The following is a 116,447-nucleotide window of genomic DNA, read 5'->3' as shown; positions in this document are numbered from 1 at the left end:
TTTGTCCTAGTAAACTAATTCAAAAGTTTACTAAGTTTTTGTTTTTAAACATATTGCCAATTATACATTTAGTCTCTTTAAGTTTAATATAAAATTAAACTATTTTTTTCTTGTTTTAACTTACCTAAACACATCCCTTAAACAATTTTATTAATTTACTGATTGTGTTTTTAGTTAGAAAACTATATGCACAAAAGATGATCTTGTTATAGAAGAAGTTTTATGGTGTCAATGTAGATAAGTTTCAAACATATAGTTTTCAAAACCATTAGTAATTACAAGTTAAATTTGTTTTCTTCTGTAGTTATAGATTACAAATAAAAAATTTATGATAGTACCCATAACTAAATTACCTATAAGTTAAAAACGACCCACTTTATAATTGTAATAAGATTTTGTTATAACTCTGTAAAAAAATGATAAATAGATTTTTTATTCATGTGTTTATATCTGTTTACAAATACAAATCACAAGAATATTATTTCTTTTAGGTCGAGACGTATTTTCTTTTATGTTCACTAAAGTAAAGCTCCATAAACTAGCCGTATGACATTTAATGGAGCCATTTGTTGTAGCATTTTTGATGTAAAGTTTTTTAGTCTTTTTTTTAGCGTGACTTATTTTTAATGTAATTTTATAAACACTTTAATACAAAAATACCCAAAATAAAGTATGCCGCCCTCAATTTAACGAAACTTTTTTTTTCAAAATTACTTCAATTGTACCATTGGTTAGAGAACTAGGCCCTCAAAACCAAAATCTGCGACCCGCCAAATTATTTATTTAGCTAAAAGCATGCTTTTTTAAACTACAAAAATAAAATATTTTACAATAAAAATTTAGAAGTAGGTTCTTATCTAAATCGATACTCATTACTAGTGCTTTATTGTTGTTTATTTTACATTATTTTGGTTTAAAACAGTGTATTTATTCTCATTATTAAAATTATTATTAAGTAACTGTGGCCTTCGAAGATTTCTTTAAACGGTTTTTTTTAGGGAAATAGAGTTACGTCTGGTTGCCGACCCTTGAATCAAACGAAAATAAATACTATAATGAAATGACTCCAAAATCTTCATATCTTTACACAAAAAAGATACTCAATAAATAGTCCTACCTCAGACAGTTGTAAAAATAACCTTTAACTGCGAATGTTAAAACTATCAACAAAGTTAAGTTTATTTAAAGTAGTATTTCTTTTTCTTGAGTATTATAATAAGTTTTAATATTTAACAGTTACATTTTAGTTTTTAAATAAAACAACAGTATGAATAAAAACTTCATATTTTATATAATAAAAATGTTTGAATTTTAAATTATTTAAACTATTTTTTACAATATAGCTTTATAAAGAAAATAAAACTTTATTTACTTAAAGACAAATTAAGATTTACTTAAGTGGTAACATTTAAATATTCAAATTTTTAATTTGCAAAAAAAAAAAAAGCTAAAGCTCAAAGAAACTAAAACTTTATAAGTTTGTAAAGAAAATGAGCACTCATTAGAATAATTTTTTAACTAAACATGCTTAACTACCTAAATAAAAAGAAAAAAATTATCTTTAAAACCATATTGTATTAATTTCAATCTGTTAAATGTGCAAACAACAAATTGTGGTCTGATGATCAAACCTTCTAAACTAAAATGTGCAAAGGTTATGTTTTTTATTCTCTTAAATGATAATTAAGAAATTTAATAGCTGTAAATACTGGTAAAAAAGTTTTACAAGAGACTAAACTAAATGTAACAACTAATTTATTCATAAATTCATATGAGTATAACAGTTCCGTCTAAAAACTAATCAAAAAATAAATATAAATCAAAGTAAATTTCAATAATTTATGAAAGAAGAAGTAAAGTATTTTTGAATTTAGTATTAATCATCATTTACAGTTGTTAAGGTGTTTAAGAATCTTATATATACCTGTAAAGTATAATAAATTGCTTTTACAAGTTAATAATACTTCTAAGTATATATTTATATTACTTTTGTTATTGCTTTAACTTTATATTAAAAAAAAAAGATTGTAAAACGATTTTTTAATTTGGTGAAACTCTACTTTTTTTAAGTAAAAAAAAAAAACTATATTATAATATTTCTCAAGTACTCCCAAAAAATCATAAACTTAGTTTAATTATTAACATAAACTCTATACCAGGGTTTCCCAAAGTGGGCGAAATCGCCCCCCTGGGGGCGATTTTAGTAAGTTGGGGGGCGAAAATTAGTAAAGGGGCGAAAGGGGGGGGCGATAACTAGTAAGGGGGCGAAAGGGGGGCGATTTTGAAATTTTAGGCAGTAATAAAATTTTAATTTTTATCTTTCTATTTTACTAATTTTAGCTTGCGATTAAATATTTGACACTGATGTATAATTTAAACGAAAAAGTATATTTTGTTTACGTAAAAAAAAGTTCTTACGGTTTCTTTTTTTAAGTAAATTACAAAATTTTGTTCATATGTTTTCTTATTTAACAACTAAATAGGTCATAGAGTATAGACGATCGAAATTTCTCTAACCGTTTCATAACTTGACATATGTGCTATTTTGGATCATGAATGGTTTGTAAAAGTTTATGTTATCCGTTATTAGCTATCACCTCATGATATTTCCAACTATTTTTTGACAAGTCACTGAGTAAAAAAAACATGCTATATATAGTTGTCTGTTTAAACAGCTGTGCAATGACGGGGTTTTTATTTATTTGATAATGCATACACAATTTAGATGGTAATCAAAAGGAAACTGTCTAGAAAAGGTTTTAGCTGCTTTTAATTCAGTTTTTTTCTGAAAAGGATAAGGTATTTGCAGACAATCTTGTTTAAAGAAAAAAAGACATTGCTTACGTGTCAGACTTATATGGTAAGTTCAACGATCTGAACAAAACTTTAAAAGGTAAAAACGTTAACCTTGTGAAAGTCAAAAGTAAGATAATCATTTTCAGAAACCAACCTGACCTGTATTAAAGAAATTTCAAAACTAATCAGTTTTCACAGTTTGCAAGTTTAAAAAACTTAGTTAAAACTTCAAATAAGTTAAGGTAAAGTAGAAGTATTTTTATCTCATCTTGAACAGCTTAAAAGTGATATTGATAAACGGTTTACTGACATTTTTCAATTAAACGTCTGGAAGTGGATTAGTGATCCCTTCGGAGCAGATCCTTTTGTAGTAATATTTGACTTACAGAAACCTTTTTAAAATTACAAATTGACCTTGAACTTAAAGTAAATTTTTTCAAAGAACAATATGAAAGCTCTTTGACTTAACAAAAATTAAGGCATAAGTTACCAATCATTTGGGATGAAGTTAGATTGTTGTTTATAATATTTCCTTCTAGTTTTGTTGTTGAGAAAGCTTTCAGTTCAGTTATCAACTACTTGAGCAAAAGGTCTAATCTAGATATTTGTAAAGGAGGTGACTTGAGGCTTTATTTGACTGATTTAAAACCAGGTATAGAAAAACTTGCAAGCAGTCATAAAGCTCATCATTCACATTTGATTAGACTTCAGTAGCAGACATTATCTTATGTAAGTTTTTTTTATTGTATTAGATTTTTATAAATAATTCTTATTTAACCTTGTTTGTATTGTAATTTTGTAGTCTTTTTACAAAAACAATTTTATAAAGTTATTTATTCTACAACACGTTTGCTTAATGCCTAATAAACATTAATTACGGCAGACTTCCTCTCGAGTTCGTACTTTTTACCAAAAAATAGTGAAAGTTAATATTTTCTTAAATTTAACTTAAATAAAGTCTATTACTTACTAAGTATTTATAAAAAAATTGTTATAATATTTAATAGCTTATATGTATATTTTTTTAAGGAATTTTTATTTTATGTTTAAGTTGATTATTTTTATTCATAACATTATTGCATTATAAAATATTAAAATTTGCCATTTTTTACGAAAAATGATAATGATTTGTTGAGTTCGCACTTTTTGATTTTGTTCAAAGTGCGAACTCAAGCGGAAGTCCACTGTATTTATTAAGTGCTTTATATTTTACAGTTATTAAAAGTTTTATTTTGACCTGTTTAATTTTGTAGTTTATATTTGTAATTTTACATTACAATAATAGTGTTTTTGACATAGTGATTAAAATATTTGTTTGAAAGATATTTATTTAACAGATTTTTTTATTACTTGTTTATCTGTATATATAAAATAATAATGATAACCATTAAAATTTTTATTTCAAAAAAAAATATTTGGCTTTAAAAGATTATAGATTGGAGGTCTTTTAAATTTTTCACTTAAAGGATTCTTAAAATCAATTTTATTTTTAAACTTGATTTAATATTGGTAAAAAAATTATATTCTAAGGAATTTTAAACTATTAGTACAACTGTTTTTGTTTTATCTTAAATCAGAATATTTTGACAATTAAAATGTGTTGTTTATTTTAATATTTCTACATTAGCTTTTAATTTTTCACTATTTTCCTATGTTAAATTATTTTAGGACTGAATGCTAGAAAAAAAAACAGTTTTGAACAGAAATAAATGAGCCATCGAAAAGACTGCTACAGTTAAAAAACAAAATTTAAACCTTTTTACAAGTTTATTTTTATTTGGTTACTTTCTTTTCACAGTTTTAGATATAAAACCTTTAATTTTTATTTTATAAATTTAAATCAATAAAAAATATTGTTAGAATTAAGGTTTAGTTTTTTGAAGGTTATTCCAAGTCAAATACTATTTAATGGTATTCTACTACAAAACATATAGTTTAAAAAGGTCAAAATTATATTTATAACTTTATAACTAACTTGCTTATAATTTCTCATTAATTTAATAAATTTACTTCATTAACAGAAGTTAAAGATAAAACCACTTTTCATTTGAGATAATCAACCAGTCGGTCAAACATTTTAAAACTAGATAAGCAATGATGTTTTAATTTTTATCCAACTATGTGCAAAATAATCTCTTCATTCTTTTGTAGTTTTTTTAATGTCTGTTATAGTAATTTTAGAATATGCCTAGATATATATAAGTACATTGTTTGGCTTAAATAAGTTACTTAGCATTATCTTCTAAATGTCCTAAATCAATTATATAAAAGATTATTATAATGTCAGGTTTTAGATGGGTGACGTACGGTCAAGATCAAGTCAAAATTGGGCCCGCTAAGTAACTTGAAAACCACTTGTGTTAAAACTGCCCTGGACATGACGTTAAAAGGTATCCGTGGTGTGCAACCTAATAACCGAAAGGTTTTTAGTGCACCGGTTCCAGGACCAGATATCTTAAGCATTTTTTTCATTGTTCAATATTGTTTTTTTATTGAGAAAACAAATATAATTAAATTTTTTGATACTTATTATCTTGAAATACACTTTCAACTTGGTTTTTAGTTCAAAATAGTACTTCATAGATCACAATAATACTAAATCATGTCATTACAAATTTGCTCGAGTTTTCTAACTTTCTTACATGTTAATTATTTAAAATATGCAGCCCGCAAGTAAATTTTTTAACAAGTCGACATTATAAAGGATTTTTAGTAAAAATGACTTCCTGATTACAAAAATCGTCCACTACTGACCTAAAAGTTCATTAGTTTTATAACAATTCATATCTAAACAGAATTGATTACAAATTACACAAGTTTTTTAATAGTTAAGTATTTTTATACACTTTACTGGGCTTATAAGAAAATAACTGTAATTTATTTTTTCAAGCACTGTAAATTAGTTTGAACACAGTTCAAAAATGCGTGCATAAGAAGTACCAGACTAAGATACATTTCGAACACAACTTTTTTGGCTTAAAAGTGCGTAATCAAGAGAAAAATTACTTTATAAAATCATGGAGGGCGATTTTTTTTCAAACTTGGCGGAAAGGGGGCGATTTAGTAAATGACTTTGGGAAACCCTGCTCTATACTTTACAGCTCGGCTCAATGCTATCTGAAATAAAGAACACATAACACTTAATACGGCCTGGAAAAGAAATTAAAAGGTATCCGTGGTGTACGACTCGATAACCGAAAGTTTTTTTCGTACACCAGGTCCTAGGCTAGGACAGACTTTATGAGTTCTTTTGTCGCTCGATAAACTAAAATTGTCAACATCGTTAGTTTACAATGTCACGTATGAGTATTTTTTGTGAATGGAAAGTATTATAAATCTTCAAACAAATATTCTTTTTTTTCCATTTCTACTCCGCCAAACGAAAATGTTGCCATTTATAATTTCTAAATTTGTTTATTCATTCAAATTAAGTTGCTAAGTTGTCAAATACATTGTTTGAGACAGTAGAAAAAAAGAGAGAATTCAAGATATACTTAACTTAATAAAACCTTTACAATTAAGCTTAATAAATACTAGAAACGAACATTTAATGCTCGTTTTGAAACAATAAAAAAGTTTCAAATGTAGAAATCAAGATTTATTCCATTGAAAAAAGAAGGTATAAAATAAACAATGCGATTGGTCCCTCCTAAACTGAATATTCTTCGTAGCTTTTGTCTTTCTGAAACTTGTCCTCATTTTCTCTTTCAACCTCGCCTTGCTTTCTTCTGATCCAATCTTTGAAACTGCGGTACCTCACGTAAAAAATCGAGTTCTTCTCGGTATCAGTCGCTCGCTGCCACCCGAACAGCCTCTGCTTCCCGTCTTCGGCGTCCCTGCACACCAGCGGGCCACCCGAGTCCCCGTTCAGCAAGTAGGGGCCGTTCTTGCTCAGGTCTCCGAAGTGAATGATGCGCTGGTAGATCGTCGTGATGTTCAGCGTGCCGTACTTCAGCACCGGCGACTGCCTGCTTCTCTGGTCGGTCTTCCAGTTGATCCTGGTGAAGCCCCACCCCATCACAGTGCACTCCTGCCCCACCCCAACACCCTCGTCCGACCCGAACCCAATCATCTTGACTTTCGAATTTTCCGGTTTCGAATCGAACGGTTCCTCGACGAACAGCAGAGCCACGTCGTTCAGCCTGTCTCGTTCGAAGTCGGGGTAGGGGTACACTTGTATCTTCTCCGGCCCGATCTCCACCCTGCCCGTGACTCCCTCTCTTCGAAACTGCCAAACGTCTCCCGCCACGACGGCCACTTTTGTGGTTTGGTTGTTACTGTTTCGAACGCAGTGAGCCGCCGTCAGAACCCAGTGGGGGGCGACGATTGCGCCTCCGCAGATGCAAACTCCATGGCAATTCAGATTGCGGATCTGAACCACGAACGGGAACTGTTCTTCCTTGGCTTGTTTTCCTCCCAACATCTGTCCCGTGCAAGCTTCGAGGAAGAGCAAGCAAAAAATAACGAGACTTTTCATTTCAACGACACACAAAACAAAAAAAGATGTGAAACATTCGTTTTTTTTTTAATATATTTTTTAAGGCATCATGACGTAGGTTTGACAAAACTGGCTAATAAATCTCTTATTTAGCTTTTCTGGTTTTTTATGATCGATTTTTTATAATTTATTTAGTTTTCCTGTATTTTTTTAATTAATAGTTTTATTGGTATGCTTTTTTTATCACTGTTACCCCTAACCCTTACCCTCGGCCGGTTTTATTTTTTATTTTTTGTATTTCTATTAGTTTATTTTATTTTTATTTTTTCTAGTTTTTGTTTTTTATTTTTTGTATTTCTTTTTTTACTATCACTATTACCTTATTAATTATTATTTCCTTGGCTTGTTTTCCTCCCAACATCTGCCCTGTGCTTGGAGGAAGAGCAAGCAAAAAATAACGAGAAGTTTCATTTCAGCGACACAGAAACGAACAAAAATCGAGCTTTTCATTCGTTTTTTTTTCAATAGATTTTTTAACGCATCATGACGTAGTTTTGAAACAACTGGCTAATAATCATTTTCTGAAAAATAAAAATTTTAAACAATTTTATTTTTATGTAATCTTTTTACTCGAATTGGGTGGGTATTTTTTTTGCACGAGGTGACATTTTAGCACGGTTGGTAAATTTAGCACGAAGACACTTGTATGCACTGTAGGAATTTTTTTTTGGTTTTATTAATTTTAATTTTTTTTTTGCTATCACTATTACCCCTTACCCTCGATCGGTAAATTTCTTATTTAGTTTTTCAGGTTTTTTATAATCTATTTTCTATACTTTTTTTTGTTTTCCTGTATTTTTTTAATTAAAAATTTTATTTCGTATGTTTTTTGTTTATCACTATTACCCCTACCCTTACCCTCGGCCGGTATTTTTTTTCATTTTGTATTTTTATTAGATTATTTTGTTTTTATTTTTTGTAGTTTTTTATTTTTCTATTTTTTCTAATTTTTTCTTACTATCACTGTTACCACTAACTATTACCCCTGGTCGGAAATTTTTTTATGTTTTTTTATTATTAATTAGTCTTTTGATATTTTTTTTATTTTTTTTACATTTTTTTAGTATTTTTTTTTATTTTCGTGCAAAAGTGACCCTTCATGCTAAAGTGACGCTCGTGCAAAAGAGTTACCGAGCAAAATTGCCCACAAGTCGAAAGTGACGCTGTGCAAAAGTGTCCCTTCGTGCAAAAGAGTCGCCGTGCAAAATTGTCGAATTGAGTTGTTTATCGTTAAGATGTCAATTTTTTTATCTAAAAATCAAACTGTGGAGTTAAAGTATTATTATCTGAGAATGGAGTTGTAACAATTTTTTTTTGTGTTTTTTTATTTTTATAAATAGTTATTTCTAGTTATTTATAGTTATTTTCTTTCGCTTTTTTAAAATTCTATTTACCTTTAAGCTGTAGAAATAAACAGCTAATCTGCATACAGTCACATGTACAAATGCTTTTCGTAACTAATAGTTATATTAACTTTTATTACTGTTTTATCTTAACTTACTTTTATGCCTTATACTAAACTACATAACAAAAATTTAAGCAATACTTTTTTTTAAAATTCTTTTTAAAGATATAGAAATTAAGCAGATAAAATACAAGGAAAGATATTAGTAGTGTTGTAAACCACGTTTCAAAATATTTTTATTTAAACTAGTCTTATATACTAGTTATAATTATACTATTATCATATATACTAGTTATTTCATAAACAAAGTTTCATATTCCGTTCCTTACAAAAGTAGTTAAAGCATAATCAGCTTGAAAAGCTTGATTACTGCTTCATATAATACTCAATGCTTTAAAATAATGCGTAGAAACCTTAGATGCTGCATAAGATTAGACTCAATAATATATCAATTTTTACTTGTAATATTAAACTTTTAAATATTCATTACCTAAAATATCTTTTTAAATATCGGTGTATTAGCTCATAAGTGTATGACAAAAAAGCAGTCTAACATTAAATTAACAATCAAAGTTCAAACTATGAAAAATGCTTTTTTTATTTTTTTTAATTTTTAGGTAGTAGCTTACAAGTAATCTGAATAATGTCGTTTGATTCGTTCATTGATGATCTCTACGCTGAGTTCAGCAGCAAATCTCCGCACGAGAACATTCTCTTTTCTCCTTTCAGCATCTCCCTGGCCCTCAGCATGATTTATTGCGGATCAGAAGGCAACACCGAAGATCAAATAACGAAAGCCTTCGGTCTCTGTATTGGTAATTATAAAAGTACAGAAGTTTTGGAGGAGTTTCAAAAGTTATCTTCTAAAACTCCCTCAGTTAAGGCCCGAATTTTCAACAATTTATTCCTTGAAAGCCGGTACAAAGTCAAAAGTGGTTATTTGAAACTTCTGAAAGGCTTTGGTTGCAAGGCGCTAAACTTGCCATTCAAAACTAAATCGGACCGCAAGCGAAGCGCAGATGCCATTAACAAACATGTTGCTGAGAGCACCGGGAACAGAATAAAAACAGCGATCGCTCCCGAGTCGCTTACTGAGCAGACCAGAATGGTCTTAACCAGCGTTGTCCACTTCAAAGGTCTTTGGTCATTAGGTTTCAACATGAAAACCACGTTTCTGTCCACTTTTTACAATTGTGACGGCACACAAACTCAAATTGCGATGATGTCGAAAATCTTGCCTCGTTACAAATATGCTTATGACGATGAAATGTACGGTATAGAAATGCCGTACGCAGGAGAGGAGTACTCAATGTGGCTGTTCATGCCGACCAAGAGTTACGATGATTTGCAGAAACTCACAGTTAGCAAGATGAGAAGTATGATTGAGCGGAGCACAGAGTTTCAAGGAAATATAAAACTGCTCCTGCCAAAGTTCAAACTTGAATACGAAAAAAACTTGCGAGAAACTTTTGAAAAGTTGGGGATGACTGACATGTTTTCACTGAAAAAAGCAAATTTGAGCAAAATTTCAGATGTAACAGGACTTCATGTGTCGGACATTGTTCATAAAACTTATTTAGAAGTCAATGAAGAAGGCACTGAAGCATGCGGCGTAGCAAGTAAGACGCTTAGATTTAAACTACAAATTTCAGTAATTAAATTTGTACTAGTATTAAAATAAAACTATTCTTATAGATTTAAATCACTATTACTCGTAGTAAGTTAAATAAAAATTAGCTACAAGTATAAATATAAACTTGATACCTAATGTAAAAGTTGTCTATTCAAAATGCTTATAAAGGCTTATAAAAAAATACTTTATATTAACTTAACAAAGCGAGAACTACTTCAGCTTTTAAGTTTGGGTTATTTTGTTTACCAATTCTAAATGAATAATTTTATAAGTTTTATTAATTTTTGTTTGAAAAGAACTATAAGACTTCTTGTCTGCACATTATTCTGTCATTATATAATACAAGATATTTTATAATACTGTATGTTGATTTCAACCTTCACATCAGTATGGCTTGAGTGTTTTAATCTTTTTGCATATATTTTAGCATCATCATTCAGCGGACCTTTCGGTGACCGACCAGCCGAATTCATCTGCAATCACCAATTTGTTGTGCTGATAACACACAACAGCACAGGCAACATCATTTTCTACGGCAAAATTGGAGACCTCAAGGCGGCTGAAACAACTGCTGAAAAGATATGTAAAGGTCGTGAGGGTGGAAAAACGTTGGTGAGCAAATTGTGAAGAGCTGACTTGCTTCGTAAAGCAATAAAGAACTTCGACTTGCTGCGTAATTATTCTTAAGCCATTAATTTGAATATAACTCTGTTTGCTTTTGTATTTAGTTTGTTGTGTTTGTGAGATATGTTGAAGTTACTATATGGTTTTTTTAATACTGAGTTCATTCAAAAAAATAAAATTAAGAAGTTTATTGCTGTTAGGTGTGTTCAAAACCCGTATAATTGTTTGTTTGGTTATGCTTTGTTACGTTGTTGAAAATAATTGGTTTAGACTGTAATAAACTTGTGTCACTACTTTTGTATCTTTGTATAATGAATTAATACATACTTGTATAACTTAAAGATGTTAAGTAATAGTTAAAACCTAACAGCGGTAACAATACGCTTTACAGAAAATTGCAGCTGTAAAGGTATAATAATTAAATACTTCAAATAGACCCGTACAAAAGTAGAATAGTTAAATAAGTTGTAAAAATGTTTAAAAATATTTACAGTGTTGTAACTGACTGTAATCTGAATTATACAAATCCTGAGAAATACCAAAAATACTTTTTCAAAAACAAATGATGTTTTTTTTATAAAACAAGGTACTATATACTAATTATTGTTGTTATAATTCTTTCTCACTGAAACCTGAAGTTTCGATTTGTTGTGTTGAAGGCAAACAAAATTAAGCTCAATGAAGTCGATGTACTTATAAAAAAAGTTTTTTGACGTATTCATTAAGATTTCATGAAAGTAAAAACTTAAATAGTAATGTGATAATAAATAAATTGGACGAAAAAAGCGCTCAAATCAATTGTTTCAATGACCAGTGTACGAAAAGTGCATATCGAGTCGTACTTCATTTGGACACAGTTAAACGTCTTGTCCAGGACAGTTAATGATAAATATTAAAATTTGTTTAAACATGAGTTGAGTGTATTTATGTTGAATTTAAACTTAACGTTATATCATGCTTTTAAAATAGAACTTTAAATTAAGTTCATAACCATTTTATAAAAACTAAACTGTAAATGCAAAGGCATGGATCGAAACAGAGGGACTAAAACTTTAAATGAGTTAGGAACTAGGTTAATTTTTAAAACAAGTGCTAGGCAATTCTGATGGACATTTAACTAAAAACAATTGAAAAAGTAGTTAGGTTGCAATGGTTATATTATTTTTATGTGATTTAAATGTATATTAATAATTATTTTTGAATTTGAAAGAGTCCTTATTAAGATTGATAATTTGATACTAATAATATTGGCGAAGTCTAGATTGTAGCAATTTGTATTATTTTTTATTTCATTTAAACTTTTATTAAAAGTCCATGTTGAAAATTTTTATCATTTGTCAGGTAAAAAAAAGAAATTAGGGAAAGAAGCAGGTATATAAAATGACTTTTTTTTGTATTTGTACTTTAAAGATTAAAAGTTATCCTGGAAAATACATTAAAAGGTATCCAAGTGGTGTGCGACTCGATACTCAAAATGTTCTTCGTGCATTAGGTCCTAGAACCAAATATTTTTAGCGTCTTTTTTTGTCGTTCAATAAAAAGTAATGCTAGTTGTAAGTTTATTATTTTTTTCATTTCATTTGGTAAAGAGTCCAAAAGGAAAAAAAAAGTCTTGCTTAATTTAGAGTTATCAAAACCTTAAAATGATTAAATTTGTAGTTTCCATTTGTTAACTTTGCCTATCCTTAAAAATCTTAATAAAGTGTTTACTGGTTCTTAAGAACGCGGTTCCTTTGTGAAAGTAATATAAGCTTGTTTATTTATTTTTCATTTGAAAAAGTGTTTAGTTTGTTGTAATATATTTTTTAATAAATTATACTAAAATTTGTGTTAAGGATTTTGTAACTGTTTTAATACCTAACTAGTAGTCAAAACTTAAAAAATTAGGCTAACTCTAAATCAATACATTTTATTTTTAAGATAAACGCTACTAGTTTTGCACAGAAAGAAGTTGAAAAGAAAATTTTGTACAATTTTATATATTTTAAAACTATATTTTTCTTGATTTTGATTCTTTTTACGATTACTTTTAAGCATTTTTACAATAAAAAGTATTAAATAAGGAAACAACTAAGGTTGTTTTATGAAGAAACTTGCTTGATTACATTAATAAACTAAAGACTCAAAGTTTATATAACTTTCTGTTTAGTTTATTACTTCAGTTGGAGATCTTTAAGACTAACAAAGTCTTTTCAAAAGAAAAAAGAAAATTCATCTAACGTAAAAAATGACCTAATAAATATTTATAAGCTTGGTTTCTACCCTTACAAATCAAGAGATTTTGAATTACTTATCTAAAGTTAAATAAGAAACGCACTTTTCTTAAACTTTTTTTAAAGTTGTATTACAGATAGAAATTTGAGCTCTTTCAGCAATCAATTTTCCAGAAAAAAACTAAAATTAGTATTTTACAACTAAAACTAAAAATCAAAACTTTATCTTTATACCACAAAAACAGTTTTTTTCACTAAACGATCGATGTTTTCAGATTTGAATTGTATTAAATAAAATTCTAAATTTATTAAGCGTACAAAATAAGTTTTTTAAATATTAAAAACTGTATGCCTATAGGATAGAATATGAATTGGAAACTTTTCTAGTCGTCAGGCCATACTTATCTGAAAAAGTCTTTGCTAGCTGCTTAATTTTGTGAAACTTACTATATACTTCAAAAAAACTTTTTCAAAGCAAATTTTAGATAAAACTTATCATTTAACAATCTATGGCTAAACGTTCTTACTCAATTCCTTAGACTCTATTGTGATCGTCGATTTTTTATCGTTTTCAGTAAATTCATAAAAAGCACTACTGTGTACTCACAATGAAATTAAGATTATTGTTTTTTTCAAAAACTAAAATTATATTTGTGTTTCATAAGTTCTTTTAAAACCCAAGATTCATGTTTTTTCCTATTTCAAAGTTAAAATATTATGATATTTGTTGCTTGTTTGCAATATATAAAAAGTAATTTTTTTTTCTAAAACAACTTTAAAGTTTTGCGAACATTTTATGAGAAAAGATCACACTTTGTGGGCTGGATATATCTGCATAGTTGGCTGTACCGGCCCAGTTTAAACTGTTTGTCTTATTTTAGTTTTTCTTATAAGCTTATGTTAGTAAGTTAGAAAAATTCAAATTCGTTTCAAACAGTAGTTTTTTGAATTTCGTTATTGTTAAATAGCATCAATTATAAAATATATATTGTTAAAGAAGTTTTTAATGCTAATATACATTTAAAGAAATGTTACAAGCGTATTATAAAACTAAAACGTGAACTACTATAAGTCTATTTAAATTAATGATCTATAAAAAGTTTCATTTTTTAAACTTATAAATATAGTTTAAGTTTGGAATTTTTTTTTCTGTTAAAATCTTAAAATGACACCTTTAAGAATAAATTTTCAACGTTATATATGTTGTTTTAAGCAAACTACTTACTTAATTTAAAAACTGCAACTTATTTAGTTGGAAATAGCCAAACGTTATTCAAAACAAGTTAAAATTGATTTCTTAAGGTTTCTTAGGTTTTATAAAAAACTGCTCTAATACTAATTGTCTCCACATCAGGTCCGCCGACTAAAAACGTTTTTTACCTCTAAACTAAAGACAACTGAGAAAAAAAATCTTGCAATAATTATATTTAAAATAAACATTAAGTTATAAACTTTACAAAAATTTAAAGAATGTTGTATCAAATACCTAGTGTATTGTAAAACTAATTTAGTCTAGGTTAACGATTTATTGCATTGATAAATGTCTAAAAATTTGAGAAAGCAAAAAAAAAACTGAAAATTTATTAAAAATATTGTAAAATATATCTTATAAACTAGTAGATAACTTAAAACTGATTTTAATATTTAAGTCTAAAAGTTATGTTTTATAAATGTTTTTGTTTTACTATACATTTATCTATTTTTAGACAAATTTCTAGAAAATATTATAATATTTGTTACTTTTTAAAACTTGACTATAATGTAATTTATAGTACTTTTATAACTTTATGCAATTGAACATGATATGTTAAAATTAAAAACTGAAGTATGATACATTAAACTAAATGATGGTAAGTACGTGGTATTGATATTCTATTGAAAATTGTATCTTCCAAACCATTTAACACGTGTTTCAAAACACCAATTTATTTTTATAAAGTCTTAGAAAAAAACAAGGGTTAGCTATATACCACTGAAGTTTAATCGTTGCTTATTTAAAGTAAATTTACATTATAAATCGACTAAAATTGGCTATGCGTTTTCTGCATAAAACAATAAAAATAACTAATAGAAATAAGAAATAATGATGAATTTTAAATACAGTGATAGAATAAGTAAACCAACAAAATAGTAAACAAAAGGTGTATATAAATGAAATTAATTTTTTTTTCTATTTCTTCGTCTTCTTCTGTTAATTCAAGTATTGTTTTTCCTTTTCTTTTATTCTTTTGTGTATAAAAAATTGCCATTTGACGCGGTCATTTGCAAGAAACTTTCTTCTTATATTCAAACTTTTAAGGGAAAACTTGCATACATCCTAAAAACATAGTTATTGAAAACTATCTCAAATTAAAAAGAAATAAATTGTAACTTTTCTGACTTTCATATCTATAAGCTAAAAAGCTTTCGCTTAGTTGACTTTAAACAAATAAAAAGTGATCACTTATTTAAAAATAATTATTAAATAAAATGTAAGTTAATAGTCAAAAAAAAATAGTTTTCAATGAAAAAACGATAAGTTATACCATTATTTATTAATTAATAAAAAATGTTCATTAAAATCTAAACTAATTTTTCAAAATATTTTAGATAAAACAATACAATTTGAAAAAGTTGCATTATTTCTTAGACTTTTTACATTGAAATAATTTAAGTTTAACTTGTTTTACCTTTAAGATGGGAACTGCTCAGTTTTAACCCTCCAACACAGCTCCCACCCTCAAATCCAAGAACCGCTTACCGACCAAGGGTAAGGGTTAGGGGTAACAGTGACAGTAAAAAAAAAGTTAAAAGTAAAAAAATAAATTTAAAAAACGAAAAAAAAATCGGGTGGGAGTTGTGAGTATACTGTTTTTCAGATATGCTTAGTTAAGAAAAATCGAATATAAAATTATTACGTAAAAAATAACTAACGTGGTTTTGTGGTAACGTAGGCGTAGCCATTTTCACTTTTAAGTAACTCTAACCCTTCAAATACTTGATAAAAAGTTTTGAAACACTAAAATGATGCAGATTATAGATTGTCAATGTAGAATGTAAAGTAACCATATAATGTAATGTTTGAACATGAGATCTAAAATAATATTTTCTTAAAAAGCAAACAAGAAAAAAAACGTTTTAAAATAGGGGTGGGCAACGTACGGCCCGCGGGCCGGATCCGGCCCCCAAACGTTTTTAAAATTTAAATGGAATCCGGCCCGCGGACAAAATTTATCCGGCCCGCAAGTGGATGATCCGGCCCGCTAGGCACTTTCAAAATTTATATGAAATCTTAAAAGCCCATGTAAATATTACAAAATTTGTACAAAACATTTTTTAATTATTTTCACATAATAAACTGTAAGTCTTTAACCTGAAAACTTTTTTTAAAATGGCTTTTAATTTTTTAGTAATAAAAAAACTTTTTTGTTATAGTACCTTGTTCTGTTTTAAGTCAGTTTAATTAATTCTTTCTCAAATTATCCAAAAAAATTGTTTGCTGAACTAATTTTGATGATCTTACCTATCATAATGATTTTCATAAAAAATGACATGGAAAAAATTGATGTCTTTCCCAGATGTGTAGTGAGTTGTTCTTATAAATGTTAAAAAAAGTAGTTTTTAATAACATTGACACCTACTTAAAGTAAAACTGCTCAACTTTACATTTTAGTAGAATATTCCAAGTTGAGACTACAGTTTGCATTCTTTTCTGCTATTGATTTTTAATTAAGGAATTTTTGATTAAATAAATGGTTAAGTTTACATAAAGTATATAAATGAAATTTTTAGGATTTTCTGTGGTTTTTAAAGTTGCTCGTAGCTTATGTATAATACTCTACAACTACAGTATCATCCGATAACACTTTGTGTTGGTCAGGATGTGTGTAAGTTGCACAATCGTAGGTTGTCTCGGATGCTGTTGTTGTTGGTCGTGCGGTGAAGTTCATTGTTTATTAAAGAAAACGTTGAAATGCAACTGTACGTGATTGAATTGCGTAAAGTAAAAGACTATTAAAGTTAAACAAAAGTATTGAGATAGCAAGTTATATATTTTCTTGGAAGGTGGTTTTCAGGTTAAATATATCTATGAAGTAAAGTACAAAACAATAAAGAGGTACTTTAAATTGAAAACAGATATTAATAAATAGCCAAGAGCATCGCACACCGCGCGCAAAGCGCGCTTTTGTGCTAGCCGAATAAGGCAGATAAATAATATAATAAGTAAAAAAAAATTATTAACTAGAAATTTTTCAAATTTATGATAATTTTGAAATACTATTAAAAACTCTTAAAATTTTAGAAAACGTATGTTTAAACTATTAGAACAAATTAGTTCGAACAGATAATGTAAAACCAAGAAAAAAATTAATATATCTATTAACTTAAATACAAAACAAAAAGAACTACATAAATAAGAAAATAGTTTGTAATAAGTAGCTATAAGTATCGCACACCGCGCGCAGAGCGCGCTTTTGTGCTAGCCAAATAAAGCAAATACTAATAAATAACAATCAATAATAAATAAGAAAGTAAATAAAATTATAAATAAAGTGTTAAAAATAATAAGGTTTTTAAATTTTGTACTGTTTCTCAAATTCTCTTAAAAAATACTTCAAGTTTTTAAAAACTGCCGTTTAAACTAAGTATTAAAACATAATATCTCAACTAATTTTAACTTCAAACAAATCTAAATTCGTTAACCTAAATTCCTGCCTTAAAAACTTAAATTCCTGCTTTAAAAACTGCCGTTTTAACTAAGCATTAAAATACAATTACTCTACTAGAAAGAAAAAATATTATTTTAACTTTAAAAAATCTGAATTCTTAAACCTAAATTCCTGCCTCAGAAAGCTCGCTTTCTTTCGGTTTTGCTTCGCAAAAAAGGCACGCTTCGCGCGCGATCTTGCTTTAACTTCCATGCCTCGAAAGCTTCGCTTTCTTTGTGCGTCCCAACCTCAGAAAGCTCCGCTTTCTTTCGGTTTTGCTTCGCAAAAAAAGCACAACAGCGCGCTTTGCGCGCGATTGTGCGACCTTGCTTTCAGCCTTTTTCGTGCTGCTGTTTTCGATTTTGTTTTGAATCCCACCCACCCCAAAAATTATATCCAATATATATTTTAAACTATTTTTAAAATTTCAGAAATTTTATGTTACGTCACTAACTCTTCCAGATGTCCTGTTTTAGTCGACTTAAAATCGTTCAAAAATATGTATAAAAATTTGCATAAAATTAGCATAATTTCTTTTTTGAGTTGATTATCAAATTTAATATCTTTGGAACTTTACTTTAAAATTACATAATAAATAACAGTGTTATACGTTTAAGAAATAAATAAAGTATTACACAACTGTAATAGCTAATAAATAAAACAAAGAAAGTCAATGTGCTATAAAAAATATCACTTGAAAAACAGCTGAATATAAACTTTAGGTAGATTAATCTAAATTTTTTATATAAGAATGTTTGTCTGAAGATATTTTTTATTCTGGTACTACTACATCAGACAAAGTCCTTCCATCTTCCAATTGTTTTCCAGCAAAGATCAAACGTTGCTGGTCTGGTGGGATACCTATGATATAAGAGTATTGGTATTATATTCGTTAAAACATCTTAGCTTATATTGGCAATATTTTTAGATTTAACCTAGAGGTTAAAAATATTTATTAAAATACATTTTTAATTATAAAATTTTAAGGTACAAACTTTGTTAAAAACTTTATTTTATATATTATTATTTTATTTAACCCTTTTTATTGAAATATTCATTACCATATTTAATTTATTAGCTTACACGATTAAGTAATATATAACTTTTATAAACAAACCTTCTTTGTCTTGGATCTTAGCTTTAACATTTTCAATGGTGTCTGAAGTTTCAACTTCTAAAGTGATGGTTTTGCCAGTCAATTTTTTCACAAATATTTGTATTCCACCACGAAATCTCAACACCAAATGAAAAGTGGACTCTTTCTGAATATTTCTAATATTCTCTGATTGGTCTTCCAGTTGATCCTGGTGAATCCCCATCCCATCACAGTGCACTCCTGCCCCGCCCCGACACCGTCGTCCGACCCGAAGCCGATCATCTTGACTTTCGAGTTGAGCGGCTTCGAATTTTCCGGTTTTGAATCGAACGGTTCCTCGACGAACAGCAGAGCCACGTCGTTCAGCCTGTCTCGCTCGAAGTCGGGGTAGGGGTACACTTGTATCTTCTCCGGCCCGATCTCCACCCTGCCCGTGACTCCCTCTCTTCGAAACTGCCAAACGTCTCCCGCCACGACGGCCACTTTTGTAGTTTGGTATAGAAATTCCGTATGCAGGAGAGGAGTACTCAATGTGGCTGTTCATGCCGACCAAGAGTTACGATGATTTGCAGAAACTCACAGTTAGCAAGATGAGAAGTATGATTGAGCGAAGCACAGAGTTTCAAGGAAATATAAAACTGCTCCTGCCAAAGTTCAAACTTGAATACGAAAAAAACTTGCGAGAAACTTTTGAAAAGTTGGGGATGACTGACATGTTTTCGTTCAAAAAGGCAAATTTTAATAATTTCTCCTCCGCTTTCTTTCGGTTTTGCTTCGCAAAAAAGCACAACAGCGCGCTTTGCGCGCGATTGTGCGATCTTGCTTTAACTTTCATGCCTTGAAAGCTTCGCTTTCTTTGTACGTCCCAACCTCAGAAAGCTCCGCTTTCTTTCGGTTTTGCTTCGCAAAAAAAAAACGTTGAAATCGTTCAAAAATATGTATAAAAATTTGCATAAAATTAGCATAATTTCTTTTTTGAGTTGATTATCAAATTTAATATCTTTGGAACTTTACTTTAAAATTACATAATAAATAACAGTGTTATACGTTTAAGAAATAAATAAAGTATTACACAACTGTAATAGCTAATAAATAAAACAAAGAAAGTCAATGTGCTATAAAAAATATCACTTGAAAAACAGCTGAATATAAACTTTAGGTAGATTAATCTAAATTTTTTATATAAGAATGTTTGTCTGAAGATATTTTTTATTCTGGTACTACTACATCAGACAAAGTCCTTCCATCTTCCAATTGTTTTCCAGCAAAGATCAAACGTTGCTGGTCTGGTGGGATACCTATGATATAAGAGTATTGGTATTATATTCGTTAAAACATCTTAGCTTATATTGGCAATATTTTTAGATTTAACCTAGAGGTTAAAAATATTTATTAAAATACATTTTTAATTATAAAATTTTAAGGTACAAACTTTGTTAAAAACTTTATTTTATATATTATTATTTTATTTAACCCTTTTTATTGAAATATTCATTACCATATTTAATTTATTAGCTTACACGATTAAGTAATATATAACTTTTATAAACAAACCTTCTTTGTCTTGGATCTTAGCTTTAACATTTTCAATGGTGTCTGAAGTTTCAACTTCTAAAGTGATGGTTTTGCCAGTCAATTTTTTCACAAATATTTGTATTCCACCACGAAATCTCAACACCAAATGAAAAGTGGACTCTTTCTGAATATTTCTAATATTCTCTGATTGGTCTTCCAGTTGATCCTGGTGAATCCCCATCCAATCACAGTGCACTCCTGCCCCGCCCCGACACCGTCGTCCGACCCGAAGCCGATCATCTTGACTTTCAAATTTTCCGGTTTCGAATCGAACGGTTCCTCGACGAACAGCAGAGCCACGTCGTTCAGCCTGTCTCGCTCGAAGTCGGGGTAGGGGTACACTTGTATCTTCTCCGGCCCGATCTCCACCCTGCCCGTGACTCCCTCTCTTCGAAACTGCCAAACGTCTCCCGCCACGACGGCCACTTTTGTAGTTTGGTATAGAAATTCCGTATGCAGGAGAGGAGTACTCAATGTGGCTGTTCATGCCGACCAAGAGTTACGATGATTTGCAGAAACTCACAGTTAGCAAGATGAGAAGTATGATTGAGCGAAGCACAGAGTTTCAAGGAAATATAAAACTGCTCCTGCCAAAGTTCAAACTTGAATACGAAAAAAACTTGCGAGAAACTTTTGAAAAGTTGGGGATGACTGACATGTTTTCGTTCAAAAAGGCAAATTTTAATAATTTCTCCTCCGCTTTCTTTCGGTTTTGCTTCGCAAAAAAGCACAACAGCGCGCTTTGCGCGCGATTGTGCGATCTTGCTTTAACTTTCATGCCTTGAAAGCTTCGCTTTCTTTGTACGTCCCAACCTCAGAAAGCTCCGCTTTCTTTCGGTTTTGCTTCGCAAAAAAGCACAACAGCGCGCTTTGCGCGCGATTGTGCGATCTTGCTTTAACTTTCATGCCTTGAAAGCTTCGCTTTCTTTGTACGTCCCAACCTCAGAAAGCTCCGCTTTCTTTCGGTTTTGCTTCGCAAAAAAAAAACGTTGAAATCGTTCAAAAATATGTATAAAAATTTGCATAAAATTAGCATAATTTCTTTTTTGAGTTGATTATCAAATTTAATATCTTTGGAACTTTACTTTAAAATTACATAATAAATAACAGTGTTATACGTTTAAGAAATAAATAAAGTATTACACAACTGTAATAGCTAATAAATAAAACAAAGAAAGTCAATGTGCTATAAAAAATATCACTTGAAAAACAGCTGAATATAAACTTTAGGTAGATTAATCTAAATTTTTTATATAAGAATGTTTGTCTGAAGATATTTTTTATTCTGGTACTACTACATCAGACAAAGTCCTTCCATCTTCCAATTGTTTTCCAGCAAAGATCAAACGTTGCTGGTCTGGTGGGATACCTATGATATAAGAGTATTGGTATTATATTCGTTAAAACATCTTAGCTTATATTGGCAATATTTTTAGATTTAACCTAGAGGTTAAAAATATTTATTAAAATACATTTTTAATTATAAAATTTTAAGGTACAAACTTTGTTAAAAACTTTATTTTATATATTATTATTTTATTTAACCCTTTTTATTGAAATATTCATTACCATATTTAATTTATTAGCTTACACGATTAAGTAATATATAACTTTTATAAACAAACCTTCTTTGTCTTGGATCTTAGCTTTAACATTTTCAATGGTGTCTGAAGTTTCAACTTCTAAAGTGATGGTTTTGCCAGTCAATTTTTTCACAAATATTTGTATTCCACCACGAAATCTCAACACCAAATGAAAAGTGGACTCTTTCTGAATATTTCTAATATTCTCTGATTGGTCTTCCAGTTGATCCTGGTGAATCCCCATCCCATCACAGTGCACTCCTGCCCCGCCCCGACACCGTCGTCCGACCCGAAGCCGATCATCTTGACTTTCGAGTTGAGCGGCTTCGAATTTTCCGGTTTTGAATCGAACGGTTCCTCGACGAACAGCAGAGCCACGTCGTTCAGCCTGTCTCGCTCGAAGTCGGGGTAGGGGTACACTTGTATCTTCTCCGGCCCGATCTCCACCCTGCCCGTGACTCCCTCTCTTCGAAACTGCCAAACGTCTCCCGCCACGACGGCCACTTTTGTAGTTTGGTATAGAAATTCCGTATGCAGGAGAGGAGTACTCAATGTGGCTGTTCATGCCGACCAAGAGTTACGATGATTTGCAGAAACTCACAGTTAGCAAGATGAGAAGTATGATTGAGCGAAGCACAGAGTTTCAAGGAAATATAAAACTGCTCCTGCCAAAGTTCAAACTTGAATACGAAAAAAACTTGCGAGAAACTTTTGAAAAGTTGGGGATGACTGACATGTTTTCGTTCAAAAAGGCAAATTTTAATAATTTCTCCTCCGCTTTCTTTCGGTTTTGCTTCGCAAAAAAGCACAACAGCGCGCTTTGCGCGCGATTGTGCGATCTTGCTTTAACTTTCATGCCTTGAAAGCTTCGCTTTCTTTGTACGTCCCAACCTCAGAAAGCTCCGCTTTCTTTCGGTTTTGCTTCGCAAAAAAGCACAACAGCGCGCTTTGCGCGCGATTGTGCGATCTTGCTTTAACTTTCATGCCTCGAAAGCTTCGCTTTCTTTGTGCGTCCCAACCTCAGAAAGCTCCGCTTTCTTTCGGTTTTGCTTCGCAAAAAAAGCACAACAGCGCGCTTTGCGCGCGATTGTGCGACCTTGCTTTCAGCCTTTTTCGTGCTGCTGTTTTCGATTTTGTTTTGAATCCCACCCACCCCAAAAATTATATCCAATATATATTTTAAACTATTTTTTAAATTTCAGAAATTTTATGTTACGTCACTAACTCTTCCAGATGTCCTGTTTTAGTCGACTTAAAATCGTTCAAAAATATGTATAAAAATTTGCATAAAATTAGCATAATTTCTTTTTTGAGTTGATTATCAAATTTAATATCTTTGGAACTTTACTTTAAAATTACATAATAAATAACAGTGTTATACGTTTAAGAAATAAATAAAGTATTACACAACTGTAATAGCTAATAAATAAAACAAAGAAAGTCAATGTGCTATAAAAAATATCACTTGAAAAACAGCTGAATATAAACTTTAGGTAGATTAATCTAAATTTTTTATATAAGAATGTTTGTCTGAAGATATTTTTTATTCTGGTACTACTACATCAGACAAAGTCCTTCCATCTTCCAATTGTTTTCCAGCAAAGATCAAACGTTGCTGGTCTGGTGGGATACCTATGATATAAGAGTATTGGTATTATATTCGTTAAAACATCTTAGCTTATATTGGCAATATTTTTAGATTTAACCTAGAGGTTAAAAATATTTATTAAAATACATTTTTAATTATAAAATTTTAAGGTACAAACTTTGTTAAAAACTTTATTTTATATATTATTATTTTATCTTATATTTTATCTTATATTTATTCTTTCAAAAATTTATTTTACAAAACACATAATATATTGATCTTATAGTTAAGTTTTATTAAAGTTTTAACTAAAACTTATCTAAGTTATTTGCAAAATATATGGTGTCTTGATGATCGAAAAGTCTTTCTCCACACCAATTATTGACCATAGTTGTGAGCGTTCACATTTTTTGTTTTAATTGAGTTAAATTTGTCCTGGACAAGACGTTAAAAGGTATCCGTGGTGTGCAACTCGATAACCGAAAGGTTTTTTTTTTGTGCACCAGGTCCTAGGACCAAATATTTTGAGCGTCTTTTTTTTGTAGTTTAACAAACTATACTTAAATTTCATTTTTTTTAAATTCGCTGGTGTAGATAGTTTGGAGAAAATTACGTACAAAAGTAAATTTGTCATATCATATAGAAAAAATTTAATTACATCTCAGAACATCAGTTTAGTCGCAGTTAGTTTGTTTAAATGAATAATTTTAAATATAAATTAAAAAACTCTTAAAAAGTTAATTGTTAAATCCAATTAAAAATAAAGTAGATATGTTTAGTTTTAGGGTGTTTATAACTTTACTAATACCTATCTATTAAAATAATTTAGTTGATATTTATTTTTAATTGTAACTGTACTTGCAACCTAATTTTGTTAAAAATCTTAAATGAATCTCAAAGAAGAAAATTAGCTTTAGTTTAGTATAAACGCTTTTAAGAATAATTTTACTTAAAGTACATGTTTAACGATAACACATTTTCAAATTATACATTTATATTTCTTAAAAAAGTTTAAGCAGTTTTAGGATAAACTTATTGAACCCTTTTTAAATAAAAAAGTCTTATTTTCTAGTTTTTTTAGATCACCACCTTGATTGACTTCAGAAAATCATTTTGTAAAAAAAAAGATTACAGTTTATCAGTTTTAAAGACCTAAGCTGATATTTCAAAATAATAAGACACGTAGTCTTTTTGAACTTCTTATTGTTAACAACGACAATTTAATTTATTGGTAACCGAGTTACTTTTATTATAAACAGTGTAGTAATGTTGATCTTAGAATTAGTTTATGACAAGTTTTCTCAACTATAAAAACAGCAAAAAAAGTTAAGAATTTAAAAAAAGCCTGAAGAAATTCTTATATTTATTCTCAATTTTAAAGAAACTACATATGTTTTTAAAGTATTTCACAAACTATCCATGTATGAAGCAAGTAATGTTTTTCTTTTAAGTTAGTTAAAACTTGCTTTTTTTTAATATGACAAATTATTGATTATCTGAATCGAAGAAAAAATAATTCACAGATATCATTTATATATTCTCTTAAAGGTCGTTGTACGTATTTTTTAACTGTAGAAACAAACTGCTGGATTGAAAATTTATAATAAACTTAGAGTCAAGCAATTGATAAAAATAACAGATACCATCATAAAAATTTATTGAAACACTAGTTTTGAAAAAAAAAATTAGTCACAGAAAAAGGTGAAATAATTGCATATAAATGACAACAAAAAAAAGTGAAAACTAAGTTAAGAACTAAGTAGCAAGAGAAGTTTAGAATGTAATGCACGTAGTTTATTAGAAAAAAATTGCACTGTTACCTCTGAAAAGTTTTTCAACTCTTAATTGTGACTTTAAAGAATCAATAAAAAAATATTTAATTGATTAACTAAAATAAGTTTTAAGACTAAAATAAAACATTTTTTTTAAATATTTTATGTATTTATTAAACTAGTAATAATGACTTTTTAAAAATAACATATGCAAAATATATATGCAAATAAATAAAACTAAACAGTTTTACTTAGCTTAATATAAGTACTAATTATTGTAAACATTGCTTCATAAAAAAGCACTAACTTAATACACTTTTAGTAAGTAATAAAACAGCTCGAATTAGTTAAAATAAGTAGAGACTTGAGAATTATTTACAAAATATACAAGTTTACAGAAGCTATGTGTTCTCGAACACATAAAAAAAAAACAGGAAAATTAAAAAAAATATTCTATAAAAAAATGAACATATTGATGAAATATAAAAACTATGTCTTGGTTGTCAAGTCAGTGTAGGCGGCCTGAAAGTAAAAACAAAGCAGAGCGCGCTTTTGTGCTAGCTAAATAAAGCAAATACTAAAAAATAATAATCAATAATAAATAAGAAAGTAAATAAAATTATAAATAAAGTTTTAAAAATAATAAGGTTTTTAAATTTTGTACTGTTTCTCAAATTCTCTTAAAAAATGCATCAAGTTTTTAAAAACTGCCGTTTAAACTAAGTATTAAAACATAATATCTAAACTAATTTTTACTTCAAACAAATCTAAATTCGTTACCCTAAATTCCTGCCTTAAAAACTTAAATTCCTGCTTTAAAAACTGCCGTTTTAACTAAGCATTAAAAGACAATTACTCGACTAGAAAGAAAAAATAGTATTTTAACTTTAAAAATCTGAATTCTTTAATCTAAATTCCTGCCTCAGAAAGCTCGCTTTCTTTCGGTTTTGCTTCGCAAAAAAGGCACGCTTCGCGCACGATCTTGCTTTAACTTCTATGCCTCGAAAGCTTCGCTTTCTTTGTACGTCCCAACCTCAGAAAGCTCCGCTTTCTTTCGGTTTTGCTTCGCAAAAAAGCACAACAGCGCGCTTTGCGCGCGATTGTGCGACCTTGCTTTCAGCCTTTTTCGTACTGCTGTTTTCGATTTTGTTTTCCATCCCACCCACCCTAAAAATTATATCCAATATGTATTTTCCAGATGCTGTCTTTCCCAGATGTGTAGTGAGTTGTTCTTGTAAATGTTAAAAAAAGTAGTTTTTAATAACATTGACACCTACTTTAGGTAAAACTGCTCAACTTTACATTTTAGTAGAATATTCCAAGTTGAGACTACAGTTTGCATTCTTTTCTGCTATTGATTTTTAATTAAGGAATTTTTTATTAAATAAATGGTTAAGTTTACATAAAGTAAATAAATGAAATTTTTAGGATTTTCTGTGGTTTTTAAAGTTGCTCGTAGCTTATGTATAATACTCTACAACTACAGTATCATCTGATAACACTTTGTGTTGGTCAGGATGTGTGTAAGTTGCACAATCGTAGGTTGTCTCGGATGCTGTTGTTGTTGGTCGTGCGGTGAAGTTCATTGTTTATTAAAGAAAACGTTGAAATGCAACTGTACGTGATTGAATTGCGTAAAGTAAAAGACTATTAAAGTTAAACAAAAGTATTGAGATAGCAAGTTATATATTTTCTTGGAGTGGTGGTTTTCAGGTTAAATATATCTATGAAGTAAAGTACAAAACAATAAAGAGGTACTTTAAATTGAAAACAGATATTAATAAATAGCCAAGAGCATCGCACACCGCGCGCAAAGCGCGCTTTTGTGCTAGCCGAATAAGGCAGATAAATAATATAATAAGTAAAAAAAAATATTAATTAGAAATTTTTCAAATTTATGATAATTTTGAAATACTATTAAAAACTCTTAAAATTTCAGCAAACTTATGTTTAAACTATTAGAACAAATTAGTTCGAACAGATAATGTAAAACGAAGAAAAAACTAAATATCTATTCACTTAAATACAAAACAAAAAGAACTACATAAGTAAGAAAATAGTTTGTAATAAGTATCTAAAAGTATCGCACACCGCGCGCAGAGCGCGCTTTTGTGCTAGCCAAATAAAGCAAATACTAATAAATAATAATCAATAATAAATAAGAAAGTAAATAAAATTATAAATAAATTGTTAAAAATAATAAGGTTTTTAAATTTTGTATTTTTTCTCAAATTATCTTAAAAAATACATCAAGTTTTTAAAAACTGCCGTTTAAACTAAGTATTAAAACATAATAACTCAACTAATTTTAACTTCAAACAAATCTAAATTCGTTAACCTAAATTCCTGCCTTAAAAACTTAAATTCCTGCTTTAAAAACTGCCGTTTTAACTAAGCATTAAAAGACAATTACTCTACTAGAAAGAAAAAATAGTATTTTAACTTTAAAAAATCTGAATTCTTTAACCTAAATTCCAGCCTCAGAAAGCTCGCTTTCTTTCGGTTTTGCTTCGCAAAAAAGGCACGCTTCGCGCGCGATTTTGCTTTAACTTCCATGCTTCGAAAGCTTCGCTTTCTTTGTACGTCCCAACCTCAGAAAGCTCCGCAGTCTTTTCTTTGTCTTGGATCTTAGCTTTAACATTTTCAAAGGTGTCTGAAGCTTCAACTTCTAAAGTGATGGTTTTGCCAGTCAATTTTTTCACAAATATTTGTATTCCACCACGAAGTCTCAACACCAAATGAAGAGTGGACTCTTTCTGAATATTGTAGTCAGACAAGGTCCTGCCATCTTCCAATTGCTTACCAGCAAAGATCTTAATCTGAACTGAGCAAAGAATTTTTAATCTGTTTCAATGTTTTTTCAATCTGAGTCGATGTTTCTTTTTTTGTAACAACTGTAACAAACTGATGAAAGTTTGTTGAAATATACTTGTGTTTAGTAAAATCTCTTGTTTGTTTTCAATCAAGTAAAAAAGCAGACTAAAGTCTAATGAGTGTTTGTACTAGAAAGATTAAAAGTTATCGTTGAAAAGACATTAAAAGGTATCCAAGTGGTGTGATATATATTTATAAAAACTATTATATAAACTATTATTATCAACAACGTTAGTTTAAAATGTTAGTTTAAAAAGCGTTAGTAATTTTTGTGAATCAAAAGTATTAGAAATCTTTAAGGTAAATTTTTTCCTCTCCTACTCCGCCAAAAAAATGTTGCCATTAATTATTTATAAGGTATAATTTTATTTATTTCAAACTTAAGTTTTAAGTTCTCAAATAAATTGCTTGAGACAGAAGAAAAAAACGGTATACTATCAAAATCCACCCGCTTTTTTTTTAAACTTTTTTTATTTACTAATTTATTTTATATATTTTTGAATTTTATTTATTTTTTATTTACTTCCTGTTACCCCTCACCCTCGTTCAGTTAGCGTTTCTCAAACTTGACTGGGTGGATTTTGAACGTGTCCCAAAATGAGAGAATTCAAAATATATTTAACTTAATAGAACCTTTACAATTAAGCTTAATAAATACTAGAAACAAACATTTAATGCTAGTTTTGAAACAATAAAAAAGTTTTAAATGTAAAAATCAAGATTTATTCCATTGCAAAAAGAAGGTTCAAAATAAGCATTGCGATGAGTCCCTCCTAAACTGAATATTCTTCGTAGCTTTTGTTTTTCTGAAACTTGTCCTCATTTTCTCTTTCCACCTCGCCTTGCTTTCCTCTCATCCAATCTTTGAAACTGCGGTACCTCACGTAAAAAATCGAGTTCTTCTCGGTATCAGTCGCTCGCTGCCACCCGAACAGTCTCTGCTTCCCGTCACTGGCGTCCCTGCACACCAGCGGGCCGCCCGAGTCCCAGTTCAGCAAGTAGGGGCCGTCCCTGTTCAGGTCTCCGAAGTGAATGATGCGCTGGTAGATCGTCGTTATGTTCAGCGTGCCGTACTTCAGCACCGGCGACTGCCTGCTTCTCTGGTCGGTCTTCCAGTCAATCCTTGTGTATCCCCACCCCATCACAGTGCACTCCTGCCCCGCCCCAACACCTTCATCCGACCCGAACCCAATCATCTTGACTTTCGAATTTTCCGGTTTCGAATTGAACGGTTCCTCGACGAACAGCAGAGCCACGTCGTTCAGCCTGTCTCGCTCGAAGTCGGGGTAGGGGTACACTTGTATCTTCTCCGGCCCGATCTCCACCCTGCCGGTGACTCCCTCTCGTCGATACCGCCAAACGTCTCCCGCCACGACGGCCACTTTTGTGGTTTGGTTGTTGCTGTTTCGAACGCAGTGGGCCGCCGTCAGAACCCAATGGGGGGCGACGATTGCACCTCCGCAAATGCAAACTCCGTGGCAGTTCAGATTGCGGATCTGAACCACGAACGGGAACTGATCTTCCTTGGCTTGTTTTCCTCCCAACATCTGCCCCGTGCAAGCTTCGAGGAAGAGCAAGCAAAAAATTACGAGACGTTTCATTTCAGCGACACAGAAACGAACAAAAATCGAGCTTTTCATTCGTTTTTTTTTCAATAGATTTTTTAAGGCATTATGACGTAGTTTTGAAACAACTGGCTAATAATCATTTTCTGAAAAAATAAAATGTATATTTTTAAACAATTTTATTTTTATGTAATCTTTTTACTCGAATTGGGTGGGTAATTTATTTTGCACGAGAAACACTTTTACACGATGTGACACTTTTGCACGGTAGGTAATTTTTTTTTTTGGTTTTATTAATCTTAATCTTTTTTTTCTATTACTATTACCTATTACCCTCGATCGGTAAATTTCTTATTTAGTTTTTCTGGTTTTTATAATCTATTTTTTATATTTTTTTTGTTTTACTGTATTTTTTGTTTAATAATTTTATTTCGTATGTTTTTTGTTTATCACTTTTACCCCTAACCCTTACCCTCGGCCGGTATTTTTTTAAAATTTTTTGCATTTTTATTAGTTTATTTTATTTTTATTTTTTCTAACTTTTTATTTTTTGTAATTTTTTCTTGCTATCACTGTTACCACTAACCGTTACCCCTGGTCGGTATTTTTTTGTGTTTTTTTATTATTAATTAGTCTTTTTATATTTTTCTTTTTTTTTTTACATTTTTTTTAGTAATTTATTTTACTTTCGTGCAAAAGTGACCCTTCATGCTAAAGTGACACTCGTGCAAAAGAGTTGCCGAGCAAAATTGTCCACTTGAATTGTTTATCGTTAAGATGTCAAATTTTTTATCTAAAAATCAAACTGTGGAGTTTAAGTATTATTACCTTCTTTTTTATTTTTATAAATATTTATTTCTAGTTATTTCCTAATTATTTTCTTTCGCTTTTTTTTAAATTATATTTACCTTTAAGCTGTAGAAATAAACAGCTAATCTGCATACAGTTACATGTATAAATAATTTTGTTAATTCCTAACCAACTGTTATATTAACTTTTATTACTGTTTTATCTTAATTTACTTTTATGCCTTATACTAAGCTACATAACAAAAATGTAAGAAATACTTTTTTAAAGTTAATTTTAAAGATGTAGAAATTAAGTAGATAAATACAAGTAAAGATATTAGTAGTGTTGTAAACTACGTCTTAAAATATTTTTCCTCAAACTAGTTGCTGGTTTTTTATAAACAAAATTTTAAATTCCGTTCCTTACAAAAATAATCAAAGCATAATCAGCATGAAAAGCTTGATTACTACTTTATATATAAGCAACTCAATGCGTTAAAACATTGCTTAGAAACCTTAGCTGTAACATAAGATTAGACTTAATATAGCATATTAAATTTTACTTGTAACATTAAACTTAAAAATACTCATTACCCAAAATCTTTTTTTTTAATACCGATGTATAAGCTTAAAAGTGTATGACAAAAAAAGTATATCAACATTAAATTAACAATGAAAGTTCAGCCAAAACTATTAAAAATAACAATTTTAATTTATTCCATTTTTAGATAGTAGTGTACAAGTAATCTGAATTATGTCGTTTGATTCGTTCATTGATGACCTCTACGCTGAGTTTAGCAGCAAATCACCGCACGAGAACATTCTCTTTTCTCCTTTCAGCATCTCCCTGGCCCTCAGCATGATTTATTGCGGATCAGAAGGCAACACCGAAGATCAAATAACGAAAGCCTTTGGTCTCTATTTTGGTAATTATAAAAGTACAGAGGTTTTGGAAGAGTTTCAAAAGTTATCTTCTAAACTTCCCTCAGTTAAGGCCCGAATTTTCAACAATTTGTTCCTTGAAAGCCGGTACAAAGTCAAAAGTGGTTATTTGAAACTTCTCAAAGGCTTCGGTTGCAAGGCGCTAAACTTACCATTCAAAACTAAATCGGACCGCAAGCGAAGTGCAGATGCCATTAACAAACTTGTTGCTGAGAGCACCGGAAACAGAATAAAACGAGCAATCGCTCCCGAGTCGCTTACTGAGCTGACCAGAATGGTTTTAACCAGCGTTGTACACTTCAAAGGTTTTTGGTCATTAGGTTTCAACATGAAAACCACGTTTCTGTCCACTTTTTACAATTGTGACGGCACACAAACTCAAATTGCGATGATGTCGAAAATCTTGCCTCGTTACAAATATGCTTATGACGATGAAATGTACGGTATAGAAATGCCGTACGCAGGAGAGGAGTACTCAATGTGGCTGTTCATGCCGACCAAGAGTTACGAAGATCTCCAGAAACTCACAGTTAGCAAGATGAGAGGCATGATTGAGCGGAGCACAGAGTTTCAAGGAAATATAAAACTGCTCCTACCAAAGTTCAAACTTGAATACGAAAAAAACTTGCGAGAAACTTTTGAAAAGTTGGGGATGACTGACATGTTTTCACTCAAAAAAGCAAATATGAACAAAATTTCAGATGTAACAGGACTTCATGTGTCGGATATCGTTCATAAAACTTATTTAGAAGTCAATGAAGAAGGCACTGAAGCATGCGGAGTAGCAAGTAAGATGCTTTGATTTAAACTACAAATTTGAGTAACTAAATTTGCACTAGTATTAAAATGAAACTATTCTTATAAGATTTAAAATACTATTACAGATAGTAAGTTAAATAAAAATAGCTACAAATATAAATACAAACTTGATACCTAATGTAAAAGTTGTTTATTCAAACTGCAAAAGTAAGTAATAATTTTTTTAAATTGAACTTATAAAAAAATTACATTATATTTACTTAATAAAGCGAGAACTACTTCAGCTTGTAAGTTTGGGTTATCTTGTTTACCAATTCTAAATAAACAATTTTATAAGTTTTCTTAATTTTAGTTTGAAAAGAACTATAAGACTTCTTGTCTGCACATTATTCTCTCATTATATAATACAAGATATTTTATAATACTGAATGTTGATTTCAACCTTTACATCAGTATGGCTTGAGTGTTTTAATCTTTTCGCATATATTTCTAGCATCATCATTCAGTGGACCTTTCGGTGACCGACCAGCAGAATTCATCTGCAATCACCAATTTGTTATGCTGATAACACACAACAGCACAGGCAACATCATTTTCTACGGCAAAATTGGAGACCTCAAGGCGGCTGAAACAACTGCTGAAAAGATATGTAAAGGTCGCGAGGATGGAAAAACGTTGGTGAGTAAATTGTGAAGAGCTGACTTGCTTCGTAAAGCAATAAAGATCTTCGACTTGTTGCGTAATTATTCTTGAACCATTAATTTGAATGCAACTCTGTTTGCTTTTGTATTTAGTTTGTTGTTTTTGTGAGATATGTTGAAGTTATTATATAATTTTTCAATACTGAGTTCGTTCAAAAAAATTAAATTAAGAAGTTCATCGCTGTTAGGTGTGTACAAAACCCGTATAATTGTTTGTTTGGTTATACTTTGTTACGTTGTTGAAAATATTTGGTTTAGACTGTAATAAATTTGTGTCACTACTTTTGTATCTTTGTATAATGAATTAATATATACTTGTATAACTTAAAGATGTTAAGCAATAGCTAAAACCTAACAGTGGTAACAATACGCTTAACAGAAAATTGCAGCTGTAAAGGTATAATAATTAAATACTTCAAATAGACCCGTACAAAGGTAGAATAGTTAAATAAGTTGTAAAAATTTTTAAAATATTTACAGTGTTGTAACTGACTGTAATCTGAATTATACAAACCCTGAGAATTACTAAAAATATTTTTTTTTAACAAAAGATTTTTTTCTAAAATAAATTATTATATACTAATTATTGTTGTTCTAATTAACATAGTCTTTTCAAAAGAAAAAGAAAATTTATCTAAGGTAAAAAATGACTTAGTTTATATATAAGAGCTTAGTTTCTACCCTTACAAACCAAGAGATTTTGAATTACTTATCTAAAGTTAAATAAGAAACGCACTTTTCTTAAACTATTTTTGAAGTTGTATAACAAATAGAAATTTGAGCTTTTTCAGTTATCAATTTTCAAGAAAAAACTAAAATTAGTATTTTACAACTAAAACTAAAAAATCAAAACTTTATCTTTATACCACAAAAACAGTTTTTTCACTAAACGATCGATGTTTTCAGATTTGAATTGTATTAAATAAAATTCTAAATTTATTAAGAGTACAAAGTTAGTTTTTTAAATATTAAAAACTATATGCCTCTAGGTTAGAATATGAATTGGAAGCTTTTTTAGTCGGCAGGCCATACTTATCTGAAAAAGTCTTTGCTAGCTGCTTAATTTTGTGAAACTTACTATATACTTCAAAAAAAACTTTTTCAAAGCAAATTTTAGATAAAACTTATCATTTGAAAATCCATGGCTAAAAGTTCTTACTCTAGTCCTTAGACTCTATTGTGATCTTGGTGTCCGTTTGCGGGGCCTGGCAGCCACAACGGAACAGATACTGCCTCTGAGTAACTTGAGATCATCTTAAAATACTGTTACTTACAATATTAGGCAATATTAGAATATCAGAATATCAAATATGCATATCAACATAGGGAATATAAATATATGGAATCAATAACAATAACAAATACTAATAATAATATGAACATTTAACAGGATCTAACAATTTTAAACAATTATATATAAATACAGATAACTTAAACTACCACTAATATACTAAATAAATCACTAGTATATTTTAAACAACTAATTTTTACTAAATTTTATTATTAAACAAATTAGAAATGTAAACTTCAATTAAAGATAATAAAGAGAGATAAACAGTATTTACAAGATAGCAGTTCTCTGAAGCCTTAACATGTTACTTTCAATACATATAATGTCAACTCAGCCCTATCATTCAAATCTGCCATATAAAAAAGTGTCTTCAAAAAACAACAAAACTTATCCATTGTTACGTAATATCTTTTAATTTTAGCGTTCTTAGAAATAAATAACTTTTTTGTACTTTTTCGAATAAGCCTAACATTACATTGGTTTTTTATCGTTTTCAGTAAATTCATGAAAAGCACTGTGTACTCACAATGAAATTAAGAACATTGTTTTTTTTTCAAAAATTAAAATTATATTTGTGTTTCATAAGTTCTTTTTAAACCCAAGATTGATGTTTTTGCCTATTTCAAAGTTAAAATGTTATGATATTTGTTGCTCGTTTTGCAATTATATAAAAATTAACTTTTTTTCCAAGACAACCTTGAAAGCCGGTACAAAGTCAAAAGTGCAAAGGTACAAAGATTTTAATAAATAGCCAAGAGCATCGCACACCGCGCGCAAAGCGCGCTTTTGTGCTAGCCGAATAAGGCAGATAAATAATATATAAGTAAAAAAAAAATATTAATTAGAAAATTTTCAAATTTATGATAATTTTGAAATACTATTAAAAACTCTTAAAATTTTAGAAAACTTATGTTTAAACTAAGGATTAGAACAAATTAGTTCGAACAGATAATGTAAAACGAAGAAAAAAGTTAATATATCTATTCACTTAAATACAAATCAAAAAGAACTACATAAGTAAGAAAATAGTTTGTAATAAGTAGCTAAAAGTATCGCACATCGCGCGCAGAGCGCGCTTTTGTGCAAGCAAAATAAAGCAAATACTAATAAATAATTAATAATAAATAAGAAAGTAAATAAAATTATAATTAAAGTGTTAAAAATAATAAGGTTTTTAAATTTTGTACTATTTTTCAAATTCTCTTAAAAAATACTTCAAGTTTTTAAAAACGGCCGTTTAAACTAAGTATTAAAACATAATATCTCAACTAATTTTAACTTCAAACAAATCTAAATTCGTTAACTTAAATTCCTGCCTTAAAAACTTAAATTCCTGCTTTAAAAACTGATGTTTTAACTAAGCATTAAAAGACAATTACTCTACTAGAAAGAAAAAATAGTCTTTTAACTTTAACAAATCTGAATTCTCTAACCTAAATTCCTGCCTCAGAAAGCTCGCTTTGTTTCGGTTTTGCTTCGCAAAAAAGGCACGCGATCTTGCTTTAACTTCCATGCCTCGAAAGCTTCGCTTTCTTTGTACGTCCCAACCTCAGAAAGCTCCGCTTTCTTTCGGTTTTGCTTCGCAAAAAAGCACAACAGCGCGCTTCGCGCGCGATTGTGCGATCTTGCTTTAACTTCCATGCCTCGAAAGCTTCGCTTTCTTTGTACGTCCCAACCTCAGAAAGCCCGCTTTCTTTCGGTTTTGCTTCGCAAAAAGGCACAACAGCGCGCTTCGCGCGCGATTGTGCGATCTTGCTTTAGCTTTCATGCCTCAAAGGCTTCGCTTTCTTTGTACGTCCCAACCTCAGAAAGCTCCGCTTTCTTTCGGTTTTGCTTCACAAAGAAAGCACAACAGCGCGCTTTGCGCGCGATTGTGCGACCTTGCTTTCAGCCTTTTTCGTGCTGCTGTTTTCGATTTTGTTTTCCATCCCACCCACCCCAAAATTATATCCAATATATATTTTCAACTATTTTTTAAATTTCAGAAATTTTATGTTACGTCACTAACTCTTCCAGATGTCCAGTTTTAGTCGACATAAAATCGTTCAAAAATATGTATAAAAATTTGCATAAAATTAGCATAATTTCACAAATTCACACGAGTATAACAGTTCCGTCTAAAATAAAAATAATCAAAGTAAATTTCAATAACTTATGAAAGAAGAATCAAAGTGTTTTTGATTTTAGTATTAATCAGCATTGACAGTTGTTTAAGTGTTTAAAATTTTTATTTTTATGTTGAGCTTAACAAATTTTTATGTTTAGCATAACATATTGCTTTTACAATTTAAAAATGCTTTTAAGTATACGTTAATATTACTTTTGTTTCTGCTTTAACTTTATATTAAATAAAAAGTCTGTAAAAAGTTTTTTTTTATCTGGTGAAAGTCTATTTTTCAAAGTTAGCAAAACTTAATTTTAGTTTTTGTTAAGTACTTTCTAAAAAATTGTTAACTTAATTAAACTATAAAGTTGAACTCTATATGTTATAGCTCGGCTAAAAGCTATCTAAAACAAAGAACTCCGAAGTTCGGAGTCCGAACACTTAATACGGCCTGCACAAGACATTAAAAGGTACGACTTGATAACCGAAAGGTTTTTTCGTACACCAGATCCTAGGACAGACTTTATGAGTTCTTTTTTTTTGTCGCTCGATAAACAACGTTAGTTTAAAATGTGACGTTTGAGTAATGTTTGTGAATTGAAAGTATTAGAAATCTTCAAGGGTAATGAATAAGTTTTTTTTTTTCTAACCCGCCTAAAGAAAATGTTTTCATTTCTAATTTGAAAGGTGACAAGTAATTTTATTTATTCATGTTAAGTTGTCAAATATATTGAGACAGTAGAATTCAAGATGTACTTAACTTAATAGAACCTTTACAAATAAGTTTAATAAGTTCTAGAATAAACACTTTATGTTCGTTTTGAAACAATAAAAAAGTTTCAAATGTAAAAAAACAAGAATTATTCCATTGCAAAAAGAAGGTACAAAATAAACATTGCGATGACTCCCTCCTAAACTGAATATTCTTCGTAGCTTTTGTCTTTCTGAAACTTGTCCTCATTTTTTCTCTCAACCTCGTCTTGCTTTCTTCTGATCCAATCTTTGAAACTGCGGTACCTCACGTAAAATATCGAGTTCTTCTCAACATCAGTTGCTCGCTGCCACCCGAACAGTCTCTGCTTCCCGTCTTCGGCGTCCCTGCACACCAGCGGGCCACCCGAGTCCCCGTTCAGCAAGTAGGGGCCGTCCCTGTTCAGGTCTCCGAAGTGAATGATGCGCTGGTAGATCGTCGTGATGTTCAGCGTGCCGTACTTGAGCACCGGCGACTGCCTGCTTCTCTGGTTGGTCTTCCAGTTGATCTTGGTGAATCCCCACCCCAACGCCTTCGTCCGACCCGAAGCCAATCATCTTGACTTTCGAGTTTTCCGGTTTCGAATTGAACGGTTCCTCGACGAACAGCAGAGCCACGTCGTTCAGCCTGTCTCGCTCGAAGTCGGGGTAGGGGTACACTTGTATCTTCTCCGGCCCGATCTCCACCCTGCCCGTGACTCCCTCTCTTCGAAACTGCCAAACGTCTCCCGCCACGACGGCCACTTTTGTAGTTTGGTATAGAAATTCCGTATGCAGGAGAGGAGTACTCAATGTGGCTGTTCATGCCGACCAAGAGTTACGATGATTTGCAGAAACTCACAGTTAGCAAGATGAGAAGTATGATTGAGCGAAGCACAGAGTTTCAAGGAAATATAAAACTGCTCCTGCCAAAGTTCAAACTTGAATACGAAAAAAACTTGCGAGAAACTTTTGAAAAGTTGGGGATGACTGACATGTTTTCGTTCAAAAAGGCAAATTTTAATAATTTCTCCTCCGCTTTCTTTCGGTTTTGCTTCGCAAAAAAGCACAACAGCGCGCTTTGCGCGCGATTGTGCGATCTTGCTTTAACTTTCATGCCTTGAAAGCTTCGCTTTCTTTGTACGTCCCAACCTCAGAAAGCTCCGCTTTCTTTCGGTTTTGCTTCGCAAAAAAGCACAACAGCGCGCTTTGCGCGCGATTGTGCGATCTTGCTTTAACTTTCATGCCTTGAAAGCTTCGCTTTCTTTGTACGTCCCAACCTCAGAAAGCTCCGCTTTCTTTCGGTTTTGCTTCGCAAAAAAAAAACGTTGAAATCGTTCAAAAATATGTATAAAAATTTGCATAAAATTAGCATAATTTCTTTTTTGAGTTGATTATCAAATTTAATATCTTTGGAACTTTACTTTAAAATTACATAATAAATAACAGTGTTATACGTTTAAGAAATAAATAAAGTATTACACAACTGTAATAGCTAATAAATAAAACAAAGAAAGTCAATGTGCTATAAAAAATATCACTTGAAAAACAGCTGAATATAAACTTTAGGTAGATTAATCTAAATTTTTTATATAAGAATGTTTGTCTGAAGATATTTTTTATTCTGGTACTACTACATCAGACAAAGTCCTTCCATCTTCCAATTGTTTTCCAGCAAAGATCAAACGTTGCTGGTCTGGTGGGATACCTATGATATAAGAGTATTGGTATTATATTCGTTAAAACATCTTAGCTTATATTGGCAATATTTTTAGATTTAACCTAGAGGTTAAAAATATTTATTAAAATACATTTTTAATTATAAAATTTTAAGGTACAAACTTTGTTAAAAACTTTATTTTATATATTATTATTTTATTTAACCCTTTTTATTGAAATATTCATTACCATATTTAATTTATTAGCTTACACGATTAAGTAATATATAACTTTTATAAACAAACCTTCTTTGTCTTGGATCTTAGCTTTAACATTTTCAATGGTGTCTGAAGTTTCAACTTCTAAAGTGATGGTTTTGCCAGTCAATTTTTTCACAAATATTTGTATTCCACCACGAAATCTCAACACCAAATGAAAAGTGGACTCTTTCTGAATATTTCTAATATTCTCTGATTGGTCTTCCAGTTGATCCTGGTGAATCCCCATCCCATCACAGTGCACTCCTGCCCCGCCCCGACACCGTCGTCCGACCCGAAGCCGATCATCTTGACTTTCGAGTTGAGCGGCTTCGAATTTTCCGGTTTTGAATCGAACGGTTCCTCGACGAACAGCAGAGCCACGTCGTTCAGCCTGTCTCGCTCGAAGTCGGGGTAGGGGTACACTTGTATCTTCTCCGGCCCGATCTCCACCCTGCCCGTGACTCCCTCTCTTCGAAACTGCCAAACGTCTCCCGCCACGACGGCCACTTTTGTAGTTTGGTATAGAAATTCCGTATGCAGGAGAGGAGTACTCAATGTGGCTGTTCATGCCGACCAAGAGTTACGATGATTTGCAGAAACTCACAGTTAGCAAGATGAGAAGTATGATTGAGCGAAGCACAGAGTTTCAAGGAAATATAAAACTGCTCCTGCCAAAGTTCAAACTTGAATACGAAAAAAACTTGCGAGAAACTTTTGAAAAGTTGGGGATGACTGACATGTTTTCGTTCAAAAAGGCAAATTTTAATAATTTCTCCTCCGCTTTCTTTCGGTTTTGCTTCGCAAAAAAGCACAACAGCGCGCTTTGCGCGCGATTGTGCGATCTTGCTTTAACTTTCATGCCTTGAAAGCTTCGCTTTCTTTGTACGTCCCAACCTCAGAAAGCTCCGCTTTCTTTCGGTTTTGCTTCGCAAAAAAGCACAACAGCGCGCTTTGCGCGCGATTGTGCGATCTTGCTTTAACTTTCATGCCTCGAAAGCTTCGCTTTCTTTGTGCGTCCCAACCTCAGAAAGCTCCGCTTTCTTTCGGTTTTGCTTCGCAAAAAAAGCACAACAGCGCGCTTTGCGCGCGATTGTGCGACCTTGCTTTCAGCCTTTTTCGTGCTGCTGTTTTCGATTTTGTTTTGAATCCCACCCACCCCAAAAATTATATCCAATATATATTTTAAACTATTTTTTAAATTTCAGAAATTTTATGTTACGTCACTAACTCTTCCAGATGTCCTGTTTTAGTCGACTTAAAATCGTTCAAAAATATGTATAAAAATTTGCATAAAATTAGCATAATTTCTTTTTTGAGTTGATTATCAAATTTAATATCTTTGGAACTTTACTTTAAAATTACATAATAAATAACAGTGTTATACGTTTAAGAAATAAATAAAGTATTACACAACTGTAATAGCTAATAAATAAAACAAAGAAAGTCAATGTGCTATAAAAAATATCACTTGAAAAACAGCTGAATATAAACTTTAGGTAGATTAATCTAAATTTTTTATATAAGAATGTTTGTCTGAAGATATTTTTTATTCTGGTACTACTACATCAGACAAAGTCCTTCCATCTTCCAATTGTTTTCCAGCAAAGATCAAACGTTGCTGGTCTGGTGGGATACCTATGATATAAGAGTATTGGTATTATATTCGTTAAAACATCTTAGCTTATATTGGCAATATTTTTAGATTTAACCTAGAGGTTAAAAATATTTATTAAAATACATTTTTAATTATAAAATTTTAAGGTACAAACTTTGTTAAAAACTTTATTTTATATATTATTATTTTATCTTATATTTTATCTTATATTTATTCTTTCAAAAATTTATTTTACAAAACACATAATATATTGATCTTATAGTTAAGTTTTATTAAAGTTTTAACTAAAACTTATCTAAGTTATTTGCAAAATATATGGTGTCTTGATGATCGAAAAGTCTTTCTCCACACCAATTATTGACCATAGTTGTGAGCGTTCACATTTTTTGTTTTAATTGAGTTAAATTTGTCCTGGACAAGACGTTAAAAGGTATCCGTGGTGTGCAACTCGATAACCGAAAGGTTTTTTTTTTGTGCACCAGGTCCTAGGACCAAATATTTTGAGCGTCTTTTTTTTGTAGTTTAACAAACTATACTTAAATTTCATTTTTTTTAAATTCGCTGGTGTAGATAGTTTGGAGAAAATTACGTACAAAAGTAAATTTGTCATATCATATAGAAAAAATTTAATTACATCTCAGAACATCAGTTTAGTCGCAGTTAGTTTGTTTAAATGAATAATTTTAAATATAAATTAAAAAACTCTTAAAAAGTTAATTGTTAAATCCAATTAAAAATAAAGTAGATATGTTTAGTTTTAGGGTGTTTATAACTTTACTAATACCTATCTATTAAAATAATTTAGTTGATATTTATTTTTAATTGTAACTGTACTTGCAACCTAATTTTGTTAAAAATCTTAAATGAATCTCAAAGAAGAAAATTAGCTTTAGTTTAGTATAAACGCTTTTAAGAATAATTTTACTTAAAGTACATGTTTAACGATAACACATTTTCAAATTATACATTTATATTTCTTAAAAAAGTTTAAGCAGTTTTAGGATAAACTTATTGAACCCTTTTTAAATAAAAAAGTCTTATTTTCTAGTTTTTTTAGATCACCACCTTGATTGACTTCAGAAAATCATTTTGTAAAAAAAAAGATTACAGTTTATCAGTTTTAAAGACCTAAGCTGATATTTCAAAATAATAAGACACGTAGTCTTTTTGAACTTCTTATTGTTAACAACGACAATTTAATTTATTGGTAACCGAGTTACTTTTATTATAAACAGTGTAGTAATGTTGATCTTAGAATTAGTTTATGACAAGTTTTCTCAACTATAAAAACAGCAAAAAAAGTTAAGAATTTAAAAAAAGCCTGAAGAAATTCTTATATTTATTCTCAATTTTAAAGAAACTACATATGTTTTTAAAGTATTTCACAAACTATCCATGTATGAAGCAAGTAATGTTTTTCTTTTAAGTTAGTTAAAACTTGCTTTTTTTTAATATGACAAATTATTGATTATCTGAATCGAAGAAAAAATAATTCACAGATATCATTTATATATTCTCTTAAAGGTCGTTGTACGTATTTTTTAACTGTAGAAACAAACTGCTGGATTGAAAATTTATAATAAACTTAGAGTCAAGCAATTGATAAAAATAACAGATACCATCATAAAAATTTATTGAAACACTAGTTTTGAAAAAAAAAATTAGTCACAGAAAAAGGTGAAATAATTGCATATAAATGACAACAAAAAAAAGTGAAAACTAAGTTAAGAACTAAGTAGCAAGAGAAGTTTAGAATGTAATGCACGTAGTTTATTAGAAAAAAATTGCACTGTTACCTCTGAAAAGTTTTTCAACTCTTAATTGTGACTTTAAAGAATCAATAAAAAAATATTTAATTGATTAACTAAAATAAGTTTTAAGACTAAAATAAAACATTTTTTTTAAATATTTTATGTATTTATTAAACTAGTAATAATGACTTTTTAAAAATAACATATGCAAAATATATATGCAAATAAATAAAACTAAACAGTTTTACTTAGCTTAATATAAGTACTAATTATTGTAAACATTGCTTCATAAAAAAGCACTAACTTAATACACTTTTAGTAAGTAATAAAACAGCTCGAATTAGTTAAAATAAGTAGAGACTTGAGAATTATTTACAAAATATACAAGTTTACAGAAGCTATGTGTTCTCGAACACATAAAAAAAAAACAGGAAAATTAAAAAAAATATTCTATAAAAAAATGAACATATTGATGAAATATAAAAACTATGTCTTGGTTGTCAAGTCAGTGTAGGCGGCCTGAAAGTAAAAACAAAGCAGAGCGCGCTTTTGTGCTAGCTAAATAAAGCAAATACTAAAAAATAATAATCAATAATAAATAAGAAAGTAAATAAAATTATAAATAAAGTTTTAAAAATAATAAGGTTTTTAAATTTTGTACTGTTTCTCAAATTCTCTTAAAAAATGCATCAAGTTTTTAAAAACTGCCGTTTAAACTAAGTATTAAAACATAATATCTAAACTAATTTTTACTTCAAACAAATCTAAATTCGTTACCCTAAATTCCTGCCTTAAAAACTTAAATTCCTGCTTTAAAAACTGCCGTTTTAACTAAGCATTAAAAGACAATTACTCGACTAGAAAGAAAAAATAGTATTTTAACTTTAAAAATCTGAATTCTTTAATCTAAATTCCTGCCTCAGAAAGCTCGCTTTCTTTCGGTTTTGCTTCGCAAAAAAGGCACGCTTCGCGCACGATCTTGCTTTAACTTCTATGCCTCGAAAGCTTCGCTTTCTTTGTACGTCCCAACCTCAGAAAGCTCCGCTTTCTTTCGGTTTTGCTTCGCAAAAAAGCACAACAGCGCGCTTTGCGCGCGATTGTGCGACCTTGCTTTCAGCCTTTTTCGTACTGCTGTTTTCGATTTTGTTTTCCATCCCACCCACCCTAAAAATTATATCCAATATGTATTTTCCAGATGCTGTCTTTCCCAGATGTGTAGTGAGTTGTTCTTGTAAATGTTAAAAAAAGTAGTTTTTAATAACATTGACACCTACTTTAGGTAAAACTGCTCAACTTTACATTTTAGTAGAATATTCCAAGTTGAGACTACAGTTTGCATTCTTTTCTGCTATTGATTTTTAATTAAGGAATTTTTTATTAAATAAATGGTTAAGTTTACATAAAGTAAATAAATGAAATTTTTAGGATTTTCTGTGGTTTTTAAAGTTGCTCGTAGCTTATGTATAATACTCTACAACTACAGTATCATCTGATAACACTTTGTGTTGGTCAGGATGTGTGTAAGTTGCACAATCGTAGGTTGTCTCGGATGCTGTTGTTGTTGGTCGTGCGGTGAAGTTCATTGTTTATTAAAGAAAACGTTGAAATGCAACTGTACGTGATTGAATTGCGTAAAGTAAAAGACTATTAAAGTTAAACAAAAGTATTGAGATAGCAAGTTATATATTTTCTTGGAGTGGTGGTTTTCAGGTTAAATATATCTATGAAGTAAAGTACAAAACAATAAAGAGGTACTTTAAATTGAAAACAGATATTAATAAATAGCCAAGAGCATCGCACACCGCGCGCAAAGCGCGCTTTTGTGCTAGCCGAATAAGGCAGATAAATAATATAATAAGTAAAAAAAAATATTAATTAGAAATTTTTCAAATTTATGATAATTTTGAAATACTATTAAAAACTCTTAAAATTTCAGCAAACTTATGTTTAAACTATTAGAACAAATTAGTTCGAACAGATAATGTAAAACGAAGAAAAAACTAAATATCTATTCACTTAAATACAAAACAAAAAGAACTACATAAGTAAGAAAATAGTTTGTAATAAGTATCTAAAAGTATCGCACACCGCGCGCAGAGCGCGCTTTTGTGCTAGCCAAATAAAGCAAATACTAATAAATAATAATCAATAATAAATAAGAAAGTAAATAAAATTATAAATAAATTGTTAAAAATAATAAGGTTTTTAAATTTTGTATTTTTTCTCAAATTATCTTAAAAAATACATCAAGTTTTTAAAAACTGCCGTTTAAACTAAGTATTAAAACATAATAACTCAACTAATTTTAACTTCAAACAAATCTAAATTCGTTAACCTAAATTCCTGCCTTAAAAACTTAAATTCCTGCTTTAAAAACTGCCGTTTTAACTAAGCATTAAAAGACAATTACTCTACTAGAAAGAAAAAATAGTATTTTAACTTTAAAAAATCTGAATTCTTTAACCTAAATTCCAGCCTCAGAAAGCTCGCTTTCTTTCGGTTTTGCTTCGCAAAAAAGGCACGCTTCGCGCGCGATTTTGCTTTAACTTCCATGCTTCGAAAGCTTCGCTTTCTTTGTACGTCCCAACCTCAGAAAGCTCCGCAGTCTTTTCTTTGTCTTGGATCTTAGCTTTAACATTTTCAAAGGTGTCTGAAGCTTCAACTTCTAAAGTGATGGTTTTGCCAGTCAATTTTTTCACAAATATTTGTATTCCACCACGAAGTCTCAACACCAAATGAAGAGTGGACTCTTTCTGAATATTGTAGTCAGACAAGGTCCTGCCATCTTCCAATTGCTTACCAGCAAAGATCTTAATCTGAACTGAGCAAAGAATTTTTAATCTGTTTCAATGTTTTTTCAATCTGAGTCGATGTTTCTTTTTTTGTAACAACTGTAACAAACTGATGAAAGTTTGTTGAAATATACTTGTGTTTAGTAAAATCTCTTGTTTGTTTTCAATCAAGTAAAAAAGCAGACTAAAGTCTAATGAGTGTTTGTACTAGAAAGATTAAAAGTTATCGTTGAAAAGACATTAAAAGGTATCCAAGTGGTGTGATATATATTTATAAAAACTATTATATAAACTATTATTATCAACAACGTTAGTTTAAAATGTTAGTTTAAAAAGCGTTAGTAATTTTTGTGAATCAAAAGTATTAGAAATCTTTAAGGTAAATTTTTTCCTCTCCTACTCCGCCAAAAAAATGTTGCCATTAATTATTTATAAGGTATAATTTTATTTATTTCAAACTTAAGTTTTAAGTTCTCAAATAAATTGCTTGAGACAGAAGAAAAAAACGGTATACTATCAAAATCCACCCGCTTTTTTTTTAAACTTTTTTTATTTACTAATTTATTTTATATATTTTTGAATTTTATTTATTTTTTATTTACTTCCTGTTACCCCTCACCCTCGTTCAGTTAGCGTTTCTCAAACTTGACTGGGTGGATTTTGAACGTGTCCCAAAATGAGAGAATTCAAAATATATTTAACTTAATAGAACCTTTACAATTAAGCTTAATAAATACTAGAAACAAACATTTAATGCTAGTTTTGAAACAATAAAAAAGTTTTAAATGTAAAAATCAAGATTTATTCCATTGCAAAAAGAAGGTTCAAAATAAGCATTGCGATGAGTCCCTCCTAAACTGAATATTCTTCGTAGCTTTTGTTTTTCTGAAACTTGTCCTCATTTTCTCTTTCCACCTCGCCTTGCTTTCCTCTCATCCAATCTTTGAAACTGCGGTACCTCACGTAAAAAATCGAGTTCTTCTCGGTATCAGTCGCTCGCTGCCACCCGAACAGTCTCTGCTTCCCGTCACTGGCGTCCCTGCACACCAGCGGGCCGCCCGAGTCCCAGTTCAGCAAGTAGGGGCCGTCCCTGTTCAGGTCTCCGAAGTGAATGATGCGCTGGTAGATCGTCGTTATGTTCAGCGTGCCGTACTTCAGCACCGGCGACTGCCTGCTTCTCTGGTCGGTCTTCCAGTCAATCCTTGTGTATCCCCACCCCATCACAGTGCACTCCTGCCCCGCCCCAACACCTTCATCCGACCCGAACCCAATCATCTTGACTTTCGAATTTTCCGGTTTCGAATTGAACGGTTCCTCGACGAACAGCAGAGCCACGTCGTTCAGCCTGTCTCGCTCGAAGTCGGGGTAGGGGTACACTTGTATCTTCTCCGGCCCGATCTCCACCCTGCCGGTGACTCCCTCTCGTCGATACCGCCAAACGTCTCCCGCCACGACGGCCACTTTTGTGGTTTGGTTGTTGCTGTTTCGAACGCAGTGGGCCGCCGTCAGAACCCAATGGGGGGCGACGATTGCACCTCCGCAAATGCAAACTCCGTGGCAGTTCAGATTGCGGATCTGAACCACGAACGGGAACTGATCTTCCTTGGCTTGTTTTCCTCCCAACATCTGCCCCGTGCAAGCTTCGAGGAAGAGCAAGCAAAAAATTACGAGACGTTTCATTTCAGCGACACAGAAACGAACAAAAATCGAGCTTTTCATTCGTTTTTTTTTCAATAGATTTTTTAAGGCATTATGACGTAGTTTTGAAACAACTGGCTAATAATCATTTTCTGAAAAAATAAAATGTATATTTTTAAACAATTTTATTTTTATGTAATCTTTTTACTCGAATTGGGTGGGTAATTTATTTTGCACGAGAAACACTTTTACACGATGTGACACTTTTGCACGGTAGGTAATTTTTTTTTTTGGTTTTATTAATCTTAATCTTTTTTTTCTATTACTATTACCTATTACCCTCGATCGGTAAATTTCTTATTTAGTTTTTCTGGTTTTTATAATCTATTTTTTATATTTTTTTTGTTTTACTGTATTTTTTGTTTAATAATTTTATTTCGTATGTTTTTTGTTTATCACTTTTACCCCTAACCCTTACCCTCGGCCGGTATTTTTTTAAAATTTTTTGCATTTTTATTAGTTTATTTTATTTTTATTTTTTCTAACTTTTTATTTTTTGTAATTTTTTCTTGCTATCACTGTTACCACTAACCGTTACCCCTGGTCGGTATTTTTTTGTGTTTTTTTATTATTAATTAGTCTTTTTATATTTTTCTTTTTTTTTTTACATTTTTTTTAGTAATTTATTTTACTTTCGTGCAAAAGTGACCCTTCATGCTAAAGTGACACTCGTGCAAAAGAGTTGCCGAGCAAAATTGTCCACTTGAATTGTTTATCGTTAAGATGTCAAATTTTTTATCTAAAAATCAAACTGTGGAGTTTAAGTATTATTACCTTCTTTTTTATTTTTATAAATATTTATTTCTAGTTATTTCCTAATTATTTTCTTTCGCTTTTTTTTAAATTATATTTACCTTTAAGCTGTAGAAATAAACAGCTAATCTGCATACAGTTACATGTATAAATAATTTTGTTAATTCCTAACCAACTGTTATATTAACTTTTATTACTGTTTTATCTTAATTTACTTTTATGCCTTATACTAAGCTACATAACAAAAATGTAAGAAATACTTTTTTAAAGTTAATTTTAAAGATGTAGAAATTAAGTAGATAAATACAAGTAAAGATATTAGTAGTGTTGTAAACTACGTCTTAAAATATTTTTCCTCAAACTAGTTGCTGGTTTTTTATAAACAAAATTTTAAATTCCGTTCCTTACAAAAATAATCAAAGCATAATCAGCATGAAAAGCTTGATTACTACTTTATATATAAGCAACTCAATGCGTTAAAACATTGCTTAGAAACCTTAGCTGTAACATAAGATTAGACTTAATATAGCATATTAAATTTTACTTGTAACATTAAACTTAAAAATACTCATTACCCAAAATCTTTTTTTTTAATACCGATGTATAAGCTTAAAAGTGTATGACAAAAAAAGTATATCAACATTAAATTAACAATGAAAGTTCAGCCAAAACTATTAAAAATAACAATTTTAATTTATTCCATTTTTAGATAGTAGTGTACAAGTAATCTGAATTATGTCGTTTGATTCGTTCATTGATGACCTCTACGCTGAGTTTAGCAGCAAATCACCGCACGAGAACATTCTCTTTTCTCCTTTCAGCATCTCCCTGGCCCTCAGCATGATTTATTGCGGATCAGAAGGCAACACCGAAGATCAAATAACGAAAGCCTTTGGTCTCTATTTTGGTAATTATAAAAGTACAGAGGTTTTGGAAGAGTTTCAAAAGTTATCTTCTAAACTTCCCTCAGTTAAGGCCCGAATTTTCAACAATTTGTTCCTTGAAAGCCGGTACAAAGTCAAAAGTGGTTATTTGAAACTTCTCAAAGGCTTCGGTTGCAAGGCGCTAAACTTACCATTCAAAACTAAATCGGACCGCAAGCGAAGTGCAGATGCCATTAACAAACTTGTTGCTGAGAGCACCGGAAACAGAATAAAACGAGCAATCGCTCCCGAGTCGCTTACTGAGCTGACCAGAATGGTTTTAACCAGCGTTGTACACTTCAAAGGTTTTTGGTCATTAGGTTTCAACATGAAAACCACGTTTCTGTCCACTTTTTACAATTGTGACGGCACACAAACTCAAATTGCGATGATGTCGAAAATCTTGCCTCGTTACAAATATGCTTATGACGATGAAATGTACGGTATAGAAATGCCGTACGCAGGAGAGGAGTACTCAATGTGGCTGTTCATGCCGACCAAGAGTTACGAAGATCTCCAGAAACTCACAGTTAGCAAGATGAGAGGCATGATTGAGCGGAGCACAGAGTTTCAAGGAAATATAAAACTGCTCCTACCAAAGTTCAAACTTGAATACGAAAAAAACTTGCGAGAAACTTTTGAAAAGTTGGGGATGACTGACATGTTTTCACTCAAAAAAGCAAATATGAACAAAATTTCAGATGTAACAGGACTTCATGTGTCGGATATCGTTCATAAAACTTATTTAGAAGTCAATGAAGAAGGCACTGAAGCATGCGGAGTAGCAAGTAAGATGCTTTGATTTAAACTACAAATTTGAGTAACTAAATTTGCACTAGTATTAAAATGAAACTATTCTTATAAGATTTAAAATACTATTACAGATAGTAAGTTAAATAAAAATAGCTACAAATATAAATACAAACTTGATACCTAATGTAAAAGTTGTTTATTCAAACTGCAAAAGTAAGTAATAATTTTTTTAAATTGAACTTATAAAAAAATTACATTATATTTACTTAATAAAGCGAGAACTACTTCAGCTTGTAAGTTTGGGTTATCTTGTTTACCAATTCTAAATAAACAATTTTATAAGTTTTCTTAATTTTAGTTTGAAAAGAACTATAAGACTTCTTGTCTGCACATTATTCTCTCATTATATAATACAAGATATTTTATAATACTGAATGTTGATTTCAACCTTTACATCAGTATGGCTTGAGTGTTTTAATCTTTTCGCATATATTTCTAGCATCATCATTCAGTGGACCTTTCGGTGACCGACCAGCAGAATTCATCTGCAATCACCAATTTGTTATGCTGATAACACACAACAGCACAGGCAACATCATTTTCTACGGCAAAATTGGAGACCTCAAGGCGGCTGAAACAACTGCTGAAAAGATATGTAAAGGTCGCGAGGATGGAAAAACGTTGGTGAGTAAATTGTGAAGAGCTGACTTGCTTCGTAAAGCAATAAAGATCTTCGACTTGTTGCGTAATTATTCTTGAACCATTAATTTGAATGCAACTCTGTTTGCTTTTGTATTTAGTTTGTTGTTTTTGTGAGATATGTTGAAGTTATTATATAATTTTTCAATACTGAGTTCGTTCAAAAAAATTAAATTAAGAAGTTCATCGCTGTTAGGTGTGTACAAAACCCGTATAATTGTTTGTTTGGTTATACTTTGTTACGTTGTTGAAAATATTTGGTTTAGACTGTAATAAATTTGTGTCACTACTTTTGTATCTTTGTATAATGAATTAATATATACTTGTATAACTTAAAGATGTTAAGCAATAGCTAAAACCTAACAGTGGTAACAATACGCTTAACAGAAAATTGCAGCTGTAAAGGTATAATAATTAAATACTTCAAATAGACCCGTACAAAGGTAGAATAGTTAAATAAGTTGTAAAAATTTTTAAAATATTTACAGTGTTGTAACTGACTGTAATCTGAATTATACAAACCCTGAGAATTACTAAAAATATTTTTTTTTAACAAAAGATTTTTTTCTAAAATAAATTATTATATACTAATTATTGTTGTTCTAATTAACATAGTCTTTTCAAAAGAAAAAGAAAATTTATCTAAGGTAAAAAATGACTTAGTTTATATATAAGAGCTTAGTTTCTACCCTTACAAACCAAGAGATTTTGAATTACTTATCTAAAGTTAAATAAGAAACGCACTTTTCTTAAACTATTTTTGAAGTTGTATAACAAATAGAAATTTGAGCTTTTTCAGTTATCAATTTTCAAGAAAAAACTAAAATTAGTATTTTACAACTAAAACTAAAAAATCAAAACTTTATCTTTATACCACAAAAACAGTTTTTTCACTAAACGATCGATGTTTTCAGATTTGAATTGTATTAAATAAAATTCTAAATTTATTAAGAGTACAAAGTTAGTTTTTTAAATATTAAAAACTATATGCCTCTAGGTTAGAATATGAATTGGAAGCTTTTTTAGTCGGCAGGCCATACTTATCTGAAAAAGTCTTTGCTAGCTGCTTAATTTTGTGAAACTTACTATATACTTCAAAAAAAACTTTTTCAAAGCAAATTTTAGATAAAACTTATCATTTGAAAATCCATGGCTAAAAGTTCTTACTCTAGTCCTTAGACTCTATTGTGATCTTGGTGTCCGTTTGCGGGGCCTGGCAGCCACAACGGAACAGATACTGCCTCTGAGTAACTTGAGATCATCTTAAAATACTGTTACTTACAATATTAGGCAATATTAGAATATCAGAATATCAAATATGCATATCAACATAGGGAATATAAATATATGGAATCAATAACAATAACAAATACTAATAATAATATGAACATTTAACAGGATCTAACAATTTTAAACAATTATATATAAATACAGATAACTTAAACTACCACTAATATACTAAATAAATCACTAGTATATTTTAAACAACTAATTTTTACTAAATTTTATTATTAAACAAATTAGAAATGTAAACTTCAATTAAAGATAATAAAGAGAGATAAACAGTATTTACAAGATAGCAGTTCTCTGAAGCCTTAACATGTTACTTTCAATACATATAATGTCAACTCAGCCCTATCATTCAAATCTGCCATATAAAAAAGTGTCTTCAAAAAACAACAAAACTTATCCATTGTTACGTAATATCTTTTAATTTTAGCGTTCTTAGAAATAAATAACTTTTTTGTACTTTTTCGAATAAGCCTAACATTACATTGGTTTTTTATCGTTTTCAGTAAATTCATGAAAAGCACTGTGTACTCACAATGAAATTAAGAACATTGTTTTTTTTTCAAAAATTAAAATTATATTTGTGTTTCATAAGTTCTTTTTAAACCCAAGATTGATGTTTTTGCCTATTTCAAAGTTAAAATGTTATGATATTTGTTGCTCGTTTTGCAATTATATAAAAATTAACTTTTTTTCCAAGACAACCTTGAAAGCCGGTACAAAGTCAAAAGTGCAAAGGTACAAAGATTTTAATAAATAGCCAAGAGCATCGCACACCGCGCGCAAAGCGCGCTTTTGTGCTAGCCGAATAAGGCAGATAAATAATATATAAGTAAAAAAAAAATATTAATTAGAAAATTTTCAAATTTATGATAATTTTGAAATACTATTAAAAACTCTTAAAATTTTAGAAAACTTATGTTTAAACTAAGGATTAGAACAAATTAGTTCGAACAGATAATGTAAAACGAAGAAAAAAGTTAATATATCTATTCACTTAAATACAAATCAAAAAGAACTACATAAGTAAGAAAATAGTTTGTAATAAGTAGCTAAAAGTATCGCACATCGCGCGCAGAGCGCGCTTTTGTGCAAGCAAAATAAAGCAAATACTAATAAATAATTAATAATAAATAAGAAAGTAAATAAAATTATAATTAAAGTGTTAAAAATAATAAGGTTTTTAAATTTTGTACTATTTTTCAAATTCTCTTAAAAAATACTTCAAGTTTTTAAAAACGGCCGTTTAAACTAAGTATTAAAACATAATATCTCAACTAATTTTAACTTCAAACAAATCTAAATTCGTTAACTTAAATTCCTGCCTTAAAAACTTAAATTCCTGCTTTAAAAACTGATGTTTTAACTAAGCATTAAAAGACAATTACTCTACTAGAAAGAAAAAATAGTCTTTTAACTTTAACAAATCTGAATTCTCTAACCTAAATTCCTGCCTCAGAAAGCTCGCTTTGTTTCGGTTTTGCTTCGCAAAAAAGGCACGCGATCTTGCTTTAACTTCCATGCCTCGAAAGCTTCGCTTTCTTTGTACGTCCCAACCTCAGAAAGCTCCGCTTTCTTTCGGTTTTGCTTCGCAAAAAAGCACAACAGCGCGCTTCGCGCGCGATTGTGCGATCTTGCTTTAACTTCCATGCCTCGAAAGCTTCGCTTTCTTTGTACGTCCCAACCTCAGAAAGCCCGCTTTCTTTCGGTTTTGCTTCGCAAAAAGGCACAACAGCGCGCTTCGCGCGCGATTGTGCGATCTTGCTTTAGCTTTCATGCCTCAAAGGCTTCGCTTTCTTTGTACGTCCCAACCTCAGAAAGCTCCGCTTTCTTTCGGTTTTGCTTCACAAAGAAAGCACAACAGCGCGCTTTGCGCGCGATTGTGCGACCTTGCTTTCAGCCTTTTTCGTGCTGCTGTTTTCGATTTTGTTTTCCATCCCACCCACCCCAAAATTATATCCAATATATATTTTCAACTATTTTTTAAATTTCAGAAATTTTATGTTACGTCACTAACTCTTCCAGATGTCCAGTTTTAGTCGACATAAAATCGTTCAAAAATATGTATAAAAATTTGCATAAAATTAGCATAATTTCACAAATTCACACGAGTATAACAGTTCCGTCTAAAATAAAAATAATCAAAGTAAATTTCAATAACTTATGAAAGAAGAATCAAAGTGTTTTTGATTTTAGTATTAATCAGCATTGACAGTTGTTTAAGTGTTTAAAATTTTTATTTTTATGTTGAGCTTAACAAATTTTTATGTTTAGCATAACATATTGCTTTTACAATTTAAAAATGCTTTTAAGTATACGTTAATATTACTTTTGTTTCTGCTTTAACTTTATATTAAATAAAAAGTCTGTAAAAAGTTTTTTTTTATCTGGTGAAAGTCTATTTTTCAAAGTTAGCAAAACTTAATTTTAGTTTTTGTTAAGTACTTTCTAAAAAATTGTTAACTTAATTAAACTATAAAGTTGAACTCTATATGTTATAGCTCGGCTAAAAGCTATCTAAAACAAAGAACTCCGAAGTTCGGAGTCCGAACACTTAATACGGCCTGCACAAGACATTAAAAGGTACGACTTGATAACCGAAAGGTTTTTTCGTACACCAGATCCTAGGACAGACTTTATGAGTTCTTTTTTTTTGTCGCTCGATAAACAACGTTAGTTTAAAATGTGACGTTTGAGTAATGTTTGTGAATTGAAAGTATTAGAAATCTTCAAGGGTAATGAATAAGTTTTTTTTTTTCTAACCCGCCTAAAGAAAATGTTTTCATTTCTAATTTGAAAGGTGACAAGTAATTTTATTTATTCATGTTAAGTTGTCAAATATATTGAGACAGTAGAATTCAAGATGTACTTAACTTAATAGAACCTTTACAAATAAGTTTAATAAGTTCTAGAATAAACACTTTATGTTCGTTTTGAAACAATAAAAAAGTTTCAAATGTAAAAAAACAAGAATTATTCCATTGCAAAAAGAAGGTACAAAATAAACATTGCGATGACTCCCTCCTAAACTGAATATTCTTCGTAGCTTTTGTCTTTCTGAAACTTGTCCTCATTTTTTCTCTCAACCTCGTCTTGCTTTCTTCTGATCCAATCTTTGAAACTGCGGTACCTCACGTAAAATATCGAGTTCTTCTCAACATCAGTTGCTCGCTGCCACCCGAACAGTCTCTGCTTCCCGTCTTCGGCGTCCCTGCACACCAGCGGGCCACCCGAGTCCCCGTTCAGCAAGTAGGGGCCGTCCCTGTTCAGGTCTCCGAAGTGAATGATGCGCTGGTAGATCGTCGTGATGTTCAGCGTGCCGTACTTGAGCACCGGCGACTGCCTGCTTCTCTGGTTGGTCTTCCAGTTGATCTTGGTGAATCCCCACCCCAACGCCTTCGTCCGACCCGAAGCCAATCATCTTGACTTTCGAGTTTTCCGGTTTCGAATTGAACGGTTCCTCGACGAACAGCAGAGCCACGTCGTTCAGCCTGTCTCGCTCGAAGTCGGGGTAGGGGTACACTTGGATCTTCTCCGGCCCGATCTCCACCCTGCCGGTGACTCCCTCTCTTCGAAACTGCCAAACGTCTCCCGCCACGACGGCCACTTTTGTGGTTTGGTTGTTACTGTTTCGAACGCAGTGAGCCGCCGTCAGAACCCAATGGGGGGCGACGATTGCTCCTCCGCAAATGCAAACTCCGTGGCAATTCAGATTACGGATCTGAACCACGAACGGGAACTGTCCTTCCTTGGCTTGTTTTCCTCCCAACATCTGCCCTAAGCAAGCTCCGAGGAAGAGCAAGCAAAAAATTACGAGACGTTTCATTTCAGCCACACACAAAACAAACAAAGATGTGAAACATTCGTTTTTTTTTTAATATATTTTTTAACGCATTATGACGTAGGTTTGAGAAAACTGGCTAATAAATCTCTTATTTAGCTTTTCTGGTTTTTTATGATCGATTTTTTATAATTTATTTAGTTTTCCTGTATTTTTTTAATTAATAGTTTTATTGGTATGCTTTTTTTATCACTGTTACCCCTAACCCTTACCCTCGGCCGGTTTTATTTTTTATTTTTTGTAATTCTTTTTTTACTATCACTATTACCGCTAACCCTTACCCTCGATCGGTAATTCTTTTTATTTTTTCAATATTAATTAGTTTTTCTATTTTTTTTTTCTTTTTTTTTAAATACTTTTTTACTCTCGTGCAAAAGTGACGCTCGTCCAAAAGTGTCCCTTCGTGCAAAAGTGACCCGTTTCGACTTGAATATTTATCCTTAGTATGTCAAATTTTTTATCTAAAAATCAAACTGTGGAGTTTAAGTATTATTTCCACGTCAAAAAATGTTTTTCCTCAAACTAGTTGCTGGTTTTTTACAAACAAAGTTTCATATTCCGTTCCTTACAAAAATAATTAAAGCATAATCAGTATGAAAAGCTTGATTACTACTTTATATATAAACAAATCAATGCGTTAAAACATTGCTTAGAAGCCTTAGCTGTAGCATAAGATTAGACTTAATATAGCATATTAATTTTTTACTTGTAATATTTAACTTTAAAATACTCATTACCCAAAATCTTCTTTTTTTCAATATTGATGTATTATGTTATAAGAATTTGACAAAAAAGTAGTTTAACATTAAATTAACAATCAAAGTTCAGCCAAAACTATAGAAAAATAACAATTTTAATTTCTTTCAACTTTATTTTTTTTCATTTTTAGATAGTAGTGTACAAGTAATCTGAATAATGTCGTTTGATTCGTTTATTGATGATCTCTACGCTGAGTTTAGCAGCAAATCACCGCACGAGAACATTCTCTTTTCTCCTTTCAGCATCTCCCTGGCCCTCAGCATGATTTATTGCGGATCAGAAGGCAACACCGAAGATCAAATAACGAAAGCCTTTGGTCTCTATATTGGTAATTATAAAAGTACGGAGGTATTGGAGGAGTTTCAAAAGTTATCTTCCAAAACTCCCTCAGTTAAGGCCCGAATTTTCAACAATTTGTTCCTTGAAAGCCGGTACAAAGTCAAAAGTGGTTATTTGAAACTTCTCAAAGGCTTTGGTTGTAAGGCGCTAAACTTACCATTCAAAACTAAATCGGACCGCAAGCGAAGTGCAGATGCCATTAACAAACTTGTTGCTGAGAGCACCGGAAACAGAATAAAAAGAGCAATCGGTCCCGAGTCGCTTACTGAGCTGACCAGAATGGTCTTAACCAGCGTTGTCCACTTCAAAGGTCTTTGGTCATTAAGTTTCAACATGAAAACCACGTTTCTGTCCACTTTTTACAACTGTGACGGCACACAAACTCAAATTGCGATGATGTCGAAAATCTTGCCTCGTTACAAATATGCTTATGACGATGAAATGTACGGTATAGAAATTCCGTACGCAGGAGAGGAGTACTCAATGTGGCTGTTCATGCTGACCAAGAGTTACGATGATTTGCAGAAACTCACAGTCAGCAAGATGAGAAGCATGATTGAGCGGAGCACAGAGTTCCAAGGAAATATAAAACTGCTCCTGCCAAAGTTCAAACTTGAATACGAAAAAAACTTGCGAGAAACTTTTGAAAAGTTGGGGATGACTGACATGTTTTCACTCGAAAAAGCAAATTTGAATAAAATTTCAGATGTAACAGGACTTCATGTGTCGGATATTGTTCATAAAACTTATCTTGAAGTAAATGAAGAAGGCACTGAAGCATGCGGCGTAGCAAGTAAGATGCTTAAATTTAAACTACAGATTTGAGTAACTAAATTTTTATTAGTATTAAAATGAAACTATTCTTATAAGATTTAATATACTATTAATGGTAGTAAGTTAAATAAAAATTAGCTACAAGTATAAATATAAACTTGATGCCTAATGTAAAACTTGTCTATTCAAAATGCAAAACTGAGTAATAATTTTTTAAATTTAACTTATAAAAAAATTACATTATATTTACCTAACAACGCGAGAACTACTTCAGCTTGTAAGTTTGGGTTATCTTGTTTACCAATTCTAAATGAATAACTTTATAAGTTTTATTAATTTTTGTTTAAAAAGAACTATAAAAGACTTCTTGTCTGCACATTATTCTCTTTTTATGTAATACAAGATATTTTATAACACATTATGTAGATTTCAACCTTGACACCAGTATGGCTTGAGTGTTTTAAACTTTTTGCATATTTTTAGCATCATCATTCAGTGGACCATTCGGTGACCGACCAGCCGAATTCATCTGCAATCACCAATTTGTTGTGCTGATAACACACAACAGCACAGGCAACATCATTTTCTACGGAACATATTTTAAACACTATAATAAAATGACTTTATGATACACAAAAGATACTCAATAAATAGTCCTACCTCAGATAATTGTAAAAATAACCTTTAACTGCGAATGTTAAAACTATCAACAAAATTAAGTTTATTTAAAGTAGTGATTCATTTTTTTGAGTATTATAATAAGTTTTAATATTTAACAATTACATTTTAGTTTTTGAATTAAACAACAGTATGAATAAAAACTTAATGTATTCTATAATAAAAATGTTTGAATTTTACGTGTTATTTGAACTATTTTTTACTTTATAGCTTTTCAAAGAAAATGAATTTACTTTAAGATAAGTTTTAGATCAAATTTTACCTAAGTGGTAATATTTAAATATTCAAATTTAAATTTAAATATATCAAAATAATTCAAATTTAAATATTATTAATTTGCAAAATAAAAAAGCTAAAGCTCAAAGAAATTAAAACTTTATTAGTTATAAATACTTACAAGCTTATAAAGAAAATGAGCACTCATTAGAAAAATTTATAAACTAAACGTGCTTAATTACCTAATTTAAAATAGAAACTTTATCTTTTAAACTATGTTGTTGAAATTTTAATCTATTAATTGTAAAATGTACAAACAACAACTTGTGGTCTGATGATCGAATTGGTATGATCAAACCTTGTAAACTAAAATGTGCAAAGGTTATGTTTTTATTCTCTTAAATAATAAATAAGAATTTGAATAGCTGTAAATACTGGTAAAAAATTTTTTACAAGAGACTAAACTAAATGTAACAACTAATTTATTCATACATTCATATGAGTGTAACAGTTCCGTCTAAAAATAGTCAAAAATAAATTAAAGTAAAGTTCAATAATTTATGAAAGAAGAACTAAAGTATTTTTGAATTTAGTTTTAATCATCATTTATCAAATCATCATATGAATTGTTAATGTGTTTGAAATTTTTATATATACCTGTTTAGCCTAATAAATTGCTTTTACAAGTTAGTAATATTTCTAAATACATAATAATATTACTTTTGTTGTTGCTTTAACTTTATTATAAAAACAAGATTGTAAAAAGTTATTTTAAACTGGTAAAAGTCTATTTTTTAAAATTGTCGAAACTAAATTATAGTATTTCTTAAGTACTTCCCAAAAAATTATAAACTTAGTATTATTTTTAAGTAAAACTATATATATGTTACAGCTCGGATAAATGCTTTCTGAAATAAAGAACATATATATTTTTGAAGTGAATGGTCATGCACCCGCTGTTTACCCGTTATAATTAAATTCGGGAGAGTTGGCCAAAATTGATTTGATAAAATACTTTTTCTTACCGTTCTACCGGTAACTACTATAGTAACGTTAGAGTGAAGATTGAAAGTGGGAGACGAGAAAAAATAACGTAATAGCATCTTTCATATGATGTTTCATTGTTGCCCCTGGCTTATTAGTGGTTGTCGCTTTTGGTACAACAAATCTTTATCAAGTCAACTACATTTAAACTTGAAAATGCGATATAGTTTGGTAATTATTCCATATGCTACCAATAATAGTTGATAATTAACTGATTTTTTCTGGTAAACACTGTGTGTGTCTGAGCAATTTTATAAATATGTGTGTTCAACAGAAGCACACCTCACAAGTGATATACAAGAACATAATGGCCGACAACAACTACTTTGACGTCAACTTCGAGGAAAGGTACGGATTCCTCGGGAAAGATCTGGAGAAGAATTGCGATCTGTTGAGGCAGGCAGAGCAGCACCAGAACAACTTGTACGCTTCAACCGGTCTTCACAACCGATCAGTTAACCTTGTGAGTGATTTGATCATAATAACAGTTATTTTTTTATTTATTAAAAAATCTAGTGAGTTATAATGAGGTAGTTAGTGTTTCAATGTACATTTTACGTTATGTTACACTTATGTTGTTTATTTACGTTATTAACTTTACCTTTATCATTAGACTTGCAAAAGTTCCACAAGTTCTTTCAACAAGTTCTTTTCATAACTTTATTTACTACTACCAATTTAGTCATGTTGTCTATTTAAATTAGTATTTTTTTGTCTGCTTATTTTGTATTAGGATACTTATATAAAACTTTTAATTGCTAAGCTATCTAACTATTAAGCTACTAGTACATAAGAAGTTTGTTTTAGTTTTTTAATCAAATGTTGAATATATTGCCATAATTACACAATAAAGAGGTTTAAGTTAGGGGTGGGCAACGTACGATCCGCGGGCCGGATCCGGCCCGCAAGCAAACTTACAGGCCTGCAAAAGGTTAATATTACAAATTTTTTATAGAAATTTGCATCATATTTTTACAAATCAAAACTGTAAGAATTTGACTTTAAAAATATGCTAAAAAATGACTTTGTAAATTTATGTGTACTAATAAATATACCATTTTGTCGTAATATTTTGTGTTATTCTAAGTTAGTTAGAATATCGTTTTGTCAAATTACCACAATCAAAGTTTTTTTTTAAGTACGATATTTTACATACGTACCTTTGTCAATTACAATGTCAATTATATTTATAAATATTATTTAAACATCTGACATGTCTCAATATATATTAAGTTGTCAGACTTGAGAAAAATTTGTGAATTTTAAGGATTCAATTAAGGGATCCACTGTCTCAATATAACTACATTCCGGCCGGATCCGGATCTCGACTTAAAATTAGTATCTAGTCGGATTCGGATCTAAAAAGTCATTATTCGACTGGATCCGGACACTGGATCCAGTAAATAACTAATTGAAAGTGCTCCGGCCCGCAAAAGACTAAATATTTCCGGATCCGGCCCGCTGATTGAAAAACGTTGCCCACCCCTAGTTTAAGCTGTAAAGATAGTTTTAAGTTGTGTCATTATATTCATTAAAACTTATAGTTTATATAAATGCATGTATAAACAGTATTTTTTATATTGTTAGTTAGTATTAAAGAAGCTGATGTAGCTAATAATAGTAATTTATATTTTTGTTAAACTTTATCAACAAATTAGTAAGATTCTTACAATACCTCTTTCATTTTTCAACAACAAGCATTTATTACACTGTAACTTAGTGGTCAGGAAACCAGACCTGCTCGCTTGATATTTTTTGTTTTGATTAAAACAAATTAAACCACTATACTTAAACTAAATTTGTTTCCAGTTAAGTAAACAAAAGTGCTTGTTATCATTTCCTTATATTTTTACTGTCAAACGTTTTTATTAATAGTATTAAATTTTGTGTTTTTAAAAGTTTACACAAACAAAATGCCGACCCCTGTTGTTTTTTATTTTATAACAGGATAGTATATATATTATAAAAAAAGTTTGTTTATAAAAATATTTGTAAACTAAAGAGCAATAAAATGTATATTAACATTTATCCTGCAAATTAAATGTGTTTTAAAAACAGTTTTTTAATTTTAAAGCTTTAATTTTACTAGTTTAAGCAATAAGTTCTACAAAACAACATTTTAAAGCATTTTACTTCAATTGTCTCATGTTTTTGGTTTTAGTCACAATTAAAGAAGTTTGAGTGTTTTATTTTCTCTATTTATTACATTTCTAAACTTTTATTATACATATACTGTATAAATACACTATATTTGTATCACTTATTTAACAACTCTGATGTATTGTCTTGTTAGGTTTGTAAATAAATTTATAATTTATTAATATAAAACAATTAACAGCCAAGTTACTGAAATGAAGTATGAAATAAGCTGGATACAAAGAGGCACAGTAACATTCCACTGTTGAAAAAAATTTGAGTTTTCACGCTTGGACTCTATGATCCTTATTGGTTTTATTTTTTAAAGTTGCTCTGATGTACAGTTAACATTTGTTTTGAGTCAGTTCGAAAAGTTTATGTACCTTACATTTAAAAACACCTAGATTAAAAAGTTTTAATGTTTTAATTTGAATTTAATTTTTTATGCTAATTTGAAATTCTATGTTAGTTGTTTTTTAATTTTTATTTAATTTTCACGTGGATCATCATATTTTTTATTTTTAGTATTTCATGAAAATTTATTAAGTTTTAAATATACATATTTTAATCTATTTGTCTGGTGTTAAAAGTGTTGTAGTTTTATAGAAAAAATAAAACTAATCAATAACGACTAGTATAGTTAATTGTAGAATAGAATTTTTTTTAAAAATAATGTACGGTTTTAAATATCTTTTTATGTTTTTTACTTGAAGAATTATAGTTTTGGTATTGTGAGCAGAGCACTAAATGCTTTATAAGTGTTACACACTAACTCTATAGCTTACATACCTATGTTTACTATTTATATACTTTATTTGATGTTTAAATTAATAGATTAACACAGTTAAATCATGCTTTAATAATTCAAACGACAACAACAGTACTGTATAAATAAATTATTTTACAACAAATTCGTTTAGGTTTATATCAAAAATGAGATTCATAAAAGACAGTAGCTTGATTTAAAAAACAAAACATATTTTTAACATTTTTACCACATGCAACTGTATTTTGACAATCAGTGCAGATTTAAAGTTTGTTCTAAAGTTCATTATTGTGTGATACTACAAATTTATACTAAAAAGATCTGTGATTTTCATAGACAGGGTTGTCTTTACATTTGTTCACTTTTTTTTTGTAAATGGTCTTAGTAAATTAATTTAAAAGTTTACTAATTTTTTGTTTTTAAACACAATGCGAGTGGTCTCTTTAAATTTAGTATAAAACTTAGTTAATATTTATTTACCTAAACACATCCCTTAAAAAATATTATCATTTTATGGAATATGTTTTTAGTTAAAAAAACATATGCACAAAAGATGATCTTGTTATAGAAAAATTTTTATGGTGTCAATGTAGATAAATTTCAAAAATATAGTTTTCAAAACCATTAGTAATTACAAGTTAAATTTGTTTTCTTCTGTATTTATAAATTACAAAAAAAAATTATGATAGTACCCTAGCTAAAATAAGATTACACATTAGTTAAGAACGACACACTTTTTAATTGTAATAACATTTTGTTTTAACTCTGTAAAAAAATGATAAATAGATTTTTTATCCATGTGTTTTTATCTGTTTTCAAATACAAATCACAAAAATATTATTTCTTACAGGTCGAGACGTTTTTTCTTTTATGTTTACAGAAGTAAGGTCCCACAAGCTAGCCATATGACATTTAATGGAGCTATTTGTTGTAGCATTTTTGATGTAAAGTTTTTTAGTCTTTTTTTAGCGTGACTTATTTTTGTAGCTGTTTAATGTAATTTTATAAACACTTTAATACAAAAATACCCGAAATAAAGTATGCTGTCCTCAACTTAACAAAGCTTTTTTTTTGAAAAATTACTTCAATTATACAAAAGGTTGGCCCTCAAAACCAAAATCTGCAACTTAATTAAAGTATTTATTTAACTAAAAGTATGCTTTTTTAAACTACAAAAACAAAATATTTTACAATATAAATTTAGAAGTAGGTTCTTATGTAAATAGATATTCTTTACTAGTGCTTTAAAATTGTTTATTTTACATTATTTTGGTTTAAAACAGTGTCTTATTCTCATTATTAAAATTATTATTAAGTAAATGCGGCCTTCGAAGATTTTTCCTTAATCATGCGGTTTTTTTTGAGAAATTGAGTTACGTCAGGCTACCGACCCTTGAATGAAACGAAAATAAACACTATAATAAAATGACTTTATGATACACAAAAGATACTCAATAAATAGTCCTACCTCAGATAATTGTAAAAATAACCTTTAACTGCGAATGTTAAAACTATCAACAAAATTAAGTTTATTTAAAGTAGTGATTCATTTTTTTGAGTATTATAATAAGTTTTAATATTTAACAATTACATTTTAGTTTTTGAATTAAACAACAGTATGAATAAAAACTTAATGTATTCTATAATAAAAATGTTTGAATTTTACGTGTTATTTGAACTATTTTTTACTTTATAGCTTTTCAAAGAAAATGAATTTACTTTAAGATAAGTTTTAGATCAAATTTTACCTAAGTGGTAATATTTAAATATTCAAATTTAAATTTAAATATATCAAAATAATTCAAATTTAAATATTATTAATTTGCAAAATAAAAAAGCTAAAGCTCAAAGAAATTAAAACTTTATTAGTTATAAATACTTACAAGCTTATAAAGAAAATGAGCACTCATTAGAAAAATTTATAAACTAAACGTGCTTAATTACCTAATTTAAAATAGAAACTTTATCTTTTAAACTATGTTGTTGAAATTTTAATCTATTAATTGTAAAATGTACAAACAACAACTTGTGGTCTGATGATCGAATTGGTATGATCAAACCTTGTAAACTAAAATGTGCAAAGGTTATGTTTTTATTCTCTTAAATAATAAATAAGAATTTGAATAGCTGTAAATACTGGTAAAAATTTTTTTACAAGAGACTAAACTAAATGTAACAACTAATTTATTCATACATTCATATGAGTGTAACAGTTCCGTCTAAAAATAGTCAAAAATAAATTAAAGTAAAGTTCAATAATTTATGAAAGAAGAACTAAAGTATTTTTGAATTTAGTTTTAATCATCATTTATCAAATCATCATATGAATTGTTAATGTGTTTGAAATTTTTATATATACCTGTTTAGCCTAATAAATTGCTTTTACAAGTTAGTAATATTTCTAAATACATAATAATATTACTTTTGTTGTTGCTTTAACTTTATTATAAAAACAAGATTGTAAAAAGTTATTTTAAACTGGTAAAAGTCTATTTTTTAAAATTGTCGAAACTAAATTATAGTATTTCTTAAGTACTTCCCAAAAAATTATAAACTTAGTATTATTTTTAAGTAAAACTATATATATGTTACAGCTCGGATAAATGCTTTCTGAAATAAAGAACATATAACACTTAATACGGCCTGGACAAGACATTATAAGGTATCCGTGGTGTACGACTTGATAACCGAAAGTTTTTTTTGTCCACCAGATCCTAGGACAGACTTTATGAGTTCTTTTGTCGCTCGATAAACTATTATTGTCAACAACGTTAGTTTAACATGTCACGTTTCAGTAATTATTGTGAATCGAAAGTGTTAGAAATCTTCGAGGACAATTTTTTCTTTTTATACTCCGCCAAACAAAAATATTGTCATTTCTTATTTAAAAGGTATAATTTTATTCTTTTAAACTTAAGTTTTCAAGTTCTCAAATAAGTTTTTTGAGACAGTAAAAAAAAAAACGAAGCTTTCAATATACACTTAACCTAACAGAATCTTTACAATTAAAGTTAATAAATACTAGAATGAACATTTAATGCTCGTTTTGAAACAATAAAAAAGTTTCAAACGTGAAAATCAAAATTTATTCCATCGAAAAAAGAAGGTACAACATAAACATTGCCATTGGTCCCTCCTAAACTGAATATTCTTCGTAGCTTTTGTCTTTCTGAAACTTGTCCTCATTTTCTCTTTCCACCTCGCCTTGCTTTCTTCTGATCCAATCTTTGAAACTGCGGTATCTCACGTAAAAAATCGAGTTCTTCTCGGTATCAGTCGCTCGCTGCCACCCGAACAGCCTCTGCTTCCCGTCTTTGGCGTCCCTGCACACCAGCGGACCACCCGAGTCCCAGTTCAGCAAGTAGGGGCCGCCCCTGTTCAGGTCTCCGAAGTAAATGATGCGCTGGTAGATCGTCGTGATGTTCAGCGTGCCGTACTTCAGCACCGGCGACTGCCTGCTTCTCTGGTCGGTCTCCCAGTTGATCCTGGTGAATCCCCACCCCATCACAGTGCATTCCTGACCCACCCCGACACCTTCATCCGACCCGAACCCAATCATCTTGACTTTCGAGTTTTCCGGTTTCGAATCGAACGGTTCCTCGACGAACAGAAGCGCCACGTCGTTCAGCCTGTCTCGCTCGAAGTCGGGGTAGGGGTACACTTGTATCTTCTCCGGCCCGATCTCCACCCTGCCCGTGACTCCCTCTCTTCGAAACTGCCAAACGTCTCCCGCCACGACGGCCACTTTTGTGGTTTGGTTGTTACTGTTTCGAACGCAGTGAGCCGCCGTCAGAACCCAATGGGGGGCGACGATTGCTCCTCCGCAAATGCAAACTCCGTGGCAATTCAGATTACGGATCTGAACCACGAACGGGAACTGTCCTTCCTTGGCTTGTTTTCCTCCCAACATCTGCCCCGTGCAAGCTCCGAGGAAGAGCAAGCAAAAAATTACGAGACGTTTCATTTCAGCCACACACAAAACAAACAAAAGATGTGAAACATTCGTTTTTTTTTTCAATAGATTTTTTAACGCATTATGACGTAGTTTTGAAACAACTGGCTATAATAATTTTCTGAAAAAATAAAAAGTATTTTTTTGCTACCACTATTCACCCTTACCCTCGATAATACGTTACACGTATTACTTTTGTTAATTCCTAACTAGCAGTTATATTAACTTTTATTACTGTTTTATCTTAATTTACTTTTATGCCTTATACTAAGCTACATAAAAAATATGTAGGAAATACTTTTTTTAAAAGTTCATTTTAAAGATGTAGAAACTAAGTAGATAATATACAAGTAAAAATATTAGTCAAGTTATAAACCATGTTTTAAAATATTTTTATTTAAACTAGTCCTATATACTAGTTATAATTATACTGTTATTATATATACTAATTATTTCATAAACAAATTTTCATATTCCGTTCCTTACAAAAATAATTAAAGCATAATCAGTATGAAAAGCTTGATTACTACTTCATATATAAGCAAATCAATGCGTTAAAACATTGCTTAGAAACCTTAGCTGTAGCATAAGATTAGACTTAATATAGCATATTATTTTTTGCTTAAAATATTAAACTTTAAAATACTCATTACTCAATATCTTTTTTTTTTAAATATCGATGTATTAGCTTAAGTATATGACAAAAAAGCAGTTTAACATTAAATAAACAATCAAAGCTCAGCCAAAACTATTAAAAATAACAATTTTATTTTTTTTTTTAATTTTTAGATAGTAGTGTACAAGTAATCTGAATAATGTCTTTTGATTCGTTCATTGATGACCTCTACGCTGAGTTTAGCAGCAAATCTCCGCACGAGAACATTCTCTTTTCTCCTTTCAGCATCTCCCTGGCCCTCAGCATGATTTATTGCGGATCAGAAGGCAACACCGAAGATCAAATAACGAAAGCCTTTGGTCTCTATATTGGTAATTATAAAAGTACAGAGGTTTTGGAGGAGTTTCAAAAGTTATCTTCCAAAAAACCTTCAGTTAAAGCCCGAATTTTCAACAATTTATTCCTTGAAAGCCGGTACAAAGTCAAAAGTGATTATTTGAAACTTCTCAAAGGTTTAGGTTGCAAGGCGCTAAACTTGCCATTCAAAACTAAATCGGACCGCAAGCGAAGCGTAGATGCCATTAACAAACATGTTGCTGAGAGCACCGGAAACAAAATAAAAAAAGCGATTGCTCCCGAGTCGCTTACTGAGCTGACCAGAATGGTCTTAACCAGCGTTGTCCACTTCAAAGGTCTTTGGTCATTACGTTTCAACATGAAAACTACGTTTCTGTCCACTTTTTACAATTTTGACGGCACACAAACTCAAATTGCGATGATGTCGAAAATCTTGCCTCGTTATAAATATGCTTATGACGATGAAATGTACGGTATAGAAATTCCGTACGCAGGAGAGGAGTACTCAATGTGGCTGTTCATGCCGACCAAGAGTTACGATGATTTGCAGAAACTCACAGTTAGCAAGATGAGAAGCATGATTGAGCGGAGCACAGAGTTTCAAGGAAATATAAAACTGCTCCTGCCAAAGTTCAAACTTGAATACGAAAAAAACTTGCGAGAAACTTTTGAAAAGTTGGGGATGACTGACATGTTTTCACTCAAAAAAGCAAATTTGAGCAAAATTTCAGATGTAACAGGACTTCATGTGTCGGATATTGTTCATAAAACTTATTTGGAAGTCAATGAAGAAGGCACTGAAGCATGCGGAGTAGCAAGTAAGATGCTTAGATTTAAACTACAGATTTGAGTAACTAAATTTGTACTAGTATTAAAATGAAACTATTCTTACAAGATTTAAAACACTATTACTGGTAGTAAGTTAAACAAAAATTAGCTACAAGTATAAATATAAACTTGATACCTAATGTAAAAGTTGAATTTTTTTAAATTGAACTTATAAAAAAGTTACATCATATTTACTTAACAAAGCGAGAACTACTTCAGCTTGTAAGTTTGGGTTATCTTGTTTACCAATTCTAAATGAATAATTTTATAAGTTTTATTAATTTTGAATGAATAGAACTATAAGACTCCTTGTCTGCACATTATTCTCTCATTATGTAATACAAGATATTTTATAACACTGTATGTTGATTTCAACCTTGACATCAGCATGGCTTGAGTGTTTTAATCTTTTTGCATATTTTAGCATCATCATTCAGTGGACCTTTCGGTGACCGACCAGCAGAATTCATTTGCAATCACCAATTTGTTGTGCTGATAACACATAACAGCACAGGGAACATCATTTTCTACGGTAAAATTGGAGACCTCAAGGCGGCTGAAACAACTGCTGAAAAGATATGTAAAGGTCGTGAGGATGGAAAAACGTTGGTGAGCAAATTGTGAAGAGCTAACTTGCTTCGTAAAGTAATGAAGAGCTTTGACTTGCTGCGTAATTATTCTTGAACCATTAATTTGAATACAACTCTGTTTGCTCTTGTATTTAGTTTGTTGTGTTTGTGAGATATGTTGAAGTTATTATATAATTTTTTAATACTGAGTTCATTCAAAAAATATAATTAAGAAGTTTATTGCAGTTAGGTGTGTACAAAACCCGTATAATTGTTTGTTTGTACTTTGTTATGTTGTTGAAACTAATTGGTTTAAACTGTAATAAATTTGTGTCACTACTTTTGTATCTTTGTATAATGAATTAATATATACTTGTATAACTTAAGTTGTTAAGTAATAGCTAAAACCTAACAGCGGTAACAATACGCTTAACAGAAAATTGCAGCTGTTATGGTATAATAATTAAATACTTCAAATAGACCCGTACAAAGGTAGAATAGTTAAATAAGTTGTAAAAATGTTTGAAAATATTTACAGTGTTGTAACTGACTGTAATCTGAATTATACAAATCCTGAGAAATACCAAAAATACTCTTTCTAAAACAAATTATGTTTTTTATAAAACAAGTTACTTTATACTAATTATTGTTATTCTAATTCCTTCTCACTGAAACTTGAACTTGCGATTTATTGTGTTGAAGGCAAGCAAAAATAAACTCAATAAAGTCGATGTACTTATAAAAAAAGTTCTTTGACGTATTCATTATTTAAGATATCATGAAAGTAAAAACTTTAAAATAGTATAATAATAAATAACTTGGACGAAAAAAGCGCTCAAATCAATTAATGACCAGTGTCCGAAAAGTGCTTATCGAGTCGTACTTCATATTGACACAGTTAAACGTCTTGTCCAGGACAGTTAATGATAAATATTAAAATTTGTTTTAATATGAGTTAAGTGTATTTATGTCGAACTTAAACTTAACGTTATATCATACTTTTAAAATAGAACTCTAAATTAAGTACATAACCATTTTATAATATCTAAACTGTAAAAGTAAAGGCATGGATCGAAACAGAGGGACTAAAACTCTAAATGAGTTAGGAACTAGGTTAACTTTTACAAGTGCTAGGCAAGTCTGATGGACATTTAACTAAAAAACAACTTTTTAAGTAGATAGGTTGCAATGGTATATTATTTTTATGTGATTTAAATGTATATTGACAATTATTTTGAACCGAAAAGAGTCCTTATTTTATTGGTGAAGTCTAGATTGTAGCAATTTGTATTACTTTATTTCACTTAAACTTTTGTTAAATGTCCATGTTAAGAATTTTTATCATTTGTCAGGTAAAAAAAAAGAAATTAGGAAAGAAGCAGGTAATTTTATGTAAATTGACTTTTTTTTTGTATTTACAGTAAAAAAAATAAAAGTTATCCTGGAAAAGACATTAAAAGGTATCCAAGTGGTGTGCGACTCGATAACCAAAGTGTTGTTCGTGCATTAGGTCCTAGAACCAAATATTTTTAGCGTCTTTTTTTGTCGTTAAAAATAATGATAGTTGTAAGTTTATTATTTTTTCATTTCATTTGATAAACAGTCAAAAAGGAAAAAAAAAAAGTCTTGCTTAATTTAGAGTTATCAAAACCTTAAAATGATTGAATTTGTAGTTTCCAATTGTAAACTTAGCCTATCCTTAAAAATCTTAATAAAGTGTTTACTGATTATTAAGAATGCGGATCCTTTGTGAAAGTAATATAAGCTTGTTTATTTATTTTTTTTTGTAAAAGTGTTTTGTTTGTTGTAATATATTTTTTAATAAATTATACTAAAAGTTGTTTTAAGGATTTTGTAACTGTTTTAATATCTAACTAGTAGTTAAAACTTAAAAGATTAGGCTAACTCTAAATCAATACATTTTATTATTAAGATAAACTCAACTTTTGCACAGAAATAAGTTGAATAGAAAATTTTATACAATTTTATATATTTTAAAACTATATTTTTCTTGATTTTGATTCTTTTAACGATTACTTTTAAGCATTTTTACAATAAAAAGTATTAAATAAGGAAACAATAAGGTTGTTTTATGAAAAAACTTGCTTGATTACATTAATAAACTAAAGATTCAAAATTTATATAATTTCCTGTTTAGTTTATTACTTCAGTTGGAGATCTTTAAGACTAACATAGTCTTTTCAAAAGAAAAAATGAAATTCATCTAACGTAAAAAATGACTTAATAAATATTTAAAAGCTTAGTTTCTACCCTTACAAATCAAGAGATTTTGAATTACTTATCTAGAGTTAAATAAGAAACACACTTTTCTTAAACTTTTTTTTAAGTTGTATTACAGATAGAAATTTGAGCTCTTTCATCAATCAATTTTCCAGAAAAAAACTAAAATTAGTATTTTACAACTAAAACTAAAAAATCAAAACTTTATCTTTATACCACAAAAACAGTTTTTTTACTAAACAATCGATGTTTTTAGATTTGAATTTTAATAAATAAAATTCTAAATTTATTAAGCGTACAAAGTTAGTTTTTAAAATATTAAAAACTATATGCCTCTAGGTTAGAATATGAATCGGAAACTATTTTAGTCGGCAGGCCAGACCTATCTGAAAAAGTCTTTGCTAGCTGCTTAATTTTGTGAAACTTACTATATACTTCAAAAAAACTTTTTCAAAGCAAATTTTAGATAAAACTTATCATTTAAAAGTCCACGGCTAAAAGTTCTTATTCTATTCCTTAGACTCTATTGTGATCGTTGACTTTTTATCGTTTTCAGTAAATTCATGAAAAGCACAACTGTGTACTCACAATGAATTTAAGAATATTGTTTTTTTCAAAAATTAAAATTATATTTGTGTTTCATAAGTTCTTTTTAAACCAAAGATTGATGTTTTTGCCTATTTCAAAGTTAAAGTATTAAGATATTTGTTGCTCGTTTTGCAATTAAATAAAAATTGTTTTTTTTTTCCAAAACAACTTTAAAGTTTTGCGAATATTTTATGAGAAAAGATCACACTTTGCGGGCTGGATATATCTGCATAGTTGGCTGTACCTTTACGGCCCAGTTTAAACTATTTGTCTTATTTTAGTTTTTCTTATAAGCTTATGTTAGTAAGTTAGAAAAATTCAAATTTGTTTTAAACAGTAGTTTTTTTGAATTTCGTTATTGTTAAATAGCACCAATTATAAAATATATATTGTTAAAGAAGTTTTTAATGCTAATATATATTTAAAGAAATGTTACAAACGTATTATAAAATAAAAACGGGAACTACTATAAATCGATTTAAACTAATGACTTATAAAACGTTTCTTTTTTCAAACTTATAAACATAGTTTAAGTTTGGAATTTTTTTTCTGTTAAAATCTTAAAATGACAGCTTTAAGAATAATTTTTCAAAGTTATATATGTTGTTTTAAGCAAACTACTTACTTAATTTAAAAACTGCAACTTATTTAGTTGGAAATAGCCAAACGTTGTTCAATACAAGTTGAAGTTGATAACTAGTAAAGGTTTCTTAGGTTTTATTAAAAAACCTGCTAAATGTCTCCACATCAGGTCCCCCGACTAAAAATATTGATTGCCTCTAAACTAAAAACAACTGAGAAAAAAAATCTTAAAATAATTATATCTAAAATAAACTTTAAGTTATAAACTTTACAAAAGTTAAAAAAAAAGATTTTGCTATACAAAGTATGTTGTATCAAATACCTAGTGTATTATAAATCTAATTTAGTCTAGGTTAACGATTTATTGCATTGATAAATGTCTAAGCATTTCAGAAAGCCAAAGAAAAACTGAAAATTTATTAAAAATAAGGTAAAATATATTTTTTAATTTAGAAGGTAACTAAAATCTAATTTAAACATTTAAGTCTAAAAGTTATGTTTTATAAATATTTTTGTTTTACTATACATTTATCTATTTTTAGACATATTTCTAGAAAATATTGTAATAATTGTTACTTTTTAAAACTGGACTATAATGTAATTTATAGTGTTTTTATAACTTAATGCTATTGAACATGATATGTTAAATTTAAAGACTGAAGTAAAATACATTAAACTATGTGATAGTAAGTACGTAGCATTGATATTCTATTGATAATTGTATCTTCCAAACCATTTTAGAGTTGTTTTAAAACATCAACTTATTTTTGTAAAGTCTTAAAAAACAAGGTTTAGCTATATACCACTGAAGTTTAATCGTTGCTTATTTAAAGTAAATTTACATTATAAATCGACTTAAATTGGCTATAAGTTTTCTGCATAAAACAATAAAAATAACTAATAGAAATAATGATAAATTTTAATTACAGTGATAGAATAAGTAAAACAAGAAAATAGTAAACAAAACGTGTATATAAATGAAATTAATTTTGTTCTTTATTTCTTCGTCTTCTTATGTTAATTCAAGTATTGTTTTTCCTTTTCTTTTATTCTTTGTGTATAAAAAATTGCCATTTGACGCGGTCATTTGCAAGAAATTTTTTTCTTATATTCAAACTTTTAAGGAAAAGCTTGCATACGTCCTAAAAACATAGTTATTGGCGACCTCGATTGCGTTTGCCAACGACTATACCTCTTTACAACTTTAGGATTTGCTCTTCACCCATAGAGCAAATCCCAAACATAACCGAGCCAGCGAAGCCTACGTTGACAGAGATTGCCTGGAAACCAACGTGTTTATTATTTTGATTTAAAATAATAATGATCACAAAAACAAGCATACAAAATTATCATTTAAATCTTAAATAGAATTGCATTATTGCTTTTACATGGAGAGTGATAAATATAAAAAAAATCGAAAGTATACTTTTTTAAATTATTTTAAAAAACAAATAGCGAACATCAAAACTCAAATTTTTTAAATCATTTTCGATCATCCTGAGTAATTGTAATCATTGTAGAGCCAACTCAATTCTAAAACTTCAACACTGGAGAGATTTTTTATTCTTTTTGCATTCAAAATATTTTTACATAAATTTTAGATGAAGCTTTTATCTTTAAAACTATCTTTTTAATGCTAAATACTTTACAAAAGTATCTTTTTTAATAAATGTTTTAAGTCTATCGAGTAAGATTTCTTTTTAATTCGACATCCATAATAGTGTTTATTGAAAAGAGGAGTCAACAGTATACATAACTTAAAAACTTACTCTTTAGTAAGTACAAATAGTTTTTTAACTTAATACATTAGTTTGAACACAAAAAGTAAGAAGTTAGAAAGTTAAAAGTAGATGAAGTATTAAACTTAAAAAAAAAAGGTTTTTACAAATTTTTAAAAAGCTAAAAAAGTCGTTTTTGATATTAAAGTAACTTAAATAAACTCAAAAACTGTTTACTTATTGTAGCTTAGTATTTAATATGTTTCTTAAACTAAATGCTAATTCTGATATGAAATCGTTTTTATATCGTGATTTAATATGATAATACTTAGTAAATATTTAGTCAAGGGCAAAGATTATTAAAAAAACTAACTTTTATTTTTCCAACGAATATTTTTACGATGTATTCTTGTGTCTAATCGTTGTTTTAGTGTCCAAAAAACCATTTGTATTATGTCTGTAAGTTGAAAAAAATAAATATAGGTGCGTTTAAACAAAATTATTAATTAAACTAACTGTAGAAGAGTTCTGTGAAGATTGTTGAAACCTTCGTTCTAAAAAATGTATGTTTTATTACGGTTTGCGTAATTTGATACTTTCAAAACAACAAATACTTTACTTTGCCGTAAAAGTAGTTTTTGTATCATCTTAACTATAAACTGAAAGTAAATAAAAAGTTTTCAAAGTTGTTTCTTGTTTAGAAATATTTTTGAATTAATTTTATCAGTATTTATATCAAAGTATCAAAATTTAATTTGTACGTTTAAATTTGTATTCGTATATATAAATGTAACTTAAATGAAGACATAAATTAAAAAAGGTGTTTTATAATTACAAATAGTAAATGAGCATAATATCGTTCTAAAAATCTATGTGAAAGTTTTTTTTTTTTGTTGCAGCAAATAAATATAAAACAATTTGTAAACTTTGTTTAGTTTATCAACAGTTGTGATTTTTCTAAATTTGTTGTAACTCTTCATTAACTTCAATCCAAATATAAAAATAATGCAAAATACTGTTCCAGAGATTGTTAGTATTAGAACTTCATGATGGTTAACAGCTGAAAATATTTTCTTAAATTTAATTGTAAAAAAAATTAAAAAAAGAGTTAATATATTTTATTACAGAAACCAGTTTGTACTTTATTTTACCTACAATTTCGTAAACTTTTTTGAAAATTTTGTTTTTATTTTCGTTCTAGCTTTTAAAATTTAACTATTATTTTACATAATAAATCAAAGTTATAAAGTTTATTGTATTTTTTGTGTAAAAAGCTATAGTAAAAAGTTATAGACTTTACCAAATAGATACTATTGAAATTAACGTGTAAATTTTGTGATGTTTGAAAATAAACAAGTTAACAAACTAGAAAGATGAATAAGGTTTAAAAAAAAAATTCAAAATTAAAATTTTTGTTCATCTATCGGTAAAACTGTATTTAAGTTTTTATACCGTGTACAAAAAAAGCTAAACTTTTAAAACAAATATAAACAAATAAAAAATGTTATATTTTAGTTTTAACGTAAGTAGTTTTTATTAAAAACTTTTGTAAAGTTTAACATTTCTTTTATATAAGCTAACCGAACAAAATGGGAGTTTAAAAATTATTATTTAATATATGCTTTAAATAAAGTTTTTGACCAATTGTTGCAACAACCTTATATAAAAATTGTCAAAAATTGTTTTTTAATCAAAAAGATATATACTAAAACAACGTCTAAGTGCTCAGGAATATAACTTTCTTTTTCTTTGATATATTAATTAAATGTTAAACTCAAAAACAAAAATATATTTTAACTGTGTGGTCTACGTAAAAACAAAGTGTTAGTTAAATAAGGTAAAATTCTAAAAAAGTTGCTTAAGTTTAAGAACTAAAACAGTTCGGACTACATGTAAGTAATAAAATATTTGTAAATTTGAAATAAGAATTTGAAAATTGTCTTTTAAATTATGTTTTTAATACAATAATTTTACAACAAACTTAAAACATTTTAAAATATGAAGTATTAAAAATGTCGATTTTTCTTTAAATCAAGGTTTCACAGAGAAATACTTTTTGTTTTTAATTCTAAATAAAATTGAAAAATATCTCAAACTAAATAAAAATAAATGTTATTTTCTGATTTTCAGATCTATAAGCTAAAAAGTTTTCGCTTAGTTGATTAAAAACAAATGAAAAGTGATCACTTATTTAATAACTTTTATTAAACAAAATGTAATTTAATAGTAAAAAAAGCTAGTTTTTACTAAAAAAAGTAAACATTTATTCATTTAAACGATAAGTTATACGACCATTTAAATTTTAATAAAAAACGTTCATTAAAAGCGAAACTATTTATTAAAATGTTATAGGTAAAACAATTCTATTTGAAATAGTTACATTATTTCTTAGATTTTTTAAATTGAAATAATTTATATCTAATTTCATTTACCTGTAATATGGGAGGAGCTTAGTTCTAACCTTCCAACACAACTCCCACCCTAAAATCCGAGAACCACATACCGAATAAGCGTAAGGGTAAAAGTGATAGTAAAAAAATAGATAATCAAAAAGAAAAAAATAAATCGAGTAGGAGTTGTAAGTATACTGTTTAAGATATGCTTAGTTAAATAATTAAATATAAAACTATCACGTAAAAAATAACTAACGTGGTTTTGTGAGAACGTAGGCGTAGCTATTTTCACTTTTCACTAACTCTAACCCTTTAAATACTTGATAAAAAGTTTTGACACAGTAAAATGAAGCAGATTCTAGATTGTCAATGTAGAATGTAAAGTAACCATATAGTGTTATATTCGAACATGAGATCTAGAAGCATTATTTTATAAAAAACAAACAAACAAAAAGTTTTAAAACAATTAACGATTCTAAATAAGTTCAAATGCGAACATTATAGTAAAATATTACAATAGTTTGAATATTTAAAGCATTCATTGGTAAACTACACCCCGTGTCAGATCTACCGAGGAGAAATATACAGCAGAAACTTAACTAAATAAATAGTACTTTTTAGATGTCTAAAAACTATAATGATAAGGCGTACTCTGAGCTATTTACATTTAACTTTAAGTACAAATACGTTATTTAAGCTTTGTATATAAAACAAAAAACTACTTTTTTAATGAATTTTTTCGGAAAAAAATTTCTTTTTTCATTCTTTAAATGGTATGTACAGTACAGTGTAGATTCATTGTAGGTTTGAGCTGTAAAATAAGCAAATTTATGTAAAAAAAAGTAAGTTGTTTAGAAACATATCTTGTAATATTTGCTAAAAACTTTTAATAATCAATAAAGTATTCACTTAGATTAGTTGCATTAATAGAAAATAATGATCTTATGTAAGCTTTCACTTTGAAATTATATATTTCATAGGTCAGTGGTCTTCAACCTTTTCAAAAGCTGTGCGCACTAAATTAAAGGAAAATAAATTCTGTGCACACTAGGCTATAAAAATTTATAGTTTTTTTTTAAAGTTTACTACTATTTTTTATGTTTAGAGTGCCTTAGTATATAAACAACGGTTTAAAAACTGTTATTTTATGTTATAATTTTCTTTTTTCCATAGATATAGACAAAACACATCAACTAAAAAAAAATTCACCATACTAAATTTTCTGTGCACAGTAAAAAAGATTTCTCTGCACACTTTGACGACCATTGTGATACAGGTGATAAGAGAAATTAATGTTTTTATAAATTATAAAGCTGAAAATGACATAATTAATATATAATATTTTTAATTTTTGTTGTTCAGCAATGTGTTTAGTAGTAACCTAAATATAATTTTGTTATACAAAATAAGTTTGTCGGACTTATAATTTTGCTTATTGTAGTTATTACTACTTATAGAAAATATTCTTTTTATACATGTATTGTAGTTATTATTATAGATAAACAACCAAGTAGCTTAGAAAGTAAATAAATTTATACATACATCAAAAGTTGTAAAAAAAGTTTAAGTTATTAGTGCGTGACTAGTTAAACTGGAGCTAAATATTTATTTGATTATTTAACAGATAATAGATTTATACGACTGTTTCGTGTATGAGATATATTATTCCATTTAGCTTTACTGAGGAGTATATGGGATAATATATCTCATATACGAAACGATCATATAAACCCATTGTTTTTTATAGAAAGATTAAAAGTTATCGTTGAAAAGACATTAAAAGGTATCCAAGTGGTGTGATATATATTTATAAAAACTATTATATAAACTATTATTATCAACAACGTTAGTTTAAAATGTTAGTTTAAAAAGCGTTAGTAATTTTTGTGAATCAAAAGTATTAGAAATCTTTAAGGTAAATTTTTTCCTCTCCTACTCCGCCAAAAAAATGTTGCCATTAATTATTTATAAGGTATAATTTTATTTATTTCAAACTTAAGTTTTAAGTTCTCAAATAAATTGCTTGAGACAGAAGAAAAAAACGGTATACTATCAAAATCCACCCGCTTTTTTTTTAAACTTTTTTTATTTACTAATTTATTTTATATATTTTTGAATTTTATTTATTTTTTATTTACTTCCTGTTACCCCTCACCCTCGTTCAGTTAGCGTTTCTCAAACTTGACTGGGTGGATTTTGAACGTGTCCCAAAATGAGAGAATTCAAAATATATTTAACTTAATAGAACCTTTACAATTAAGCTTAATAAATACTAGAAACAAACATTTAATGCTAGTTTTGAAACAATAAAAAAGTTTTAAATGTAAAAATCAAGATTTATTCCATTGCAAAAAGAAGGTTCAAAATAAGCATTGCGATGAGTCCCTCCTAAACTGAATATTCTTCGTAGCTTTTGTTTTTCTGAAACTTGTCCTCATTTTCTCTTTCCACCTCGCCTTGCTTTCCTCTCATCCAATCTTTGAAACTGCGGTACCTCACGTAAAAAATCGAGTTCTTCTCGGTATCAGTCGCTCGCTGCCACCCGAACAGCCTCTGCTTCCCGTCACTGGCGTCCCTGCACACCAGCGGGCCGCCCGAGTCCCAGTTCAGCAAGTAGGGGCCGTCCCTGTTCAGGTCTCCGAAGTGAATGATGCGCTGGTAGATCGTCGTTATGTTCAGCGTGCCGTACTTCAGCACCGGCGACTGCCTGCTTCTCTGGTCGGTCTTCCAGTCAATCCTTGTGTATCCCCACCCCATCACAGTGCACTCCTGCCCCGCCCCAACACCTTCATCCGACCCGAACCCAATCATCTTGACTTTCGAATTTTCCGGTTTCGAATCGAACGGTTCCTCGACGAACAGCAGAGCCACGTCGTTCAGCCTGTCTCGCTCGAAGTCGGGGTAGGGGTACACTTGTATCTTCTCCGGCCCGATCTCCACCCTGCCCGTGACTCCCTCTCTTCGAAACTGCCAAACGTCTCCCGCCACGACGGCCACTTTTGTGGTTTGGTTGTTGCTGTTTCGAACGCAGTGGGCCGCCGTCAGAACCCAATGGGGGGCGACGATTGCACCTCCGCAAATGCAAACTCCGTGGCAGTTCAGATTGCGGATCTGAACCACGAACGGGAACTGATCTTCCTTGGCTTGTTTTCCTCCCAACATCTGCCCCGTGCAAGCTTCGAGGAAGAGCAAGCAAAAAATTACGAGACGTTTCATTTCAGCGACACAGAAACGAACAAAAATCGAGCTTTTCATTCGTTTTTTTTTCAATAGATTTTTTAAGGCATTATGACGTAGTTTTGAAACAACTGGCTAATAATCATTTTCTGAAAAAATAAAATGTATATTTTTAAACAATTTTATTTTTATGTAATCTTTTTACTCGAATTGGGTGGGTAATTTATTTTGCACGAGAAACACTTTTACACGATGTGACACTTTTGCACGGTAGGTAATTTTTTTTTTTGGTTTTATTAATCTTAATCTTTTTTTTCTATTACTATTACCTATTACCCTCGATCGGTAAATTTCTTATTTAGTTTTTCTGGTTTTTATAATCTATTTTTTATATTTTTTTTGTTTTACTGTATTTTTTGTTTAATAATTTTATTTCGTATGTTTTTTGTTTATCACTTTTACCCCTAACCCTTACCCTCGGCCGGTATTTTTTTAAAATTTTTTGCATTTTTATTAGTTTATTTTATTTTTATTTTTTCTAACTTTTTATTTTTTGTGATTTTTTCTTGCTATCACTGTTACCACTAACCGTTACCCCTGGTCGGTATTTTTTTGTGTTTTTTTATTATTAATTAGTCTTTTTATATTTTTCTTTTTTTTTTTACATTTTTTTTAGTAATTTATTTTACTTTCGTGCAAAAGTGACCCTTCATGCTAAAGTGACACTCGTGCAAAAGAGTTGCCGAGCAAAATTGTCCACTTGAATTGTTTATCGTTAAGATGTCAAATTTTTTATCTAAAAATCAAACTGTGGAGTTTAAGTATTATTACCTTCTTTTTTATTTTTATAAATATTTATTTCTAGTTATTTCCTAATTATTTTCTTTCGCTTTTTTTTAAATTATATTTACCTTTAAGCTGTAGAAATAAACAGCTAATCTGCATACAGTTACATGTATAAATAATTTTGTTAATTCCTAACCAACTGTTATATTAACTTTTATTACTGTTTTATCTTAATTTACTTTTATGCCTTATACTAAGCTACATAACAAAAATGTAAGAAATACTTTTTTAAAGTTAATTTTAAAGATGTAGAAATTAAGTAGATAAATACAAGTAAAGATATTAGTAGTGTTGTAAACTACGTCTTAAAATATTTTTCCTCAAACTAGTTGCTGGTTTTTTATAAACAAAATTTTAAATTCCGTTCCTTACAAAAATAATCAAAGCATAATCAGCATGAAAAGCTTGATTACTACTTTATATATAAGCAACTCAATGCGTTAAAACATTGCTTAGAAACCTTAGCTGTAACATAAGATTAGACTTAATATAGCATATTAAATTTTACTTGTAACATTAAACTTAAAAATACTCATTACCCAAAATCTTTTTTTTTTAATACCGATGTATAAGCTTAAAAGTGTATGACAAAAAAAGTATATCAACATTAAATTAACAATGAAAGTTCAGCCAAAACTATTAAAAATAACAATTTTAATTTATTCCATTTTTAGATAGTAGTGTACAAGTAATCTGAATTATGTCGTTTGATTCGTTCATTGATGACCTCTACGCTGAGTTTAGCAGCAAATCACCGCACGAGAACATTCTCTTTTCTCCTTTCAGCATCTCCCTGGCCCTCAGCATGATTTATTGCGGATCAGAAGGCAACACCGAAGATCAAATAACGAAAGCCTTTGGTCTCTATATTGGTAATTATAAAAGTACAGAGGTTTTGGAAGAGTTTCAAAAGTTATCTTCTAAACTTCCCTCAGTTAAGGCCCGAATTTTCAACAATTTGTTCCTTGAAAGCCGGTACAAAGTCAAAAGTGATTATTTGAAACTTCTCAAAGGCTTCGGTTGCAAGGCGCTAAACTTACCATTCAAAACTAAATCGGACCGCAAGCGAAGTGCAGATGCCATTAACAAACTTGTTGCTGAGAGCACCGGAAACAGAATAAAACGAGCAATCGCTCCCGAGTCGCTTACTGAGCTGACCAGAATGGTTTTAACCAGCGTTGTACACTTCAAAGGTTTTTGGTCATTAGGTTTCAACATGAAAACCACGTTTCTGTCCACTTTTTACAATTGTGACGGCACACAAACTCAAATTGCGATGATGTCGAAAATCTTGCCTCGTTACAAATATGCTTATGACGATGAAATGTACGGTATAGAAATGCCGTACGCAGGAGAGGAGTACTCAATGTGGCTGTTCATGCCGACCAAGAGTTACGAAGATCTCCAGAAACTCACAGTTAGCAAGATGAGAAGCATGATTGAGCGGAGCACAGAGTTTCAAGGAAATATAAAACTGCTCCTACCAAAGTTCAAACTTGAATACGAAAAAAACTTGCGAGAAACTTTTGAAAAGTTGGGGATGACTGACATGTTTTCACTCAAAAAAGCAAATATGAACAAAATTTCAGATGTAACAGGACTTCATGTGTCGGATATCGTTCATAAAACTTATTTAGAAGTCAATGAAGAAGGCACTGAAGCATGCGGAGTAGCAAGTAAGATGCTTTGATTTAAACTACAAATTTGAGTAACTAAATTTGCACTAGTATTAAAATGAAACTATTCTTATAAGATTTAAAATACTATTACAGATAGTAAGTTAAATAAAAATAGCTACAAATATAAATACAAACTTGATACCTAATGTAAAAGTTGTTTATTCAAACTGCAAAAGTAAGTAATAATTTTTTTAAATTGAACTTATAAAAAAATTACATTATATTTACTTAATAAAGCGAGAACTACTTCAGCTTGTAAGTTTGGGTTATCTTGTTTACCAATTCTAAATAAACAATTTTATAAGTTTTCTTAATTTTAGTTTGAAAAGAACTATAAGACTTCTTGTCTGCACATTATTCTCTCATTATATAATACAAGATATTTTATAATACTGAATGTTGATTTCAACCTTTACATCAGTATGGCTTGAGTGTTTTAATCTTTTCGCATATATTTCTAGCATCATCATTCAGTGAACCTTTCGGTGACCGACCAGCAGAATTCATCTGCAATCACCAATTTGTTATGCTGATAACACACAACAGCACAGGCAACATCATTTTCTACGGCAAAATTGGAGACCTCAAGGCGGCTGAAACAACTGCTGAAAAGATATGTAAAGGTCGCGAGGATGGAAAAACGTTGGTGAGTAAATTGTGAAGAGCTGACTTGCTTCGTAAAGCAATAAAGATCTTCGACTTGTTGCGTAATTATTCTTGAACCATTAATTTGAATGCAACTCTGTTTGCTTTTGTATTTAGTTTGTTGTTTTTGTGAGATATGTTGAAGTTATTATATAATTTTTCAATACTGAGTTCGTTCAAAAAAATTAAATTAAGAAGTTCATCGCTGTTAGGTGTGTACAAAACCCGTATAATTGTTTGTTTGGTTATACTTTGTTACGTTGTTGAAAATATTTGGTTTAGACTGTAATAAATTTGTGTCACTACTTTTGTATCTTTGTATAATGAATTAATATATACTTGTATAACTTAAAGATGTTAAGCAATAGCTAAAACCTAACAGTGGTAACAATACGCTTAACAGAAAATTGCAGCTGTAAAGGTATAATAATTAAATACTTCAAATAGACCCGTACAAAGGTAGAATAGTTAAATAAGTTGTAAAAATTTTTAAAATATTTACAGTGTTGTAACTGACTGTAATCTGAATTATACAAACCCTGAGAATTACTAAAAATATTTTTTTTTAACAAAAGATTTTTTTCTAAAATAAATTATTATATACTAATTATTGTTGTTCTAATTAACATAGTCTTTTCAAAAGAAAAAGAAAATTTATCTAAGGTAAAAAATGACTTAGTTTATATATAAGAGCTTAGTTTCTACCCTTACAAACCAAGAGATTTTGAATTACTTATCTAAAGTTAAATAAGAAACGCACTTTTCTTAAACTATTTTTGAAGTTGTATAACAAATAGAAATTTGAGCTTTTTCAGTTATCAATTTTCAAGAAAAAACTAAAATTAGTATTTTACAACTAAAACTAAAAAATCAAAACTTTATCTTTATACCACAAAAACAGTTTTTTCACTAAACGATCGATGTTTTCAGATTTGAATTGTATTAAATAAAATTCTAAATTTATTAAGAGTACAAAGTTAGTTTTTTAAATATTAAAAACTATATGCCTCTAGGTTAGAATATGAATTGGAAGCTTTTTTAGTCGGCAGGCCATACTTATCTGAAAAAGTCTTTGCTAGCTGCTTAATTTTGTGAAACTTACTATATACTTCAAAAAAAACTTTTTCAAAGCAAATTTTAGATAAAACTTATCATTTGAAAATCCATGGCTAAAAGTTCTTACTCTAGTCCTTAGACTCTATTGTGATCTTGGTGTCCGTTTGCGGGGCCTGGCAGCCACAACGGAACAGATACTGCCTCTGAGTAACTTGAGATCATCTTAAAATACTGTTACTTACAATATTAGGCAATATTAGAATATCAGAATATCAAATATGCATATCAACATAGGGAATATAAATATATGGAATCAATAACAATAACAAATACTAATAATAATATGAACATTTAACAGGATCTAACAATTTTAAACAATTATATATAAATACAGATAACTTAAACTACCACTAATATACTAAATAAATCACTAGTATATTTTAAACAACTAATTTTTACTAAATTTTATTATTAAACAAATTAGAAATGTAAACTTCAATTAAAGATAATAAAGAGAGATAAACAGTATTTACAAGATAGCAGTTCTCTGAAGCCTTAACATGTTACTTTCAATACATATAATGTCAACTCAGCCCTATCATTCAAATCTGCCATATAAAAAAGTGTCTTCAAAAAACAACAAAACTTATCCATTGTTACGTAATATCTTTTAATTTTAGCGTTCTTAGAAATAAATAACTTTTTTGTACTTTTTCGAATAAGCCTAACATTACATTGGTTTTTTATCGTTTTCAGTAAATTCATGAAAAGCACTGTGTACTCACAATGAAATTAAGAACATTGTTTTTTTTTCAAAAATTAAAATTATATTTGTGTTTCATAAGTTCTTTTTAAACCCAAGATTGATGTTTTTGCCTATTTCAAAGTTAAAATGTTATGATATTTGTTGCTCGTTTTGCAATTATATAAAAATTAACTTTTTTTCCAAGACAACCTTGAAAGCCGGTACAAAGTCAAAAGTGCAAAGGTACAAAGATTTTAATAAATAGCCAAGAGCATCGCACACCGCGCGCAAAGCGCGCTTTTGTGCTAGCCGAATAAGGCAGATAAATAATATATAAGTAAAAAAAAAATATTAATTAGAAAATTTTCAAATTTATGATAATTTTGAAATACTATTAAAAACTCTTAAAATTTTAGAAAACTTATGTTTAAACTAAGGATTAGAACAAATTAGTTCGAACAGATAATGTAAAACGAAGAAAAAAGTTAATATATCTATTCACTTAAATACAAATCAAAAAGAACTACATAAGTAAGAAAATAGTTTGTAATAAGTAGCTAAAAGTATCGCACATCGCGCGCAGAGCGCGCTTTTGTGCAAGCAAAATAAAGCAAATACTAATAAATAATTAATAATAAATAAGAAAGTAAATAAAATTATAATTAAAGTGTTAAAAATAATAAGGTTTTTAAATTTTGTACTATTTTTCAAATTCTCTTAAAAAATACTTCAAGTTTTTAAAAACGGCCGTTTAAACTAAGTATTAAAACATAATATCTCAACTAATTTTAACTTCAAACAAATCTAAATTCGTTAACTTAAATTCCTGCCTTAAAAACTTAAATTCCTGCTTTAAAAACTGATGTTTTAACTAAGCATTAAAAGACAATTACTCTACTAGAAAGAAAAAATAGTCTTTTAACTTTAACAAATCTGAATTCTCTAACCTAAATTCCTGCCTCAGAAAGCTCGCTTTGTTTCGGTTTTGCTTCGCAAAAAAGGCACGCGATCTTGCTTTAACTTCCATGCCTCGAAAGCTTCGCTTTCTTTGTACGTCCCAACCTCAGAAAGCTCCGCTTTCTTTCGGTTTTGCTTCGCAAAAAAGCACAACAGCGCGCTTCGCGCGCGATTGTGCGATCTTGCTTTAACTTCCATGCCTCGAAAGCTTCGCTTTCTTTGTACGTCCCAACCTCAGAAAGCCCGCTTTCTTTCGGTTTTGCTTCGCAAAAAGGCACAACAGCGCGCTTCGCGCGCGATTGTGCGATCTTGCTTTAGCTTTCATGCCTCAAAGGCTTCGCTTTCTTTGTACGTCCCAACCTCAGAAAGCTCCGCTTTCTTTCGGTTTTGCTTCACAAAGAAAGCACAACAGCGCGCTTTGCGCGCGATTGTGCGACCTTGCTTTCAGCCTTTTTCGTGCTGCTGTTTTCGATTTTGTTTTCCATCCCACCCACCCCAAAATTATATCCAATATATATTTTCAACTATTTTTTAAATTTCAGAAATTTTATGTTACGTCACTAACTCTTCCAGATGTCCAGTTTTAGTCGACATAAAATCGTTCAAAAATATGTATAAAAATTTGCATAAAATTAGCATAATTTCACAAATTCACACGAGTATAACAGTTCCGTCTAAAATAAAAATAATCAAAGTAAATTTCAATAACTTATGAAAGAAGAATCAAAGTGTTTTTGATTTTAGTATTAATCAGCATTGACAGTTGTTTAAGTGTTTAAAATTTTTATTTTTATGTTGAGCTTAACAAATTTTTATGTTTAGCATAACATATTGCTTTTACAATTTAAAAATGCTTTTAAGTATACGTTAATATTACTTTTGTTTCTGCTTTAACTTTATATTAAATAAAAAGTCTGTAAAAAGTTTTTTTTTATCTGGTGAAAGTCTATTTTTCAAAGTTAGCAAAACTTAATTTTAGTTTTTGTTAAGTACTTTCTAAAAAATTGTTAACTTAATTAAACTATAAAGTTGAACTCTATATGTTATAGCTCGGCTAAAAGCTATCTAAAACAAAGAACTCCGAAGTTCGGAGTCCGAACACTTAATACGGCCTGCACAAGACATTAAAAGGTACGACTTGATAACCGAAAGGTTTTTTCGTACACCAGATCCTAGGACAGACTTTATGAGTTCTTTTTTTTTGTCGCTCGATAAACAACGTTAGTTTAAAATGTGACGTTTGAGTAATGTTTGTGAATTGAAAGTATTAGAAATCTTCAAGGGTAATGAATAAGTTTTTTTTTTTCTAACCCGCCTAAAGAAAATGTTTTCATTTCTAATTTGAAAGGTGACAAGTAATTTTATTTATTCATGTTAAGTTGTCAAATATATTGAGACAGTAGAATTCAAGATGTACTTAACTTAATAGAACCTTTACAAATAAGTTTAATAAGTTCTAGAATAAACACTTTATGTTCGTTTTGAAACAATAAAAAAGTTTCAAATGTAAAAAAACAAGAATTATTCCATTGCAAAAAGAAGGTACAAAATAAACATTGCGATGACTCCCTCCTAAACTGAATATTCTTCGTAGCTTTTGTCTTTCTGAAACTTGTCCTCATTTTTTCTCTCAACCTCGTCTTGCTTCCTTCTGATCTAATCTTTGAAACTGCGGTACCTCACGTAAAAAATCGAGTTCTTCTCAACATCAGTTGCTCGCTGCCACCCGAACAGTCTCTGCTTCCCGTCTTCGGCGTCCCTGCACACCAGCGGACCGCCCGAGTCCCCGTTCAGCAAGTAGGGGCCGTCCCTGTTCAGGTCTCCGAAATGAATGATGCGCTGGTAGATCGTCGTGATGTTCAGCGTGCCGTACTTGAGCACCGGCGACTGCCTGCTTCTCTGGTTGGTCTTCCAGTTGATCTTGGTGAATCCCCACCCCAACGCCTTCGTCCGACCCGAAGCCAATCATCTTGACTTTCGAGTTTTCCGGTTTCGAATTGAACGGTTCCTCGACGAACAGCAGAGCCACGTCGTTCAGCCTGTCTCGCTCGAAGTCGGGGTAGGGGTACACTTGTATCTTCTCCGGCCCGATCTCCACCCTGCCCGTGACTTCCTCTCTTCGAAACTGCCAAACGTCTCCCGCCACGACGGCCACTTTTGTGGTTTGGTTGTTGCTGTTTCGGACGCAGTGGGCCGCCGTCAGAACCCAGTGGGGGGCGACGATTGCTCCTCCGCAAATGCAAACTCCGTGGCAATTCAGATTACGGATCTGAACCACGAACGGGAACTGTCCTTCCTTGGCTTGTTTTCCTCCCAACATCTGCCCTAAGCAAGCTCCGAGGAAGAGCAAGCAAAAAATTACGAGACGTTTCATTTCAGCCACACACAAAACAAACAAAGATGTGAAACATTCGTTTTTTTTTTAATATATTTTTTAACGCATTATGACGTAGGTTTGAGAAAACTGGCTAATAAATCTCTTATTTAGCTTTTCTGGTTTTTTATGATCGATTTTTTATAATTTATTTAGTTTTCCTGTATTTTTTTAATTAATAGTTTTATTGGTATGCTTTTTTTATCACTGTTACCCCTAACCCTTACCCTCGGCCGGTTTTATTTTTTATTTTTTGTAATTCTTTTTTTACTATCACTATTACCGCTAACCCTTACCCTCGATCGGTAATTCTTTTTATTTTTTCAATATTAATTAGTTTTTCTATTTTTTTTTTCTTTTTTTTTAAATACTTTTTTACTCTCGTGCAAAAGTGACGCTCGTCCAAAAGTGTCCCTTCGTGCAAAAGTGACCCGTTTCGACTTGAATATTTATCCTTAGTATGTCAAATTTTTTATCTAAAAATCAAACTGTGGAGTTTAAGTATTATTTCCACGTCAAAAAATGTTTTTCCTCAAACTAGTTGCTGGTTTTTTACAAACAAAGTTTCATATTCCGTTCCTTACAAAAATAATTAAAGCATAATCAGTATGAAAAGCTTGATTACTACTTTATATATAAACAAATCAATGCGTTAAAACATTGCTTAGAAGCCTTAGCTGTAGCATAAGATTAGACTTAATATAGCATATTAATTTTTTACTTGTAATATTTAACTTTAAAATACTCATTACCCAAAATCTTCTTTTTTTCAATATTGATGTATTATGTTATAAGAATTTGACAAAAAAGTAGTTTAACATTAAATTAACAATCAAAGTTCAGCCAAAACTATAGAAAAATAACAATTTTAATTTCTTTCAACTTTATTTTTTTTCATTTTTAGATAGTAGTGTACAAGTAATCTGAATAATGTCGTTTGATTCGTTCATTGATGACCTCTACGCTGAGTTTAGCAGCAAATCTCCGCACGAGAACATCCTCTTTTCTCCTTTCAGCATCTCCCTGGCCCTCAGCATGATTTATTGCGGATCAGAAGGCAACACCGAAGATCAAATAACGAAAGCCTTTGGTCTCTATATTGGTAATTATAAAAGTACGGAGGTATTGGAGGAGTTTCAAAAGTTATCTTCCAAAACTCCCTCAGTTAAGGCCCGAATTTTCAACAATTTGTTCCTTGAAAGCCGGTACAAAGTCAAAAGTGGTTATTTGAAACTTCTCAAAGGCTTTGGTTGTAAGGCGCTAAACTTGCCATTCAAAACTAAATCGGACCGCAAGCGAAGTGCAGACGCCATTAACAAACTTGTTGCTGAGAGCACCGGAAACAGAATAAAAAGAGCAATCGGTCCCGAGTCGCTTACTGAGCTGACCAGAATGGTCTTAACCAGCGTTGTCCACTTCAAAGGTCTTTGGTCATTAAGTTTCAACATGAAAACCACGTTTCTGTCCACTTTTTACAACTGTGACGGCACACAAACTCAAATTGCGATGATGTCGAAAATCTTGCCTCGTTACAAATATGCTTATGACGATGAAATGTACGGTATAGAAATTCCGTACGCAGGAGAGGAGTACTCAATGTGGCTGTTCATGCCGACCAAGAGTTACGATGATTTGCAGAAACTCACAGTCAGCAAGATGAGAAGCATGATTGAGCGGAGCACAGAGTTCCAAGGAAATATAAAACTGCTCCTGCCAAAGTTCAAACTTGAATACGAAAAAAACTTGCGAGAAACTTTTGAAAAGTTGGGGATGACTGACATGTTTTCACTCGAAAAAGCAAATTTGAATAAAATTTCAGATGTAACAGGACTTCATGTGTCGGATATTGTTCATAAAACTTATCTTGAAGTAAATGAAGAAGGCACTGAAGCATGCGGCGTAGCAAGTAAGATGCTTAAATTTAAACTACAGATTTGAGTAACTAAATTTTTATTAGTATTAAAATGAAACTATTCTTATAAGATTTAATATACTATTAATGGTAGTAAGTTAAATAAAAATTAGCTACAAGTATAAATATAAACTTGATGCCTAATGTAAAACTTGTCTATTCAAAATGCAAAACTGAGTAATAATTTTTTAAATTTAACTTATAAAAAAATTACATTATATTTACCTAACAACGCGAGAACTACTTCAGCTTGTAAGTTTGGGTTATCTTGTTTACCAATTCTAAATGAATAACTTTATAAGTTTTATTAATTTTTGTTTAAAAAGAACTATAAAAGACTTCTTGTCTGCACATTATTCTCTTTTTATGTAATACAAGATATTTTATAACACATTATGTAGATTTCAACCTTGACACCAGTATGGCTTGAGTGTTTTAAACTTTTTGCATATTTTTAGCATCATCATTCAGTGGACCATTCGGTGACCGACCAGCCGAATTCATCTGCAATCACCAATTTGTTGTGCTGATAACACACAACAGCACAGGCAACATCATTTTCTACGGAACATATTTTAAACACTATAATAAAATGACTTTATGATACACAAAAGATACTCAATAAATAGTCCTACCTCAGATAATTGTAAAAATAACCTTTAACTGCGAATGTTAAAACTATCAACAAAATTAAGTTTATTTAAAGTAGTGATTCATTTTTTTGAGTATTATAATAAGTTTTAATATTTAACAATTACATTTTAGTTTTTGAATTAAACAACAGTATGAATAAAAACTTAATGTATTCTATAATAAAAATGTTTGAATTTTACGTGTTATTTGAACTATTTTTTACTTTATAGCTTTTCAAAGAAAATGAATTTACTTTAAGATAAGTTTTAGATCAAATTTTACCTAAGTGGTAATATTTAAATATTCAAATTTAAATTTAAATATATCAAAATAATTCAAATTTAAATATTATTAATTTGCAAAATAAAAAAGCTAAAGCTCAAAGAAATTAAAACTTTATTAGTTATAAATACTTACAAGCTTATAAAGAAAATGAGCACTCATTAGAAAAATTTATAAACTAAACGTGCTTAATTACCTAATTTAAAATAGAAACTTTATCTTTTAAACTATGTTGTTGAAATTTTAATCTATTAATTGTAAAATGTACAAACAACAACTTGTGGTCTGATGATCGAATTGGTATGATCAAACCTTGTAAACTAAAATGTGCAAAGGTTATGTTTTTATTCTCTTAAATAATAAATAAGAATTTGAATAGCTGTAAATACTGGTAAAAATTTTTTTACAAGAGACTAAACTAAATGTAACAACTAATTTATTCATACATTCATATGAGTGTAACAGTTCCGTCTAAAAATAGTCAAAAATAAATTAAAGTAAAGTTCAATAATTTATGAAAGAAGAACTAAAGTATTTTTGAATTTAGTTTTAATCATCATTTATCAAATCATCATATGAATTGTTAATGTGTTTGAAATTTTTATATATACCTGTTTAGCCTAATAAATTGCTTTTACAAGTTAGTAATATTTCTAAATACATAATAATATTACTTTTGTTGTTGCTTTAACTTTATTATAAAAACAAGATTGTAAAAAGTTATTTTAAACTGGTAAAAGTCTATTTTTTAAAATTGTCGAAACTAAATTATAGTATTTCTTAAGTACTTCCCAAAAAATTATAAACTTAGTATTATTTTTAAGTAAAACTATATATATGTTACAGCTCGGATAAATGCTTTCTGAAATAAAGAACATATATATTTTTGAAGTGAATGGTCATGCACCCGCTGTTTACCCGTTATAATTAAATTCGGGAGAGTTGGCCAAAATTGATTTGATAAAATACTTTTTCTTACCGTTCTACCGGTAACTACTATAGTAACGTTAGAGTGAAGATTGAAAGTGGGAGACGAGAAAAAATAACGTAATAGCATCTTTCATATGATGTTTCATTGTTGCCCCTGGCTTATTAGTGGTTGTCGCTTTTGGTACAACAAATCTTTATCAAGTCAACTACATTTAAACTTGAAAATGCGATATAGTTTGGTAATTATTCCATATGCTACCAATAATAGTTGATAATTAACTGATTTTTTCTGGTAAACACTGTGTGTGTCTGAGCAATTTTATAAATATGTGTGTTCAACAGAAGCACACCTCACAAGTGATATACAAGAACATAATGGCCGACAACAACTACTTTGACGTCAACTTCGAGGAAAGGTACGGATTCCTCGGGAAAGATCTGGAGAAGAATTGCGATCTGTTGAGGCAGGCAGAGCAGCACCAGAACAACTTGTACGCTTCAACCGGTCTTCACAACCGATCAGTTAACCTTGTGAGTGATTTGATCATAATAACAGTTATTTTTTTATTTATTAAAAAATCTAGTGAGTTATAATGAGGTAGTTAGTGTTTCAATGTACATTTTACGTTATGTTACACTTATGTTGTTTATTTACGTTATTAACTTTACCTTTATCATTAGACTTGCAAAAGTTCCACAAGTTCTTTCAACAAGTTCTTTTCATAACTTTATTTACTACTACCAATTTAGTCATGTTGTCTATTTAAATTAGTATTTTTTTGTCTGCTTATTTTGTATTAGGATACTTATATAAAACTTTTAATTGCTAAGCTATCTAACTATTAAGCTACTAGTACATAAGAAGTTTGTTTTAGTTTTTTAATCAAATGTTGAATATATTGCCATAATTACACAATAAAGAGGTTTAAGTTAGGGGTGGGCAACGTACGATCCGCGGGCCGGATCCGGCCCGCAAGCAAACTTACAGGCCTGCAAAAGGTTAATATTACAAATTTTTTATAGAAATTTGCATCATATTTTTACAAATCAAAACTGTAAGAATTTGACTTTAAAAATATGCTAAAAAATGACTTTGTAAATTTATGTGTACTAATAAATATACCATTTTGTCGTAATATTTTGTGTTATTCTAAGTTAGTTAGAATATCGTTTTGTCAAATTACCACAATCAAAGTTTTTTTTTAAGTACGATATTTTACATACGTACCTTTGTCAATTACAATGTCAATTATATTTATAAATATTATTTAAACATCTGACATGTCTCAATATATATTAAGTTGTCAGACTTGAGAAAAATTTGTGAATTTTAAGGATTCAATTAAGGGATCCACTGTCTCAATATAACTACATTCCGGCCGGATCCGGATCTCGACTTAAAATTAGTATCTAGTCGGATTCGGATCTAAAAAGTCATTATTCGACTGGATCCGGACACTGGATCCAGTAAATAACTAATTGAAAGTGCTCCGGCCCGCAAAAGACTAAATATTTCCGGATCCGGCCCGCTGATTGAAAAACGTTGCCCACCCCTAGTTTAAGCTGTAAAGATAGTTTTAAGTTGTGTCATTATATTCATTAAAACTTATAGTTTATATAAATGCATGTATAAACAGTATTTTTTATATTGTTAGTTAGTATTAAAGAAGCTGATGTAGCTAATAATAGTAATTTATATTTTTGTTAAACTTTATCAACAAATTAGTAAGATTCTTACAATACCTCTTTCATTTTTCAACAACAAGCATTTATTACACTGTAACTTAGTGGTCAGGAAACCAGACCTGCTCGCTTGATATTTTTTGTTTTGATTAAAACAAATTAAACCACTATACTTAAACTAAATTTGTTTCCAGTTAAGTAAACAAAAGTGCTTGTTATCATTTCCTTATATTTTTACTGTCAAACGTTTTTATTAATAGTATTAAATTTTGTGTTTTTAAAAGTTTACACAAACAAAATGCCTCAAACTAGTTGCTGGTTTTTTATAAACAAAATTTTAAATTCCGTTCCTTACAAAAATAATCAAAGCATAATCAGCATGAAAAGCTTGATTACTACTTTATATATAAGCAACTCAATGCGTTAAAACATTGCTTAGAAACCTTAGCTGTAACATAAGATTAGACTTAATATAGCATATTAAATTTTACTTGTAACATTAAACTTAAAAATACTCATTACCCAAAATCTTTTTTTTTTAATACCGATGTATAAGCTTAAAAGTGTATGACAAAAAAAGTATATCAACATTAAATTAACAATGAAAGTTCAGCCAAAACTATTAAAAATAACAATTTTAATTTATTCCATTTTTAGATAGTAGTGTACAAGTAATCTGAATTATGTCGTTTGATTCGTTCATTGATGACCTCTACGCTGAGTTTAGCAGCAAATCACCGCACGAGAACATTCTCTTTTCTCCTTTCAGCATCTCCCTGGCCCTCAGCATGATTTATTGCGGATCAGAAGGCAACACCGAAGATCAAATAACGAAAGCCTTTGGTCTCTATATTGGTAATTATAAAAGTACAGAGGTTTTGGAAGAGTTTCAAAAGTTATCTTCTAAACTTCCCTCAGTTAAGGCCCGAATTTTCAACAATTTGTTCCTTGAAAGCCGGTACAAAGTCAAAAGTGATTATTTGAAACTTCTCAAAGGCTTCGGTTGCAAGGCGCTAAACTTACCATTCAAAACTAAATCGGACCGCAAGCGAAGTGCAGATGCCATTAACAAACTTGTTGCTGAGAGCACCGGAAACAGAATAAAACGAGCAATCGCTCCCGAGTCGCTTACTGAGCTGACCAGAATGGTTTTAACCAGCGTTGTACACTTCAAAGGTTTTTGGTCATTAGGTTTCAACATGAAAACCACGTTTCTGTCCACTTTTTACAATTGTGACGGCACACAAACTCAAATTGCGATGATGTCGAAAATCTTGCCTCGTTACAAATATGCTTATGACGATGAAATGTACGGTATAGAAATGCCGTACGCAGGAGAGGAGTACTCAATGTGGCTGTTCATGCCGACCAAGAGTTACGAAGATCTCCAGAAACTCACAGTTAGCAAGATGAGAAGCATGATTGAGCGGAGCACAGAGTTTCAAGGAAATATAAAACTGCTCCTACCAAAGTTCAAACTTGAATACGAAAAAAACTTGCGAGAAACTTTTGAAAAGTTGGGGATGACTGACATGTTTTCACTCAAAAAAGCAAATATGAACAAAATTTCAGATGTAACAGGACTTCATGTGTCGGATATCGTTCATAAAACTTATTTAGAAGTCAATGAAGAAGGCACTGAAGCATGCGGAGTAGCAAGTAAGATGCTTTGATTTAAACTACAAATTTGAGTAACTAAATTTGCACTAGTATTAAAATGAAACTATTCTTATAAGATTTAAAATACTATTACAGATAGTAAGTTAAATAAAAATAGCTACAAATATAAATACAAACTTGATACCTAATGTAAAAGTTGTTTATTCAAACTGCAAAAGTAAGTAATAATTTTTTTAAATTGAACTTATAAAAAAATTACATTATATTTACTTAATAAAGCGAGAACTACTTCAGCTTGTAAGTTTGGGTTATCTTGTTTACCAATTCTAAATAAACAATTTTATAAGTTTTCTTAATTTTAGTTTGAAAAGAACTATAAGACTTCTTGTCTGCACATTATTCTCTCATTATATAATACAAGATATTTTATAATACTGAATGTTGATTTCAACCTTTACATCAGTATGGCTTGAGTGTTTTAATCTTTTCGCATATATTTCTAGCATCATCATTCAGTGGACCTTTCGGTGACCGACCAGCAGAATTCATCTGCAATCACCAATTTGTTATGCTGATAACACACAACAGCACAGGCAACATCATTTTCTACGGCAAAATTGGAGACCTCAAGGCGGCTGAAACAACTGCTGAAAAGATATGTAAAGGTCGCGAGGATGGAAAAACGTTGGTGAGTAAATTGTGAAGAGCTGACTTGCTTCGTAAAGCAATAAAGATCTTCGACTTGTTGCGTAATTATTCTTGAACCATTAATTTGAATGCAACTCTGTTTGCTTTTGTATTTAGTTTGTTGTTTTTGTGAGATATGTTGAAGTTATTATATAATTTTTCAATACTGAGTTCGTTCAAAAAAATTAAATTAAGAAGTTCATCGCTGTTAGGTGTGTACAAAACCCGTATAATTGTTTGTTTGGTTATACTTTGTTACGTTGTTGAAAATATTTGGTTTAGACTGTAATAAATTTGTGTCACTACTTTTGTATCTTTGTATAATGAATTAATATATACTTGTATAACTTAAAGATGTTAAGCAATAGCTAAAACCTAACAGTGGTAACAATACGCTTAACAGAAAATTGCAGCTGTAAAGGTATAATAATTAAATACTTCAAATAGACCCGTACAAAGGTAGAATAGTTAAATAAGTTGTAAAAATTTTTAAAATATTTACAGTGTTGTAACTGACTGTAATCTGAATTATACAAACCCTGAGAATTACTAAAAATATTTTTTTTTAACAAAAGATTTTTTTCTAAAATAAATTATTATATACTAATTATTGTTGTTCTAATTAACATAGTCTTTTCAAAAGAAAAAGAAAATTTATCTAAGGTAAAAAATGACTTAGTTTATATATAAGAGCTTAGTTTCTACCCTTACAAACCAAGAGATTTTGAATTACTTATCTAAAGTTAAATAAGAAACGCACTTTTCTTAAACTATTTTTGAAGTTGTATAACAAATAGAAATTTGAGCTTTTTCAGTTATCAATTTTCAAGAAAAAACTAAAATTAGTATTTTACAACTAAAACTAAAAAATCAAAACTTTATCTTTATACCACAAAAACAGTTTTTTCACTAAACGATCGATGTTTTCAGATTTGAATTGTATTAAATAAAATTCTAAATTTATTAAGAGTACAAAGTTAGTTTTTTAAATATTAAAAACTATATGCCTCTAGGTTAGAATATGAATTGGAAGCTTTTTTAGTCGGCAGGCCATACTTATCTGAAAAAGTCTTTGCTAGCTGCTTAATTTTGTGAAACTTACTATATACTTCAAAAAAAACTTTTTCAAAGCAAATTTTAGATAAAACTTATCATTTGAAAATCCATGGCTAAAAGTTCTTACTCTAGTCCTTAGACTCTATTGTGATCTTGGTGTCCGTTTGCGGGGCCTGGCAGCCACAACGGAACAGATACTGCCTCTGAGTAACTTGAGATCATCTTAAAATACTGTTACTTACAATATTAGGCAATATTAGAATATCAGAATATCAAATATGCATATCAACATAGGGAATATAAATATATGGAATCAATAACAATAACAAATACTAATAATAATATGAACATTTAACAGGATCTAACAATTTTAAACAATTATATATAAATACAGATAACTTAAACTACCACTAATATACTAAATAAATCACTAGTATATTTTAAACAACTAATTTTTACTAAATTTTATTATTAAACAAATTAGAAATGTAAACTTCAATTAAAGATAATAAAGAGAGATAAACAGTATTTACAAGATAGCAGTTCTCTGAAGCCTTAACATGTTACTTTCAATACATATAATGTCAACTCAGCCCTATCATTCAAATCTGCCATATAAAAAAGTGTCTTCAAAAAACAACAAAACTTATCCATTGTTACGTAATATCTTTTAATTTTAGCGTTCTTAGAAATAAATAACTTTTTTGTACTTTTTCGAATAAGCCTAACATTACATTGGTTTTTTATCGTTTTCAGTAAATTCATGAAAAGCACTGTGTACTCACAATGAAATTAAGAACATTGTTTTTTTTTCAAAAATTAAAATTATATTTGTGTTTCATAAGTTCTTTTTAAACCCAAGATTGATGTTTTTGCCTATTTCAAAGTTAAAATGTTATGATATTTGTTGCTCGTTTTGCAATTATATAAAAATTAACTTTTTTTCCAAGACAACCTTGAAAGCCGGTACAAAGTCAAAAGTGCAAAGGTACAAAGATTTTAATAAATAGCCAAGAGCATCGCACACCGCGCGCAAAGCGCGCTTTTGTGCTAGCCGAATAAGGCAGATAAATAATATATAAGTAAAAAAAAAATATTAATTAGAAAATTTTCAAATTTATGATAATTTTGAAATACTATTAAAAACTCTTAAAATTTTAGAAAACTTATGTTTAAACTAAGGATTAGAACAAATTAGTTCGAACAGATAATGTAAAACGAAGAAAAAAGTTAATATATCTATTCACTTAAATACAAATCAAAAAGAACTACATAAGTAAGAAAATAGTTTGTAATAAGTAGCTAAAAGTATCGCACATCGCGCGCAGAGCGCGCTTTTGTGCAAGCAAAATAAAGCAAATACTAATAAATAATTAATAATAAATAAGAAAGTAAATAAAATTATAATTAAAGTGTTAAAAATAATAAGGTTTTTAAATTTTGTACTATTTTTCAAATTCTCTTAAAAAATACTTCAAGTTTTTAAAAACGGCCGTTTAAACTAAGTATTAAAACATAATATCTCAACTAATTTTAACTTCAAACAAATCTAAATTCGTTAACTTAAATTCCTGCCTTAAAAACTTAAATTCCTGCTTTAAAAACTGATGTTTTAACTAAGCATTAAAAGACAATTACTCTACTAGAAAGAAAAAATAGTCTTTTAACTTTAACAAATCTGAATTCTCTAACCTAAATTCCTGCCTCAGAAAGCTCGCTTTGTTTCGGTTTTGCTTCGCAAAAAAGGCACGCGATCTTGCTTTAACTTCCATGCCTCGAAAGCTTCGCTTTCTTTGTACGTCCCAACCTCAGAAAGCTCCGCTTTCTTTCGGTTTTGCTTCGCAAAAAAGCACAACAGCGCGCTTCGCGCGCGATTGTGCGATCTTGCTTTAACTTCCATGCCTCGAAAGCTTCGCTTTCTTTGTACGTCCCAACCTCAGAAAGCCCGCTTTCTTTCGGTTTTGCTTCGCAAAAAGGCACAACAGCGCGCTTCGCGCGCGATTGTGCGATCTTGCTTTAGCTTTCATGCCTCAAAGGCTTCGCTTTCTTTGTACGTCCCAACCTCAGAAAGCTCCGCTTTCTTTCGGTTTTGCTTCACAAAGAAAGCACAACAGCGCGCTTTGCGCGCGATTGTGCGACCTTGCTTTCAGCCTTTTTCGTGCTGCTGTTTTCGATTTTGTTTTCCATCCCACCCACCCCAAAATTATATCCAATATATATTTTCAACTATTTTTTAAATTTCAGAAATTTTATGTTACGTCACTAACTCTTCCAGATGTCCAGTTTTAGTCGACATAAAATCGTTCAAAAATATGTATAAAAATTTGCATAAAATTAGCATAATTTCACAAATTCACACGAGTATAACAGTTCCGTCTAAAATAAAAATAATCAAAGTAAATTTCAATAACTTATGAAAGAAGAATCAAAGTGTTTTTGATTTTAGTATTAATCAGCATTGACAGTTGTTTAAGTGTTTAAAATTTTTATTTTTATGTTGAGCTTAACAAATTTTTATGTTTAGCATAACATATTGCTTTTACAATTTAAAAATGCTTTTAAGTATACGTTAATATTACTTTTGTTTCTGCTTTAACTTTATATTAAATAAAAAGTCTGTAAAAAGTTTTTTTTTATCTGGTGAAAGTCTATTTTTCAAAGTTAGCAAAACTTAATTTTAGTTTTTGTTAAGTACTTTCTAAAAAATTGTTAACTTAATTAAACTATAAAGTTGAACTCTATATGTTATAGCTCGGCTAAAAGCTATCTAAAACAAAGAACTCCGAAGTTCGGAGTCCGAACACTTAATACGGCCTGCACAAGACATTAAAAGGTACGACTTGATAACCGAAAGGTTTTTTCGTACACCAGATCCTAGGACAGACTTTATGAGTTCTTTTTTTTTGTCGCTCGATAAACAACGTTAGTTTAAAATGTGACGTTTGAGTAATGTTTGTGAATTGAAAGTATTAGAAATCTTCAAGGGTAATGAATAAGTTTTTTTTTTTCTAACCCGCCTAAAGAAAATGTTTTCATTTCTAATTTGAAAGGTGACAAGTAATTTTATTTATTCATGTTAAGTTGTCAAATATATTGAGACAGTAGAATTCAAGATGTACTTAACTTAATAGAACCTTTACAAATAAGTTTAATAAGTTCTAGAATAAACACTTTATGTTCGTTTTGAAACAATAAAAAAGTTTCAAATGTAAAAAAACAAGAATTATTCCATTGCAAAAAGAAGGTACAAAATAAACATTGCGATGACTCCCTCCTAAACTGAATATTCTTCGTAGCTTTTGTCTTTCTGAAACTTGTCCTCATTTTTTCTCTCAACCTCGTCTTGCTTTCTTCTGATCCAATCTTTGAAACTGCGGTACCTCACGTAAAAAATCGAGTTCTTCTCAACATCAGTTGCTCGCTGCCACCCGAACAGTCTCTGCTTCCCGTCTTCGGCGTCCCTGCACACCAGCGGACCGCCCGAGTCCCCGTTCAGCAAGTAGGGGCCGTCCCTGTTCAGGTCTCCGAAATGAATGATGCGCTGGTAGATCGTCGTGATGTTCAGCGTGCCGTACTTGAGCACCGGCGACTGCCTGCTTCTCTGGTTGGTCTTCCAGTTGATCTTGGTGAATCCCCACCCCAACGCCTTCGTCCGACCCGAAGCCAATCATCTTGACTTTCGAGTTTTCCGGTTTCGAATTGAACGGTTCCTCGACGAACAGCAGAGCCACGTCGTTCAGCCTGTCTCGCTCGAAGTCGGGGTAGGGGTACACTTGTACCTTCTCCGGCCCGATCTCCACCCTGCCGGTGACTCCCTCTCTTCGAAACTGCCAAACGTCTCCCGCCACGACGGCCACTTTTGTGGTTTGGTTGTTACTGTTTCGAACGCAGTGAGCCGCCGTCAGAACCCAATGGGGGGCGACGATTGCTCCTCCGCAAATGCAAACTCCGTGGCAATTCAGATTACGGATCTGAACCACGAACGGGAACTGTCCTTCCTTGGCTTGTTTTCCTCCCAACATCTGCCCTAAGCAAGCTCCGAGGAAGAGCAAGCAAAAAATTACGAGACGTTTCATTTCAGCCACACACAAAACAAACAAAGATGTGAAACATTCGTTTTTTTTTTAATATATTTTTTAACGCATTATGACGTAGGTTTGAGAAAACTGGCTAATAAATCTCTTATTTAGCTTTTCTGGTTTTTTATGATCGATTTTTTATAATTTATTTAGTTTTCCTGTATTTTTTTAATTAATAGTTTTATTGGTATGCTTTTTTTATCACTGTTACCCCTAACCCTTACCCTCGGCCGGTTTTATTTTTTATTTTTTGTAATTCTTTTTTTACTATCACTATTACCGCTAACCCTTACCCTCGATCGGTAATTCTTTTTATTTTTTCAATATTAATTAGTTTTTCTATTTTTTTTTTCTTTTTTTTTAAATACTTTTTTACTCTCGTGCAAAAGTGACGCTCGTCCAAAAGTGTCCCTTCGTGCAAAAGTGACCCGTTTCGACTTGAATATTTATCCTTAGTATGTCAAATTTTTTATCTAAAAATCAAACTGTGGAGTTTAAGTATTATTTCCACGTCAAAAAATGTTTTTCCTCAAACTAGTTGCTGGTTTTTTACAAACAAAGTTTCATATTCCGTTCCTTACAAAAATAATTAAAGCATAATCAGTATGAAAAGCTTGATTACTACTTTATATATAAACAAATCAATGCGTTAAAACATTGCTTAGAAGCCTTAGCTGTAGCATAAGATTAGACTTAATATAGCATATTAATTTTTTACTTGTAATATTTAACTTTAAAATACTCATTACCCAAAATCTTCTTTTTTTCAATATTGATGTATTATGTTATAAGAATTTGACAAAAAAGTAGTTTAACATTAAATTAACAATCAAAGTTCAGCCAAAACTATAGAAAAATAACAATTTTAATTTCTTTCAACTTTATTTTTTTTCATTTTTAGATAGTAGTGTACAAGTAATCTGAATAATGTCGTTTGATTCGTTTATTGATGATCTCTACGCTGAGTTTAGCAGCAAATCACCGCACGAGAACATTCTCTTTTCTCCTTTCAGCATCTCCCTGGCCCTCAGCATGATTTATTGCGGATCAGAAGGCAACACCGAAGATCAAATAACGAAAGCCTTTGGTCTCTATATTGGTAATTATAAAAGTACAGAGGTTTTGGAGGAATTTCAAAAGTTATCTTCCAAAACTCCATCAGTTAAGGCCCGAATTTTCAACAATTTATTCCTTGAAAGCCGGTACAAAGTCAAAAGTGGTTATTTGAAACTTCTCAAAGGCTTCGGTTGCAAGGCGCTAAACTTGCCATTCAAAACTAAATCGGACCGCAAGCGAAGCGCAGATGCCATTAACAAACATGTTGCTGAGAGCACCGGAAACAGAATAAAAAGGGCGATCGCTCCCGAGTCGCTTACTGAGCAGACCAGAATGGTCTTAACCAGCGTTGTACACTTCAAAGGTCTTTGGTCATTAGGCTTCAACATGAAAACCACGTTTCTGTCCACTTTTCACAATTGTGACGGCACACAAACTCAAATTGCGATGATGTCGAAAATCTTGCCTCGTTACAAATATGCTTATGACGATGAAATGTACGGTATAGAAATTCCGTACGCAGGAGAGGAGTACTCAATGTGGCTGTTCATGCCGACCAAGAGTTACGATGATTTGCAGAAACTCACAGTTAGCAAGATGAGAAGTATGATTGAGCGGAGCACAGAGTTTCAAGGAAATATAAAACTGCTCCTGCCAAAGTTCAAACTTGAATACGAAAAAAACTTGCGAGAAACTTTTGAAAAGTTGGGGATGACTGACATGTTTTCACTCAAAAAAGCAAATTTGAGCAAAATTTCAGATGTAACAGGACTTCATGTGTCGGATATTGTTCATAAAACTTATTTAGAAGTCAACGAAGAAGGCACTGAAGCATGCGGCGTAGCAAGTAAGATACTTAGATTTAAACTACAAATTTGAGTAACTAAATTTTTACTGGTATTAAAATGAAACTATTTTTATAAGAAATGATTTAAAACACTATTAAAGACTAATAGTAAGTTCAATGAAAATTAGCTACAAGTATAAATATAAACTTGATACCTAATGTAAAAGTTGTCTATTCAAAATGCATAATTAAGTAATAATTCTATGAAATTGAACTTATAAAAAAATTACATTATATTAACTTAACAAAGCGAGAACTACTTCAGCTTGTAAGTTTGGGTTATCTTGTTTACCAATTCTAAATGAATAATTTTATAATTTTTGTTTAAAAATAACCATAAGACTTCTTGTCTGCACATTATTCTCTCATTATGTAATACAATATATTTTATAACACTGTATGTTGATCTCAACCTTGACATCAGTATGGCTTGAGTGTTTTAATCTTTTTGCATATTTCTAGCATCATCATTCAGTGGACCTTTCGGTGACCGTCCAGCAGAATTCATTTGCAATCACCAGTTTGTTGTGCTGATAACACACAACAGCACAGGGAACATAATTTTCTACGGCAAAATTGGAGACCTCAAGGCGGCTGAAACAACTGCTGAAAAGATATGTAAAGGTCGTGAGGATGGAAAAACGTTGGTGAGCAAACTGTGAAGAGCTGACAAAGCAATAAAGCGCTTTGACTTGCTGCGTAATTATTCTTAAACCATTAATTTGAATACAACTCTGTTTGCTCTTGTATTTAGTTTGTTGTGTTTGTGAGATATGTTGAAGTTACTATATAATTTTTAAATACTGAGTTCATTCAAAAAAATAAATTTAAGAAATTTATTGCTGTTAGGTGTGTACAAAACCCGTATAATTTTTTGTTTGGTTATACTTTGTTACGTTGTTGAAACTAATTGGTTGAGACTGTAATAAATTTGTATCTTTGTATAATGAATTAATATATACTTGTATAACTTAAAGATGTTAAATAATAGCTAAAACCTAACAGCGGTATTAATACGCTTAACAGAAAATTGCAGCTGTAAAGGTATAATAATTAAATACTTCAAATAGACCCGTACAAAGGTAGAATAGTTAAATAAATTGTAAAAATGTTTAAAAATATTTACAGTGTTGTAACTGACTGTAATCTGAATTATACAAATCCTGAGAAATACTAAAATGTTTTTTTAAATAAATGATATTTTTTATAAAACTAGTTACTATATACTAGTTATTGTTATTCTAATTCTTTCTCACTGAAACCTGAAATGCGATTTATTGTGTTGAAGACAAGCAAAATTAAACTCAATGAAGTCTATGTACTTATAAAAGTTTTTTGACGTATTAATTAAAATTTCATGAAAGTAAAAACTTTAATAGTAATATGATAATAAATAACTTAAATTGGACAAATAAAGCGCTTAAATGTTATAATGACCAGTGTACGAAAAGTGCTTATGGAGTCGTACTTCATTTTGACACAGTTAAACGTCTTGTCCAGGACAGTTGATAATAAATATTAAAACTTGCCTTTTCTTGTTTATTTTATTCTTTTTGAACTCAAATTGTTAACTTCTCAAATAAATTGCTTGAGACAGAAGAATATACTATCAAAATCCACCCGTTTTTTACAATCTATTTTTTATTATTTTTTCTTTTCCTGTATTTTTTTGATTAATTTAAAGGGCGAAATTAAAAGGGCGATGTTGCCCAGTTAGGGAAACCCTTATCAAACATACCATATATAGTTAGACTTTAGAAGAAATTGAAGAAAACTTGTGGTTAAAAAGTTTTAAACTTTAGTCACACTTACCATTATGAGCGACTGAGCCTTAATTGAAAGTTATTGTAAAGGTATTAAAATGGAAAAGTGTATTTATGCAGTACAAAAACTTTAAAGGTGAAAATAAACTTATAACACATTTTTTAAGTATTATAAAATACAGTTCTGTGAATACTTTGCTGAACTAACTTTGATAATCTTACCTATCATAATGATTTTCATAAAAAATGACATGTAAAAAATTGATGTCGTTTATTATTTTATTATTTCAACGTTTATTAAAGAAAACGTTGAAATGCAACTGTACGTGATTGAATTGCGTAAAGTAAAAGACTATTAAAGTTAAACAAAAGTATTGAGATAGCAAGTTATATATTTTCTTGGAGTGGTGGTTTTCAGGTTAAATATATCTATAAAGTAAAGTACAAAACAATAAAGAGGTACTTTAAATTGAAAACAGATATTAATAAATAGCCAAGAGCATCGCACACCGCGCGCAAAGCGCGCTTTTGTGCTAGCCGAATAAGGCAGATAAATAATATAATAAGTAAAAAAAAAATATTAATTAGAAATTTTGCAAATTTATGATAATTTTGAAATACTATTAAAAACTCTTAAAATTTTAGTAAACTTATGTTTAAACTATTAGAACAAATTAGTTCGAACAGATAATGTAAAACGAAGAAAAAAATTAATATATCTATTCACTTACATACAAAACAAAAAGAAATACAAGAAACACAAATAATAAATAAAAAAAGTAGTTTTTAATAACATTGACACCTACTTTAAGTAAAACTGCTCAACTTTACATTTTAGTAGAATATTCCAAGTTGAGACTACAGTTTGCATTCTATTCTGCTATTGATTTTTAATAAAGGAATTTTTGATTAAATAAATGGTTAAGTTTACATAAAGTAAATAAATGAAATTTTTAGGATTTTCTGTGGTTTTTAAAGTTGCTCGTAGCTTATGTATAATACTCTACAACTACAGTATCATCTGATAACACTTTGTGTTGGTCAGGATGTGTGTAAGTTGCACAATCGTAGGTTGTCTTGGATGCTGTTGTTGTTGGTCGTGCGGTGAAGTTCATTGTTTATTAAAGAAAACGTTGAAATGCAACTGTACGTGATTGAATTGCGTAAAGTAAAAGATTATTAAAGTTAAACAAAAGTATTGAGATAGCAAGTTATATATTTTCTTGGAGTGGTGATTTTCAGGTTAAATATATCTATGAAGTAAAGTACAAAATAATAAAGAGGTACTTTAAATTGAAAACAGATATTAATAAATAGCCAAGAGCATCGCACACCGCGCGCAAAGCGCGCTTTTGTGCTAGCCGAATAAGGCAGATAAATAATATAATAAGTAAAAAAAAAATATTAATTAGAAATTTTTCAAATTTATGATAATTTTGAAATACTATTAAAAACTCTTAAAATTTTAGTAAACTTATGTTTAAACTATTAGAACAAATTAGTTCGAACAGATAATGTAAAACGAAGAAAAAAATTAAACATGTATTCACTTAAAAACAAAACAAAAAGAACTACATAAGTAAGAAAATAGTTTGTAATAAGTAGCTAAAAGTATCGCACACCGCGCGCAGAGCGCGCTTTTGTGCTAGCCAAATAAAGCAAATACTAATAAATAATAATCGATAATAGATAAGAAAGTAAATAAAATTATAAATAAAGTGTTAAAAATAATAAGGTTTTTAAATTTTGTACTGTTTCTCAAATTCTCTTAAAAAATACATCAAGTTTTTAAAAACTGCCGTTTAAACTAAGTATTAAAACATAATAACTCAACTAATTTTAACTTTAAACAAATCTAAATTCGTTAACCTAAATTCCTGCCTTAAAAACTTAAATTCCTGCTTTAAAAACTGCCGTTTTAACTAAGCATTAAAAGACAATTACTCTACTAGAAAGAAAAAATAGTATTTTAACTTTAAAAAATCTGAATTCTTTAACCTAAATTCCTGCCTCAGAAAGCTCGCTTTCTTTCGGTTTTGCTTCGCAAAAAAGGCACGCTTCGCGCGCGATCTTGCTTTAACTTCCATGCCTCGAAAGCTTCGCTTTCTTTGTGCGTCCCAACCTCTTTGCGCGCGATTGTGCGATCTTGCTTTAACTTTCATGCCTTAAAGGCTTCGCTTTCTTTGTACGTTCCAACCTCAGAAAGCTCCGCTTTCTTTCGGTTTTGCTTCGCAAAGAGGGCACAACAGCGTGCTTTGCGCGCGATTGTGCGTTCTTGCTTTCAGCCTTTTTCGTACTGCTGTTTTTGATGTTGTTTTCCATCCCTCCTACCCCAAAAATTATATCCAATATGTATTTTAAACTATTTTTAAAATTTCAGAAAATTTATGTTACGTCACTAACTCTTCCAGATGTCCTGTTTTAGTCGACATAAAATCGTTCAAAAATATGTATAAAAATTTGCATAAAATTAGCATAATTTCTTTTTTGAGTTGATTATCAAATTTAATATCTTTGGAACTTTACTTTAAAATTACATAATAAATAACAGTGTTATACGTTTAAGAAATAAATAAAGTATTACACAACTGTAATAGCTAATAAATAAAACAAAGAAAGTTAATGTGCTATAAAAAATATCACTTGAAAAACAGCTGAATATAAACTTTAGGTAGATTAATCTAAATATTTTATATAAGAATGTTTGTCTGAAGATATTTTTTATTCTGGTACTACTACATCAGACAAAGTCCTTCCATCTTCCAATTGTTTTCCAGCAAAGATCAAACGTTGCTGGTCTGGTGGGATACCTATGATATAAGAGTATTGGTATTATATTCGTTGAAACATCTTAGCTTATATTGGCAATATTTTTAGATTTAACCTAGAGGTTAAAAATATTTACTAAAATACATTTTTAATGTTAAAATTTTAAGGTACAAACTTTGTTAAAAACTTTTTTTTATATATTATTATTTTATTTAACCCTTTTCATTGAAATATTTATTACCATATTTAATTTATTAGCTTACACGATTAAGTAATATATAACTTTTATAAACAAACCTTCTTTGTCTTGGATCTTAGCTTTAACATTTTCAATGGTGTCTGAAGCTTCAACTTCTAAAGTGATGGTTTCGCCAGTCAATTTTTTCACAAATATTTGTATTCCACCACGAAGAATCAACACCAAATGAAGAGTGGACTATTTCTGAATATTGTAGTCAGACAAGGTCCTGCCATCTTCCAATTGCTTACCAGCAAAGATCTGAATCTGAACTGAGCAAAGAATTTTTAATCTGTTTCAATGTTTTTTCAATCTGAGTCGATGTTTCTTTATTTGTAACAACTGTAACAAACTGATGAAAGTTTGTTGAAATATACTTGTGTTTAGTAAAAGATCTTGTTTGTTTTCAATCAAGTAAAAAAGCAGACTAAAGTCTAATGAGTATTTGTACTATAAAGATTAAAAGTTATCGTTGAAAAAAAATTAAAAGGTATCCAAGTGGTGTGATATATATTTATAAAAACTATTATATAAACTATTATTAACAACAACGTTAGTTTAAAATGTTAGTTTAAAAAGCGTTAGTAATTTTTGTGAATCAAAAGTATTAAAAATCTTTAAGGTAAATTTTTTCCTCTCCTACTCCGCCAAAAAAAATGTTGCCATTAATTATTTATAAGGTATAATTTTATTCTTTTTAAACTTAAGTTTTAAATTCTCAAATAAATGGCTTGAGACAGAAGAAAAAAAGGGTATACTATCAAAATCCACCCAATTTTTTTTACACTTTTTTTATTTACAAATTTATTTTATATATTTTTGAATTTTATTTATTTTTTATTTATCACTGTTACCCCTAACCCTTACCCTCGTTCGGTTAGCGTTTCTCGAATTTGACTTGGTGGATTTTGAACATGTCCCAAAAGAAGAGAATTCAAGATATACTTAACTTAACAGAACCTTTACAATTAAGCTTAATTAATTCTAAAATAAACACTTTATGTTCGTTTTGAAACAATAAAAAAATTTTTAACGTGAAAATCAAGATTTATTCCATTGCAAAAACATGGTACAAAATAAAAATTGCGATGAGTCCCTCCTAAACTGAATATTCTTCGTAGCTTTTGTCTTTCTGAAACTTGTCCTCATTTTCTCTTTCCACCTCGCCTTGCTTCCTTCTGATCCAACCTTTGAAACTGCGGTACCTCACGTAAAAAATCGAGTTCTTCTCCACATCAGTCGCTCGCTGCCACCCGAACAGCCTCTGCTTCCCGTCTTCGGCGTCCCTGCACACCAGCGGGCCGCCCGAGTCCCCGTTCAGCAAGTAGGGGCCGTCCCTGTTCAGGTCTCCGAAATGAATGATGCGCTGGTAGATCGTCGTGATGTTCAGCGTGCCGTACTTCAGCACCGGCGACTGCCTGCTTCTCTGGTCGGTCTTCCAGTCGATCCTGGTGAATCCCCATCCCATCACAGTGCACTCCTGGCCCACCCCGACACCATCGTCCGACCCGAACCCAATCATCTTGACTTTCGAATTTTCCGGTTTCGAATTGAACGGTTCCTCGACAAATAGCAGCGCCACGTCGTTCAGCCTGTCTCGCTCGAAGTCGGGGTAGGGGTACACTTGTATCTTCTCCGGCCCGATCTCCACCCTGCCCGTGACTCCCTCTCTTCGATACCGCCAAACGTCTCCCGCCACGACGGCCACTTTTGTGGTTTGGTTGTTGCTGTTTCGAACGCAGTGCGCCGCCGTCAGAACCCAATGGGGGGCGACGATTGCGCCTCCACAAATGCAAACTCCGTGGCAATTCAGATTGCGGATCTGAACCACGAACGGGAACTGTCCTTCCTTGGCTTGTTTTCCTCCCAACATCTGCCCCGTGCAAGCTTGGAGGAAGAGCAAGCAAAAAATTACGAAACGTTTCATTTCAGCGACACACAAAACAAAAAAAATTTTATTCGTTTTTAATTTTTTTCAATAGATTTTTTAACTATTATGACGTAGTTTTGAAACAACTGGCTAATAATCAATATGTGAAAAAATAATTAAAGGCTTGTCTAATTATAAAAGTATATTTCTAAACAATTTTATTTTTATGTAATCTTTATACTTGAATTGGGTGGGTAATTTATTTTGCACGAGGTGACACTTTTGCACGGTTGGTAAATTTAGCACGAAGACACTTTTGCACTGTAGGATTTTTTTTTTGGTTTTATTAATTTTAATCTTTTTTTTGCTACCACTATTACCCCTTACCCTCGATCGTAAATTTCTTATTTAGTTTTTCTGGTTTTTTATAATCTATTTTTTATACTTTTTTTTGTTTTCCTGTATTTTTTTGATTAATAATTTTATTTCGTATGTTTTTTGTTTATCACTATTACTCCTAACCCTTACCCTCGGCATTTTTTTTTAATTTTTTGCATTTTTATTAGTTTATTTTATTTTAATTTTTTCTAGTTTTTTATTTTTTGTAATTTTTTCTTGCTATCACTGTTACCACTAACCGTTACCCATGGTCGGTATTTTTTTGTGTTTTTTTATTATTAATTAATCTTTTTATATTTTTCTTTTTTTTTTTTCATTTTTTTTAGTATTTTTTTTACTTTCGTGCAAAAGTGACCCTTCATGCTAAAGTGACGCTCGTGCAAAAGAGTTGCCGAGCAAAATTGTCCACTTGAAATGTTTATCGTTAAGATGTCAAATTTTTTATCTAAAAATCAAGCTGTGGAGTTTAAGTATTATTACCTGGTTTTTTATTTTTATAAATATTTATTTCTAGTTATTTCCTAATTATTTTCTTTCGCTTTTTTTAAAATTATATTTACCTTTAAGCTGTAGAAATAAACAGCTAACTTGCATACAATTACATGTATAAATGCTTTTGTTAATTCCTAACTAACAGTTATATTAACTTTTATTACTGTTTTATCTTAATTTACTTTTATGCCTTATACTAAACTACATAACAAAAATGTAAGAAACACTTTTTTTAAAGTTATTTTTTAAGATTTATAAATTAAGTAGATAAATACAAGTAAAGATATTAGTAGTGTTTAAACTACGTCTTAAAATATTTTTCCTCAAACTAGTTGCTGGTTTTTTATAAACAAAGTTTCATATTCCGTTTCTTACAAAAATAATTTAAAATATAATCAGTATGAAAAGCTTGATTACTACTTTATATATAAACAACTCAATGCGTTAAAACATTGCTTAAAAATCTTAGCTACTGCATAAGATTAGACTTTATATAGCATATTAATATTTTACTTGTAATATTAATCTTTAAAATACTCATAATCCAAAATCTTTTTTTTAAATATTGATGTATTAGCTCATAAGTATATGACAAAAAAGCAGTTTAACATTAAATTAACAATCAAAGTTCAGCCAAAACTATTAAAAACAACAACTTTAATTTTTTTCATTTTTAGGTAGTAGTGTAAAAGTAATCTGAATAATGTCGTTTGATTCGTTCATTGATGACCTCTACGCTGAGTTTAGCAGCAAATCACCGCACGAGAACATTCTCTTTTCTCCTTTCAGCATCTCCCTGGCCCTTAGCATGATTTATTGCGGATCAGAAGGCAACACCGAAGATCAAATAACGAAAGCCTTTGGTCTCTATATTGGCAATTATAAAAGTACAGAGGTTTTGGAGGAATTTCAAAAGTTATCTTCCAAAAAACCCTCAGTCAAGGCCCGAATTTTCAACAATTTGTTCCTTGAAAGCCGGTACAAAGTCAAAAGTGGTTATTTGAAACTTCTCAAAGGCTTCGGTTGCAAGGCGCTAAACTTGCCATTCAAAACTAAATCGGACCGCAAGCGAAGTGCAGATGCCATTAACAAACATGTTGCTGAGAGCACCGGAAACAGAATAAAAAGAGCAATCGCTCCCGAGTCGCTTACTGAGCTGACCAGAATGGTCTTAACCAGCGTTGTCCACTTCAAAGGTCTTTGGTCATTAAGCTTCAACATGAAAACCACGTTTCTGTCCACTTTTTACAATTGTGACGGCACACAAACTCAAATTGCGATGATGTCGAAAATCTTGCCTCGTTATAAATATGCTTATGACGATGAAATGTACGGTATAGAAATTCCGTACGCAGGAGAGGAGTACTCAATGTGGCTGTTCATGCCGACCAAGAGTTACGATGATTTGCAGAAACTCACAGTTAGCAAGATGAGAAGCATGATTGAGCGGAGCACAGAGTTCCAAGGAAATATAAAACTGCTCCTGCCAAAGTTCAAACTTGAATACGAAAAAACTTGCGAGAAACTTTTGAAAAGTTGGGGATGACTGACATGTTTTCACTCAAAAAAGCAAATATGAGCAAAATTTCAGATGTAACAGGACTTCATGTGTCGGATATTGTTCATAAAACTTATTTAGAAGTCAATGAAGAAGGCACTGAAGCATGCGGCGTAGCAAGTAAGATGCTTAGATTTAAACTACAAGTTTGAGTAATTAAATTTTCACTAAAAATGAAACTATTCTTATAATAAATGATTTAAACCACTATTACAGGTAGTAAGTTAAATAAAAATTAGCTACAAGTATAAATATAAACTTGATACCTAATGAGAAAGTTGTCTATTCAAAATTCTAAACTAAGTAATTTTTTTAAATTGAACTTATAAAAAAATTACATTATATTTACTTAACAAAGCGAGAACTACTTCAGCTTGTAAGTTTGGTTATCTTGTTTACAAATTCTAAATGAATAATTTGATAATTTTTGTTTAAAAACAACCATAAGACTTCTTGTCTGCACATTATTCTCTCATTATGTAATACAAGATATTTTATAACACTGTATGTTGATTTCAACCTTTACATCAGTATGATTTGAGTCTTTTTATCTTTTTGCATATTTTTAGCATCATCATTCAGTGGACCTTTCGGTGACCGACCAGCCGAATTCATCTGCAATCACCAATTTGTTGTGCTGATAACACACAACAGCACAGGAAACATCATTTTCTACGGTAAAATTGGAGACCTCAAGGCGGCTCAAACAACTGCTGAAAAGATATGTAAAGACCGCGAGGATGGAAAAACGTTGGTGAGCAAACTGTGAAGAGCGGACTTGCTTCGTAAAGCAATAAAGAGCTTTGACTTGCTGCGTAGTTATTGTTAAACCATTTATTTAAATACAACTCTGTTTGCTTTTGTATTTAGTTTGTTGTGTTTGTGAGATATGTTGAAGTTACTATTTAATTTTTCAATACTGGTATATTCAAAAAAAATAACATTAGAAGTTTATTGCTGTTAGGTGTGTACAAAACCCGTATAATTGTTTGTTTGGTTATGCTTTGTTACGTTGTTGAAAATATTTGGTTTAGACTGTAATAAATTTGTGTCACTACTTTTGTATCTTTGTATAATGAATTAATATATACTTGTATAACATAAAGATGTTAAGTAATAGCTAAAACCTAACAGCGGTAACAATACGCTTAACAGAAAATTGCAGCTGTAAAGGTAATAATTAAATACTTCAAATAGACCCGTACAAAGGTAGAATAGTTATATAAGTTGTAAAAATTTTTTTAAATATTTACAGTGTTGTAACTGACTGTAATCTGAATTATACAAATCCTGAGAAATACTAAAAATACTTTTTTTATAACAAATGATGTTTTTTTATAAAACAAGGTACTATATACTAATTATTGTTGTTATAATTCTTTCTCACTGAAACCTGAAGTTGCGATTTATTGTGTTGGGGGCAAACAAAATTAAACTCCATGAAGTCGATGTACTTATAAAAAAAGTTTTTTGACCTATTCAATAAGATTTCATGAAAGTAAAAACTTTAATAGTAATATGATAATAAATAAATTGGACAAAAAAGCGCTCAAATCAATTGTTATAATGACCAGTGTACGAAAAGTGTTTATCGAGTCGTACTTCATTTGGACACCGTTAAACGTCTTGTCCAGGACAGTTGATGATAAATATTAAAACTTGTTTAAATATGAGTTGAGTGTATTTATGTCGAATTTAAACTTGACGTTATATCATACTTTAAAAATAGAACTACTTTAAATTAAGAACATAACCATTTTATAATATCTAAACTGTATAAGTAAAGGCATGGATCGAAACAGGGACTAAAACTCTAAATGAGTTAGGAACTAGGTTAATTTTTAAAACAAGTGCTAGGCAAGTCTGATAGACATTCAACTAAAAAACGATTTAATAATTAGATAGGTTGCAATCGGTATATTATTTTTATGTGATTCAAAACTATACTGATAATTATTTTTGAATTGAAAAGAGCCTTATTATGTTTAATAATTTGATACTAATAATATTGGTGAAGTCTAGATTGTAGCAATTTGTATTACTTTTTATTTCATTTAAACTTTTATTAAAAGTCCATGTTGAAAATTTTTATCATTTGTCAGGTAAAAAAAAGAAATTAGGGAAAGAAGCAGGTATATAAAATGACTTTTTTTTGTATTTGTACTTTAAAGATTAAAAGTTATCCTGGAAAATACATTAAAAGGTATACAAGTGGTGTGCGACTCGATACTCAAAATGTTCTTCGTGCACTAGGTCTTAGAACCAAATATTTTTAGCGTCTTTTTTTGTCGTTCAACAAAAAGTAATGCTAGTTGTAAGTTTATTATTTTTTTCATTTCATTTGGTAAAGAGTCCAAAAGGATAAAAAAAGTCTTGCTTAATTTAGAGTTATCAAAACCTTAAAATGATTAAATTTGTAGTTTCCAATTGTTAACTTTGCCTATCCTTTAAAATCTTAATAAAGTGTTTACTGGTTCTTAAGAACGCGGTTCCTTTATGAAAGTAATTATAAGCTTGTTTATTTATTTTTCTTTTGTAAAAGTGTTTTGTTTGTTGTAAAATATTTTTTAATAAATTGTACTAAAAGTTGTGTTAACGATTTTGTAACTATTTTAATGTCTAACTAGTAGTTAAAACTTAAAAAAATTAGGTTTACTCCAAATCAATATATTTTATTATTAAGATAAACGCCACTAGTTTTGCACAGAAAGAAGTTGAAAAGAAGATTTTATACAATTTTATATATTTTAAAACTATATTTTTCTTGATTTTGATTCTTTTTACTATTAATTTTAAAGCATTTTTACAATAAACAGTATTTAATAAGGAAACAACTAAAATTGTTTTATGAAGAAACTTGCTTGTTTTACATTAATAAACTAAAGATTCAAAGTTTATATAACTTCCTGTTTAGTTTAGTACTTCAGTTAAAGATCTTTAAGACTAACATAGTCTTTTCAAAAGAAAAAGAAAATTTACCTAAGGTAAAAAATGACTTAGTTAATATTTAAGAGCTTAGTTTCTACCCTTACAAACCAAGAGATTTTGAATTACTTATCTAAAGTTAAACAAGAAACGCACTTTTCTTAAACTATTTTTGAAGTTGTATAACAAATAGAAATTGGAGCTTTTTCAGTAATCAATTTTCAAGAAAAAACTTAAATTAGTATTTTACAACTAAAATTAAAAAATCAAAATTTATCTTTATACCACCGAAAAAGTTTTTTTTACTAAACGATCGATGTTTTCAGATTTGAATTGTATTAAATAAAATTCTAAATTTATTAAGCGTACAAAATAAGTTAAACATTTTAAACATCATAAATTTAAATATTAAAAACTATATGCCTCTAGGTTAGAATATGAATTGGAAACTTTTTTAGTCGGCAGGCCATACTTATCTGAAAAAGTCTTTGCTAGCTGCTTAATTTTGTGAAACTTACTATATACTTCAAAAAAAACTTTTTCAAAGCAAATTTTAGATAAAACTTTTCATTTAAAAATCCATGGCTAAAAGTTCTTACTTTAGTCCTTAGACTCTATTGTGATCGTCGATTTTTTATCGTTTTCAGAAACTAAGAATATTGTTTTTTTTTTTAAATTAAAGTTATATTTGAGTAGTTCTTTTTAAACCCAAGATTGATGTTTTTGCCTATTTCAAGGTTAAAATATTATGATATTTGTTGCTCGTTTTGCATTTATATAAATAGTAATCTTTTTTTCTAAATCAAATTTAAAGTTTTGCGTACATTTTATGAGAAAAGATCACACTTTGCGGGCTTGATATATTTGCATAGTTGGCTGTACCTTTACGGCCCAGTTTAAATTGTTTGTCTTATTTTAGTTTTGCTTATAAGCTTATATTAGTAAGTTAGTAAAATTCCAATTTGTTTTAAACAGTAGCTTTTTGAATTTTATTATTGTTAAATAGTATAATTAAAAAATATATATTGTTAAAGAAATTTTTATGCTAATATGTATTTAAAGAAATGTTACAAACGTATTATAAAATAAAAGCGGGAACTACTATAAGTCTATTTAAATTAATGATCTATAAATAGTTTCATTTTTTAAACTTTTAAATTTAGTTAAGTTTGAATTTTTTTTGTTAAAGTCTTAAAAGGATAGCTTTAAGAATTAATTTGCAACATTATGTATGTTGTTTTAAGCAAACTACTTATTTAATTAAAAAACTGCATCTTATTTAGTTGGAAATATCCAAGCGTTGTTCAATACAAGTTAAAATTGATTACTAGTAAAGATTTCTTAGGTTTTAATAAAAAACTGCTCTAATACTAAATGTCTCCACATCAGGTCCGACGACTAAAAATGTTGCTTACCTCTAAACTAAAGACAACTGAGATAAAAAATCTTAAAATAATTATATTTAAAATAAACTTTAAGCTATACAAAAAAAGTTAAAAAAAAAAAAATTTGTTATTCAAAGAATCTTGTATCAAATACCTAGTGTATTCTAAATCTGATTTAGTCTAGGTTAACGATTTATTGTATAGAGAAATGTCTAAAAATTTTAGAAAGCCAAAAAAAAACTGAAAATTTATTAAAAATAAGGTAAAATTTATTTTATAAACTAGAAGGTTACTAAAAACTAATTTTAATATTTAAGTCTAAAAGTTATGTTTTATAAATGTTTTTGTTTTTCTATACATTTATCTATTTTTAGACAAATTTTTAGAAAATATTATAATAATTGTTAATTTTTAAAACTTGACTATAATGTAATTTATAGTATTTTTATAACTTTATGCAATTGAACATGATATGTTAAAATTAAAGACTGAAGTAAGATACATTAAACTAAATGATGGTAAGTACGTGGTATTGATATTCTATTGAAAATTGTATCTTCTAAATCATTTAACAGTTGTTTTAAAACACCAATTTATATTTTTAAAGTCTTAGAAATAAACAAGGTTTAGCTTTATACGACTGAAGTTTAATCGTTGCTTATTTAAAGCAAATTTACATTATAAATCGACTTAAATTGGCTATAAGTTTTCTGCATAAAACAATAAAAACAACTAATAGAAATAATGATAAATTTTAAATACAGTGATAGAATAAGTAAACCAACAAGAAAATAGTAAACAAAACGTGTATATAAATGAAATTAATTTTGTTCTTTATTTCTTCGTCTTCTTCTGTTAATTCAAGTATTGTTTTTCCTTTTCTTTTATTCTTTGTGTACAAAAAGTTGCCATTTGACGCGTTCATTTGCAAGAAACTTTCTTCTTGTATTCAAAATTTTAAGGGAAAGCT

At 29.9% G+C, this 116,447-nt stretch overlaps 3 protein-coding genes and 1 pseudogene across 3 annotated transcripts; 2 read left to right on the top strand and 2 right to left on the bottom strand.

Moving 5' to 3' along the window:
• Positions 1 to 6,445: 6,445 nt before the first annotated feature.
• On the bottom strand, positions 6,446 to 7,273 carry LOC145842835 (trypsin 3A1-like). Its single transcript, XM_082950314.1, has one exon. It carries the CDS (start codon positions 7,271 to 7,273, stop codon positions 6,446 to 6,448), a length of 828 nt encoding a protein of 275 aa, XP_082806440.1.
• A 2,069-nt stretch (positions 7,274 to 9,342) lies between these two features.
• Positions 9,343 to 10,959, top strand: LOC145842834 (leukocyte elastase inhibitor A-like). Its single transcript, XM_082950313.1, has 2 exons — positions 9,343 to 10,318; positions 10,760 to 10,959. The coding sequence occupies exons 1-2, from the start codon at positions 9,343 to 9,345 to the stop codon at positions 10,957 to 10,959; spliced, it is 1,176 nt and encodes a 391-aa protein (XP_082806439.1).
• A 7,670-nt stretch (positions 10,960 to 18,629) lies between these two features.
• LOC145842832 (polyubiquitin-like) lies at positions 18,630 to 108,775 on the bottom strand (annotated as a pseudogene).
• Positions 108,776 to 110,312: 1,537 nt separating this feature from the next.
• LOC145842831 (serpin I2-like) lies at positions 110,313 to 111,155 on the top strand. The gene has a single exon (XM_082950312.1). The coding sequence runs from the start codon at positions 110,313 to 110,315 to the stop codon at positions 111,153 to 111,155; it is 843 nt and encodes a 280-aa protein (XP_082806438.1).
• The last annotated feature ends 5,292 nt before the right edge of the window (positions 111,156 to 116,447 follow it).

The sequence above is a fragment of the Thalia democratica genome, chromosome 8 (genome assembly GCF_965202585.1).
Source record: "Thalia democratica chromosome 8, ktThaDemo2.hap1.1, whole genome shotgun sequence".
Lineage (NCBI taxonomy): Eukaryota > Metazoa > Chordata > Thaliacea > Salpida > Salpidae > Thalia > Thalia democratica.
Note: the sequence above shows the minus strand (reverse complement) of the source record. Positions and strands in the feature narration are given on the sequence as shown.

What these genes read in the sequence shown, in the direction of transcription:
- LOC145842835 (XM_082950314.1), bottom strand. Translation starts at nt 7,273, where the DNA reads ATGAAAAGTCTCGTTATTTTTTGCTTGCTCTTCCTCGAAGCTTGCACG.
- LOC145842834 (XM_082950313.1), top strand. Translation starts at nt 9,343, where the DNA reads ATGTCGTTTGATTCGTTCATTGATGATCTCTACGCTGAGTTCAGCAGC. An exon ending in TGAAGCATGCGGCGTAGCAA is followed by an intron (nt 10,319 to 10,759) that starts GTAAGACGCTTA and finishes CATATATTTTAG; the next exon opens with CATCATCATTCAGCGGACCT.
- LOC145842831 (XM_082950312.1), top strand. Translation starts at nt 110,313, where the DNA reads ATGTCGTTTGATTCGTTCATTGATGACCTCTACGCTGAGTTTAGCAGC.